General features: G+C 42.2%; 1 protein-coding gene and 1 non-coding gene across 2 annotated transcripts; one reads left to right on the forward strand and one right to left on the reverse strand.

The window, feature by feature from the left end:
- The first annotated feature begins 12,220 nt into the window (after window positions 1-12,220).
- Window positions 12,221-90,759, forward strand: LOC126109775 (natterin-4-like). Its single transcript, XM_049914829.1, has 4 exons — window positions 12,221-12,358; window positions 56,007-56,203; window positions 71,217-71,360; window positions 90,593-90,759. The coding sequence occupies exons 1-4, from the start codon at window positions 12,352-12,354 to the stop codon at window positions 90,677-90,679; spliced, it is 435 nt and encodes a 144-aa protein (XP_049770786.1). The 5' UTR covers window positions 12,221-12,351; the 3' UTR covers window positions 90,680-90,759.
- Window positions 78,655-78,728, reverse strand: Trnat-ugu (transfer RNA threonine (anticodon UGU)). The gene has a single exon. It is a non-coding gene; the product is annotated as a tRNA-Thr (tRNA).
- Window positions 90,760-144,179: the final 53,420 nt, after the last annotated feature.

Here is a 144,179-nt window from a genome sequence, read left to right on the forward strand (position 1 = left end):
GCTGCAAGCTTTTCAATTAGACTCACCTTAATCTGCCGCCATGACGACACTCTTCTCGTGTAAACCTTGAATAATGGGCCCTCCTGGTGGGTTCGACACATTTTCTTCTGTTGCACCTAAATCTTCCACTTTGGGAGCGCTGCACCCTCCAATCGCCGGGGACATTGGTCCCCTCACACCAGCTAAGGAAGCGACAGCATCCTCCTGCTCCTCTACCACAGAAGAGGTCACTTTGGACTCTACCTTCCAAGGTCTCCCACTGTGCAAAAATGGACATCAGCCAGTGGTTGAAGGAGCCAGAAGCTGCTTTCCAAAGTGCTTCATGGTCTTGATCTATACCTGAAGCTATTTTCGAGAAGCCCTCCCAGCAATCCCCTAAAGAGAAGCGAGAGGACAAAGAGTCCAAGAAGAAGACCGTTAAGAAACGTTAGACTCTGGTAGCCCCTAAGCCACATCTCCTTAGATCTCGCCAACGCCTCAGCTGCAATGGAAATGGACACATCTACTCAACCGGCGGCAGCAGGTGGCCCTGAAGCGTAAACTGCCTCCTTCGTCCCTTCATGCCTTCCCAGACCATAGAAAGCGTCATTCTATAGTGGAATTGCGGTGTTTTTTTCGTCATCTGGCTGAGTTACGAAAAGTCTTAGGGGTTACACCCGCTTTGTGCATTGCCCTTCAGGATACCTGGTCTGCCGGCCATGGTGGTCGAGCGGTTCTAGGCGCTTCAGTCCGGAACCGCGCGACTGCTACAGTCGCAGGTTCGAATCCTGCCTCGGGCATGGCTGTGTGTGATGTCCTTAGGTTAGTTAGGTTTAAGTAGTTCTAAGTGTTAGGGGACTGATGACCGCAGATGTTGAGTCCCATAGTGCTCAGAGCCATTTGAACCATTTTTTGAACCTCAGAAGTTAAGTCCCATAGAGCTCAGAGCCATTTGAACCTTTTTTGTTACCTGGTCTCCAGCAGTGTGGACCTCTGCCGTTCATGGCTATCTAGAATCTTACATAAATCGTACTAACTGCAACAGGATATCAGGTCGAGTCTGTATCTACTTCATTACCTGTGTATAAATGCACCTGTGGCTCTTCAAAGACCTTTAGAAGCTGTGGCTGTCAGGGTGAGGACACTGCAGGAAATTACTGTCTGTAACATCTGTCTTCCTCCAGATAGTGATGTATCGATCCATGTATTGCCTACATGTATTTCCCGACTACCCCCACCTTTTCTACTTCTGTGTGATTTTCATGTCTACAACCCTTTATTGGGTGGAACCAAGATTACTGGCGATGAGGAAGTTCAGAATCTACTTTACCTTCTAAATAAAGGTGCCCCACTCATTTCAGTGTGGTGCATGGCACATACTCTGCCATTGATCTCTTCTGGAATTCTCTCGTCTATACACTGGAGAGCTCACGATGACCTGTGTGGTAGCGGCCACTTTCCACTCCATCTGTCCCTCCTCCAGCGTCACTCACCTGGACGCTTCCCAGATGGGCTCTTACCAAGCCTGAATAGGACACTTTCACCTCCATTACCACCACCATCAGTGGAGCACAGGTCCATCATTTTGTGGTAGCCGCAAGTCTCTGTGGCCATTAGAGACCAAAGGTGGACTCTTCAACAAGCGCCACCTGTCCCTCAAGCTCCTCATTACATTGAGTCCGCTGTGCTTCTGGGTCTGTCAACTCATCAAACGATGGAAGCAGCCGTATTGGTAACGATACATCTCCTTTCGAGGTTTAGCTGTTGCTCAGACATCTTCACAGATATCAGATACCTGCAAGTATGTCTGGAATTCCCATATACGGAGCTGTATAAGCCCATCCACACATAATCGCAGAGTGGCTTTCTGAGCATTATGCATCTGAGATTTACCACTCCACCTCTCGTCTCCTCAGAGAGTTGGTGGAATGACAACATTTATCTTTTGCTCCACGTGGCCTTGAGCTCTATAATGCTCGTTTAAGCGAGTGAGAATTTCTCAGTGCCCTTTCCGATTTTCCTGACATCCCCTGGACGAGATCGCATGCATTCCCAAATGATTAAACATCATTTGGCGGATTACCAGCGCTATCTCCTTGCTGTCTTCAACCACACCTGGAGCTATGGCGAAATCCGGCCACAATGGCGAGAAGGCATCACCGTTCCAATTCTTAAACCCTGTAAGAACCCATTAGCGGTGGATAGCTATCATCCTGTCTGTGCAAGCTGCTTGAACGCATGGTGAGCTGGTGGTTGTGTTGGTTCCTTGAATCTCAGGGTTTTCTGACTATATCCCAGTGCGGTTTTTGCTAGGGTCGCTCCATCACTGACAACTTGGTCTACCTGTCGTCTGCCATCCGTACAGCCTTTTGACGACGTCATCACCTTATTACTACCTTTTTTGATCTGACGAAGCCTATGATACCACTTTGTGACACCACATCCTCACTACTCTGCATGAGCGGGGTCTCTGGGTCAAGCTCACGATTTTATACGGAACTCCTTGTCGCTTGGAACTTCGGTAGCTCGCACAGTTCGGCCAACATCGAAGAGAATGGGGTCCTGCAGTGCTCTGTAGGAGCATTAATTGCCATTAATGGTCTCACAGCTGCAGTGGGGTACCCAATAATCCTCTTCTTGTATGCTGACGATGTTTGTTTCTTCTCCTCTTCTATTGATGTGGCTGAACGTCGCCTACAGGGAGCCATACAAAAGATGCAGTCATGGTCCATCACTAACAGCTTCTGTTTTCTGCTGCCAAGACTTGCAGGAGGCATTCTATCATTGTCGTACTGTCCACACACATCTGGAACTTTGCCTCAGTGACCAATTATTTAACATAATGGAGACTTACCGTTTTTGGGACTGGTCTTAGATGCCCACTTCACTTGGCTTCCCCATCTTCGTCAGCTTAAGGAAATGTGCAGGTAGCATCTTAATATTGTTCGATGCCTGAGTCACACGACTGGGGTGCCGATTACCCTACACTGCTGCAGCTGTACATAAGCCTTGTGCAGTCCCATCTTGATTATGGGAGCCTGACACAGCGCTCAGCTTTACCCTCAGCATTGCAGCTGTTGGACCTCATACATCACTGTGAGGTTCGACTTGCAATGTGATCTTTCTGAACGAGCTCCGTCATGGAAGCTGGGGTTCCTCCATTGCGGATCAGATGACAACAGCTGCTTCCGGGTTATACCACGCACAATTCGCCTCATTATCCAAATTATCCATCTCCTGCAGTGGCATCCCACATCTGGGATGCCAGTGGCAGTCCCTGTCCCCTCACTTCTTACTGAAGTCGACACTTCCCCTCTTCCACCTTTCCTGTGGGTCTGCTCATGTACACATCCATGGTCTGCGCCTCAACCATGGCTTCGTCTGGACCTTTCGCAACCTTTTAAGACTATTAGCATCCACTGTTTCATTTAGGGGCCTCACCTGCGAGGTGTTTCGTATTGCTTGATTGCTTATCCTGTCCCTACTCATCCTACCTAGACTCCGTCGTAGAAAAGTGGGTCTTGGCAGCTCGCATCTTTCGGCGTCCAAGTCTACCATTCTGATCCGTATCTCAGATAATATGACTTATACGTCATGATCTTTCTTATGGCAGGTAGTTTGCGATTTCTAATTATGTCCGATATGGAAATACAGACCTATGCTACTTGACAGAGAGTAGGGGAAGGATGCGGGAGACCTGCACCGCTGTACTAGGCGAGGTCCTTATGGAGGTGGTTTTCTGTTGCCTTCCTCCGGCCGTAATGGGGATGAATGATGATGATGAAGAAGGCACAACAACACCCAATCATCTGTAGGTAGGTGAAAATCCTGACAGCGCCGGGAATCGAATCAGGGACCCCACGCTCGGGAAGTGAGAATGCTACTGCGAGACCACCAGCTGCAGACTACGTCCGCTATGCGATACTAAAATTTTCCATTAGCTCCGAAATTTCGTCCTTGATATTTCCTTTCTTGGTTAATTTATTTCGTAGAAACTTAAAAGCGTCTACTTCTTTAACGACTTTTCCATTGAAAGTTACATACTTACGAGGTGCATTCAAGTTCTAAGGTCTCCGATTTTTTTCCTCTCGACTGGAAAGAGATAGAAACATGCGCCTTGTTTTAAAATGAGGTCGTGTTCATAGTCAATTCGTCCCAGAGATGGCAGCACCATACGGCAGATGGAATTTTACCGCCAGTGGCGAGAATGAGAACTGTTTTAATTACTTAAAATGGCGACGTTTTCCTTACTTGAACAGCGTGCAATCATTCGTTTTCTGAATTTGCGTGTTGTGAAACCAATTGAAATTCATCGACAGTTGAAGGAGACATGTCGTGATGGAGTTATGGATGTGTCGAAAGTGCGTTCGTGGGTGCGACTGTTTAATGAAGGCAGAACATTGTGTGACAACAAACCGAAACAACCTCGGGCTCGCACAAGCCGGTCTGACGACACGATCGAGAAAGTGGAGAGAATTGTTTTGGGGGATCGCCGAATGACTGTTGAACAGATCGCCTCCAGAGTTGGCATTTCTGTGGTTTCTGTGGACACAATCCCGCATGACGACCTGAAAATCCAGGTGGGTGCCACGAATGCTGACGGACAGCCACACGGCTGCCCGTGTGGCATGTTGCCAAGCAATGTTGACGCGCAACGACAGCACGAATGGGACTTTCATTTCGTCGGTTGCGGCAATGGATGAGACGTGGATGCCATTTTTCAATCCAGAAACAAAGCGCCAGTCAGCTCAATGGAAGCACACAGATTCACCGCCACCAAAAAAATTTCGGGTAACCGCCAGTGCTGAAAAAATGATGGTGTCCATATTCTGGAACAGCGAGGGCGTAATCCTTACCCATTGCCTTCCAAAGGGCACTACGGTAACAGGTGCATCCTACTAAAATGTTTTGAAGAACAAATTCCTTCCTGCACTGCAACGAAAACGTCCGGAAAGGGCTGCTCATGTGCTGTTTCAACAAGACAACGCACCCGCACATCGAGCTAACGTTACGCAACAGTTTCTTCGTGATAACAACTTTCAAGTGATTCCTCATGCTCCCTACTCACCTGACCTGGCTCCTAGTGACTTTTGGCTTTTTCCAACAATGAAAGACACTCTCCGTGGCCGCACATTCACCAGCCGTGCTGCCATTGCCTCAGCGATTTTCCAGTGGTCAAAACAGACTCCTAAAGAAGCCTTCGCCGCTGCCATGGAATCATGGCGTCAGCGTTGTAAAAATGTGTACGTCTGCAGGGCGATTACGTCGAGAAGTAACGCCAGTTTCATCGATTTCGGGTGAGTAGTTAATTAGAAAAAAAATCGGAGGCTTTAGAGCTTGAAAGCACCTCGTATTTTTTTTTCATTTTCCTGCAGATTTTAATCTCACGCAAGTCCAACCCCTCGTCGGCATCGTGAAAAAGGGGCGGAGGCATGAAGTAGGGGATTGCCTGTGGGAGTGTGTGGGACTGTGTGTGGACCACCGAGACCGCTACGGTTAGTGACGGGTAGAAATTATCGATGCACTAGAATGTAGATCTTTTTTTTTCAAAATAATGTCGATACACATCGTCGATATTTACATACTTAATATATCAGTTAATCGATTTCCGTTTTTCAGGTTTGCTTTAGGAAAATTAAAGAGACCTTTGGAGAGAAGAGAACCACTTGCATGAATGTCTAGCGCTCAGATGGAAACCCAGTTCTAAGCAAAGAAGGGAGAGCAGAAAGGAGGGTCTATACAAGGACGATGTACTTGAGGAGAATATTAATCAAATGGAAGAGGAGGTAGATGAAGATGAAATGGGAGATATCATACTGCGTGAAGTGTTTGACAGAGCACTGAAAGACCTGAGTCGAATCAAGGCCCCGGGAGTAGATAAAATTCCATTAGAACTACTGACAGCCTTGGGAGAGCCAGCCCTGACAAAACTCTACCATTTGGTGAGCAAGATGTATGAGACAGGCGAAATACCCTCAGACTTCAAGAAGAATATAATAATTCCAATCCCAAAGAAAGCAGGTGTTGAAAGATGTGAAAATTACCCAACTATCAGTTTAATAAGTCACAGCTGCAAAATACTAACGCGAATTCTTTAGAGACGGATGGAAAAACTGGTAGAAGCGGACCTCGGGGATGATCAGTTTGGATTCCGTAGAAATGTTAGAACATGTGAGGCAATACTGACCCCACGATTTATCTTAGAAAATAGATTAAGGAAAGGTAAACATATGTTTCTAGCATTTGTGGACTTAGAGAGAGCTTTTTACATTGTTGACTGGAATACTCTCAAATTCTGAATGTGGCAGGGGTAAAATTCGGGGGGTGAAAGGCTATTTACAATTTGTACAGAAACCAGATGGCAGTTATAAGAGTCGAGGGACATTAAAGTGAAGCAGTGGTTGGTAAGGGAGTGAGACAGGGTTGTAGCCTCTCCCCGATGTTATTCAATCTGTATATTGAGCTAGCAGTAAAGGAAACAAAAGAAAAGTTCGAGTAGGTATTAAAATCCATGGAGAAGAAATAAAAACTTTGAGGTTCGCCGATGACATTGTAATTCTGTCAGAGACAGCAAAGGACTTGGAAGAACAGTTGAACGGAATTGACAGTGTCTTGAAAGGAGTATATATGATGAACATCAACAAAAGCAAAACGAGGATAATGGAATGTAGTTGAATTAAATCGGGTGATGCTGAGGGAATTAGATTAGGAAATGAGACACTTAAATTAGTAAAGGAGTTTTGCTATTTGGGGAGTAAGATAACTGATGATGGTAGAAGTAGAGAGGATATAAAATGTAGACTGGCAATGGCAAGGAAAGCGTTTCTGAAGAAGACAAATTTGTTAACATCGAGTATAGATTTAAGTGTCAGGAAGTCTTTTCTGAAAGTATTTATATCGATTGTAGCCATGTATGGAAGTGAAACATGGATGATAAATAGTGTAGACAAGAAGAAAATAGGAGCTTTCACATAACTAATGAGGAGGTATTGAATAGAATTGGGGAGAAGAGGAGTTTGTGGCACAACTTGACCAGAAGAAGGGATCGGTTGGTAGGACATGTTCTGAGGCATCAAGGGATCATCAATTTAGTATTGGAGGGCAGCGTGTAGGGTAAAAATCGTAGAGGGAGACCAAGACATGAATACACTAAGCAGATTCAGAAGGATGTAGGGTGCAGTAGGTACTGGGAGATGAAGAAGCTTGCACAGGATAGAGTAGCATAGAGAGCTGGATCAAACCAGTCTCAGGACTGAAGACCACAACAACAACAACATTCTTTGTTTCTTGCCCATTCCAACTACAACCCGCCTTTGCAATCAGACATCAAATGTCTTAGAATGGGCTTCATTTCATTTCGTATTCACTATTACAAATGAGCACCAGATTGGAACACGAATTAACTTATACTGCATGCTCATGAAAGCTTGTTACTTCTGTGTGTCGTTTGTACCATCGCAAATGATAGGTGCGAGGCGCAAAATGAACGCGTTCCGTGACAGCACTGTATGAGAGTGATGGAAACTACCACACCCTGCTCCCGGCTATGAGGCAAAATGTGCGCCTCTGTTAGTTCCTGACTGCCAGGATCAAGAATAGATTGACACACTGGAAAGGTATCGTACACTCAGCACAAAAACGCACACATTACTGCAGTGATGTCTAATGGAGAATGGACTCTGTCGTCTGAAATGTTTAGTCATTAATTCGCACCTCTTTTGACAGAAATCATCATCATCATCATCATCATTTAAGACTGATTATGCCTTTCAGCGTTCAGTCTGGAGCATAGCCCCCCTTATACAGTTCCTCCATGATCCCCTATTCAGTGCTAACTTTGGTGCCTCTTCTGATGTTAAACCTATTACTTCAAAATCATTCTTAACCGAATCCAGGTACCTTCTCCTCGGTCTGCCCCGGCTCCTCCTACCCTCTACTGCTGAATCCATGAGTCTCTTGGGTAACCTTGTTTCTCCCATGCGTGTAACATGACCCCACCATCTAAGCCTGTTCGCCCTGACTGTTACATCTATAGAGTTCATTCCCAGTTTTTCTTTGATTTCTTCACTGTGGACACCCTCCTGCCATTGTTCCCATCTACTAGTACCTGCAATCATCCTAGCTACTTTCATATCCGTAACCTCAACCTTGTTGATAAGGTAGTCTGAATCCACCCAGCTTTCGCTCCCATACAACAAAGTTGGTCGAAAGATTGAACGGTGCACAGATAACTTAGTCTTGGTACTGACTTCCTTCTTGCAGAAGAGAGTAGATCGTAGCTGAGCGCTCACTGCATTAGCTTTGCTACACCTTGCTTCCAGTTCTTTCACTATGTTGCCATCCTGTGAGAATATGCATCCTAAGTACTTGAAACCGTCCACCTGTTCTAACTTTGTTCCTCCTATTTGGCGCACCATCCGTTTATATTTCTTTCTCACTGACATTACTTTCGTTTTGGAGATGCTAATCTTCATACCATAGTCCTTACATTTCTGATCTAGCTCTGAAATATGTGTTCATGGTGTGGGTTCCTGTAGTCATGTCCTAGTTCATGAACCACGGGCAACGTATGAGTGGCCAAGTAAGTGATCCCGACAGTCGGGATACCGGTTACTTTGGAATAAGGCTGGGCATCTCGGACATATTCTGAGTCGTGGTCACCTTTGTGCTCATACGGCAAAGACTACCAAATCCACCGGTTAGTCCCTCAGCCGTTAGGGGTAAAACCCAATGGGACTCGGGGCAAGTAAAGCTAGCAACCTGCTTCCCTGGTACTTTAAATATGATGCTGGAAACAATCAGAGCAAAATTGACAGAAAATGCTCAGAAAATATTCCAAGTTCCTTCTGTTTTGTCCGAAAGAGTTGTTTCTCAGGGTATTTGGTTCTAGTAGATAAGAGAAGTAGACTGACAGAGGAACATACTAAACAGAGAGTCTTAATTTCACAGAATGGGCATATGATTAGTGAAACTGAACAGTTCAAATTTCTAGGTGTTCAGATAGATAGCAAACTGCCATGGAAAGCCCACGTTCAGGATCTTGTTCAAAGACTTAATGCTGCCATTTTTACTATTTGAACGGTATCTGAAGTGAGTGATCGTTGGACACGAAAAATAGTGTGCTTTGCTCATTTTCATTCGCTTATGTCGTTTGGTACTATATTTTGGGGTAACTTTTCCCATTCTAGAAGGATATTTTTGGCTCAGAAACGGGCAGTTGCGGCAATAAGTGGTGTAAGTTCACGAACCTCTTGTCGACCCCTGTTCATTAGTCTGGGTATTTTGACGTTGGCCTCTCTCTCTCTCTCTCTCTCTCTCTTTCTCTCTCTCTCTCTCTCTCTTATGGTGTCACCGCCAGACACCACACTTGCTAGGTGGTAGCCTTTAAATCGGCCGCGGTCCGTTAGTATACGTCGGACCCGCGTGTCGCCACTATTATTGATTGCAGACCGAGCGCCGCCACACGGCAGGTCTAGTCAAGAAGAGACTCCCTAGCACTCGCCCCAGTTGTACAGCCGATTTTGCTAGCGATGGTTCACTGACTACATACGCTCTCATTTGCAGAGACATCACACACATCCATGCCCGAGGCAGGATTCGAACCTGCGACAGTAGCAGCAGTGCGGTTCCGTACTAAAGCACCTAAAACCGCTCGGCCACATCGGCTGGCTCTAGTGATTAATGATGGGTATAATAAAGCGTCTGTCAACTTTTTGTAAATAAGTGATTTTATAGTACATTGTGCCTTCAGCTACTTCATTTGCTACGACCTAGCAAGGCGCCATATTCAGTTACTATATGTCTTCCGAATAGATAATATTGTGAATCATGTACCGTCAAGTGCGACGTACCTCATTAATGAATTAAACTTAAGTATCAAACTAATTAAGTCTGCTTTCTGCATTCTAATTCCTTGTCATGTTCCAGACCTCACGTCAGTATAGTCCTTGCCTCTTCACGCCAGCCTGCGTGAGCTAAAACGCGTGCATTTCGGCCTCCACTAGTAACACGGTGTTGGCTCTTCTGCCAACACAATATATATATTCTTTACTGTCGTTCCTTGTTAAAAATATCAGTTTATTCGCAAGAATTAACAGCTTTCACACAGTTAATACTAGGACTTCCTTAACTCATGTGCAGGAAGGTGTGCGGTATACTGCCGCATCCATATTCAATAAATTACCACAAGAATTATAAAATCTTGGCAGTAGTCCACGCGCTTTCAAATGGAAACTGAAGAGATTCGTCATGGGTCACTCATTCCATTCTGTTGAGGAGTTCCTTGAAAAAATAAGCCGATTCCTATGATATATTGTTGACTGCGTTTACTTAAACTTATGACTTGACTTTTTTTTGGTTCGTAAACATTTTATTTATATCTGCTATCACTTTTATGTTGCAATTTCATGTACTGACACGTTCAGTGACCTTGGAGATTTGCTCTACAATTTGGTCCTACGGAACTAGACATGTAAATAAATAAATAAAACAAAGTTCTGTTAATGTCTATCGGTGATGATTGATGGTTTCATTTATCAGTTTTTTGGTAAATAAGTGATTTTGCAGTACGTCTTACTATTTGACAGTGCGCCTTGTATCGATTAAAAAAATGACTCTAAGCACTATTGGACTTAACATCTGAGGTCATCAGTCAAAAATGGTACAAATGGCTCTGAGCACTATGGGACTTAACATCTGAGGTCACCAGTCTCCTAGAACTACTTAAACCTAACTAACCTAAGGACATCACACACATCCATGCCCGAGGCAGGATTCGAACCTGCGACCGTAGCAGCAGTGCGGTTCCGGACTGAAGCGCCTAGAACCCCTCGGTCACAGCGGCCGGTTTTATTGATTAATTTTGGGTATAATAAAGTATCTGTAAATTTTTTGTAAATAGGTGATTTTATAGTACATTGTGCGTCTTTTATTGGTTGATGTTGGGTATAAAAAACTGTCTATTTTTAAATGTTTGATAACCACTTCTGTGACTTAGGTAATTTTTTTTTAAAAGTTCATGTAAATTTTGCAAATATCTAATGATATATCGAAATATCTGTGCTTCTTTCGACGACTTTTATGAATATCAAGATTTAAAAAAAATTGCCAATCAGTACCTATGGTAACTGTGAAGACCCTACAGGAACAGCCAAAAAGTGACGGCCAGTAGTGGGGCTTTCTATGGGTTTAATGGTTTCTTTTATCACTTTCTTGTAAATAAGTGATCTTACAATACGTCTTACGATTTTATAATGCGTCTCCTGTTGATTAGTGTTGAGTATAATAATCGGTCAATTTTTAAATTATTGATAACATTTCTGTAGTTCGTTCAGTTCTTTTTCTTTAATTCCTGTAAATACTGAAAATATCGACTGATGCATCGAATTGTCGGCGTTTCTGTCTCGATAATATCGACATCTTCTATAAATATCGATATTTCTAAAAATTTCCGATCCCTAGCTATGGCAACTCTGAAGGCCTTGCGCCGGCCGCAGTGGCCGAGCGGTTCTAGGCGCTACAGTTCGGAACCGCGCTACTGCTACGGTCGCAGGTTCGAATCCTGCCTCGGGCATGGATGTGTGTGACGTCCTTAGGTTAGTTAGGTTTAAGTAGTTCTAAGTTCCAGGGGACTGGTGACCTCCGTTGTTAGGTCCCATAGTGCTCAGAGCCATTTGAACCCTTCTGAAGGCCTTGCAGGAACCGCGAAAAGTGATCGCAGGCAGTCGAGTTCTGGTGAAGATACGTTTGGACCAATAGGCAAGTAAGGGATAAAGTCGCTTGCTTCCAATAACAAAACTAGCCTCGCATCACAAACAGTACCGAAATAGACAAAGCCTTTCGAGCGAATAAAAGTTCGTAATTTGATTTGTCGAAACCGGTGCGAATTTTGAAGTGGATCATAGACGTACGTGAATCGTTCTTGCGCCCGTAAGCGCCGCTAAAGCGGAAACACGTAGGGAACTTTGAGAATGACTGCTATGGCGCATCGCCTGGGAACGAAGGCGACGTAAATGCCGAAACTGCTCGGCTGTTCGCTCCCTGATGTGTAAGAGCGGCTATCACTCCACCTCCCCTCCCTTCCGCCCCCCCCCTTTCTCCCCACTACCTTTTCCACAGAGATTCCATAAGCAGTTGCTCCAGAAAACGCATTAAGCGTCCCCGTATTTCTGGGAACGTGACGTCACAGATGCGCATGTCTATCTCCGACGGAGGCAGTGTTTCGGCCTGCAGTGACTGTGCGCAAACAGTAACAGCTGCTGATAGCTCAACTCTAATCTCTGTCTCACGCCCCTCCCTGCGACACGCGCGCAAGCCCGGCACATACGACAGCCGGCGTTCGACCAGATCTGTTCTGCATCGCAGCACTACAGAATGCCGCGTAAGTACCGCCCACACGAAATGCGCTTCATCTACATCTACATCTACATGTACATTTATACTCCGCATGACACCTAACGGTGCGTGGCGGAGGGCACGTTACGTGCCACTGTCATAACCTCCCTTTCCTGTTCCAGTCGCGTATGGTTCGCGGGAAGAACGACTGTCTGAAAGCCTCCGTGCGCGCTCGAATCTCTCTAATTTTACATTCGTGATCTCCTCGGGAGGTATAAGTAGGGGGAAGCAATATATTCGATACCTCATCCAGAAACGCACCATCTCGAAACCTGGCGAGCAAGCTACACCGCGATGCAGAGCGCCTCTCTTTCAGAGTCTGCCACTTGAGTTTATTAAACATCTCCGTAACGCTATCACGCTTACCAAATAACCCTGTGACGACACGCGCCTCTGTGAAACAGCTTTGGAAAAAGGTGTTTAGTATTTCAGCTTTACGCGTGTCATCCTCTGTTTCAAAGCCATCATCATCCCGGAGTGTCTGGATATGCTGTTTGGAGCCACTTACTGATTTAACGTAAGACCAGAACTTCCTAGGATTTTCTGTCAAGTCGGTACATAGAATTTTACTTTCGAATTCACTGAACGCTTCACGCATAGCCCTCCTTACGCTAACTTTGACATCGATTAGCTTCTGTTTGTCTGAGAGGTTTTGGCTGCGTTTAAACTTGGAGTGAAGCTCTCTTTGCTTTCGCAGTAGTTTCCTAACTTTGTTGTTGTACCACGGTGGGTTTTTCCCGCCCCTCACAGTTTTACTCGGCACGTACCTGTCTAAAACGCATTTTAGGATTGCCTTGAACTTTTTCCATAAACACTCAACATTGTCAGGGTCGGAATAGAAATTTTCGTTTTGATCTGTTAGGTAGTCTGAAATCTGCCTTCTATTACTCTTGCTAAACAGATAAACCTTCCTCCCTTTTTTTATATTCCAATTAACTTCCATATTCAGGGATGCTGCAACGGCCATATGATCACTGATTCCCTGTTCTGCACATACAGAGTCGAAAAGTTCGGGTCTGTTTGTTATCAGTAGGTCCAAGATGTTATCTCCACGAGTCGGTTCTCTGTTTAATTGCTCGAGGTAATTTTCGGATAGTGCACTCAGTATAATGTCACTCGATGCTCTGTCCCTACCACCCGTCCTAAACATCTGAGTGTCCCAGTCTATATCTGGTAAATTGAAATCTCCACATAAGACTATAACATGCTGAGAAAATTTATGTGAAATGTATTCCAAATTTTCTCTCAGTTGTTCTGCCACTAATGCTGCTGAGTCGGGAGGTCGGTAAAAGGAGCCAATTATTAATCTAGCTCGGTTGTTGAATGTAACCTCCACCCATAATACTTCACAGGAACTATCCACCTCTACTTCACTACAGGATAAACTACTACTAACAGCGACGAACACTCCACCACCTGTTGCATGCAATCTATCCTTTCTAAACACCGTCTGTACCTTTGTAAAAATTTCGGCAGAATTTATCTCTGGCTTCAGCCAGCTTTCTGTACCTATAACGATTTCAGCTTCGGTGCTTTCTATCAGCGCTTGAAGTTCCGGTACTTTACCAACGCAGCTTCGACAGTTTACAATTACAATACCGATTGCTGCTTGGTCCCCGCATGTCCTGACTTTGCCCCGCACCCGTTGAGGCTGTTGCCCTTTCTGCACTTGCCCGAGGCCATCTAACCTAAAAAACCGCCCAGCCCACGCCACACAACCCCTGCTACCCGTGTAGCCGCTTGTTGCGTGTAGTGGACTCCTGACCTATCCAGCGGAACCCGAAACCCCACCACCCTATGGCGCAAGTCGAGGAATCTGCAGCCCACATGGTCGCAGAACCGTCTCAACCTCTGATTCAGACCCTCCACTCGGCTCTGTACCAAAGGTCCGCAGTCAGTCCTGTCGACGATGCTGCAGATGGTGAGCTCTGCTTTCATCCCGCTAGCGAGACTGGCAGTCTTCACCATATCAGATAGCCGCCGGAAGCCAGAGAGGATTTCCTCCGATCCATAGCGACACACATCATTGGTGCCGACATGAGCGACCACCTGCAGATGGGTGCACCCTGTACCCTTCATGGCATCCGGAAGGACCCCTTCCACATCTGGAATGACTCCTCCCGGTATGCACACGGAGTGCACATGGGTTTTCTTCCCCTCTCTTGCTGCCATTTCCCTAAGGGGCCCCATTACGCGCCTGACGTTGGAGCTTAACTGTAACCTCAAACTGCACTGCATCTGTTTCTGGTACACACACGGCATTTCATGTCGACATGTTCGTCATTCTCGAACTACGAGGGCTATCCACAAAGTACATTACATTTTCGTTTGTGTCCGTTAGGGGCGGGGCTAGCGCGACCATCTTTACGTCATGGCATTCCGCCGCTCAGTCGGCATCCTGCCGTGCTAGTGAGAGGTTCGTGCTGTACTTCGTTGAGTTACTGTGACAGTTTGAAAAGTCAGCGTTAATTGAAAATGCCGCGAAGTGTTTAGTGCGTGCTGTAATAAGGTTTCTGACTGCAAAAAACTGTACACCGATAGAAATCTATCGGCAGCTTTGTGAAGTGTATAGGGACAACATAATCACTGAAGGTGGAGTGCGTCAATGGGTCTTAAAATTTAAAAATGGCCGAACTAACGTTCACGACGAAGAGCGAAGTGGAAGACCCAGCATAATGACTGCCGAACTTGTCGAAAAAGTCGATGCCGCGCTCCGCGAAAACCGTAATTTCACAATAACGGAACTCTCTATGAGTTTTCCACACATTTCACGAAGTTTGTTGCACGAAATCATTACCGAAAAGCTCGGTTACCACAAGTTTTGTGCAAGATGGATACTAAAAATCTTGACAGATTCACAAATATCAGCGAATGGCTGCAGCGTTAACGTTTTTGGACGCTTACGAGAAAGATGGCGACTCATTACTCGATCGCATCGTTACTGGTGACGAAACATGGGTTAAGCATGTGAACTACGAGACAAAATTGCAGTCAATGCGGTGGGGCACACAAAAACCCAAGAAATGCTTGCAGACAATGTCGGCGAGGAAGGTGATGGCGACTGTCCTTTGGGACAGAAAAGTTGTGATTTTTGTGGATTTTCTGGAAAGAGGTACTACAATAAACTCACAAAGGTATTGCCAAACTCTGCACAACCTCAGAAGAGCAATACAAAACAATCGCACGGGAAAGTTTGGCTCAAAGATCTTGATGATTCACGACAACTCCCGGGCCCACACGGCAAATGCCACTCGTGAAGTTCTCGAATCTTTTAAGTGGGAGTTGTTTCCTCATCCGCCGTACAGTCCCGACCTGGCACCGAGCGACTTCCACTTATTCCCAGCAATGAAGAAGTGGTTGGCTATGCAGCGTTTTGATGACGACGCACAGCTTGAAGAAGAGGTAACCACATGGTTGAAGGCGCAGGCGGCCGAATTTCACGACGAAGGAATTTCCAAGCTCGTCCATCGCTACGATAAGTGCCTTAATTTAAATTTAGCAGCTGCGGTCACAGGTTCGAGTCCTGCCTCGGGCATGGATGTGTGTGATGTCCTTAGGTTAGTTCTAAGTAGCTCTAAGTTCTAGGGGACTGATGACCTCAGTGCTCCCATAGTGCTCAGAGCCATTTTTGTGTCTTTCTGTCTTCTTCCGTCTCACTTACTATTGCTGCGTCATCTGGAAAGGCTAGGCAGTCCACGTGAACCCTGTTGTCCTTTTTGTCCCCCACATGGGTCTTTGGTATTCCAATTTCCTCGTTTATTGGTCTCCACTGCCTGATCAGATCGAGTATTGTATACGAACCTAAATATGCTGGCGTCCAAAATTAAAACAACAAACCGCTATTTCCCGGTCCTGTGTCTAATCCACGATATAACCATACTAAGTGTACGTACGGTCGTGTTCAGCACGAAAGGTGACATTCCGATCAATAGATCACCATGCCAACGCTGACGCCAGGGCACCTATGAAACAAGCTAGTGTTTGCCGGGTAGCCCCACATCCATAGTCGCTGTGTACAGTCACAGACGGTGCAACATGGCACAGAGAGGACGCCTTACAAACTCTCTACGGTGGAGGGACATAGGAAGAATGGAAACAGGACAGTTGCGAACTGACTTGGTTCAAATGGTTCAAATGACTCTGAGCACTATGGGACTTAACTTCTGAGGTATCAGTCCCCTATAACTTAGAACTACTTAAACCTAACTAACCTGCCTGAGGCAGGATTCGAACCTGCGACCGTAGCGGTTGCGCGGTTCCAGACTGTGGCGCCTAGAGCCGCTCGGCCACCCCCGCCGGCAACTGATTTGGTCCGATTGTTTAATATGAATAGCTCTTCAGATGTGGGGATAGCTTATAGGGACCGAAAGTGTATCCCGAAGACCAGGGCAGGCCGACCATGTGTGACATCAGAGAGAGAGGAGCGTTATTTGACTGTAAGGGCACTACATTACCGCCTTAGTACTGCACGGCGTGTCAGCTCACTGCATCCACTGGACGTGTTGTATCGAGGCAAACTCTGAGCAGAAGGCTTCGACAGGGTGGTCTTTACTATCGGAGATGATGTATGTGCACCTCTGACGGGTCTTCTCAGAGGAGAACGTGTAGGGTGTATTCATCAACATGTCACCTGGAAGGTCGAACAGTGGGCCAATATACTTTTCACAGATAAGTCGCGATTTGGTCTGGAGAGTGATTATCGACGGATTCACACCTGGAGGGGACGTGGAACACGATTTCGCGACCCAAGCCTTGTGGAAAGAGACCGATATCGAGGAGGATCTACATCTACATCTACGTTTATACTCCGAAAGCCTCCCAACGGTGTGTGGCGGAGGGCACTACACGTGCCACTGTCATTACCTACCTCTCCTGTTCCAGTCGCGTATGGTTCGCGGGAAGAACGACTGCAGCAAAGCCTCCGTGCGCGCTCGAATGTCTTTAATTTTACATTCGTGATCCTCTCAGCAGGTATAAGTAGGGGGAAGCAATATATTCCAGAAACGCACCCTCTCGAAACCTGGACAGCAAGCTACACCGCGATGCAGAGCGCCTCTCTTGCAGAGTCTGCCACTTGAGTTTGCTAAACATCTCCGTAACGATATCACGCTTACCAATAACCCTGTGACGAAACGCGCTGCTCTTCTTTGGATCTGGTACGGATCCCACACTGATGAGCAATACTCGAGTATAGGTCGAACGAGTGTTTTGTAAGACACCTCCTTTGTTGATGGACTCCTTTTTCTAAGGAATATCCCAATAAATCTCAACCTGGCACCCGCCTTACCAACAATTAATTATATTTGATCATTCCATTTCAAATCGTTCCGTACGCATACTCCCAGATATTTTACAGAAGTAACTGCTACCAGTGTTTGTTCCACTATCATACAATAAAGGATCCTTCTTTCTATGTATTCGCCATACATTACATTTGTCTATGTTAAAGGTCAGTTGCCACTCCCTGCACCAAGTGCGTATCCGCTGCAGATCTTCTTGCATTTCGCTGCAATTTTCTAATGCTGCAACTTCTCTGTATACTACAGCACCATCCGCGAAAAGCCGCATGGACCTTCCGACACTATTTACTAGGTCATTTATATATATTGTGAAAAGCAATGGTCCCATAACAGTCCCCTGTGGCACGCCAGAGGTTACTTTAACGTCTGTAGACGTCTCTCCATTGAGAACAACATGCTGTGTTCTGTTTGCCAAAAAGTCTTCAGTCCAGCTACACAGCTGGTCTGATATTCCGTAGGCACTTACTTTGTTTATCAGGCGACAGTGCGGAACTGTATCGAACGCCTTCCGGAAGCCAAGAAAAATGGCATCTACCTGGGGGCCTGTATCTAATATTTTCTGGGTCTCATGAACAAATAAAGGGAGTTGGGTCTCACACGATCGCTGTTCCCGGGATCCATGTTCATTCCTACAGAGGTTTCCAGAAATGACATGATACGCGATCAAGAAACATGTTCTAAAATTCTAATGGTGTGAGGAGGGATTATGTTCACCACACGAACCAGCCTTCATGAAATTGTAAGGGTGGACTGGCAAGGTTTAACTTCTGTCAGGTATCGTGACGAGATGTTGGGACCTCATTTGCGATTGCTGCCAGATGATTTGAGCCCAGACTTCATACTGATGTCTTCTTGGAATCTGGAAATATTGCACGGAAGGTGTAGCCTGCTCGTTTCCTGATTTTAATCCCGTATATCATGTCTGGGATGCACTAGGGAGATGGCTTAAAATGTTCAAATGTGTGTGAAATCTTATGGGACTTAACTGCTAAGGTCATCAGTCCCTAAGCTTACACACTACTTAACCTAAATTATCCTAAGCACAAACACACACACCCATGCCCGAGGGAGGAATCGAACCTCCTCCGGGACTAGCCGCACAGTCCATGAACGCAGCGCCTGAGACCTCTCGGCTAATCCCGCGCGGAGATGGCTTACATCACGTCAGCATTCACCAGGCGCTCTCCAAGACTTTCGAGCAACTCTGCATGAAGAATGGGCGTTATTGCCTCAACATGAGGCTGATGACAACACTCACAGCATGCCCCTTAGCCTTGTATTGCTGCCCGAGCTGGTCGCACCCATACTGAGCACAGTCATCAGTTGTCAGAATGAGTGTACAAACCCGTTAAGTTGAAAAAAAAAAAAGAACATTTTTGTCCACCATTATGCATGTTGCAGTTGTTTGCGTTCTGTATTCATTACATAGTTTCTGCTTCACTAGAAACTGTTTATATTCTTCCGTGGAAAAATAAACGCAACCTTGGAAAATTTCCCTTTGTTGCTTTGATTTTGGTCACCAGTTTTTGGGAATGCTGTACATTAGGATACCTTTGACTACCTTTCTTGTAAATCACTTTACCCTGGCACAATCAGTCCTGCCTACATGTGAGCACATTTTCGACGGTACCTTTCCACAGGAAGTGCTTTGACCTTTAAGCTCTGCCGGTACTCCATATCAGCTACTTTTTTATCTGGTTCCAACACGTTATCCTTATCTCGACGCTTGATCCTGAATTATCTGCGTGAAAGGTACCATGTAAACACAGAGATAATTCCACCAGCCGCCACGATAATTAAGAAAAATACGTACTGCCACACGCTTTACAAAACATACGTATCACATGCTACAAATTAAATAATCTCGCTGTATTCGTCGTACATGTTGCATAGAAGCAAAACAATCGTTGAACGTGTTAGACGCAATGAACAGTCTAATGAGCACAGAATATGTACAGAGATTCAAGCAAAGAAAGATCTACACCTCCATATATACTCCGCTAGCCACCAAGCGGTGTGTGACGGAGGGCACTCCAGAATGAGATTTTCACTCTGCAGCGGAGTGTGCGCTGATATGAAACTTCCTGGCAGATTAAAACTGTGTGCCAGACCGAGACTCGAACTCGGGACCTTTGCCTTTCGCGGGCAAGTGCTCTACCAACTGAGCTACCCAAGCACGACTCACGCCCGGTCCTCACAGCTTTACTTCTGCCAGTATCTCGTCTCCTAGCTTCCAAACTTTACAGAAGCTCTCCTGCGAAGCTGTGAGGACCGGGCGTGAGTCGTGCTTGGGTAGCTCAGTTGGTAGAGCACTTGCCCGCGAAAGGCAAAGGTCCCGAGTTCGAGTCTCGGTCTGGCACACAGTTTTAATCTACAAGGAAGTTTCATAACAGAGGGCATTATTCGCGCCAAAGTCATATCCCCCCCCCTTATCCACTCGCGGATCACGCGATGGATAAACGACTGTCTGAACGCTTCAGTACGAGCTCTAATTTCCCTTATCTTTGAATGGAGATCATTGCGCGATTTGAAAGCTGGTGGTAATAATATATGCTCTACATCCTCGGCAAATATCGGATTTTGGAATTTAGTGAGCAGCCCTTCCGTTTACAGTGTCGTCTGTCTGCAAGTACGTCCCACTTCAAACTTTCTGTGACGTTTGGAACGCTCTCGCGATGGCAAAATGTAACAGTCACGAATCTGTCTGCTCTTCTTTGGACTTTCTCAGTCTCCTGAATCAGACGAAACTGGTACGGGTCCCACACAGATGAACAATACTCAAAGACTGAACGGACTAAAATATCGTAAGCAATTTTCTTTGTTGAAGGACTGCATCGCTTTACGATTCTACCAATAAACCGCAATCTACAGTTCGCCTTACCCGTTACTTGTGTAATCTGATCGTTCCAGTTGAGATCATTTCGAAGAGTCACACCCAGATACTTGACGGATGTTATCGCTTCCAAAGACTGGGCATTTATTACACTCCTGGAAATGGAAAAAAGAACACATTGACACCGGTGTGTCAGACCCACCATACTTGCTCCGGACACTGCGAGAGGGCTGTACAAGCAATGATCACACGCACGGCACAGCGGACACACCAGGAACCGCGGTGTTGGCCGTCGAATGGCGCTAGCTGCGCAGCATTTGTGCACCGCCGCCGTCAGTGTCAGCCAGTTTGCCGTGGCATACGGAGCTCCATCGCAGTCTTTAACACTGGTAGCATGCCGCGACAGCGTGGACGTGAACCGTATGTGCAGTTGACGGACTTTGAGCGAGGGCGTATAGTGGGCATGCAGGAGGCCGGGTGGACGTACCGCCGAATTGCTCAACACGTGGGGCCTGAGGTCTCCACAGTACATCGATGTTGTCGCCAGTGGTCGGCGGAAGGTGCACGTGCCCGTCGACCTGGGACCGGACCGCAGCGACGCACGGATGCACGCCAAGACCGTAGGATCCTACGCAGTGCTGTAGGGGACCGTACCGCCACTTCCCAGCAAATTAGGGACACTGTTGCTCCTGGGGTATCGGCGAGGACCATTCGCAACCGTCTCCATGAAGCTGGGCTACGGTCCCGCACACCGTTAGGCCGTGTTCCGCTCACGCCCCAACATCGTGCAGCCCGCCTCCAGTGGGGTCGCGACAGGCGTGAATGGAGGGACGAATGGAGACGTGTCGTCTTCAGCGATGAGAGTCGCTTCTGCCTTGGTGCCAATGATGGTCGTATGCGTGTTTGGCGCCGTGCAGGTGAGCGCCACAATCAGGACTGCATACGACCGAGGCACACAGGGCCAACACCCGGCATCATGGTGTGGGGAGCGATCTCCTACACTGGCCGTACACCACTGGTGATCGTCGAGGGGACACTGAATAGTGCACGCTACATCCAAACCGTCATCGAACCCATCGTTCTACCATTCCTAGACCGGCAAGGGAACTTGCTGTTCCAACAGGACAATGCACGTCCGCATGTATCCCGTGCCACCCAACGTGCTCTAGAAGGTGTAAGTCAACTACCCTGGCCAGCAAGATCTCCGGATCTGTCCCCCATTGAGCATGTTTGGGACTGGATGAACCGTCGTCTCACGCGGTCTGCACGTCCAGCACGAACGCTGGTCCAACTGAGGCGCCAGGTGGAAATGGCATGGCAAGCCGTTCCACAGGACTACATCCAGCATCTCTACGATCGTCTCCATGGGAGAATAGCAGCCTGCATTGTTGCGAAAGGTGGATATACACTGTACTAGTGCCGACATTGTGCATGCTCTGTTGCCTGTGTCTATGTGCCTGTGGTTCTGTCAGTGTGATCATGTGATGTATCTGATCCCAGGAATGTGTCAATAAAGTTTCCCCTTCCTGGGACAATGAATTCACGGTGTTCTTATTTCAATTTCCAGGAGTGTATATACTCGTATACTATTGAGGGTTTTCGCTTTGTTATACGCAGTAGGTCACACTTACTAATATTGAGAGAGAACTGCCAGTCATTACACCACGCGTTTATTTTCTGCAAATCCTCATTGATTTGTTCACAACTTCCGTGTGATACTACTTTCCTGTAGACTACAGCATCATCGGCAAACAGTCTAATGCCGCTGTCAATACCATCAACCAGATCGTTCATGTAAACTGTAAAAAGCAGAGGACCTATTACGCTGCCCTGGGGCACACCTGATATTACGCTTGTTTCTGTTGGAGTCACACCATTCAGGACGACATACTGCTCTCTGTCAGTTAGAAAACTTCCTCTCCAACCGCATATGTCATCGGGTAAAGTAAAGAGGAGTAGGAGAAATGATATTAGCATTAAACTTAACATCTAAAATGAGGACCACAAAGCCAATGAAGTGGAAGAATTCTCCTACAAAATAACATATCACAGATGAAGTAAGGAGGGCGTAAAAAGCAGATTAACACAGATAAAGAGTGTATTCCTGGCCAAGAGAAGTCTGCTGATATCAAACATGGTCCTACATCTACGGCGGAAGATTCTGGAAATCTACGTTTCGAGCAGAGTACTGAATCGGGGGGACTCATTCATGAGTTGTGGTAAAACCGTGAAAAAAGAGAATCAAAGTCTTTGAGACGTGGTGCTACATTTTTTTTTATCCTATGGCATATTAAAAGTTTATTAATAACAATAATAACAATAACATATAATGTTAAAAAGTAAAACACTTCCTGATGTTCTGTTAAATGAATTTATTCGGTCACGAACCTGCTTTCGGCTTCTCACTGCATCTTATTTCAGCTGACAACCGACCGTCGGAAACTCGGATCCACATGAAGTGCGACTTACACAGATATTGTTTGTACGGAAGATACAAAAATTAGAAAGTGTTTACATAGGAAAAATTTACAATAATTGCACTAACTAAAAAAAAGAAGAGGGGTAAACATAGTTTTTATATGGAAATATAACAAATCACGCCAAATTTAAACGAATTTACAGTTGAAATCTGTTATTTCTAACGAAAACTTAATTTAACAAGGGGGGAAAAAGGAAGTTGAGTCTGATCGGTTAATACTAGACTAGCATTCCGTGTACGTGTTTCGTTTATTAGTAACATTGAGCAGAAAAGACGTCACCATTTGTCATGCTGGAATACCATCTTAATGTAATTTAGGTAAGCTATATACTCCAAGAACCATGGGATTCATATTAATTAGCATATTGATGTTGGTTTCAGATATAATACTTTTTCATCATTTGATAGTGGTTTTTATTTGTTCATCGAAAGCTGCAGTCAGATCTTTTTGTAGATGTTGGGAGTCGAAACTATGAAGGAATAGGGTTCATCTTTATAACGTGACCTGTTTTGCTCAGAAGAAATAAACTGTATTATTTATCAGGTTTGGTAGCAATGACATCGTTGGAGATTATTCTCTTCCAAAACTTGCTTAACATAATGATTTAACTGTGTGAGAATTCGGCAATAACGGCATCAGTTTTTGAATCGTGGGCTGCAAAATCGTCACCTAAGGCCAGCTCAAGATCTTTTATATCTAGCTGTTTACCAGAAATTGTGCGTGATGGAACTTATTAAATACTTTCATTTAACACTTTCAGCTCATCCACACTAATTGTTATGCGTCATAAGGTTGTAATTCGATCACCAAACCGTTGATTGTGAAAACGTGGTGTGAATGGTTTGCACTTCGTAAACTCTAACCGATTTTCCTTTGGCGTGCATTCATTTGGTGGAAAACTGCATTTATGTCTTCGCGGGACGTGGCGATCGAAACTATCGTTCTCGTACTGAAGTGAGTAGTAACTGGGTGAATCGAGCGTACTCGCAGACAATTCGCCGACATTTTCTATTTTTTTTATAAAAATAGATCACTTGAGTACACTACAGGATAATTTTGCAGACCAAACACACACACAAGATGAATAAAATAATTTTAATAACTGAGCAAACACGCCCACAAAATAAAAAAAATTTTAATAATTATTCATTAAACTTTAATACAGGTAAGGCACTGTATAAATATTTTTCAAAACCCCTCTTTTGTCATACTGTACAGAAGATTCTTTCATAAGCTGTTTATTTAGCAGATTTTTGGTATCTGCAAGTCTGGTTATCTGATTGTACTGGCAGCTTTAGCTGTTTGGTGTTGTCCTGAAAATTTAGAAAAAAGTGCAAAACATTTCCCATCGAACACCTTCCACTCAGTGATCACTGAGCTTCAGGCCACTGCCTTCTGTACGTCAACTCAGCACATCTCTTTTAACAGAGCTGTTCCACTATTCGAGGTGCAACACGCCATCCAACCTACAGACAGTTCGTAAACCTGCCTCGATGGCGATAAATCGTACAGAATCGAGGATAGGATAGGATTTGTCAAACAGCTAGCACTCGTGACTTTGCGAGATTATGGCCACATTCTTCAGTCGACGTATGTACAGTGAGTTTTGATAATATAAAACTCGTATATATACTTCGTACATACAGGGTGGTCCATTGATCGTTACCGGGCCAACTATCTCACAAAATAAACATCAAACGAAAAAACTACAAAGAACATAACTTGTCTAGCTTGAAGGGGGAAGCCAGATGGCGTTATGGTTCGCCCGTTAGATGGCGCTGCCATAGGTCAAACGGATATCAACTGTGTTTCTGTGAATAGGAACACCCCCATTTTTATTACATATTCGTGTAGTACCTAAAGAAATATGAATGTTTCAGCTGGAGCACTTTTTTCGCTTTGCGATAGATGACGCTGTAATAGTCACAAATATATGGCTCACAATTTCAGAGGAACAGTTGATAACATGTAGGTTTTTAAATTAAAATACAGAACGTAGGTACGTAACAAAATTTTATTTCGGTTGTTCCAATGTGATACATGTACCTTTGTGACCTTATCATTTCTGAGAACGCATGCTGTTACAGCGTGATTACCTGTAAATACAACATTAATGCAATAACTGCTCAAAATGATGTCCGTCAACCTCAATGCATTTGGCAATAAGTATAACGACATTTCTCTCAACAGCGAGTAGTTCGCCTTCCGTAATGTTCGCACATGCATTGACAATGTGCTAACGCATGTTGTCAGGCGTTGTCGGTGCATCACGATACCAAATATCCTTCAATTTTCCCCACAGAAAGAAATCCGGGGAAGTCAGATGCGGTGAACCTGCGGGCCATGGTAGGGTGCTTCGACGACCAATCCACCTGTCATGAAATATGCTATTCAATACCGCTTCAACCGCACGCGAGCTATGTGCTGGACGTCCATCATGTTGGAAGTACATCACCATTCTGTCATGCAGTTAAACATCTTGTAATAACACCGGTAGAACGTTACGTAGGAAATCAGCATACATTGCACCATTTAGATTGCCATCGATAAAATGGGGGCCAATTATCCTTCCTCCCATCATGTCGCACCATACATCCGGAAGGCGTTCGATACAGTTCCGCACTTTCGCCTGATAAACAAAGTAAGAGCCTACGGAATATCAGACCAGCAGTATGGCTGGATTGAAGAGTTTTTAGCAAACAGAACACAGCATGTTGTTATCAATGGAAAGGCGGCTACAGACGTTAAAGTAACCTCTGGCGTGCCACAGGGGAGTGTTATGGGACCATTGGTTTTCACGATATATATAAATGACCTAGTAGATAGTGTCGGAAGTTCCATGAGGCTTTTCGCGGATGATGCTGTAGTATACAGAGAAGTTGCAGCATTTGAAAATTGCAGCGAAATGCAAGAAGATCTGCAGCGGATACGCACTTCGTGCAGGGAGTGGCAACTGACCCTTAACATAGACAAATGTAATGTATTGCGAATACATAGAAAGAAGGATCCTTTATTATATGATTATACACTCCTGGAAATGGAAAAAAGAACACATTGACACCGGTGTGTCAGACCCACCATACTTGCTTCGGACACTGCGAGAGGGCTGTACAAGCAATGATCACACGCACGGCACAGCGGACACACCAGGAACCGCGGTGTTGGCCGTCGAATGGCGCTAGCTGCGCAGCATTTGTGCACCGCCGCCGTCAGTGTCAGCCAGTTTGCCGTGGCATACGGAGCTCCATCGCAGTCTTTAACACTGGTAGCATGCCGCGACAGCGTGGACGTGAACCGTATGTGCAGCTGACGGACTTTGAGCGAGGGCGTATAGTGGGCATGCGGGAGGCCGGGTGGACGTACCGCCGAATTGCTCAACACGTGGGGCGTGAGGTCTCCACAGTACATCGATGTTGTCGCCAGTGGTCGGCGGAAGGTGCACGTGCCCGTCGACCTGGGACCGGACCGCAGCGACGCACGGATGCACGCCAAGACCGTAGGATCCTACGCAGTGCCATAGGGGACCGCACCGCCACTTCCCAGTAAATGAGGGACACTGTTGCTCCTGGGGTATCGGCGAGGACCATTCGCAACCGTCTCCATGAAGCTGGGCTACGGTCCCGCACACCGTTAGGCCGTCTTCCGCTCACGCCCCAACATCGTGCAGCCCGCCTCCAGTGGTGTCGCGACAGGCGTGAATGGAGGGACGAATGGAGACGTGTCGTCTTCAGCGATGAGAGTCGCTTCTGCCTTGGTGCCAATGATGGTCGTATGCGTGTTTGGTGACGTGCAGGTGAGCGCCACAATCAGGACTGCATACGACCGAGGCACACAGGGCCAACACCCGGCATCATGGTGTGGGGAGCGATCTCCTACACTGGCCGTACACCACTGGTGATCGTCGAGGGGACACTGAATAGTGCACGGTACATCCAAACCGTCATCGAATCCATCGTTCTACCATTCCTAGACCGGCAAGGGAACTTGCTGTTCCAACAGGACAATGCACGTCCGCATGTATCCCGTGCCACCCAACGTGCTCTAGAAGGTGTAAGTCAACTACCCTGGCCAGCAAGATCTCCGGATCTGTCCCCCATTGAGCATGTTTGGGACTGGATGAAGCGTCGTCTCACGCGGTCTGCACGTCCAGCACGAACGCTGGTCCAACTGAGGCGCCAGGTGGAAATGGCATGGCAAGCCGTTCCACAGGACTACATCCAGCATCTCTACGATCGTCTCCATGGGAGAATAGCAGCCTGCATTGCTGCGAAAGGTGGATATACACTGTACTAGTGCCGACATTGTGCATGCTCTGTTGCCTGTGTCTATGTGCCTGTGGTTCTGTCACTGTGATCATGTGATGTATCTGACCCCAGGAATGTGTCAATAAAGTTTCCCCTACCTGGGACAATGAATTCACGGTGTTCTTATTTCAATTTCCAGGAGTGTATGATAGCGGAACAAAAACTGGTAGCAGTTACTTCTGTAAAATACCTGGGAGTATGCGTGCGGAACGATTTGAAGCGAAATGATCATATAAAATTAATTGTTTGTAAGGCGGGTGCCAGGTTGAGATTCATTGGAAGTGTCCTTAGAAAATGTAGTCCATCAACAAAGTAGGTGGCTTACAAAACACTCGTTCGACCTATACTTGAGTATTGCTCATCAGTGTGGGATCCGTACCAGGTCGGGTTGACACAGGAGATAGAGAAGACCCAAAGAAGAGTGGCGCGTTTCGTTATAGGGTTATTGGTAAGCGTGATAGCGTTACGGAGATGTTTAGCAAACTCAAGTGGCAGACTCTGCAAGAGAGGCGCTCTGCATCGCGGTGTAGCTTGCTGTCCAGGTTTCGAGAGGGCGCGTTTCTGGATGAGGTATCGAATATATTGCTTCCCCCTACTTATACCTCCCGAGGAGATCACGAATGTAAAATTAGAGAGATTCGAGAGCGCACGGAGGCTTTCCGGCAGTCGTTCTTCCCGCGAACCATACGCGACTGGAACAGGAAAGGGAGGTAATGACAGTGGCACGTAAAGTGCCCTCCGCCAAACACCGTTCTGTGGCTTGCGGAGTACAAATGTAGATGTAGATTAACCCGCCAAGGTCGCTGATGTTCCACTTGTCGCAGCCACCGTGGATTTTCCGTTGCCCAGTTGTGGTTATTATGCCGGTTTACGTTACCGCTGTTGGTGAATGACGCTTCGTCGCTAAATAGACCGCGTGCAAAAAATATGTGATCGTCCCGTAATTTCTCTTGTGCCCAGTGGCAGAACTGTACACGACGTTCAAAGGCGTCGCCATGCATTTCCTGGTGCATAGAAATATGGTACGGGTGCAGTCGATGTTGATGTAGCATTCTCAACACCGAATTGAGGAGAGTGAATTGTACATATACTGAAAGATATATGTAGCTTGGTTATGAAGCTTAACATATTCAAAACCTCGTAATAGCTCACAATTTTAGTGGTGACAAATATAAATTTAATACAAATGATGAATTCTGTTACTCGATGATATCTGATGAACACTGTGACTATAAATTCATAGCTCACAATGCTAAAGGTTACGATTCCCAATTTATTTTGAAGTACTGCATTGAAAATACAATAAAGCCATATACCAACTACACTGGAACAATACTGATGTAACTGGATATCAAACATTTAGGTCTAAAAATTATAGATAGTAGTAACTTTGTCCAAGACCCTCTTAGTAGTTTTCCAGAAACTTTTGATTTGAACGAATTGAAGAAAGACTACTTCCCTCTTTTGTTCAATACACAAGAAAATGAAAATTACATAGGAATTATTCCAGATACTCAATATTATTGTGTTGACACTATGAAGCCAAAAGATAGAGAAGCATTTCTCAAATGGCATAGCTCCAGATTCAAAGAAAGTTTTGTGTTCAATATGAAGAAAGAAATTGTTGAATACTCTAATTCTGATGTAGATATTTTGAGAAGAGGTTGATTAGAACTGAGAAAACATTTTCTAGAAATAGCTAATGTAGACCCATTCTGTTATTTAACCATTGCTGGAGTCTGCATAGCTATTTACAGATATAAATATTTACCTGAAAATACAATTGCTGTATTGGATAAAGAATAGAAAGAGAACTATAGTAATGAATCCATAGATTGGTTAAACAGTTTAAACAATAACAATATCTCACATGCTCTTAATGGTGGCGAAGTAAGAATCGCTGGTGTAAAAGTACATGGATTTGATAAAGAAAGCAATACTGATTATCAATATCATGCTTGCTTCTGGCATGATAGTGAAGATTTCTTCAAAAGTGAGATGAATAACAATAAAAATAAAGAAACAATGGATGGCCTTTATCAAAAGACGTTAACGAGAAATGCAGAAATACGAAATGCTGGATAGAATTTAGTAGAGATGTGGGAATGTGATTGGCTTAAATCACCGGAGTACAAAAAGCTTAAAAAATTGGAGAAGTTACCAGAAGTTGTTGAACCATTGAATCGAAGAGATGCATTTTTTGGTGGCCATACAAGTGTGATAAAATTAAGAGTTAAAGCAGCTGGTGTTAGCACAAAAATAAAATACATTGATGTATGTAGTTTGTATCCAACTGTGCGATATTATGATTATCATCCTGAGCGACATGAACGAAAAATATATAGATCAAGACATTATGGTAAAAAAATGGTATGATTTTATAAAATGTAAAGTATTGGCACCTAGAGGATTGTATCACCCTGTTTTACCTGCACATATACAAATCGATGGAAATGAGAAATTGTTGTTTTCTTTGTGTTGAAGAAAAAATAAATAAATGCAGTCACAGTTTTATTGGTACCTGGGTAACAGATGAAGTGAAGTTGGCTGTAGTAACTGGATATAAAATTTTAGATGTCTATGAAGTTTTGGATTTTAGAGATAAAAGCAACTTGTTGTTTGAAAATTATATGAAAGATTTTATGAAAATAAACCTGGAAATTTCGGAACTGATGAAGAGTATATCAAAATAGTTAAAGAGAAATTGTATATTCCTGACAGAATAAAGGAAAATCCTGGGAAACGAGCTGTTGCTAAGATACCTTAATTCATTATAGGGAAAATTTGGACAAAGGCAAAATATGAGTAAAACTGATGTAAGTAGGCTGTTTAGATTTTTATATGGGTAATGCCACGTAGCGCTCTATATGAAAATCACTGGCTGTGCTGTGTGCAGTATGTGGCTAGTTTGCATTGTTGTCTGCCATTGTTGTCATTAACTGCTACAGCTGGATGTGAACAGCGCGTAGCGTTGGGCAGTTGGAGGGGAGCCGCCAGCAGTGGTGGATGTGAGGACAGAGATGGCGGAGTTTGAAATTTGTAAAAATTGATGTCATGAGCTGCTGTATATATTATGACTATTGATGACTATTAAGGTAAATACAGTGTTTGTTCTCTATTAATATCTTTCATTTGCTAACTATCCCTATCAGTAGTTAGTGCCTTCAGTAGTTTGAATCTTTTATTTAGCTGGCAGTAGTGGCGCTCGCTGTTTTGCAGTAGCTTGAGTAGCGAAGATTTTTGTGAGGTAAGTGATTTGTAAAAGGTATAGGTTAAAGTTAGTCAGGGCCATTCTTTTGCAGGGATTTTTGATAGTCAGATTGCGTTGCGCTAAAATTATTGTGTGCCAGGTTAAGCACAGGCTTGTATAATTTGTTCAAAGTGGACGTTTCATATGTACAATTGTTCTAAGGGGACGTTTCATATGTCGACCCTTAGCCTAGGATACCTCACTGGAATCTTCTGTTTTTTTCTTGTAGTTTGTGTATTTAGTGTAGCTTTTGTTTATTGCTAGTGCGTAATTGTAGAGAGAATCTCCTTTGTAGTTGCAGTCTTTCATTGTTGTACTGTAAAACAGTTGTGGTATGCATGTAGATTTGCACCAAGTATTTCGCAGCTGCAATTAACTAGATATTATTTTCAGTGCTATGTTAATGTGTTCTCCTATTTTTGCTCTTCAAATTGTGTTTTTCTGTGTTATCGTGTGAAATATTGTCACAATAATGGCGTGTGAAAAACGTAACACTCGGCTCCAAAGTAAACTAAGAAACGACAGTGAAGACGAAAGCAATGTGTTAGCGCCACTGTGTAATGAGTTAACTAATGTTCAAAGTAGTAATTTGGTAACTGTGCATAGGGAAATGGAGCGGGCGTCAAACAATGGCGTAGACAGTCAAACAGGTAGTGAACAGGGAAGCATTATCGATCGATCGGTCGGCAACAGCTCGCCTCAGGAATCCGAAATGATAGGACACAATTTTGCAAATACTGTAGATTCAGGTTTTGCGTCCTCACCGGTTTCTCAAATGAGTCAAGACACATTTTCTGCTTGTCAAAATGTGAATGCTGCCGGTGAAAACGCACTGCCAAAGAGCATAGAGAAACAGACTCCAGACACTAATACATTATTATTGCAATTAATGCAAAAAATGGAACAAAATCAGAAACAAACACAGCAACAGTTAGATACAATGGGACAAAATCTGCAAAAGTTAGACACAGTGGAACAAAATCAGAGACAAACACAGCAAAAGCTTCAAAAGTTAGACTCATTGGAACAAACGCTTGAACAAACACGTGAAGATTTAACTACTGAGTTACATAAAATCGAATCGAAATGTCAAAAAGTCTGTAATGACGTAAAAACACAAATTTGTGAGCATTTCCAACCTATTTTTTCGCTGCATGAAAATGCATTACAGAATCACGAAGCAGCCATAAAAGAGCTGCAAACCATTGTTCATGAAAATCATGAGACCTTGTGGGCTAAAATTGACTCAGTTGCATCTACCGATTCGGTAACGCAACTGGCAAAAACTCAGGAAAACTTAAAGGACACAGTAGAAAGACACATGGAGGAAATTAGTTCATTATCAGAGAAAGTAGCCGAACTTTCGGATCAGGTCACTAATTTATCTACAAAGGTAGATGATGATCTGAATGACACAAGACCCGTAGCCTTCATTGACACAGAAGAGTATGAACAAATAAGAAAATTCAAACAAAATCAGAATCAAATTAATACGCAATACAAAAGAGAAATGCGGGAAGTACAAGATCAGCTGACACAGGTAATACAAGAATTACGTATTTCAGAGGACACTCGCGCCCCAATAAGGGAAGAGGGACATAGAAATACGGAACAGCCACAAAATAATAACACAGGGCATTTCGGTAATTATGAAAGAAATTGGCAAGGTACACCGAATTTTGAGATGGAACCGCCGACACGACGTAGCAATGACCGACATGCTACTCGCCGACACGATGATTTTGACTATAAGCTGTTCATTACTACACGTAAATTCAAAACATTTAAGAATTCTGGCAACGACATTCATCCACAAGCATGGCTCCATCAATTCTCTCATTGTTTCCCTCCCAACTGGTCATTGGAGCACAGATTAGAATTTATGTGTGGCTACTTGGAGAATGAACCAGCTGTAAGAATGCGATCGGTCATTCACGATTGCCACAGTGAAGGAGAGTTTTACCATGCCTTCCTCTCAGCATATTGGTCTCAAGCCACACAAGACCGCGTAAAACATAGCATCATGATGATGAAACACTTTGAACAATCTGAATTTTCCAGTCTTGTCAAATATTTTGAAGACATGTTGCACAAGAATCAATACCTGTCAAACCCATACAGCCCCTCAGAACTCATCCGCATTTGCTTAATCAAACTGCCCGAACATTTGAGACATATTATTTTAGCAGGACGTTGCAAAGACGACATTGAAGCTTTTCAGGGACTGTTACAAGAACTGGAAATTGACACAGACAGTCGCGGGATGCGAAAACAGGAAAACAATCATTACAGGTCACATCCGTCACAATTCCGTGACGACAGAAACAATAAATGGCCACGACAAACCTATTCTTACAACGTAAATCGTGACCAAAACAGACACCACCCATATGACAACCACTGGCAGAGTAATAGTTACAGGGAAAGATCACCTCTCCGCAGTAATGACTATCACAGAGACAATCAGAGAAACAGACAATATGGGAACCAAAATAACTATTATCAAGGGAGACAGAATAACTTTAGACGCAACGGTCCAGCGCGTAGTTACGATTCAAGGAGAAATTCTCCACCACGTGACCGACAAGAAAGAAACTATGGAATCTACCGACATGACGACAGACGATATGATCGTAACGACAGACCTGAATTGCATCAGAACTGGCGAGATTTAAACAGAGCTGGGCCCTCTCGGCAAGGCGAATTTGTGGAAGTTAGGCCTCCAAATCCCAATAACGACGCGCGCCAACAAAGAGACAATAGGCGATGACTCACACCACTGGCAGCCACAAGACGTACTTATGAAACTGATGACGCAGCTGCCGTAGCTAGTAATTACGTAAAAATGGAAGACATTAGAGACATCTTACTCCAGGAACACGACGTAAAACATAACAACATTGCATATCCTGTGATCCACATTACTGTAAATGACGTAAAATTTACGGCAGTACTTGACTCTGGCAGTCCCATTTCAGTAATTAGCGAAACAGCTTTTAGCAAATGCAACAAAGCGAACGATTGCCCCACACTTCCGTTACGTAAGATTAAATTACAAGGTGCAATCTTTGGAAAAAGTGTAGATGTACGCCAACAAACCAATTTAGAATTCTTTTGTCAAAGCCACAGCTTCTCTATGAACTTCCTTATTGTTCCATTATTGTCGACGGAAATTATACTGGGAGTAGACTTTTTGAATGAATATAAAGCAATCTTAAGCTTTCACGATGCTGAAATAAGTTTAGAGAAAGAAGGTAAGTCAATAGCTTTGAAATTTGAAGACTGGCTCTCAAACCATGATGAGGAAATTAATCGGCTTTACGTTCTGTTAGACAACAGTTCGGAATTTTCTACGGAAGTAGACACCAACAATCACTCTGCAAGTACTGACAGGGTTGACATCGACGGCATATTTGAAATTAATGAGTTAATTCAGAATAAAATTCAGACAATTGAGAATTGTAATGACACTGATAGGCAGGACCTTTTTGAGATTTTACAAGCACATTCCACAGTTTTTACTCACAAAACAGGAACAATCAAGGGGTTTCAATACCAATTTCGTGTTCGTGAGCATACTAAATTTTGTGTTAGACCATACGTAATTCCGGCGCATTATAGGGACCGTGTTAGAACAGAAATACAATCTATGCTTGACGAGGGCATTATTGAGCCTGCAGTAAGCTCATACAACAATCCATTACATGTTGTTGAGAAGAAGAATGGATCGATCAGGCTTGTTTTAGATTCGAGACAAATCAATACTATCATCATTCCTGAAACAGACAGGCCGCAGACGATGGAAGAACTTCTTCAAAATTTTAATGGTGTAAAAGTGTTGTCTTCCATTGATCTCAGATCCAGCTTTTATCAGATCGAACTTCATCCAGAATGCAGAAAATACACAGCTTTCCTTTGTTTCGGCGTTTGTTATCAGTTTCGGAAACTTCCTTTTGGTTTGAACATTTCTTCAGCAGCATTCATTCGTGGGTTAAATTCCATATTACCTGAGTTCTTAAAACGTCACATCACTTTATATGTGGACGATATTCTAATAGCAGAAGCTTCATGGGAACAACATAACCGCATCCTCAACAGTTTGTTACGTATTTTTGCAGAATCTGGAATTACAGTTAACTTGGAAAAGTCTGAATTCGGTAGGTCAAAGGTGAAGTTTTTGGGACATATTATTTCTTCTGAAGGCATTCAGCCGAATCCTGAAAAGTTAGAAGCAATTAGAGCCATTCCAGTTCCATCCACAAAAAAACAAGTCCGCAGTTTTCTAGGTCTCGTAAATTTTTACCGTCGTTTTCTGAATATGCAAATTCTAGTTACACCTAAACTTTGTTCTCTCACTGGAAAAAATACTATTTGGAACTGGGACGAACAAGCACAGTTGGAATTCAATTCTTTGAAAGAAGCGTTACTTCACGCGCCAATACTAGCTCATCCAGATCTGTCACAAGATTTCTGCCTTAGCACTGATTCTTCCAAAGTTGGTCTTGGTGCCCATTTATTTCAAGAAGCCATAGAAGATGACATTACTGTTCAGAAAACCATTGCTTTTGCTAGCCGAGTGCTAACAAAATCTGAAAAAAATTATTCCGTTACTGAATTAGAAGCTTTAGCTATCGTTTGGGCATTTAACAAATTCCGTTTCTTTCTTTCTGGTAAGCACGTAAAAGTATACAGTGATCACCGTGCATTACAGTTTCTTATGTCTTCAAAATTAAATCATGATAGGTTAAAACGTTGGGCATTGTTTCTGCAAGAATTCCGCTTCACAATAGTCTACGTTCCCGGCAAGGAGAACATTGTTGCGGACGCGCTGTCACGCGCACCGGCTGGGCTTGAGAAAAGTAACACAGAAGGCAACCTCGAGAAAAATTTCAGTATTCTTTACATTCAGAAAGTCGCCTTTGAAAACTTCATCACCACATCTTTAAAGGACATTGCTCGTGAACAAGATAAAGATCCGATTTGGAAAGATATCAAAAGTAAATGGCATGAAAAGACACACACTCAGATTCGGCATTATTACCTGGTTAGAAACAACATACTCTTCAAACGCTGCACTGTTGATGACAAGCTATGGGTACTTTGCATTCCAGACGATTTTGTTAATAAGCTCATTTGGTACATTCATTTCAGCTACGCACATTTTGGTCCACGAAAATGTTATCATATTCTTCGAACGACTTGTTATTTTAACAATATGGAAAAGCGAATTCGAAGAGTCTTGTCTATTTGTAAACTTTGTCAAAAGGCGAAACCATCTACTATCTCACATCGTGCTCCGTTATTTCCTATTATTCCTTCTAAATTAAAAGAATTTGCTGCTGTTGATCTCTTGGGACCCCTTGTCAGAACATCGAATGGATTTTCGTACGTTCTAGTCGCTGTTGAACTTACTTCAAAATTTGTTTCTTTCACTCCGTTACGTAAAGCCACTGGACGGTCTGTATCCAACGCCTTTGTTAAAAATTTTTTACGTGAAGTTGGACACGTTAGTAAAGTCATTTCAGATAACGGACCGCAATTCAGATCTGCTGTTTGGTCACGCATGCTTCGGAATCATAGAATCAAACCTGTTTTTATTTCATTGTATTCACCACATTGTAACCCGTCTGAACGGATTATGAAAGAAATCAATAAGCTTAGCAGACTTTATTGTCACAGAAAGCATCAGCATTGGGACAGATATTTACACTTATTTCAAAATGTGCTGAATGAAATGCCTCATGATTCCACTGCTTTACCACCTACTCTTGTACTGAAGAATGAAGAACCTCCGAACAGAATCAGAGAGCTTGTACCTTTCCCGAATACACGTAAACTTCGACACAAAGACATAATTGATTTGGCTCTAAAAAATATAAAATCTGCAGCAGACAAAAGGAGAAAACTACACGGTAAAGCAAATGCAAAGAAATTATATATTGGTCAGAAAGTTCTCATTAAAGCTCATTCATTGTCACATAAGAAGAAACACTTGAGTCACAAATTCTTTCTAGTTTACAATGGACCTTACAGAATCCGACGTATACCACATGATAATTGCGTTGAAGTTGAAACTCTGCGTACTAGGAAGAGTAAAGGTTTACACCACATTTCTCATGTAAAACCATTTATTGACAGATAATCTGCTTTTTAACTTAGTCTTTGCAATTGTCACTTCACGCTACTTGTACAATTTGTCCCACTGAGAAACTGTTAACATGCAACTATGTTTTTAAAGTTAACTAACCATCCAGTCAAGAACATAGGTAACTTAGACAAGTAATTGCGAATGCATTGTTATTGCGAACAGACGACACAGTGTTGTTATTTATACATTCTTCCTTGTTAGTTGCACGATTACATAACGAATATACGGCTTACATACTTAGAACATATACCAGCACTGCTAATGAAATTTTCATGCAACATTTTGGTTTGCTTACGAGTGGATTCTGGATTTGAGGTGCTTTCTGTGAAATGCCAGATGACACAGTGGTTAGTTTATGTGACAGCTACACGATTTTATCACGACGCTGCTAATGCGTGACAATTTACAATGTTGCTTTTCCGGTGTATCTGTTTTATATCTGCACAGTTTTTTCTGAATTCTTCTATAAAGTGAGACATGTTTTAGTAGTAACTTTTGTGGTATAGCTACAATGAGACAGCCTTTTCCGTAGCACAACAATACTTTACAGCACAATAATTCCTTCATCGCGGCAATAAGCGTAATAACTAAGTTATCTATACGCAAAGCATTTCACTTTGTTTATCATGAGGTAAGTACATTGACTTCTGCAGAACTTAGCTTTCGGAGGACAATAACTACGACACTTCCCAGAGATTATCTTACAGCAAGACGCACATTTAGCGCTACAGGACACGTATTTGAGTGATTAATTTTGTACTTAAAACATTTATTTTTACAGATTTTTGAATTACAAAGAAAGTTTTTCGCAATACATTTCATTCCATTGCTGTAATCTGTAACACCTGAGGGTATAATTACAATAAACCTCAGGGGGGTACACGCCTACTTTGTGTACCATGTGTTTGGCAAGCACAAGGAGCCCTAGCTAATATGGTATTTGCTTATACAATTTAACACATCGGTACCATATTTCTCTAACACATAAATTACACAGCTATCTGATCATTTAACAGAGAAACAAACATCCTTTTACTACGTCAGTGACACATGTTTACGCAATTACAGAGTTGGATTACTTCACACTTAAGAAATTGTACTTTGTCTGTACTTTGTGCACTGTTCATATTTTTTTGGAACCATTGTGATACTATGAAAGCTTTGAATGATGTATTTGGTGTGAGATCATGATTTTTAAAGTACGTTTGAGGTAGATGACACTACTGAAATGAGCAGAGAATTTTCTTTAGATTTTGAAACAATTGCAGAAAGCTACGACGTTTTTGAGATTTGACTGAGGTGTTATGGTGTTATTTTTACGATGACTATGTGTATTATGGTGTTGCGGTATGTTTATGATCAATAAGCTGATGCTATATGAGTTATTTGAGTATGCTATGTATCTGTTATGATGAAATATTGAAGAAGTGTCGACGAATAAGGTAAGGAATAATGAGTAGTGGTTAGGGACTCTGGTTTGTGAAAAAGGTTGTTGGAAACCAAGAATCGTACTTTAAGAGTTATGAAATGTATGTAAATGCGTGAATGTATTACAATGCCGACGAAAATTTTTTGGACTCTGTTATGTCAATTGGATTTTGTCTCTACAGATTTGTAACGCAAATTCTTGACCTGTGAAATATTTTTATATGAGACTGTCACTGTAGCGAAAACTGCTGTCGTAAATATTTCCGTAAGAAAGTTAAGTGACCACCTGCACATAATGTGAGTGGGCACCCAGGTGTGTCAGACACCTGGAGAACAAGCCTTTTCAGACGCTCAGGTAGAAAAGAAAGCCATTAGGGTGTGCCAGAGGCACAGGTGGAAGAGAAGGACAAAGAGAGGCCTATACGACTGTTAATGACATTCCTTTGTAGAGGGCATCACTAATGCGACACGCTCGTTACTTGAAAACATATGATTTTTGTAATGCGTTGTGGGCACACAGCTGTGTCAAACACCTGGAGAACAAGCCATTAGGGCGTGCCTTTCATCGCTAATGCGACACCCTCGTTACTTAAAAACATATGATTACTCGCACTTTGTGCTAATTATTGAAATGCTTATGAATTGACAAGAAATATTTTTACATCTGCACACCTGATTATGACAAGAGTCTTTGTACGAGAGTTGAGAGCAATTAACTTATGAAATGAAATGGCACATGACTACTGAATGATATTTTTATGCTTTGGTTTGTGTAATTGCTTATTTCATTTGATATCTGGTTTCCAGCTGTGTTGCAGCATTGCTTTTATAAAATGAGATGCATTTGCTAATGTGAACTTTTTCTGTCAACAGATCTATTAAATGATAATTTTGTAATCCACATTCTTTAAAAAAAAAAGGAGCACTTGGAAAGGAAAGAACAATAAGAAGTAACTCGTAACAGTAACACTTAATTTTCTTTTCAGGTACATGGTAATATTTTTTTACAATAAGTTGTTGTGGTGCACCACTTTAATTACATAGACATTAGGATGTGAATAGACATTTCCCTTTTCTGCATTGTTGTTTTTACTGTAATATTTTTTCTGCTTGAGCTATGTCATGTTTAGGTATAAGTTGCTGCTGTTTGTCAGGCATAGTGTTACTGAATTTGACTTTGTGTTACTCTTCTAAGCTAGTTTTTCTTGTTTCCTGCATTGCCTTATATTAGTTGTAATATTGCACTTGCTTTGCTAATTTATGCTGCTAGCTTTGCCAATTTGCATTTTTTGTCATTTCTGTTTGTGTTGATTTGTTGTCAAGCTGCATTGCCTCGTCCCTTGGTATATATATCTGAGCTCAGTAGATTTAAGTTAGCTTAAGAGGGGGTAGACTATATAAGAAACTGACTATGGAGAATAGGTAAAGAATGCATTGCGAAGAAAGATTTGGGCCCCAATGCGTATTGTACAATCAGAAATAATTATATTGAAAGAAATATGAATCGAATACAGGAAGGAGGTATAGGTAGGATTATCTTGGAAATAAATAATGAGGTAAGAAATATGTGAACACATAAATACAGAAAGCATGCTTGGATAGGATTTTTTTGGTGGAAGCAAAGGTTGAAATAAGACGAACGATCTATGGAATGAAGGGAGATCTCCAAGCAAAATACTGCAGTAAACCAAACCCTGTCCTTTCCTCTTTGCTGCCTTTTCCAAATATGTAATTGTGTGTTGTCCTTTCCTTTTGGTGTTATCCCACTATGTGTTTGTGTACCCTTGTGTATTTGTGTTTTTTTTTCCTGTCTTTATGTGTTTAGCTGATGAGAGCTATGTTGTAGAATTTTTCTAATATTCTGTTATTTTCTTTGTAAAGATGCTTAGACATTATTTATTCTGTTTTGTTTTCATGCTCATGTGTGAAGTTGACGTTTCAAAAGTGATTCTGATCTTTTATGTATGTACTCATGTCATCATTCCTGTAACACTGATGTATATGTTTATTTCTATTCTTTTGTAAAGCCCCTATTACTACAAATATTATCTGTATTGTTATGTCTTTAATGTTGTATTTTGTACCTTTGTAATTGTTTTCTTATGTTATATAATTGTAATTGACACCAGTTACTCAAATTAAGTAACTTGAAAGCATTCATTTCACTGCACACATTTCTGTTGGTCATAGTATATGGACAATATGTGAGAAGTTGGGACTGTTAGTGTTTGCACGTGTGTTACTAATTCAGCAAGGGACTGGATAACAGCATTGCTGGTTCTAAGGACAATTCCCAAAAACTTTGTGAATGCACAAGTGGTGGTTATGGACTTGCTCTATTATCCACAAGACTCTTCAATGGTGATTGTGCACCTGCACAGTCGCAACAGATGGCTGCTGGCAATCTCTACCAGGACTACAGTGGGCCTGTCCACACTTTCTACAAGGACTACAGTGGGTCTACACCTCTGGTGGCCCACCAATACCACAATCTCTACCAGGACTACAGTGGGCCTGTCCACACTTTCTACAAGGACTACAGTGGGTCTGCATCTTTGATGGCCCACCAATACAATTATCTCTACAAGGACTACTGTGGGTCTGCACCTCTGGTGGCCCACCAATACAATACTCTCTACCAGGACTGCAGTGGGTCTGCTCAGTGATGACCTACCTACCAATATTCGTCAGAACTTCGAATGACTCTGCTGTGGGTTTGCTCCATTGTGGCCCATTACCTGTCAGCATTTCAAGAGTCAGCACTGTCTTTCCGTTGGAAGGACAACACTACTTCTTCAAGACTGCATGGAAATCCACTACTTCTATGTGCAATTTCTTTTACTAATGAGACATTGTGAAAAACAAAAACTGTAATTACTATTATGATGAACAATCTGGACTGTCTTTATTGACTGTGAAAAAAATTTTAGCTTTTGACCAACATTGTATCAATAAGTGTGTGCATTGGATATCTTTGTTAGTGTAATTATGAAAAATTTTATCAAATCATTATTGGCCACTGGCCAAAAACATTTGTAAAATTTTTTGTGGGGAGCATGGGGGCTACGTAAGTAGGCTGTTTATGTTTTCTTTATGTAAGTTTGATGTTTATGTTTTCTTATTGGCAACGTTACGTAGCGCTCTCTGTATGAAAATCACTGGCTGTGCTGTGTGCAGTATGTGGCTAGTTTGCATTGTTGCCTGCCATTGTTGTCATGAACTGCTATAGCTGGATGTGAACAGCAGATTGCGTTGCGCAGTTGGAGGTGAGCCGCCAGCAGTGGTGGACGTGGGGAGAGAGATGGCGGAGTTTTGATAATCTGTAAGACTGAATGTCAATTATGAATATTAAGGTAAATACATTGTTTGTTCTCTATTAATATCTTTCATTTGCTAACTATCCCTATCAGTAGTTAGTACCTTCAGTAGTTTGAATCTTTTATTTAGCTGGCAATAGTGGCGCTCGCTGTTTTGCAGTAGCTTGAGTAGCGAAGATTTTTGTGAGGTAAGTGATTTGTAAAAGGTATAGGTTAAAGTTAGTCAGGGCCATTGTTTTGTAGGGGTTATTGAAAGTCAGATTGCGTTGCGCTAAATAATATTGTGTGTCAGGTTAAGCACAGGCTTGTATAATTTGTTCTAAGTGGACATTTCATATGTACAATTGTTTTAAGGGGACGTTTCATACAGTGGGTCTACTCTGTGATGACCTACCTACCAATATTCTTCGAAACGTCGACTGACTCTGCTGTGGGTTTGCTCTGTTGTGGCCCATTACCTGTCAGCATGTCAAGAGTCAGCACTGTCTTACCGTTGGAAGGACAATACTACTTCTTCAAGACTGCATGGAAATCCACTACTTCCGTGTGCATTGTATTTTACTGCTCAGACTTTGAGCAAACAAACTGCAGGTTTACTCTTATGATGAATGATCAGGACTGTCTTTATTGACTGTGAAAAAAATTTTAGCTGTTGACCAACATTGTATCAATAAGTGTGTGCATTTGATATCTTTGTTATTGTAATTATGAAAAATTTTATCAAATCTTTATTGGCCACTGCCCAAAAATATTTTGTAAAATTTTTTGTGGGGAGCATGGGGGCTATGTAAGTAGGCTGTTTAGATTTTTATATGGGTAATGCCACGTAGCGCTCTATATGAAAATCACTGGCTGTGCTGTGTGCAGTATGTGGCTAGTTTGCATTGTTGTCTGCCATTGTTGTCATTAACTGCTACAGCTGGATGTGAACAGCGCGTAGCGTTGGGCAGTTGGAGGGGAGCCGCCAGCAGTGGTGGATGTGAGGACAGAGATGGCGGAGTTTGAAATTTGTAAAAATTGATGTCATGAGCTGCTGTATATATTATGACTATTGATGACTATTAAGGTAAATACAGTGTTTGTTCTCTATTAATATCTTTCATTTGCTAACTATCCCTATCAGTAGTTAGTGCCTTCAGTAGTTTGAATCTTTTATTTAGCTGGCAGTAGTGGCGCTCGCTGTTTTGCAGTAGCTTGAGTAGCGAAGATTTTTGTGAGGTAAGTGATTTGTAAAAGGTATAGGTTAAAGTTAGTCAGGGCCATTCTTTTGCAGGGATTTTTGATAGTCAGATTGCGTTGCGCTAAAATTATTGTGTGCCAGGTTAAGCACAGGCTTGTATAATTTGTTCAAAGTGGACGTTTCATATGTACAATTGTTCTAAGGGGACGTTTCACTGAGTATGTGACAGATTTACAAAACTTTTATGAGACACATTTGGATGACCGATTAGATAATATAAAGTTCATTAATGGCATTGTGGTTCACATGAAATACAATTTGAAGGATTATTACGTGGAAAATAATACATCCACAAATATTTTTCTAGCAGCATTTACTACATCAAATGCAAGGCTTAGATTATATAATATGTTGGACACAGTTGGAGAATCTGTTATGTATTTTGATACTGATTGTGTAGTATACATTGACAATGGGAAAAAATTCTGTGGAAGCAAGTTGTATGTTGGGTGGATGGACTGATGAATTAGGAAATAACTGGATTACAGATTGGGCTTCGACTGACCCGAAAAGAAAGATGAAAGATTTGGAGAAAGATGATAAAAAAACATAGTTGAAGATAAAGGGTTTCACTTTAGACAATAAGAATATTCAAAATCTGAATGGAGAAACTATGATAACTGAGAACGAAGTTAAAGATAGGATAAAACTGGAGTATCAGATAACCAGAAGTGCAGATACTAAAAATCTGTTTAACAAAGAAGTTAAGAAAGAAGTCTCATTTCAGTTTGATAAAAGAGTTGTTATAGAAAATTTTGATACAGTGCCTTGCGTTTATTAAAACCATTTATTTATCTCGTGGGCGTGTTTGCTCAGTTATTAAAGTTATTTTATTTATCTTGTATGTGTGTTTGCGCAGCAAAATTATCCCCTCGTGTGCACAAGTGATCTATTTATAAAGGAATTGGAAAATGTCAGCAAATTGCCAGCGAGTGCGCTCAATCCACCCCGTTACTACAGAAGTGTGACGGTTGTAATAAGCATGTGACAAGCTTTAAAATGTCAACTTACGTTATCAGGGTTTCTGTACCAGTTCGCATTTCTTATCTTATTCGCGTTCTCTCTCTGATCTTGATGGCTTTCAATGTAAGCAGAAAACTCGTCTTGAGAAAATAAATATAATTTCGCAAAACATTGGGAAGTGTTTTCCTCTTTGATATTATTATGTTCTACCGGACAGCGACAGAAAATTCAGTTACTAATAAAAAGATTGTTAATTTACTTTCTTTTGTGCCCCTTAGCGTGAAATGAGTCTTGTAGCGATGAATCCTAGTCCGCTGTTTCAACTGAATTTGTTTACTGCGATAGGCCTGTTATGGCTCCAGTTGCCATTATCAAACTAGCTCCGAGTAGTACATAGAATTTTATCATTATTTGTTACTATTTGCTATTTCGATTTACTGTAGGATTTTCGAACATGTGTTGTGCTCAAACGTTATGAATTATCTCGAAGAAAACGGTGTATTGACAGATAACCAACACTGATTCAGGAAATATCGTTGTTGTAAAACATAAACAGCTCTTTATTCTCACGAAGTAATGGGTACTATCGATAGAGGACGTCAAATTGATTTCATATTTTCAGATGGAAATAAGGCTTTTAATCCTGTTCCTTACAAGCGACTTCTAATGAAATTGCCTGCCTATGGATTATCGTCTCAGTTGTGTAGCTGGATTAGTGATTTCAGAAAGGTCACAATTCGTAATAACTGATGGAAAATCATCGAACAGAAGCAATATCTGGTGTTTCCCATGGAGACAATCTCAGCACACCCTTAAAGTGATTGCAGATGGCATTCTTATATACCGTCTCGTGAAGTCATCAGATGATCAAAACCAATTTATCCCTATAGTGCGAAAAGTGGCAGTTGAATCTAAACAAGGAAATTGTTGTGGAAAGCGAACCAGAGACTGCGATTTATTGGCAGAACTTTTACCAAGTGCAGCAGGTCAACTAAAGAGTCTGCCTGCACTACGCTTGTCCGTCCCATTTTGGAGTACTGATGTGCGGTCTGGGATACACATCAGATAGGATTGACGAGGGACATGGAAGAACTGAATCTTCTCGTTATGAGAGTATTGAAGGGCGATCTGTTTTAGTTGTTACAGTAGAAAATTAATTGTCGTAGTAGAAAAGGTTCATTTTATAAACATGACCGAGGCCTCCTGGACAATATGCTGTGTGTAGTAAAATATTTTAGCTTATAATGTGCTGAATTTTATCCACTTAACATCTTTTGCGTGTGCGTGAGCGTAAAATGAACACGTTTTACTACAAAAAACATGTTTCATGTTTAAGAGCTGAAGATGACAGCTAAGAGTGTTGAAACCCGTTATCTTGAATAAAAAATACTTCTTGCGATCTTGGTTTTTGTGTGGTTTTCGACATCGAAAAAGTTCAAAGAGAGGCAGCTCGTTTCGTCTTACCACGAAGTAGAGGAGAAAACGCCGCGGATATGATTAGCGAAATGGGGTGGCAATCATTAAAACAAAGTCGTTTTTCGATGCAGCAGGCTCTCAACATGAAATTTCTGTCACGAACTTCCGATCTGGAACGTATTTTGTTGGTGCCGACATACATAGGGCGAAATGATCATCATAATAAAACAAAAGATATCAATGCTCGCTGAGAAACATAGGGTGTCCCATAAAGAATGACCCGATTTTAACTTGTAATAATATTGAGACAAATGTCACTAGGTAACTGAAACAGCGCTTAGATGTAATTGGCAATGGTCTAGAGTTTCGGATAATACCCGCTAGATGTCGGTACGAGTGCTGACCTGGAGCGTGTGGCCAGTCTCGCGCAATATAGCGTCCGCGCATCAGAAGGCGTATTGTGTTATTGAAATCTTGCAATGCTACGGAACTGGTTATTCCCACAACTTGACTCTGACAGTTTCATCTATCAGCAAGATGGAGCACCACCGCACTGGCACAACAACGTGCGCAGTTTCCTCAGTCCAAAATATATAACAGATTCTCCAAGTGTGTCCAACATATTGGATAGAGCTTACAGGACCGCGAGGCCAGGCTTTACACTCTTGGCCTCCTAGGTCCCCTGACTTAACACCGTGTGATTTCTTCCTGTGGAGATATGTTAAACCATATGTTTACGTTCCTCCCTTGCCTCGTGGCATTGGTGAACTAAAAACCAGAATATCAGCTGCTGTAGCTTCAGTGACAGAAGACACCTTACGCTCAGTTCGGGATGAAATCGGCTATCGGCTAGATGTCGTCCATGCAGGCAATGGAGGGCATATTGACCATTTATGATGGATTATTATAAACTTCTATCTTTTCTAAATAATGTACACTGCTGGCTATTAATATTGCTACACCAAGAAGAAATGCAGATGATAAACGGGTGTTCATTGGACAAATATATTATACTAGAACTTACATGTGATTACATTTTCACGCAATTTGGGTGCATAGATCCTGAGGAATCAGTACCCAGAACAACCATCTCTGGCCGTAATAACGGCGTTGATACGCCTAGGCATTCAGTCAAACAGAGCTTGGATGGCGTGTACAGGTACAGCTGCCCATGCAGCTTCAAAGCGGTACCACAGTTCATCAAGGGTGGTGACTGGCGTATTGTGACGAGCCAGTTGCTCGGCCATCATTGACCAGACGTTTTCAGTTGGTGAGAGATCTGGAGAATGTGCTGGCCATGGCAGCAGTCGAACATTTTCTGAATCCAGAAAGGCCCGTACAGGACCTGCAACAGGCGGTCGTGCATTATCCTGCTGAAATGTAGGGTTTCGCGGAGATCGAATGAAGGGTAGAGCCGCGGGTTGTAACACATCTGAAATGTAACGTGCACTGTTCAAAGTGCCGTCGGTGCGAAAAAGAGTTGGCCGAGACGTGTAACCAATGGCATCCCAAACTATCACGCTGGATGATACGTCAGTATGACGATGACGAATACACGATTCCAATGTGCGTTCACCGCGATGTTGCCAAACACGGATGCGACCATCATGATGCTGTAAACAGAACTTGGATCGTCCGAAAAAACGACGTTTTGCCATTCGTGCACCCAGGCTCTTCGTTGAGTACACCATCGCAGGCGCTCCTGCTGTGATACAGCGTCAAGGGTAACCGCAGCCACGGTCTCCGAGCTGATAGTCGATGCTGCTGCAAACGTCATCGAACTGTTCGTGCAGATGGTTGTTGTCTTGCAAACGTCCCCATCTGTTGACTCAGGGATCGAGACGTGGCTGCACGATCCGTTACAGCCATGCGGATAAGATGCCTGTCATCTCGACTGTTAGTGATACGAGGCCGTTGGGATCCAGCACGGCGTTCCGTATTACCCTCCTGAACCCACCGATTCCATATTCTGCTAACAGTCATTGGATCTCGACCAACGCGAGCAGCAATGTCGCGATACGATAAACCGCAATCGCGATAGGCTACAATCCGACCTTTATGAAACTCGGAAACGTGATGGTACGCATTTCTGCTCCTTACACGAAGCATCACAACAACGTTTCACCAGGCAACGCCGGTCAACTGCTGTTTGTGTATGAGACATCGGTAGCAAAATTTCCTCATGTCAGCACGTTGTAGGTATCGCCACCGGCGCCAGCCTTGTGTGAATGCTCTGAAAAGCTAATCATTTGCACATCGGAGCATCTTCTTTCTGTCGCTTAAATTTCGCGTCTGTAGCACGTCATGTTCGTGGTGTAGCAATTTTAATGGCCAGTAGTGTAGTATGCAATTTGTTGGTGTTAAGCCAATCTTCCTAATAAATAATTCTATTTAAAATCGGGTCACTATTTTTGGGAGACCCTGTCTTTAAGTGTTCGTCTTTCCCGCGCACTGTTCGAGAGTGGAACGGTACAGAATTAGCTTGAAGGTGGTTTAATGAACCTTCTCCCAGGCACTTAATTGTAAACTGTAGAGTAGTCATGTAGATGTAGATGTATTCCTCTAAGACTAAATTTTGACATCGGTTGTCGAGAGCAGACTGCAGATTACTACTTTTTTTAAACAGTTAAAATCTAGGAACCACAAAGCAGAATGTCTAGAGCAAGCAGTGTAAATCTCGTACGTATTACCAACCGTCTGTGAAGAAATGGGATTATAGTACGCGCACACGGCGATTCTTATTAACTCACTAGTATGGAAGAGGTCGAAGAAACGTAGCGGCACATGAATACGATTTAAGAGTTCGTTAATCGTCAGACGAAAATGAAAGAATAATGCTCCTTAAATTAAGGTCACACTTTTTTTGGAAGAGTATAAATTTTTCACAAATTCCTGTTAGGGAGACACGGTAAACTAATAGTTGAGACAGAATGTGAAACAATTCCTCAGACTGTATGCTGACAGTAACTTCCCTCTTCCTTATCTTTCCCGTTATGATCCTGTAAACTGAAATCACAGACATTTTGGTCTTATACACTGGAATACTCTCTTTCAAATTCTGAAGGTGGAAGGGGTAATATACGGGGAACGAAAGGCTATTTACAATTTGTATAGAAACCAAATGGCAGTTATAAGAGTTGAGGGGCATGAAAGGGAAGCAGTGGATGGGAAGGGAGTGATACAGGGTTGTATCCTCTCCCCGATGTTATTCAATCTGTATGTTGAGCTAGCAGTGAAGGAAACAACAGAAAAATTCGGAGTAGGTATTAAAATCCATGGAGAAGAAATAAAAACTTTGAGGTTCGCCGATGACATTGTAATTCTGTCAGAGACAGGAAAGGACTTGGAAGAGCAGTTGAACGGAATGAACAGTGTCTTGAAAGGAGGATATAAGACGAATATCAACAAAATCAAAACGAGGATAATGGAATGTAGTCGAATTAAGTCGGGTGATGCTGAAGGAATTAGATTAGGAAATGAGACACTTAAAGTAGTAAAGGCGTTTTGCTATTTGGGGAGCAAAATAACTGATGATGGTCGAAGTAGAGAGGATATAAAATGTAGACTGGCAATGGCAAGGAAAGCGTTTCTGAAGAAGAGAAATTTGTTAAAATCGAGTATAGATTTAAGTGTCAGGAAGTCGTTTCTGAAAGTATTTGTATGGAGTGTAGCCATGTATGGAAGTGAAACATGGACGATAAATAGTTTAGACAAGAAGAGAATAGAAGCTTTCGAAATGTGGTGCTACAGAAGAATGCTGAAGATTAGATGGGTAGATCACATAACTAATGAGGAGGTGTTGAATAGGATTGGGGAGAAGAGAAGTTTGTGGCACAACTTGACTAGAAGAAGGGATCGGTTGGTAGGACATGTTCTGAGGCATCAAGGGATCACCAATTTAGTATTGTAGGGCAGCGTAGAGGGTAAAAATCGTAGAGGGAGACCACGAGATGAATACACTAAGCAGATTCAGAAGGATGTAGGTTGCAGTAGGTACTGGGTGATGGAGAAGCTTGCACAGGACAGAGTAGCATGGAGAGCTTCATCAAACCAGTCTCAGGACTGAAGACCACAACAACAACAACACAATTTCATCATAAGCTGCTCGTCGATCCTCTCTCAAAATGCCACTAACAGTAAAGTGAGAGGTGTTCTTTGTTGCAGTCGATGGCCCACCACTTCGTGGGTTCTCCTCAGTGCTTACCCGACCTTCACGGAAGCGAACAGGTCAGTGAGGTAGTGTGCTTCGATCCCCGAAACTATTCCCACACACCTCTCTCACAGTATTGGGAATTTTCTTTGGATTCTTTCCACGTAGGGATTCGATTTTGATGTAGCAACACTCGTCGTCATGCGTAATCCCACCTGATTCGGTTTCAGTTTCTGTTTCAAAACTGCATTACTCACAACAGTGCCACACGAACCAACAAACGCGATACGACCAGCACGGCTTAAGTCTCGCTCACATCTGTCGTGAATTTACATTTGATCACGCGACCATAACACTCGCGCATGAGTAGCGTGCTAGACTTTTGAAACGACCCTTGTACGTATTTTTAATAATTCCAGTGCTTGCTGAAAGCCTTATGACCAACCACTGTAGATTCAGATATGAGAAATGTAGATTTAATATAATCCATTATGGAGTCGAGGTAGCAGTTGTCGTTATACTGGTTATCACTGTTAGCATTCAGTCGCGATTCTTATACACATATTTTAACAACGCGTTTCAGGAGACAATGCTCCCATCATCGGATTGTAAAATCTATGCCATGAAATTAAACGGACTAAAAAGACTAAATACCATCACAAATAGTTTTACTGTATGGACTTCCCAACTATTTGTGATGGTATTGTGTCTTTTTAGTCCGTTTAATTTCATGACATAGATTTTACAACCTGATGATGGGAGCATTGTCTCTTGAAACGCGTTGTTAAAATATATGTATAAGAATCGCGGTTGAATGCTAACAGTGACAACCAGTAATGTAGATTTAGATGTAGATGCAGATGTAGTAGTGTAGATTGAGATGAAGGCATTGCTGTAGATGTAGATCCAGTTGTAAATGTAGATGCAGTACTGTATATAGATGCAGATTTCGAAGCTGATGCTGATACAGTGGCACCTAAAATTAGTACACACGTGATTAGCTTCTTCCGTCCACGAAGGAACATCCCTGATACGGGAGAGCGGACGGAGCTCTCATGTATGACACAGATTACTGCGCTGTGGATGCTCACAAATGGACGAATATACATCTGTACGTCTACATCTACATCTATAAATATACCCTCCATGAACCATGGACCTTGCCGTTGGTGGGGATGCTTGCGTGCCTCAGCAATACAGATTGCCGTACCGTAGGTGCAACCACAGCGGAGGGGTATCTGTTGAGAGGCCAGACGAACGTGTGGTTCCCGAAGAGGGGCAGCAGCCTTTCAGTAGTTTCAGGGGCAACAGTCTGGATGACTGACTGATCTGGCCTTGCAACACTAACCAAAACGGCCTCTCTGTGCTGGTACTGTAAATGGCTGAAGGCAAGGGGAAACTAAAGCCGTAATTTTTACCCAGGGCATGCAGCTTTACTGTATGGATAAATGATGATGGCGTCCTCTTGGGTAAAATATTCCAGAGGTAAAATAGTCCCCCATTCGGATCTCAGGGCGGGGACTACTCAGGAGGACATTGTTTTCTGTATTAAATGCATCAAACCAGTCTCTGGACTGAAGACCACAACAACAACAACTCTGCAAGGCAGAGGATAAGTCCCACTATACCAGTTACTATGGTTTCCTCCTATTCCATTCACATATGGCGTGTGCGAAGAATGGTTGTTGTAATGGCTCTGTGCATGAAGTAATTATTCAAATCTTATCCTCGCAATCTCTGTGTGAGCGATACATAAGAGATATCCCAGAGTGGCTGTGCAGTTCTAGGCGCTGCAGTCTGGAGCCGAGCGACCGCTACGGTCGCAGGTTCGAATCCTGCCTCGGGCATGGATGTGTGTGATGTCCTTAGGTTAGTTAGGTTTAAGTAGCTCTAAGTTCTAGGCGACTGATGACCTCAGAAGTTAAGCCGCATAGTGCTCAGAGCCATTTGAACCATTTGTAGTATGTCCCCAGAGTAATCATTTACGTCCGGTTCTTGAAACTTCGCTAGTAGACTTTTTCGGGATAGTTTACGTCTCTCTTCACGAATCTACCAGTTCAGTTTCTTCAGTTACTCTATGACCCTATCCCATGGATTAAACAAACCTGTGACCATTCGGGCAGCCCTTCTCTGTATACGTTCCATGTCCACCATTAGTCGTATCTCGTAGGATCTCACACACTTGAGTAATATTCTAGGGTGGGTCGAACGGATAATTCGTAATCAATCCCTCTTGTACACTGATTGTGCTTCCCCACTAGTGTAACAATAAACCACCTGGTCTGTCCACGACTGAACGTATGTGATTATCCCATTTCATATCCCTACAGAGTGTTACACCCAGTTGGGCGATTCTAACATCAACTCGTTGATACGATAGTCTTAGGATACCAGTTTTTTTTTCTTTTTGTGAAGTGCACAGTTCTACATTTCTGAAAATTTAGAGGAAGATGCCAATCTCTGCACCAATCTTATGAAGATCTAATTGAATATTTATTCAGCTTCTCTCAGATACTACCTCATTACAAATAACTGCATCATTTGCAAAAAGCCTGATTTTACTATTAATATTGTCTGTAATGTCATTAATATATAATATGGACAGCAAGGGTGCAAACACACTTCTCTGGGACAGACTCGAAGCTACTTCTACATCTCACCATGACCGTGCTTCCAAAATAATATACTGTGTCAAAAATGGTTCAAATGGCGCTGAGCACTATGGGACTTAACAGCTGTGGTCATCAGTCCCCTAGAACTTAGAACTACTTAAACCTAACTAACCTAAGGACATCACACACATCCATGCCCGAGGCAGGATTCGAACCTGCGACCGTAGCAGTCGAGCGTTTCCGGACTGCGCGCCTAGAACCGCGAGACCACCGCGGCCGGCAATATACTGTGTCCTCCCTACCAAAGAGACCTCAATCCAGTCACGAATTTCAATTGATATCCTATATGATGGTACTTTTGACAATAAGCGTACGCGCTGTACTGAGGCAAATGCTTTTAGGAAATCAGGAAACAGTGTTTCTACCTGGTTGTCTTGATCCAAGTCTTTCAATACGTCATTTGGGGAAAAGTGCAAGTTGGATTTTCACATGATCGACGTTTTTGAAAACCATGCTGGTTGGCAGTAAGGAACTCATTCTGTTCAAGATACCTCATTATGTTTGAGCTCAGAGTGTGTCGTAAGATTCAAAAACATATCAATGTCAAAGATTTTGGATGGTAATTTTGTGGATCACTTCTAGTACCTTTGCTGTAGACGGGAGTGATCTGCGACTTTTTTCCAAGAACTGGGCACAGTTTTTTGTTCGAGGGATCTACGATAAATCATAGTGAGTAGTGGGGCTAAATCAGTCGCAAATTCGGCATAGAATCTGACAGGGATCCTATCAGGCACTGGAGCTTTGTCCAGTTTTAACAATTTTAGCTGTTTATAAGCACCACTGACACCAATACTTATTTCAGTCAAATTTTCAGTGGCACGAGGATTAAATTGGAGCAGTTCTGGGTTTTCCTTTGTAAAGGTACGTTTGAAAACGCTATTAAGCATTTCAGCATTAGCTTTGCTACGCTCAGTTACAGTTTCTGTCTCATTCGCTGCCGGCAGGTGTGGCCGAGCGGTTCTAGGCGCTTCTGTGTCGAACCGCGCGTCCGCTACGGTCGGAGGTTCGAATCCTGCCTCGGGAGTGGATGTGTGTGATGTCCGTAGGGTAGTTGGATTTAAGTAGTTCTAGGGGACTGATGGCCTCAGATGTTTAAGTCCCATAGTGCTCAGAGCCATTTGAACCATTTTGATCTCAGTCGCTAGGGAGTGTACACTCTTTGGTGCCTTTACATACGACCAGAATTTCTTTGGGTTCTGTGAAAGATCACCTGACTATATTCTGCTACAGTAGTCATCGATGGAATCACGCATTGCTTTCTTGACAGTTAAAAGCTTTTCATTCACCATCTCTCTATCTATAGATCTGCGTTTTGTTTTACACCTATCTTGCAGTAATCTCTGTTTCTGTAGAAGATTCTTTACACTGACTATATACCACGGAGATTCACTTCCATTGTAAACTGTACTACTCTGTATATGTCTATTCAGTGAGCGGTCAAGTATACTTTTAAATTGGCGCCAAAGTTCCTCCACATGCTCCTGACCTGCGCTGAAAGTTTCAAGTTCCTCATTGAGAAGTGACATAACCGACTGTTTTATGTAATTTATTTGTCCTTTGGCCTTTAGTAATCATTGCTGTCACGACCGCATCACTGTCATTGATACTTGTTTCGATCTGGACAATCTCAAAGATGAGAGGTCTCCCGAATAAAATTTTCACTCTGCAGCGGAGTGTGCGATGATAAGAAACTTCCTGGCAGATTAAAACTGTGTGCCGGACCGAGAATCGAAATCGGGACCTTTGCCTTCCTCCAACAAGGGCTCTACCACCTGAACTCACGAACTGTCCTCACAGCTTTACTTCTGCCAGTTGCGCTTGTTCTACACTCCAAACTTCACAGAAGCTCTCCTACGAACCATGCATGACTAGCACTCCTGGAAGAAAGGATATTTCGGAGCCATGGATTAGTCACCGCCTGGGGGATGTTTCCAGAATGAGATTTTCACTCTGCAGCGGAGTGTGGGCTGATAAGAAACTTCCTGGCGGATTAAAATTGTGTCCCGGACCGAGACTCGAGCTCGGGACCTTTGCCTTTCAAGGGCAAGCGCTCTACCATCTGAGCTACCAAAGCACGAGTCACACCCCGTCTTCACAGCCTTACTTCTACCAGTTCCGCTTGTTCTACGTTCCAAACTTCACAGAAGCTCTCCTGCGAACCTTCCAAGACTAGCACTCCCGGAAGAAAGGATATTTCGGAGACATGGTTTAACCACAGCCTGGGGGATGTTTCCAGAATGCGATTTTCACTCTGCAGAGAGGTGTGCGATGATAAGAAACTTGTGGCAAATTAAAATTGTGTCCCAGACCGAGAGTCGAGCTTGGGGCCTTTGCCTTTCATGGGCAAGCGCTCTACCAACTGAACTACCCAAGCATGACTCACAACCCATCCTCACAGCTTTATGTCTTCCAGTTCCCCTTGTTCTACCTTCCAAACTTCATAGAAGCTCTACTGCAAACCTTGCAAGACAAGAACTTCTGGAAGAAAGGATATTTCGAAGACATGGCTTAGACACAGCCTGAGGGATGTTTCCAGAATGCGATTTTCACTCTGCTGTGGGGTGTGCGCTGATATGAAACTTCGTGGCAGATTAAAATTGTGTCCTGGACCGAGACTTAACCTCGGGACGTTTGCCTTTCGTAAGCAAGCGTTCTACCAACTGAACTACCCAAGCACGACTCACGACCCCTCCTCACAGCTCTAATTCTGCCAGTTCTTCTTGTTCTACCTTGCAAACTTCACAGAAGCTCTACTGCGAACCTTGCAAGACTAGCAGTACTGGAAGAAAGGATATCTCGGAGACATGGACTAGCCACCGCCTGGGGGGTGTTTCCAGAATGAGATTTTCACTCTGCAGCGGAGTGTGCGCTGATATGAAACTTCCTGGCAGATTAAAATTGTGTGCCGAATCGAGATTCGAACTTACGACCTTGGGCTATCGCCAACAAGGGCTCTACCAACTGAACTTCCCAAGCACGACTCACGACCCGTCCTCACAGCTCTACTTCCGCCCGATCCGCTTGTTCTACCTTCCAGACTTCACAGAAGCTCTCCTGCGAACCTTGCAAGACTAGCACTTCTGGAAGAAAGGATGTTTCGGAGACATGGTTCTTTCACAGCCTGGGGGATGTTTCCAGAATGAGATCTTCACTCTGCTGTCGGGTGTGTGCTGATAAGTAACTTACTGGCAGATTAAAATTGTGTCCCAGAGCGAGATTCGAGCTCGGGACCTTTGCCTTTCAAGGGCAAGCGCTCTGCCAATTGAGCTACCCAAGCACAACTTACGACTTGTCCTCACAGTTTTACTTCTGCCTGTTCCGCTTGTTCTACCTTCCAAACTTCACAGAAGCTCTTCTACGAACCTTGCAAGACTAGCACTCCTGGAAGAAAGGATACTTCGGAGACATGGCTTTGCCACAGCCTGAGGGATGTTTCCAGAATGAGATCTTCACTCTGCAGCGGATGAGTGCCACTTCCTGGCAGATTAAAATTGTCTGCGAGACCGAGAGTCGAGCTCGGGACCTTTTCCTTTCACGTGCAAGCGCTGTACCAAGTGAGCTGCCCGAGCGCGACTCACGACCCCTCCTCACAGCTCTAATTCTGCCATTTCTTCTTGTTCTACCTTCCAAACTTCACAGAAGACGCCCTGCGAAACTTGCAAGACTAGCACTCCTGGAGGAAAGGATATTGCGGAGACACGGCTTAGCTACAGCCCGGGGATGTTTCCGTAATGAGATTTTCACTCTGCAGCGGAGTGTGCGCTGATATGAAACTTCGTGGGAGATTAAAATTGTGTCCCAGACCGAGAGTCGAGCTTGGGATCTTGGCCTTTCACGGGAAAGTGCTCTACCAACTGAGCTACCAAAGCACGAGTCACGACCCGTCCTCACAGCTTTACTTCTGCCATTATCTCGTCTCCTACCTGCCAAACTTCACAGGGGCTCTCTTGCAAACCTTGTAGAAGTAGCATTCCTGCAGGGAAAGATATTTGGGATTCATGGCTTAGCCACAGCCTGGGGGATGTTTCCAGAATGAGATTTTCACTCTGCAGCGGAGTGTGCGGTGATACGGTCTGCCAGGAAGTTCGAGGCAGAAGGATCCGACGTGACGCCGTGTTGTCTCTGTCCCGCAGCTTACTTCTGGCAGGTGTGCAGGGGCGGACACGTCCCCCATGGCGCGGTGATGGCGGGCCACGACAAGGACGGCGCCCCCGTGTACGTCGGAAGGGCTCACCACGCAGGTGACCTGCTGCCGGCCAAGGTGGTTCCAAAGAAGGGCGGCGCGTACGTGCCCCACAACGGCCAGGAACTCTTCAAGACCGCCTTTGAGGTGAGCCCACTTCGCACACATGCCAGAAATCTGATTTCAGACTCAGCCAGCTTTTCAATATCTGTTTTCAGAGGAGAGAAATACCACACATATATTGCCTAAATGTAAAACCTTCCGCCGTTTTATTGTTGTTCGTGGTATTCTGAGAGGATCGTTGAATTGGTAACGCCCCATATTATTTTAAAAAATTCAAAAAAATGTTCATATGTGTGTGAAATCTTATGGGACTTAAGTGCTAAGATCATCAGTCCCTAAGCGTACACACTACTTAATGTAAATTATTGTAAGGACAAACACACACACATGCCCGAGGGAGGATTCGAACCCCCGCCGGGCTCAGCTGAACAGTCCTTGATTGCAGCGCCTGAGACCGCTCGGCTAATCCCGCGCGGCCACATTATTTTAAAAAGCCATTAATATACAAGGGTCAATCTAAAAGAAATGCACACTACTTTTGTAAAAATACAGTTTTCATTCTGCTTCTGTGAAAGTTTTACAGGGTGTAGATACTTCCTTCCCGCTTGTTGTCAAACTTAGTTCAACCTGTTCCCGTGAGTGGCGCCGTCACAGCATGTCTTCAAGATGGCTGCTACACTTGACGTTCGTCAGAAGATTATATTAGATTAGATTAGTACTTGTTCCATAGATCATGAATACGACACTTCGTAATCATGTGGAACGTGTCAGGTTAATAAAAGGTGCCTATACAAGGTATTACATTACACAAAATATTGCATGGCACTCAATATTTTTAATTTTGTTTTGTGGGTATTGGGGAAATTACCTACTTACTATATCCAAAAATTCATCTAATGAGTAGAAGGAGTTGCCATAAAGAAATTCTTTTAATTTCCTTTTAAATGATTATATGGCTATCTGTCAGACTTTTGATGCTATTAAGCAAGTGACAAAGGACTTTTGTGGCAGCATAATTTACCACCTGCCGGCCGGGGTGGCCTTGCGGTTCTAGGCTACGGTCGCAGGTTCGAATCCTGCCTCGGGCATGGATGTGTGTGATGTCCTTAGGTTGGTTAGGTTTAAGTAGTTCTAAGTTCTAGGGGACTGATGACCACTGCAGTTGAGTCCCATAGTGCTCAGAGCCAGCCAATTTACCCCCTTCTGAGCCAAAGTTAGATTTAACCTTGAGTAGTGAAGATCGTCATTTCTCCTAGTGTTGCAGCCATGCACACTGCTATTACTTTTTAATTCGTTCGGATTGTCAATAACAAATTTCATAAGTATATATATATATATATATATATATATATATATATATATATATATATACAGGGTGAGTCACCTAACATTACCGCTGGATATATTTCGTAAACCACATCAAATACTGACGAATCGATTCTACAGACCGAACGTGAGGAGAGGGGCTAGTGTAATTGGTTAATACAAACCATAAAAAAATGCACGGAAGTATGTTTTTTAACACAAACATACGTTTTTTTAAAATGGAATCCCGTTAGTTTTGTTAGCACATCTGAACATATAAACAAATACGTAATCAGTGCCGTTTGTTGCATTGTAAAATGTTAATTAAATCCGGAGATATTGTAACCTAAAGTTGACGCTTCAGTACCACTCCTCCGCTGTTCGATCGTGTGTATCGGAGAGCACCGAATTACGTAGGGAACGGTGATGGACCTTAGATACAAAAGAGACTGGAACAGCACATTACGTCCACATGCTAACACCTTTTTATTGGTCTTTTTCACTGACGCACATTTACATTACCGTGAGGTGTGAGGTATAAGTACACACGTAGTTTCCGTTTTCAATTACGGAGTGGAACAGAGTGTGTCCCGACATGTCAGGCCAATAGATGTTCAATGTGGTGGCCATCATTTGCTGCACACAATTGCAATCTCTGGCGTAATGAATGAATGTCGTAAACACCGCAGTACATCTGGTGTAATGTCGCCGCAGGCTGCCACAATACGTTGTTTCATATCCTCTGGGGTTGTAGGCACATCACGATACACATTCTCCTTTAACGTACCCCACAGAAAGAAGTCCAGAGGTGTAAGATCTGGAGAACGGACTGGCCAATTTATACGTCCTCCACGTCCTATGAAACGCCCGTCGAACATCCTGTCAAGGGTCAGCCTTGTGCTAATTGCGGAATGTGCAGGTGCACCATCATGCTGGTACCACATACGTCGACGCGTTTCCAGTGGGACATTTCCGAGCAAAGTTGGCAGGTCATTCTGTAGAAACGCGATGTCGCAGCTGTTTGTTACAACACGCAACTGAACGTTGCGAGGCTACAGTGAAGATCTCTAGCTCTTTAAATAAGTGTCTGCAGGCTGATCTTGGATGAGCTCCAGCAATTATTCTGATTACACGCTTTTGTGCAATGAATACTCTTTCTTTTACTCAATGATGAGTTACCCCAGAATATGATGCCATACGAAAGCAGAGAATGAAAATAGGCGTGGTAAGCTAATTTACTGAGATGTATATCTCCAAAATTTGCATTGACCCTAAATAGCATAAGTAGCTGAACTCAAACGTTTCAGTAGAACCTCCATGTGTTTCTTCCAGTTCAACCCCTCATCAATGCATGCACCTAGAAATTTTGAATATTCTACCTTAGCTACCGATTCCTGATCGAAGTCTATATTAATTAATGGTGTCATTCCATTTACTGTGTGGAACTGTATATACTGTGTTTTGTCAAAGTTTAAGGAGAACCCATTTGCAGAGAACCACTTAATGATTATCTGAAAAACATCGTTTACAATTTCAACATGCTGTCATAGAATTCCTGTGTTGTGAAAACGAGACAGTGGGAAACAGCCAGAAGAGGCTGAAAAAGGTGTACGAAGATGCTGCTATCTATCGCAGTACAGTTAGTCGGTGGGCAACCAGGTTACGTGATGAAAGCGGGCACGGCAATATTGAGGACTGTCCTCGCAGCGGCAGGTCTCGTACTGCACACACTCCAGACAATGTGCAGAGAGTTAACGAATTGGTGACTGCTGACAGACGCGTCACAGTGAACGAATTGTCACGCTACTTTGGGGTAGGGGAAGGAAGTGTTTGCAGAATACTGAAAGTGTTGGCGTTAAGAAAGGTTTGTGCCAGGATGTAGACAGTGGCTCACAAAGAAACAAGTGAAACGGTATGCAGCGAACTTTTGGAACAGTAGGAAAATGGTGGAGATGAATATTTTGGAAGAATTGTGACAGGTAATGAAACATGGCTCCATTATTTTTCACCAAAGACGAAGAGGCAATCAGAGGAGTGACATCATGCAAAATAATTAAAACCACACCTTCTGCTGGAAAAGTTATGGCTTCGGTGTTTTTCGAACCCGAAGGACTGTTGCTTGTGGACATCATGCCAAGTGGAACCACCATAAATTCTGATGCATATATGACGACACTGAAGAAACGTCAAGCTCGACTGAGTCGTGTTCGACCACATCGGCAAAAGCAGGATGTTTTGCTGTTGCACGATAATGCACGGCCACATGCCAGTCAAAAAACCGTGGAAGCGATCACAAAACTCGGATGGACAACACTGAAACACCCGCCTTACAGTCCTGACCTGACTCCACGTGGCTATCATCTCTTTGGGAAACTGAAAGACTCTTTTCGTGGAACAAGGTTTGAAGATGATGTCTCCCTTGTGCAAGCTGCCAAACAGTGGCTCCAACAGGTTGGTCCACAATTTTACCGTGCGGGTATACAGACGCTGGTTCCAAGACGGCGTAAGGCAGATGAGAGGTTCAAATGGCTCTGAGCTCTATGGGACTTAACATCTGAGGTCATCAGTCCCCTAGAACTTAGAACTACTTAAACCTAACTAACCTAAGGACATCACACACATCCATGCCCGAGGCAGGATCCGAACCAGCGACCGTAGGGGTCGCGCGGTTCCAGACTGAAGCGCCTAGAACTGCTCGGCCACTGAGGCCGGCGCAGATGAGAGGGATGGAAATTATGTGGAGAAATGAAAATATTTTTTCTAAAGCATGTATCTACACAGTGTAAAACTTTCAAACATGTAGAATAAAAGATGGATTAAAAAAAAATTGTGTGGATTTCTTTTGGAGTGTTCCTCGTACATAGACAAACGTCAATGTTGGTGCTTCAGATGTGATGTTCGTTATGTGCGCCGGTGAAGTTTCGAACTGTGCTTCCAGATGGCAGAGCCGTAGTACAGCTTCAAAATGGCGTCCACGTATGGCTGACATTACAAGCAGCATGCTGTTATTGAATGCTCGTGTTCAGAAAAAGAAACCGCGATGAGCGTCCATAAACTTTTCTGTGCAGTGTATGACGATGTTGCAGTTGACAGAACTACAGTTGGTCCATGCAGGGAATGCAGAAACAGAGCTCTGTGATCAGCCACGCTCAGGACGTCCTGTCACAACCACTGCTCCTGAAACGTCCCCTTAGAAAAATTAATGAATTACTGTGCTGATAAACCTCTTACATTATTTGATTTTCAAACAGCTGAGCAGAACTGAACTTACTCAGACATTTCGCCCTTTATTTATTCTGATCAACACTAAACTAACACACGATAGTTTTAACGCAACGCAATCTGACTTTTAATAATCCCTACAAAAGAATGGCCCTGGCTAACATTAACCTATGCCTGTCGCAAATCACTTACCTCACAAAAATCTTCGTTACTCGAACTACTGCAATACAGCGAGCGCCACTACTGCCAGCTAAATAAAAGATTCAGACTACTGAAGGCACTAACTACTGATAGGCATAGTTAGCAAATGAAAGATTTTGATAGAGAACAAACAATGTATTTATCTTAATAGTGTTCAAAAGTCAAAATATATATGGCAATTCATGACATCCATTCTTACAAATGTACTGTTTCTGATGGACACACGTCCAGATCATCCACTCTCAAAAATCCGCCATCTCACTTCCCCACATCCACCACTGCTGGCGGCTCACCTCCAACTGCGCTACGCTACGCGCTGTTAACATCCAGCTGCCCAACACTACAATGGCAGACAACAATGCAAACTAACCACAGACTGCACACAGCACAGCCAGTGATATTCAAACAGAGCGCAACGTAACGTTGCCAATAAGAAAACATAAACAGCCTACTTACACTCCAGACATGCTGAATCGTGCGGATGCCATTATTTGTGCTGATCGGGACATCAGAACTCAACAAAAAAATGGTTCCATTGGCTCTGAGCACTATGGGACTTAACTTCGGAAGGTCATCAGTGCCCTAGTACTCAGAACTACTTAAACATAACTAACCGAAGGACATCACGCACATACATGCCCGAGGCAGGATTCCAACCTGCGACCGTAGCGATAGCGCGGTTCCAGACTGTAGCGCCTTGAACCGCGTGGCCACTCCGGCCGGCTCAGAACTCAACAGTTGGCTCTACAGTTTTCGGTGAGTATTGAAAGTGTGTCTGCAGTGATCGAGACTCTTGGATATTCAAAGAGGTGCTCACGATGGGTTTCACTGATGCTCACAGGAGACTAAAAGATTCAAAGATAGGCCATTTCATCTGAATTGGTGGAGCGTTTTGAGGGGCCGCTGATGATGATGATGATGTTTGGTTTGTGGGGCGCTCAACTGCGTGGTTATCAGCGCCCGTACAATTACCCAATCTTTGCTCAGTCCAATTTCGCCACTTTCCTGGATGATGATGAAATGATGAGGACAACACAAACACCCAGTCATCTCGAGGCAGGTGAAAATTCCTGACCCCGCCGGGAATCGAACCCGGGACCCCGTGCTCGGGAAGCGAGAACGCTACCGCGAGACCACGAGCGGCGGACGAGGGGCCGCTGAGATTCTCTACGGGGAAGCCACTATGAAGATGACGAGAGTGTCAGTTATGCAGTGAAAACATGGCTACGCCTATAGGACAAGAGCTTCTAACAGCAGGTAAATATGCTCTTCCGAGCTGTTGGCTTACAGCCATAGAATGTGATGGAGAGTACTTAGAAAAATAGGATATAGACAGGACATGCTGATGTACACTACTGGCCATTAAAATTTCTACACCAAGACGAAATGCAGATGATAAATGGGTATTCATGGGACAAATATATTATACTAGAACTCACATGAGATTATACTTTCACCCAACTTGGGTGCATAGATCCTGAGAAATCAGTACCCAGAACAACCACCTCTGGCCTTAATAACGGCCTTGATACGCCTGGGCATTGACTCAAACAGAGCTTGGATGGCGTGTACAGGTACAGCTGCCCATGCAGCTTCAACACGATACCACAGTTGATCAAGAGTAGTGACTGGCGTTTTGTGACGAGCCAGTTGCTCGACTACCGTTGACCAGACGTTTTCAATTGGTAAGAGATCTGGAGAATGTGCTGGCCAGTGCAGCAGGCGAACATTTTCTGTATCCAGAAAGGCCCGTACGCGACCTGCAACATGCGGTCGTGCATTATCCTGCTGAAATGTAGGGTTTTGCAGGGAGCGAATGAAGGGTGGACCCACGGGTCGTAATGAATCTGAAACGTGATGTCCACTGTTCAAAGTGCTGTCAATGCGAACAAGAGGTGACCGAGACGTTTAACCAATGGCACCCTATACCATCACGCCGCGTGATACGCCAGTACGGTGATGACGAATACACGCTTCCAATGAGCGTTCACCGCGATGTCGCCAAACACGGATGCGAGCATCATGATGCTGTTAACAGAACCTGGATTCATCGGAAGAAATGACGTTTTGCCATACGTGCAAACAGGTTCGTCGTTGAGTACACCATCGCAGGCGCTCCTGTTTATGATGCAGCGTCAAGGGTAACCGCAGCCATGGTCTCCGAGCTGACAGTCCATACTGCTGCAAACGTCGTCGAACTGTTCGTACAGATAGTTGTTGTCTTGCAAACGTCCCCATCTGTTGGCTCACGGATCGAGACGTGGCTGCACGATCCGTTACAGCCATGCGGCTAAATGCCTGTCATCTCGACTGCTAGTGATACGAGGCAGTTGGGATCCAGGACGCTCTTGAACCCACCGATTCCATATTCTGCTAACAGTCATTGGATCTTGACCAACGCGAGCAGCAATGTCGCGATATCATAAACCGCAATCGCGATAGGCTGCAGTCCTACCCTTATCAAAGTCGGAAACGTGATGGTACGCATTTCTCGTCCTTACACGAGGCATCACAACAAGGTTTCACCAGGCAACGCCGGCGCCTACCTTGTGTGAATGCTGTGAAAAGCTACTCATTTGCGTATCACAGCATCTTCTTCCTGTCGGTTAAATTTCGCGTCTGTAACACATCATCTTCGTGGTGTAGCAATTTTAATGGTCAGTAGTGTATATCGTGACCAAATTCTGAGTCTTAACAATAAATACGTTCTGAGAAAGAAATGTGGAGCATTACGTATTGAACGACCCCCGTAGAATCACTATCGTAGTTTGGGCTTCGTATCCGTTACAAACTAATTCACTGTCGTCCTTTATTTACACTGCGGTGACAAAAGTAATGAGAAACTTCGTAATACCGTCTCACAGCTCCTTTTTACTGACTCAGTGCAGGAATATTAAAGAGACCTTTAGACAAAATAGAACCAACAGTGTAAATATCAAGAGCTCAGTTGGGAAACCAGTCCTAAAGCTAGGGCGGTGAAGTTGATGGCAATATTATGGAAATGGAGGAGTACGTAAACGAAGATGAGATGGGAGATATGATACTGCTTGAAGAATTTGACAGAGCAATGAAAGACCTAAATCGAAATAAGACACCAAGAATATACAAAATTCCGTTAGAACTACAGATAGCCTTGGGAGAGCAGAGTATGTCAAAACTGTTTCATCTGGTGAGAAAGATGCAGGAGAGAGGCGAAATGCTCTCGGACTTCAAGAAGAATATAGTAATTCCAGTTTCAAAGGAATCAGATGCTGACAGTTGTGAAAATTACAGAATTATCAGTTTAACAAGTCACGCTAGCAAAAATACTAACACGAATTCTATGTCAGGAGACGTTCAGATGGAAGAAATCCGGTGTAAAAGAAAAAGAAACAGGAGTGACAATCAGATTCTATAAGAACGAAGTGGCTGAGATTAGGAATTTTCATCAGGAACAAGAAGCAAAAATTAGAAAAGGTGTGCGGTGGTGTATCTACTCTTTCTCCTCTTACATTCGATGCTTACATCTAACAAGGGGAGGCCGCCAATTGTGAAATTCAGATTCGATTCATACAGCGCATAATAAAAGCTCATGGCCAGAGGTGTCATGTGGCAAAGCACCAAGAAGCACTTCTCAGCCGTTGTCGAGAAAATCGACAGTTAAAAGAAACGTTTGCGGTGAAATACTCTCTACGCTTAATGATTTTCTACAGCGTTGTGGCGCAGCGGTAAGCGCTGGAGTTTGTAATCCGAAGGTCGCCGGATCGAATCTCGCGCCATGCAATTTATTTTTATTATTATTTTTTTGTAATATATATATTAATGAATTGCTTATGCATGTTGGTGAAGGCGGATCGCTCTCCAATTGTACCGCCTCCATTTTTCCGTTTGTTTAACAGGGTGTACCATAGCTCTCCCATCCGCACTGATTTTCGACGATGTTACAAGTTGCGCTAGGGACCGCATCTACCTTCTTTCGAAGTTGGCACGCAACTACGCTATTATGCGGCGGCTCGTTTCGGCCCATCAACATCTGTCCTTCAAGTGTAACGAGCGAGTAACGGAGTTTATATTTCATACCTGCCACAGCAAATTTGTGTTCGTGGGGTCTCTATTCTAATTCGAACGTTTGACTTACGCTATACGTATTCGTTTCGGAATATTGTTTCTACGTCTTTCGTTAACTATACGTGGTTAACATTATGAAGACAATTAATAACCTTTGTGAAATACAACTTTGTTTTGGGAAAACATAATGATGTTCTAAGTCGCCAGTTTTTCCACGACAAACGACTTTCAACAACTTATTATATGCATAATGGTTGCAACTCATGGCCGGGAATTATATATATATATATATATATATATATATATATATATATATATATTTGAATTACAAAAAACAAATACTAAAAAAACGGTTGAATGGTTCAGGATTCGATCCGGCGACCTTCGGATTACGAGCCCCAGTGCTTACCGCTGCATCACGACGCTGCAGAAAACTTTTACCCTTAGAGAGTATTTCACCGCAACGGTTTCTTTTAACTGTCGATTTTCTCGACAACGGCTGAGAAGTGCATCTTGGTGCTTTGCCACATTACACCTCTAGCCATGAGCTTTTATTATGCGCAGTATGAATCGAATCTGAATTTCACAATTGCCGGCCTCCCCTTGTAACAATCTATCGGCCATATCCGTGGAACTATTTAGGTTGGGATCAAAATTAATGAGCAGAAGATAGACTTTATATGTTGCGCAAATGACATTGCTGTGGCCACGAAATCGGAAGAAGTGTTCAACACAGTCTAAAGGATGTTCTATAATCAGGATAAACAAGCAGGACCGAAGACCAGTATGAACCTTTAAGAATAAGAACTGAAAACTGGAGCTAGAAGTGGTAGAGGAATTTATTATTATAGATAGAGGAATTTATTATCATTATTATTATTATTATTTTAAGCAGGATCATGAGGAATGGCGGAAACCTGAAAGAAATTGTGAGCCGAACACGGCAGGCTAAAATTACATTTAATCTGAGGAAGACTCTGGAAATGCAGAAACGGACCATGAAAGCATTTGTTTAGCGTGTGGCCCCACACAGTTGTGAAACAGGGACGTAGGAAGAAAGAAGCTGACTAGAAGCCCTGGGATATGTAGCTACAAACGGAAAATCAGCAAGAGAGACGCAGTTACTCAATGTAGAGGTGCTCAGAGCAGTACAGGAAACCAGGTCTGTGTGGGGGCAATCTCATAGGAGACGTTTTATGACACAACAACAAAGATGAAACAAGGAGCTATCGAGGTAAAAAGTTGCTGGCGACATCCAAAGATATTGCACATGCATCAGATAATCTATGACCAGCTTAATGCCCTCCGCTTCCCTCACATAGACAGTGTGGACTGCTCAGACTTTTCTTTTTTTTTGTTTTTCTTTAACAGAATTTTTATGTTGTCACCTTCAAATTTTTCACGCCGGTTAAGGCCATAGAAGCAATGTCTTTTCCGAATGTACATCTGACCAAGAAGCAATTCTGGTAACTGGAGCCCATGGTTTTTGTTAGTCATGCCTTTTGAGTTCTTGTTGTGATAGTTCCATAGGAACTTACATCCCCTTCATATCTAACCAAAAAGTGAAACTTTTCATAGTTTTACATTTAGAAATTCTTTAATATAACCGAGTATTTAGGTTAAAATTTCCATACCCTACCACACCTACTTAGGGCCTGTATTTCCAAAAATAATGAAGCACATGTTCTTTTTATTTCTATCAGAGAAGCCAAACACAATTTTTTGCAGATTTCGCTTTGAAAATGCTTTCATAATGAAATAATTTCATAAAACTTTCCATTGCCTATTTCACTGCCTTAGGGCGCTGAATTTACAGGAACACTGAATCACGTGTTTTTCTTTTCAAACGAGAGGTCATACACCAATGTACATAGGAGTAGCTTCAAAAGTGCTTTAGTAATTCTTTAATAATGATTTATTTTCAAAGAAACATTCACCCATCATTTACCCCCTTTGTGGCTGAATGTCCAAAAATGCTGAAACACATACTTTTGTACATCTGACTGATGAACCAAAGCCAAATTTTAATAGTTCCTGATTGTCGTAGTAGCGACATATCTTTAAAAAGCATTTAACCCCTTATTTCAACCCCCGGCAGTGGAATCTCGAACAGTCCCTTCTTAAACGATCAACGGTCTCCCAATTTCAACATTCTACCCTTAGCGTTTTAGGCTGGGCGACGGTGAGTCACTGGATGAGTCTGGCCCTATTTCATCCCCTTCGAGGTTGAATTTCAAGAAACAGTGATACACGTTCTTTTTCTGACTAAGAAACCAAATACAAATTTTCTAGGATTTATATTAAAAATGCTTTCATAATGTAATAATTACATAAAATTTTTCATTCACTATTTCACGCCCATAGGGGTTGGATTTCTAAAAACAATGAAACAATTATTTTTTTAATTGTACTCAAGAGTCAAATACTAGTTTTCATACACGTTGCTGTAAAATAATTTTGTAATTTTTTCATAATGGCTTATATTTATAAAATGTCTGTCACCCAATACTTCATTTGCATAGGGGTTAAATTTCCAAAAAATGCTGAAAGACATATTTATTCATTTCAGACGAAGAAACCAAATACCAGTTTTCGTAGGTCTTACTCCAAAATTGCGTTAATGGCAATACGTATTCAAAAACTTTTCATATCCTATTTCACCCAGTTAAAGGTGCAATTCCGAAAAATTTCTTTTTATGTGACACTTACAGTATAAGATCAACACTGTGTCCAAATTCCAAGTTTCTATCCTTTGCGGTTTAAGCTGAGCGATGATGAATCAGTGAGTCAGGATGATTCACGAAGATATGCAAATATTATAATATGTTATTCTACAAGTAAAACTAAAGAAAAAAGTTCATATATACATAGGTCCGCAAATGTTTGGTTACGGAGTTAGCGCTAGTAAAAGATTTTGCCTGAAATTTAGCAACTTCGCTAGTACGAAGCCATCACAAAAATGTACGAGGTTAAAGTAAAGCACGATTTCCATTTATTTTGTTGTTACTGATCTGGTGAATCTAATAAAACATGTCCCAGACGTGTATCTGCAGTAGTTTTCAAGAACATCCAGAGAAGCAAAGAAGTAATTTAGTAAAATATTTAGTTTATTAACTGTTTGGCCCAATTCGTTTTTTTAAATTCCAGACAACTGCAGAAAGTTTTCAACAGAAATTGTAGAGAATTTAGGTTTGGAAAAATGGCGGTAATAACGTTAACTCAAAGTGTATGAATGTGGCAGATAATCTGCTTTTATTAATACCATAGCACACGTGAATTCATGTTACACCGGAAAAACCAAAACTCATTGTTACGGAAATTGTACAGTGTACCTAAAATTTCACAATACATTCACAATAAATATTCAAAAATGTCTCCACCGAGTTTAATTCATTTAGCTGGACGCCTATGAACAGATATTGTTGCTCGTTTCAGTTTCACAGGGTTGTTCTTAATTTCGTCTATTGCACTGATAATGCGTGCAAGTAACGCCTCACGTGTATTTTGTCCTCTTAAACTATGTCTTTCATTCAGCCCCATACACAAAAATCCATTGGTGTTAAATCGGCAGATTTGGGTGGCCATAGACGTCTAGCACGACGACGAATCTATTTCTGGGTAAAATGTTCATTTAAAAATGTAGTAATGGCATTGGCGAACTGTGGAGGCGCGCCGTTATGTTGAAAATACATTTGCAGTCACGTAGCAAGTGGAACATCTTCGAGCAAGCGGGGCATTTCGTCTTGAAGGAATTGTAAGTACGTCTCGCCAGTTAGACGTCCTAGGAAAACGAATAGCCCCATACAGTATGTGTTGATTATAGCACGCCACCATTTATGTTAAATCGCCCTGGAAACCGAGTTACTCCGTTGCATGTTGGTTTGCTTCAGCCCATAATTGCTATTTATATAAATTTTTTACACTATCTCGAGTAAACTGTGCCCCATCAGTAAATAAAATGCGTTTGTGTAACTGCAGATTAGTATTTAACCAGCTGCACAACTCCAAGCATGGGCAGGATCTTCCGGATATAAATGATGCACTTTTTGTTTACGATAAAAATTAGAAATTATTGTATTTCAGCGCACACCATAACTTAGATTGTGAAATGCCTTATCGTTGAGAAATATGTCGTGTACTGGTAACCGGTCTAAGTTGAACAGCATCCATAATATCCTCATCATCGTCTTCACGTATCGAGCGCTCGTTCTGGTCTTCTGTAACATTCGAAACACTCCACTAATGGTTCGTACATTCAGAATCCTCCGGGTAGGATAATGTACGTCATATTCGTTAACTGGAGCCGTAGCATTATCATCACATTTGCCATAAATAAACACCATATCGGTGTATTGCTCTGTCGTAAATTTGGAAGGCATCTCTATTTCATAAATAATCAACAAACTACAACTATGTGATTTCACTTAAATGCACTGTTGTTATTATGTTGTTTCACTGAACAAAATAGAAAACTAACTCGTTTCGAGGTTAGGGAACGACTGAAACAGTTCACTAACGGTTGTCAATAACGACATAAACGTTTCTACGTTCTTAATGGGAAGTAAACAAATGTACTTGTATAATTATCTTTGCTTCTCTAATTGTCCTGGAAAACTACTGCAGGTACACGTCTGGGGACATGTTTTATTAGATTCATCAGACCAATAACAACAAAGTAAATGGAAATCGTTCTTTACTTTAACCGCGTATAGTTCTGCGAAGGCTTCATAGTATCGAGTTGCTAAATTTCATGCAAAATCTTTCATTAGTCGTAACTCTATAACTAAATATTTGTAGACCTGTGTTTATATGAACTTTTTTCTTTAATTTTACTTGTAGAGTAACTTATTAAACTATGTGCATATCTTCGTGACTCACCCTATACGTACATGTGAGATGCACTGCGTAAGTGAAAATGAAGAAGAAGGCAGACAGAAGGAGAATAGCGTACTAGTGCAAACCAATCTCGGAATTCAGCACTGGAGACAGTATGTGTAGGATTAAGGTTTGTGCCCCATTCTTGTTGTTGTTGTGGTCTTCAGTCCTGAGACTGGTTTGATGCAGCTCTCCATGCTACTCTATCCTGTGCAAGCTTCTTCATCTCCCAGTACCTACTGCAGCCTACATCCTACTGAATCTGCTTAGTGTATTCATCTCTTGGTCTCCCTCTACGATTTTTACCCTCCACGCTGCCCTCCAGTACTAAACTGGTGATCGCTTGATGCCTCAGAACATGTCCTACCAACCGATCCCTTCTTCTAGTCAAGTTGTGCCACAAACTCCTCTTCTCCCCAAATCTATTCAATACCTCCTCATTAGTTATGTGATCTACCCATCTAATCCTCAGCATTCTTCTGTAGCACCACATTTCGAAAGCTTCTATTCTCTTCTGGTCTAAACTATTTATCGTCCATGTTTCACTTCCATAGATGGCTACAATCGATACAAATACTTTCAGAAAAGACTTCCTGACACTTAAATCAATACTCGATGTTAACAAATTTCTCTTCTTCAGAAATGCTTTCCTTCCCATTGCCAGTCTACATTATATATCCTCTCTACTTCGACCATCATCAGTTATTTTGCTCCCCAAATAGCAAAACTCTTTCACTATTTTAAGTGTCTCCTTTCCTACTCTAATTCCCTCAGCATCACCAGACTTAATTCGACTACATTCGATTATCCTCGTTTTGCTTTTGTTGATGTTCATCTTATACCCTCCTTTCAAGACACTGTCCATTCCGTTCAGCTGCTCTTCCAGGTCCTATGACAGAATTACAATGTCATATGCGAACCTCAAAGTTTTTATTTATTCTCCATGGATTTTAATACGTCTTCCGAACTTTTCTTTTGATTCCTTCACTGCTTGCTCAATATACAGATTGAATAACATCGGGGAGAGGCTACAACCCTGTCTCACTCCCTTCCCAACCACTGCTTCCCTTTCATGTCCCTCGACTCTTATAACTGTCATCTGCTTTCTGTACAAATTGTAAATAGCCTTTCGCTCCCTGTATTTTACCCCCACCACCTTCAGAATTTGCAAGAGAGTATTCCAGTCAACATTGTCAAAAGCTTTCTCTAAGTCTACAAACGCTAGAAACGTAGGTTTGCCTTGCTGTAATATACCTCATTACAAAATGCAAAAAACGGTTTCGTACCAAAACATCATGTGGTTATTTTGTTTTGATACTGGCTACATGCACAGTGTGGTATTTTCCCTCTGCAGAGGTTTGCCTGCATAGTGAGTAGAGCGGAGGTGGTGCACGTGAGGCAGTGTTTTGTACATATATTTATAGATGCTGCTTGCTGTCGTTGACAGGTGCTGTGTGGTGGCAGCCCCGCCTGGATGTATGCAAAAGCAGGCCACGTGCCGCCCTCGGGGTACCGCGTGGGGCAGACGTCCACAGGCGAGCGGCTGTTCGTTGGCCGTGTGATGCACGACGGCGCCACCGCCGTTGGCAAGGTAGATCAGATTAGATTAGATTAGATTAGATTAATACTTGTTCCATAGATCATGAATACGACACTTCGTAATGATGTGGAACGTGTCAGGTTAATAAAAGATGTCTGTACAAGACATTACATTACACAAAATATTGTATGACACTAATGTTTAAGTTGGTTTTTTTTATTTTTATTTTTTCCCGTCCCTTAATTTATATCTAAAAATTCAGATAATGAGTAGAAGGTGTTGTCATCTAGAAATTCTTTTGATTTATTTTTAAATGTTGGTTGGCTATCTGTCACGCTTTTGATGCTTTTTGGTAGGTGACCTAAGACTTTTGTGGCAGCATAATTTACCCCTTTCTGTGCCAAAGTCAGATTTAACCCTGCATAGTGAAGATCATCCTTTCCCCTGGTGTTATAGCTATGCACACTGCTATTACGTTTGAACTGGGTTGGATTATTAACAACAAATTTCATAAGTGAATATATATACTGTGAGGTTACTGTGAGGATCCCTAGATCCTCAAATAGATGTCTGCAGGATGACCGTGGGTGGGCTCCAGCAATTATTCTGATTACAAGTTTTTGAGCAATGAATACTTTTCTACTCAACGATGAATTACCACAGAATATGATGCCATACGAAAGCAGTGAATGAAAGTAGGCATAGTAAGCTAATTTACTGAGATTATTATCACCAAAATTTGCAATAACCCTAATAGCATACGTAGCTGAACTTAGACGTTTCAGCAGACCATCAATGTGTTGCTTCCAGTTTAACCTCTCATCAATGGACACACCTAAAAATTCTGAAAATTCCACCTTAGCTAAAGATTTCTGTTCAAAGTCTATATTTATTGTTGGAGTTGTGCCATTTACTGTACGGAACTGTATATACTATGTTTTATCAAAATTTAAAGAGAGTCCGTTTGCTGAGAACCACTTAATAATTTTGTGAAAAAACGTCATTTACAATTAAATCACTTAGTTCTTGGTTTTTGGATGTTATTACTATACTTGTACCATCAGCAAAAAGAACTAACTTTGCATCTTCACACTAACTTTGCATACACCACTCCCCCCCTCAGTCTCACAGGGGGACCTTATTCACTGGACCTCTTAGGATGTGAAGATCAGTCCCAGGACATCTGTTTCCACCATTCGTGAAATGAGCCGGAATTACTCGTTAAGGTACCCGCTGGGCTCTAGAACACTCTGCCGGCCGGGGTGGCCGAGCGGTTCTAGGCGCTACAGTCTGGAACCGCGCGACCGCTACGGTCGCAGGTTCCAATCCTGCCTCGGGCATTGATGTGTGTGATATCCTTAGGTTAGTTAGCTTTAAGTAGTTCTAAGTTCTATGGGACTGATGACCTAAGAAGTTGAGTCCCAGTCTAAGGCGCTACAGTCATGGAGTGCAGCTGGTCTCGGCGGAGGTTCGAGTCCTCCCTCGGGCATGGGTGTGTGTGTTTGTCCTTAGGATAATTTAGGTTAAGTAGTGTGTAAGCTTAGGGACTGATGACCTTAGCAGTTAAGTACCATAAGATTTCACACACATTTGAACAAGTTGAATCCCATAGTGCTCAGAGCCATTTGAACCATTTGCAGAACACTCCATTCCGAGGCCTAATATGCTTTTCATCAAAAACACTTCCTAAATCCTCTCTGGTCATTTCCACATGTTTCTGAGTTATAAAACTAGACTATGCCATGTGTAGGTAATTCCATCATTGGAATGGTGTAAAGTTCCAGCAACTTAGTTCCATTATTAAGTATTGAGGTCTCTATAACAGACACGCATACTTTTTTTATTGCTGACGATATTCGTACACGTGCATTCGGTTTCGGCACATTAGGGACGTAACAAAGTTATTCTTGTTGTGGTCTTCAGTCCAGAGACTGGTTTGATGCAGCTCTCCATGCTACTCTATCCTGTGCTAGCTACTCCATCTCCAAGTAACTACTGCACCCTACATCCTTCTGAATCTGTTTAGTGTATTCATCTCTTGGTCTCCCTCTACGATGTTTATCGCCGGCCGAAGTGGCCGTGCGGTTAAAGGCGCTGCAGTCTGGAATCGCAAAACCGCTACGGTCGCAGGTTCGAATCCTGCCTCGGGCATGGATGTTTGTGATGTCCTTAGGTTAGTTAGGTTTAACTAGTTCTAAGTTCTAGGGGACTAATGACCTCAGAAGTTGAGTCCCATAGTGCTCAGAGCCATTTGAACAATTTTTGATGTTTATCCTCCACACACATACATGCTCCAGAGACTGGTTTGATGCAGCTCTCCATGCTACTCTATCCTGTGCTAGCTGCTTCAAGTAAATACTGCACCCTACATCCTTCTGAATCTGTTTAGTGTATTCTTCTCTTGGTCTCCGTCTACGATTTTTATCCTCCACGCTGCTCTCCAATACTAACTTGGTGATCCCTCTATAGCTCAGAATATGTCCTACCAATTGATCCCTTCTTCTAGTCAAGATGTGCCACAAATTTCTCTTCTCCCCAACTCCTCATTAGTTATGTGATCTACCCATCTAATCTTCAGCATTCTTCTGTAGCACCACATTAAGAAAGCTTCTATTCTCTGCTTCTCTAAACTATTTATCGTCCATGTTTCGCTTCCATATATGTCTACACTCTACATCTACATCTACATCTACATCTACATCTACATACATACTCCACAATCCACCATACGGTGCGTGGCGGAGGGTAACTCGTACCACAACTAGCATCTTCTTTCCCTGTTCCACTCCCAAACCGAACGAAGGAAAAATGACTGCCTGTATGCCTCTGTACAAGCCGTAATCTCTCTTATCTTATCTTTGTGGTCTTTCCGCGAAATGTAAGTTGGCGGCAGTAAAGCTGTACTGCACTCAGCCTCAAATGCTGGATCTCTAAATTTCCTCAGTAGCGATTCACGAAAAGAACGCCTCCTTTCTTCTAGAGACTCGCACACGAGTTCCTGAAGCATTTCCGTAACACTCGCGTGATGATCAAACCTACCAGTAACAAATCTAGCAGCCCGCCTCTGAATTGCTTCTATGTCCTCCCTCAATCCGACCTGATAGGGATCCCAAACGCTCGAGCAGTACTCAAGAATAGGTCGTATTAGTGTTTTATAAGCGGTCTCCGTTACAGATGAACCACATCTTCCCAAACTTCTACCAATGAACCTTACATGCTTGTCCCACTTCATATCGCTCTGCAATGTTACGCCCAAATATTTAATCGACGTGACTGTGTCAAGCACTATGCTGCTAATTGAGTATTCAAACATTACGGGATTCTTTTTCCTATTCATCTGCATTAATTTACATTTATCTATATTTAGAGCTAGCTGCCATTATTTACACCAATCACAAATCCTGTCAAAGTCATCTTGTATCCTCCTACAGTCACTCAACGACGACACCTTCCCGTACACCACAGCATCATCAGCAAACAGCCGCACACTGCTATCCACCCTATTCAAAAGATCATTTATGTAGATACAAATACTTTGATATAAATAATTTTAGAAAAGACTTTGTGACACCTAAATCAATTTTCAGTGTTAAGGAATTTCTCTCCTTCAGAAACGTTTTTCTTGTCATTCCCAGTCTACATTTTATATTCTCTCTACTTCGCCCATCATCGGTTTCATTGGTCCCTAAGCAGCAGAACGTCTTTACTACTTTAAGTATCTCATTTGCTACTCTAATTCCCTCAGCGTCACAAGTATGTCTTTTGGTCTTTTAAGTTTCCATCTATGGTTGTGGTCGTAGTTCCCCAGATTCAGAATAAACGGGTTTCTGCGAATGTCTGGAGTTTCTGTATAGTCTTGTGGTGAGTTTGTAGATTACCTCCGTGAGAGTCTCAAGTCGGTATTCCCGGTGAAGGTACGCGATGCGTGTTGTGATGTAACAAAATAAAAGTGATGTTGTTATTCAATGGAAAAGTTGGAATTTGAGATTTCGCATACTGTTTTATCAATCACAATTGGCGTAAGAATCATGGATGACCACTGTCATTAAATATTGCATTATGAAATGTGAATAGTCTTTACTTGCAGTTTCGCGTGGCTTGAAGCAGTCACAGCGTGTTATTGATTAAGAAATTGCATTATCGTCTTTCTAATTGCTTCATGATCGTAGATACGAACATATCCGGTCGTGAAGTTATTGTTATGACAAAACAATTTCCTAAGGGACCAGAAAGTTCTTAAGGGCGCAAAAACAACTGTAACATCACACAAAAGGGAAATTCAATATTAAAGCTGATGCAAAAAGACGATAAAACAGTTTTCTTTCTGTCAATGTAACACGCACATTGGACTGCTCATCTTGGTGTCTCTAATCTTAGCAAAATGCATAATTAAAATGAAAATAATACTGAGGAGATGATAGGATTGAGCACTGCTAAATGATTCAGTGTTTCCAGAACAAATATTTATTTTACCTAAAACATATATCGTACCTTAAGCTTAGTACTACAATGACAGTAGATTTTTATGTCCGTTGCATGTCCATTGAGCGCTCTTTTATATATCCATTGTCCTCTTGGGTCGCTCGTGCGTCGTCACGATAAGTTAAAACAGTTCTTCTTTCTACACTTCACTCAAACTTAGACATAACACGTTTTTATACATTTAGTAAAAATTAGATCAGACCGCCACAAATCTGCGTCCGTCTTACTTGAGAAAAACAGTACAAGTCTCTTTAGCGCTCAAGGCTTCATTTGTTTTCCAGCGGACAAAATAGTGAAGGATCGCATAGCTATCCGTATTTTTCTGTTTATATTGCCGCCCAGAGACGACGAATTACATTATTTAGAAAATTCCACCGTCGCCATGCAACGCCTCATTATACATTAATCATTCTTTATAAACAAGTATTTGCCTTCTGGCTAAAAGTATTAACTATTTGCTGTTTTAATGAAGTCAAAAATAGCGAATATCACAGTGTGTATCGTGGAGCGTCGCTTATGATTTTGTTTTGTATGGTCTGCAGACGCCGCAGGCGTGTGAGCGCAGCGTATCCCCAGTGTAACACCTACAGCGCCTCTTGGTGTTGAAAAAACAAAAATAGCTCCCAAATTAGCTCCCTTGTCCTTAAAATATCAATTCAGAAAATGGCCCATGTCCCTCTACAAGTAGTAATTACGAAAAATAAATAAAAAACAAATAAAGGGCAATATCTAGCATAGAAAGCAAAAGAAAAGAAAAGGAAAATTTAATTATAAATTTTAGAAACATGGGAAGGGGGAAAATAGTAGAAAATATTAAAATATTAGAAAATCAATATTATAGTCATAGAACGTAGGTCTGGGACACCAAAGATAGCGTTTATTAAAGTATTACCTTGTAATTACGATACTCCAGTCTCTATTCTGCTCTAGTTCGGAAGTTATTTAGGACTTATAGCTTAAGAGAACAACAATTGTGACTTTATTAAACGGGGATCAAGAATAGATCGTGACGAGATTGTTTTTGAGGATTGTCAATTCAAGACTTTCATTTGGACATTTATCAGATTAGATAAACGGGAAGGTGAATAGTAATCTCTTTGGCTTTAATGTCAATTCGTGTGAATATTTAAACGCTTTATTGAATTTTAACCGGATTCGGACTTAGAAGTGTGATAGTGGGAAACTTTAACTTCACGCGAGTAGTGATCATAGCTAATGACAGTTTGCGGATATTAAATAGAAACAACTTATTTACCGAAAGTGACAGTATATTATCTAATATCTCTGATGCTAGCGGTAATCCTACTTAGACATCTAATTAAAGAACTTCTTTGAATGAGATCGCATGAGTGATCCTATTTATTAATAATTCTTGTCAATAAACTGACGTTGTTAATTTGAATCATAATACAAGTCTGGAACATTAATTTAACATAGATTAATAAACGTTAAGGTTACGTGATCTATGCCTAGAACAAACTAGCATTTCGTAACTAAAACAAAGGAATGGACGGTTAAAGTATCGTCGTCTGTAAACATTGGTAGTAAAGCAACTAAAGATTTTTTTCTCTCAGAATTGGGAAGACTATACGTGTAGTGGCCCACGTTTAACATTGGGTTTTAAAAGTAATCAAACTGATACTTAGCCGGGACAATATTAAATAAAAGTAAAACCCTTCAATGACAATGTGTAAAAAAAAAAAATCAAACTTTCACCTATTAGACGAAAAAGCGAAAACAGAAAAAGGACTGCTACAGCAGACAGGGACTGCGTACGTCATCAGGGGTCGAATAAGTGTCATGTACATGGACCTCGACACCCTTCTGTTCAGTGTGCTACGCCTGTTGAGCATAGGGTAGAGCTGTTTGAGCCTCGCGCTAGCTCGGTTGGTCATGTGTTGTATGTGGTCCCCCCAGAGTAGTTTCCGGTCCAGCCAGACACCGATGTATTTGACTTTCGCGCGGAAACTTATTGGGCGTGCATGTAGAGTTATTGGGGTGTGCAGTATCGGTGTTTGCGCAGTTGCTTCGGTCTTCTAGTGAACAGAACGGCTTCTCACTTGTCGGCGTTTACTCTAAAACGCCATTTCTGTGCCGGTGATGGTCGTGAGTAGTTCAGAAGGAGGCAAGTTTAGGGCCTTGAACCAAACTGTATGCGAGATGCACAGACTGGACCCACACATAGAGATATGGTCTGGGGTGCCATTTCGTATGACACCAGGAGTACAATGGTGGTTGTCCCACGCACCCTGACTGCAAATTTGTAAGCGAATCTGGTGATTCGAGCCCGTATTGCTGCAATTCAGGGACAGCATTTCAGGGGTTCTACATTTTGCATTGTCCTGTTCGATCAGCAGATCCGCCTCTAATCGATCTTGCATGGCACATCATCGGACGGCAACTCCAGCGTTATTCATAAACTGTATTATCTTTCCGTGCATTGACCAACCCTGGTGCAACACGCATGGAACTCCAGTCCGAAAACTGACAAACAGTACCTGTACAACACAATGCATGCACGTTTGCATGCTTGCAGTCGACATTCTGACGGTTGTGTCGGTTATTAACGTGCCAGGATTTCACGCTTGCAGTGGCTTAGCTCTCGCTTATATTAACCGGAGATTTTGCAATGGTAGTCACTTAAATATTGTACCTAGACATATGTATTCCCGATAATTCATCACTCTACATTAATTATTTTTTGGTGTTTCTAGTATGATAAAAGTAGAAACAAATAAGTTAAATATATTTCAATTCTTTCAATTTTAATCTCATAATTATATATGTAAGTGATGACTAACTGAAACCCTCAGCTGCCGAGAGGTGTTGTTGATATACCTCGATGTGGACAGCTGAAAATGTGTGCCCCGACCGGGACTCGAACCCGGGATCTCCTGCTTACATGGCAGACGCTCTGTCCATCTGAGCCACCGAGGACACAGACGAACAGCGCGACTGCAGGGACTTATCCCTTCCACGCTTCCCGTGAGACCCACACTCCCAACTGTCCACAATTCTACCTATGTAATGTACCTTATATGTACATTGCGTTTCATACTAGAATGTCGTGTTCCCGGTTTAGCACAGCTTTGCCACAGGAAACACGAAAGCGGTCGAAGACGTCCGTCTTCTGGTCGGCTCCTGATCGTTGTCAGAGGGAGGCTAGTTTTTGATTACGCAGAGGCTTCTATTATTTGGAAAAGAACAACCCGGATTTCTTTACGTAATCAGTATGAAATTTATAATCACCTACGGGACCTTTAGCAATGAACAATAAAAAAATAGCATTTGCAAATGAAATCATTAATAAATGGGGCAGCTATGAGATGTATAGAAGACAAGGAGCGGCCTTCTGTCTACGACCAGGATGCCGCAGTATTCTCTGCTGTAGTAAAAAAAATGGCTCTGAGCACCTAGAACTTAGAACTACTTAAACCTAACTAACCTAAGGGCATCACACAACACCCAGTCATCACGAGGCAGAGAAAATCCGTGACCCCGCCGGGGATCGAACCCGGGAACCCGCGCGTGGGAAGCGAGACCGCTACCGCACGACCACGAGATGCGGGCAACTGCTGTAGTAAAAGCTGTTGGACATTTATACAAATAATATGACATGGAGGGAAAAAAACAAATAAAAAGGAAAAGAATTGAATAAGATATCTGGTAAACACTAAATATATTCAAACAAGCAATTAGGGCTTATTTATAAACAGTATAACTTACGTAAGTACTTTTCCAACTGTATGGTGCGATCAGATTTCAGCCTGTCCTGAGCTAGGTCCTTGGTTCACGTTTTCTATCACAAATTACAGTCATTACTTTTCTCCTTCCTTCGAGACAATTCTTGCACCATTCAGTATCTTCATAACAATAACTTGCCTGTTTACAGTATCGAACATAAATTACTCAAATTTTATTAATCAATAACTGTTGTCTGCACGCTGGCAAGACCGCTCACTTTTTATGGCTTAAAGACGACCTTCCTTACTCTTTCACATTACAAGCAGAAGTAAGATAAAATCTCAAGATCTACAAAAGTTTTTACTATCATCTTTTATTTAGATCGAAGCGGAACGTTCAGTTCAGCTTCTGTTAAAATATTTCTTTGACTGCGCAATCGATGTATTAGCGTCCGCGCTAGATGCGCATCTGTACATTTACGTAAATTATATAAAACAAATGTCATTCAAAGAATAGGTCTAATCTCATAAGTTGATCATTTAATACACAGATAAGTGAATGCTTTTCCAAGGGTACTCACAGCTTTCATGCGACGGAAATCCCAATAATATTACATGTTGCAATTTTTCTGTCAGTGTATATTGTTTGGTTGTATATAATTCCAACTGATCATTCAAAATATTTGTTCATACATGAATCCAACATAACAAATTTTATTTGACTGTAATGTAATTCCAATGGCACATTCAAAAGAAGGGTCTTCTGTTTTTATAAGAGAAATTTTTTTAAGGAAGACCGTTCTCAAACAAAAATAAAAGAAGTAAAATTTTATTAACAGCTTTTTTTACATGAAAGCCTCCACTTTTATGCATACTTTCCACAGTTCTTTGATCGGTTACAGTTCTCAATACTCACTAATAAATCTAGCCTCATAATTTCAAAGGACTTCAGTTTCAAGGATACCCCCCTGGGGATGCTACGTATGCAGTGGGGAAGACGGGTAGAGATAGAAAGATACAGCGAGAGAGATTTACATGTGTATGATAAACCCCTTCCGTCTAAAATTTCCTCTATCCATACCTCCTCTGTGTTACCACGTGTCACTGATCTCTCACATGTTCTAACAAGTGAAGGCCACCATGTTGGTATCACAGATTTACTTCAACCGCTAATTGAAACAACATAATGCGCATATAGTGGGTTGCGCTGCTCTGGAATCCTGAGAAATTTACACGTTTGTTGTGTGACTTATGAATCTGTGCGTAGGTGCCCGATGTTGCTCAAATGGTGCTCAAATGATTAGCATTCGAGCTTCATAAGCCAAACATCTATCAGGCGACTATTCGGTTCCCGATACAACTTAATTGTTAATCTATTTTCATTCATCACAGGTTATATTATTTAATTCATATGACATTTGAGAAGTTTTGTAATGCAAAAAACGACGTTTACTTACATCAAGTTAATATTTCTGCTTTCCATGCCTGTATGGCAAAAACCACCCAGTAGTAAGTGGGCGGATTGAGCCCAGTCGCAGATAATTTAATGATGTTCTTAATTTTCTTACAAAACTCTTATTTTCTTACAAAATATTATTTTCTTACGAAACTCTTATTTTTCTTATAAACTCTTATTTTCTTACAAAACTCTTATGTTCTTATAAACTCTTCAACTAGACACTTACTTACTAAACAGATGCAAGCCACAAAATGTAAAAATTTTCAAAGCTACACAACAAACTCCAGATCATTAAATTTGTTATCATTCCTTTATATTTTTGTTTAATGTCACCATCTTTAAAAATTGGAAGTCCCAGTTATCTATTATTTTATTGACCTTAATGTAGGTTAAAATTTTAAACTTATTAAAATTTGTTATACAATAAATCATTTTCAATAACCATAAGGCACTGTATCATAGTTATCTAGAACAATTCTTTTATCATACTGAAACGAGAATTCTTTCATAACCTGTTTATTGACTAGATTTTTAGTGTCAACATCTCTTGTTATCTGATTGTACTCTAACTGTATCTTTTCTTTCACTTCGTTCTCAATTAATCTAATCATCGATTCACCATTCAACTTTTGAATATTTTTGTAATTTAAAGTGAACCCTTTTACCTTCATTTCTGTTTCTCCATCATTTTTCTCGTAATAATAACTTTTTGGACTTGTTGAAGCCCAATCTGCAATCGAATTATTTCCGAATTCATCTGTCCATTCACCCAACATACAGCCTGTTTCAACAGTATTTTTAGCATCATCCATGTATACTACAGAATCAGTATCAAAATATATGACATTTTTTCCTAATTTATCTAACATATCATACAATCTAAGTCTTGCATTTGATGTAGTGAATGCAGCTACAAAGATATTCGTAGCTGCATTGTTTCCCACGTAATAATCTTTGAAATTATACCTCCTCTGGACCATTTCCTCTATAATAAAATTTACATCTAAGTTATCTAATCAATCATCCAACAGTATCTCATAAAAGTGTTGTAAAATGGTTACATATTCTGTTGGACTCATATTTTGCCTTTGCCCAAATTTTCCCCACAATGAATTAAGACATATCTTAGCAACAGATCGTTTTCCAGGATTTTCATTTATTCTATCACGATCTAAGTCAATATCCAACTTATCTTTAACTATTTTTATGTATTCTTCATCACTTTCAAAATTATGTGAACTAGTTTATAAGTTTATTTTCATAAAGTCTTTCATGTAATTTTTAAACAGCATATTACTTTTATTTTTAAAGTCCCATACTTCATAAACTTCTAAAACTTTATATCCTTTTTCTACAGCTTTCTATACTTCATCTGTCGACCAAGTTCCGATAAAACTTCTTTCTTCATCACAGTGATTGCATTAATGTAGCTGTTCTTCTGCACATTTGACACACAGAGGAAATAATAGTTTTTCATTTTTATCGATTTGCATGCATACAGGTAAAACTGGATGAAACAATCTTCTAGGAGCCAATACTTTCCATTCTATTAACCCATACCATTTTTTAGAATAATATCTTGGTCTATATATTTTCCTAGGATGTTGTTCAGGATAACAATCATAATATTGCACGGTTGGATAAAGACTACACACATCATATATTTTATTTTTGAGCTAATACCATCTGCTTTAGCTCTTAATTTTATTGCATTTGTTCATTCACCATAAAATGCATCTCTTGGATTCAATGGTTCAACAATGTTAGGTAACTGCTTAAGATTTTTATACTCTACTGAGTTCACCCAATCACATTCCCACATTTCCACCAGATTGTATCCAGCATTTCGTATTTCTGCACATCTTCTTAAAATCTTTTGATACAGATTATCAATCATTTCCTTATTTTTATTGTTAATTGTTTCACTTTTGATACATTTTTTACAACCATGCCAGAAGTAACCATGGTATCTATAAACAGTATTAGTTGCTTTATCAAATCCATCTACTTTTGCTCCTGCAATTCTGACTTCTCCACCATTAACAGCATGCAATTAAAGATATCGATTGTTTTTATGCAAATTATTCTATAAAGGATGGGCATGAAAATACATATATATCTTGTGTACTTGAAGGCAGGAAAAGTAAAGTGATGTGTATATGTGGAACTGAAGTAAATAAGCGCAGTTTTAGCAAACATCTTCTTTCTAACAAGCATCGAAATTTATCCAACAATCTTTGCTGTTGATTTCAAATTTTTCAAATCTACTAAACAATAAACAAATCTACTAAACAATAAATAAGAAGCTAACTTAAACAATCTTAACTGATCTTCAGTTTTTCTATAACTATTAAATTTTGTCATCAATAAATAAGAAGCTTACTTAAACAATCTTTGCTGATTTTCAGTTTTTCTAGAACTATTAAATTTTGCCATCAATAAATAAGAAGCTTACTTAAACAATCTTTGCTGATCGTCAGTTTTTCTAGAACTATTACATTTTGTCATTAATAAATGGCTGAAGCTTTTAGAAAGTTTACAGTGGCTCAACTTCGTGATTATTGCAGAAGGAATGATTTACGAGTATATAGCAGATTTAGAAACAATGATTTAATTAATTTAATTGTTTCAAATAATTTGCCTCTTCACACAAGAACTCTCGAAAATTTGAAAGAAAGTGAATTTAAAGCTAGAGCTAAAAATATTGATATTAAAGGACACAGTACATTAAAGAAATCAGAATTAATTGATGCCATAATATTATAAGAGTTTAAATTTAATCCAGATGTGTTCCTAAAAACTAGATTAAGACGAAAGCGTGTATTGAATATAAATTACTTTTACAAAATTGATGATGATGTTATTGGAAAGCCTCATCCACCAAGAGAGGAAAAAATAGTAAGGTTAGATCAAACATACCCATTTAGTAGTAAAATATTTGATAAAGAAAAGGAAGCTGACCCATCTGAAAAGCATTTATTTGATATAAAAGAAATTAGATAGAAATTTAATGAGTAATTTAAAGCATGGTCTGTTGACTATAAAATTGTCTTTAACGATGTTAACATTGCCAAACTCGATAATGTTAGTGAAAAAACAGATTATATAACGAAAGCACTCAATTTCATAGTAAATGTAACTAAAAAGAGGACTAATTTCAGGAAAGGAGATAAGCTGAATATAACGGTCAATAACCCAAAAATGTTTTATCCAATTTCCACAGGTTATAAAGCATCGAATAATGCACAAGAGGCCGTTCAAATTTACTGTAACAAAATGAGGGATATCTTAACATCAGATGAAACTGTTGATATAGCAGAAACATCGTTTAATATTCAGATAATAGCAATTCCTAGAGGCCAAGGTGGTAATGGAAAAAAATAGTAAATCTGGCAGAAGCAAAAAGGCTAAGCTTTATTAGGATCATCATATTTCTGTGATAAATGCAACAAACCATATCACAACAAGGAGAAACATAGATGTAAAATAGAGCGAAGAGTGTGTGTATTATGCAAAAGGCCAGAACATGAAAGTGAAGAAAATAAGATTTATTGTGAGAAATGTAATAGATACTGTTATAATGAAGAATGCTTAAACAATCACCAACAAGTTTGTGATACAGCTTACAAGTGTGAAGGATGTAAAAAGATTTGTTTAAGATCTAAAGAACATAAGTGTGGCTTTGAACTTCGTAGAAATTGTCAACATGTGGTGGAAATTGGAAATCATAAATGCTATATGCAACCTGTATTGCAAAAAGGTGGTATGTGTGAAAGAAAATTTGGTGATGAATTTATAGTGCAAGGTTGCCCAAATTGTAATAAAGAAGGTTGCTATGTTAATGGAGAATTCCAAGATTTTTGTATTTACCGGTGCTTCGTGTGTAATAAAATAGTTGGTGGTCAAGAGTTTAAATGTTGTGAAAAAGGCTTTCCAAAGAAAGTGAATCGCACTTATAGTGACAGATAAAGTGGCTTGATTTTGAAGCAACACATTCCAAATCTTATAAATGTTCACAATTTTAAAGGTGACACTGTTTATAAATTTAAGACAAATGTTGAATTCTATAAGTGGATGATATCTCAAAAGAACAGTTATCACACATTCATAGCTCACTATGCAAAGGGTTATGTTACCCAATTCATTTTGAAGTACTGTGTTGAAAATACAATAAGGCCATGTACCATCTATACAGGAACTAAACTAATGTTATTGAAGATCAAACAGTTAGGTATAAAAATTATAGACATAAGTAATTTTGTACAAGGTCCACTTAGTAGTTTTCCAAAAACTTTTGATTTTAAAGAATTGAATTACGACTACTTCCCACATTTATTCAATAAGCCAGAAAATGAAAATTATGTAGGACCAATTGCTGATACTGAATATTACTGTGTTGACACTATGAAGCCAAAAGATAGAGAAGCATTTCTCAAATGGCACAGCTCTAGACTTAAAGAAAATTATGTGTTCAATATGAAGAAAGAAATTAACGAATACCGTTTCCATGTTCTGCTAACAGTCACTGTATCTCGACCAACGCGAGCAGCAATGTCGCGATACGATAAACCGCAATCGCGATAGGCTACAATCCGACCTTTATCAAAGGTATCAATGGTACGCATTTATCCTTCTTACACGAGGCATCACCAGAACGTTTCACCAGGCAAGGCCGTTCAACTGCTGTTTGTGTGTGAGAAATCGGTTGGAAACTTTCCTCATGTCATTACGTTGTAGGTGTCGCCACCGGCGCCAACCTTGTGTGAATGCTCTGAAAAGCTAATCATTTGCAAATCACAGCATCTTCTTCCTGTCGGTTAAATTTCGCGTCTGTAGCACATCTTCGTGGCGTAGTAATTTTAATGGTCAGTAGTGTATTTCCTCTCAGATGTTATATAAATTAAGTAAAGTGACCACTGATAGAAAAAAAAGTAGTTTAAAAAAAATTAGTGTTAGCTGGATCCGAACCCTCGCCTCGTCCACAATCCTCTCGCAAAGTGCAAGCAGTAACCACTTTATTGTTGTTCATCTCATTTTATTCGTTATTGTTCGTTGCATTTGTTCTTCGTTACAGAGGGCAGTTAACTCTCACACCGAACAAGCTAAGCTATTGTTCCGGCATTACTCTGAGTTGTGACAACCAGAATCTTCGCATAGATACGTCAGTTACATCACAGACGTGTAAAACTTCTCTTGCGATTTTCTCTGAATTGCCAGAGTAGTGAACCTTACTACTTGTACAGTACGTTGTTTAAATGGCCAACTAAAGTTGTACAAAGTTTGAAGTAAATCCGCGATTCCAGCATTGTATCCTCCCCTTATAAGATAAGTGAGTTACGTAGTTGCTTCCCCCTGTCGGTGGAGCACATAAGTTCTGAATAATGTTCACCAAGCTGCAGTCTTCTATAACTGTTATCCCCTGCGCACAAAACAGCACGTTCGTCGTGAATCTGTCGTCTTGAGTCTGTAATAAACTTTTCGCGAGGAACTGATATTGTACAAATAGCTAGGTTTCCAATTAGTTTGTTTATACGGTATGCCACTCGCTTTTTATAAGTAGGCTTCGATAAATTGCAGAACGAAAAACTCAAGAGCCAAAGAAACTGGTACACCTTCCTAATATCGTGTAAGGCCCCCGCGAGCACGCAGAAGTGCCGCAACACGACGTGGCATGGACTAGACAAATTTCTGAAGCAGTGCTGGAGGGAAATGACACCATCAGTCCATAAATCCGTAACAGCACTAGAGGCTGCAGATCTCTTCTGAACAGCACGTTGCAAGGCATCCCAGATATGCTCAACGATGTCCATGTCTGGGGAGTTTCATTGCCAGCGGAAGTGTTTAAACTCAGAAGAGTGTTCCTTGAGCCACGCTGTAGTAATTCTGGACGTGAGTGGTGTCGCATTGTCCTGCTGAATTGCGCAAGCCTGTCGGAATGCAGAATGGACATCATTGGGTGCAGGTGGTCAGACAGTATGCTTACCTTCGTGTCACCTGTCAGAGTCGTATCTGGACGCGTCAGCGTTCCCATATCACTTCAACTGCACACGCCCCACCCCATTACAAAGCCTCCACCAGCTTGAACAGTCACCTACTGAAATGCAGGATCCATGTACCCATACCCGTACACGTCCATCTGCTCCATACAATTTGAATAGATACTCGTTCGACCAAGCAGCATGTTTCCAGACATCAACAGTCCAACGTCGGTGTTGATGGGCCCAGACGAGGCTTAAGGCTTTGTGACGTGCAATCATCAATGGTACACGTGCGGGCCTTCGCTTCCAAAAGCCCACTTCGATGATGTTTCGTTGAATGGTTCGCACGCTGATACTTGTTAATGGCCCAGCACTGAAATCTGCAGCAATCTGCGGAAGGGTGGCAGTTCTCTGATGTTGAACGATTCTCTTCAGTCATCGTTGGTCCTGATCTTGAAGGATCTTAGAGATTTGATATTTAACCGGATTCCTGATATTCACATTAGTGGTCATACGGGAAAATCCCCACTTCATCGGTACCTCTGAGGTGCTGTGTGCCATCGTTAATGCGCCGACTATAGAACCACTTTAAAACTCCCTTAAATCTTGATAACCTTCGATTGTAGCAACAATAACCGATGTAACAACTGCGCCAGACACTTGTTGTCTTATATAGGCATTGCCGACCACAGCGCCGTATACTGTCTGTTTACATATGTCTGTATTTGATTGCCGGCAGGGGTGCCCGAGCGGTTCTAGGCGCTACAGTCTGGAACCGCGCGACCGCTACGGTCGCACGTTCGACTCCTGCCTCGGGCATGGACGTGTGTGATGTCCTTAGGTTGGTTAGGTTTAAGTAGTTCTAAGTGCTAGGTCGTAGTCATGGACTTAGCTGAAGGCTATTCTAACTGTCTCTCGGCAAATGAGAGAAAGGCTTCGTCAGTGTAGTCGCTAGCAAAGTCGTCGTACAACTGGGGCGAGTGCTAGTCCGCCTCTCTAGACCTGCCGTGTGGTGGCGCTCGGTCTGCGATTACTGACAGTGTCGACACGCGGGTCCGACATGTACTAATGGACCGCGGCCGATTTAAAGCTACCACCTAGCAAGTGTGGTGTCTGGCGGTGACACCAAACTAAGTTCTAGGGGACTGATGATCACAGATGTTAAGTCCCATAGTGCTCAGAGCCATTTGTATTTGATTACGCAGGCCTGTACCAGTTTCTTTGGTGCTTCATTGTATATCACTTTATGAATCACAAATTATTTTTCCTTCTTAACACGTTCAGAGAAAATAAATAAAATGAAGACTTGCGTGTTTGCGTATTTACTATTACACTAGTTCGCAGTTATACGTGCAAATAGCCAGGGATTTCTAATTAAGATCTTAACCGACACCGACCGACGCACACAACATGTCTGTCCTCAGAGATTGCCGAACCAGATCTGATCTTATAGCCTAATCAAGTTGGGCGCGACCCGAAGATCCCCGAACATTGGAATGAGAGCTTAGTATTGAGAAATGCCTTTATATGAAATGCATATACATCCGCCGTTTAGTTTTCCTAATGTTAATAACAGAAGTTTATCATTTGTGCGTGCTAAGTTTGGGGCATTATAGACAGGGTCCTCAAGCCAGCTCCGGACTTTGACGATCTAACGCGCAAATTGGGCAGAATTTGGCATGAATCCCTCAAGACATTCAGTCACCCTTCAATCAATGACGAGTCGAATAACTGCTTGCAAAAGGCCAGAAGTCGACCAGTGCGTTATTCACTTGCTCAGTTTCTTAAAATCTCTCTCTTGAATTCATCAAGAATTATTTCTCCAATTGTAATTATTTCTTTGTCTGTACATGTACAGCACATCTATCGACATCCGTTCCATTCGGGCGATCCTTTCGTGATTTCGCACTAGCATTAAGCTACTGAAATAGATAGTAGCGTCATTACATGCATGAAACGAAGAGACCGGCTGGGGTGGCCGAGCGGTTCTAGCCACTTCAGTCTGGAACCGCGCGACCGCTACGGTCGCAGGTTCGAATCCTGCCTCGGGCATGGCTGTGTGTGATGTCCTTAGGTTAGTTAGGTTTAAGTAGTTCTAAGGTATAGGGGACTGATGACCTCAGGTGTTAAGTCCCACAGTGCTCAGAGCCATTTGAACCATTTGAAACGAAGAGCAGGTGAATGGAAAGACAACTTTTGGCCTTATCTACAAACAAAGAAAGCAAGGTCTTGCCGTTTGCTGGAGAAGTTAGGAGCCATGCCTTCAGGGGAAGGGAGGGGCCTCTTCTGGACAATTTTCGATAACTTTGGCAGACCTTAAATTCTGTATACTATTTCCAGTTTGTACCCAATACAGGCAACGTTTCCATATGTATCGACAAGATGTCTTGTGTGCGTACGTTCATATGAGGCGGTATAAATATGGATGGCAACCTCAGAACCACATCGAGGTGACAAAAGTCATGGAATACCTACTAATATTGTGTCGGATATCCATTTTCCCAGTGCGGAGTAGCAACTCGACGTGGCATGTACTCAAAATGTGGTTGAAAATCTCGCATACATACTGAGCCTCTATAGCCGTCCATAACAGGAGAAGTATTTGCCAGTGCAGGATTTTGTGTACAAAGTGGACACTCGGTTATGTCATACAAATCTTCGAATGGAAACATGTCGGAATACGTGGGAGGCCAAATTATAAGCTGGAATTGTCCAGAATGGCGCACTGTCATCCATTAAAAATCCATCGTTGTTTGGGAACACGATGTCCCTAAATGTCTCGCTGCAGATAATCTCGAGGCTGACGAACATAACAATTTCTAGTCAATGATTGCTTCAGTCGGGCTAAAGCACCCAGCAGATTCCATGTAAGTACAGCCCACACACTGTGGAACCACCGCCAGCTCACACAATGCCTTGTTGGCGACTTCGGTCCATGACTTCTTGGGATCTGCGCCAGTTTCGAAACCCAACATTGGCTCTTTGCAATTGAACTCTTTTAGGATCCAACCAATGTGGCCACGAGCCTAAGAGAGGCGCTGTAGGCGATGTCGTGCTGTTACCAAAACCCCTCGCACTGGACGTCTGAGGCCATAGCCCATTAACGCCGAATTTCGCCGCACTGTCATAACAGATGTGTTGCTTGTCTGTTAGCACTGACAGTTCTACGCAAACGCCGCTGCTCTCGATCGTTATGTGGAGGCCATCGGCCACTGAATTGTCCATGGTGAGAGTTAATGCCTGGAGTTTGGTATTCTCGGCACACTCATGGCACAGCGGGTTTCGGAATACTGAATTCCCTAAAGTCCGTAATGGAATGTCCCAAGCGTTTAGCTCCCACTACCACTTCGCGTCCAAAGTCTATTAATTCCCGTCGTGCGGCCGAAATCACGGCGGAATCTTTTTCACATGAATCATCTGAGTTCAGGTGATAGCTCCGTGAATGCACTGCCCTCTTATACCTGGTATAAGCGATAATACCGCCATCTGTATACGTGCATAGCGCTATCCACGACAGTTGGAACCTCAGTGTATTTCATACCTACTACGTTAACTCTCCTTACTAACTCCTTGTTATTTTTGTCAGCAGCCTGCGCTGCTATCTTCACCAACAACTGTTACAGTTCTGAAAATGTGAGTTTACTATTTTTTTTTACGTGTCTTTATTTCTGCTGCCGACAGATTCATCCGTCCCACGGCGTGTGCTACATCCCATATGGTGGCAGAGAGATAGGCAAGAGTGAGTACGAGGTGCTGATCACAAATTAGTCTGCGCGGGAATAACAAGATGTGTTCTCTCATTTGTACCACTTGGTTTCTGTAAATAAACTGCCATTTTTATACTCTTACGAGTGTGTTTCCCTCTTTTTTACTGTTTCTCCCTGACATGTCTACGATTCATTTACTGCTAGCTCGTAACACAGTGGTAGCTGGTTATTCCAGACATTTTACGCATTTGTGTGTGTGTGTGTGCGTGTGTGTGTGTACGAATCTATAGTACGATCCATATAAATCTGAAGTACTATAATTAGTCATAACATGTGATGCAATAATAGGAGTTGTTAGAAGTTTGGGAGGTTAGTTCGATAAGTAATGCCCCACTTTTTTTTTCTCAGAATATGTTTATTGTTAAGACACAGAATCTGGTGGCAATATACACTCCTGGAAATGGAAAAAAGAACACATTGACACCGGTGTGTCAGACCCACCATACTTGCTCCGGACACTGCGAGAGGGCTGTACAAGCAATGATCACACGCACGGCACAGCGGAAACACCAGGAACCGCGGTGTTGGCCGTCGAATGGCGCTAGCTGCGCAGCATTTGTGCACCGCCGCCGTCAGTGTCAGCCAGTTTGCCGTGGCATACGGAGCTCCATCGCAGTCTTTAACACTGGTAGCATGCCGCGACAGCGTGGACGTCAACCGTATGTGTAGTTGACGGACTTTGAGCGAGGGCGTATAGTGGGCATGCGGGAGGCCGGGTGGACGTACCGCCGAATTGCTCAACACGTGGGGCGTGAGGTCTCCACAGTACATCGATGTTGTCGCCAGTGGTCGGCGGAAGGTGCACGTGCCAGTCGACCTGTGACCGGACCGCAGCGACGCACGGATGCACGCCAAGACCGTAGGATCCTACGCAGTGCCGTAGGGGACCGCACCGCCACTTCCCAGCAAATTAGGGACACTGTTGCTCCTAGGGTATCGGCGAGGACCATTCGCAACCGTCTCCATGAAACTGGGCTACGGTCCCGCACACCGTTAGCCCGTCTTCCGCTCACGCCCAGACATCGTGCAGCCCGCCTCCAGTGGTGTCGCGACAGGCGTGAATGGAGGGACGAATGGAGACGTGTCGTCTTCAGCGATGAGAGTCGCTTCTGCCTTGGTGCCAATGATGGTCGTATGCGTGTTTGGCGCCGTGCAGGTGAGCGCCACAATCAGGACTGCATACGACCGAGGCACACAGGGCCAACACCCGGCATCATGGTGTGGGGAGCGATCTCCTACACTGGCCGTACACCACTGGTGATCGTCGAGGGGACACTGAATAGTGCACGGTACATCCAAACCGTCATCGAACCCATCGTTCTACCATTCCTAGACCGGCAAGGGAACTTGCTGTTCCAACAGGACAATGCACGTCCGCATGTATCCCGTGCCACCCAAAGTGCTCTAGAAGGTGTAAGTCAACTACCCTGGCCAGCAAGATCTCCGGATCTGTCCCCCATTGAGCATGTTTGGGACGGGATGAAGCGTCGTCTCACGCGGTCTGCACGTCCAGCGCGCTGGTCCAACTGAGGCGCCAGGTGGAAATGGCATGGCAAGCCGTTCCACAGGACTACATCCAGCATCTCTACGATCGTCTCCATGGGAGAATAGCAGCCTGCATTGCTGCGAAAGGTGGATATACACTGTACTAGTGCCGACATTGTGCATGCTCTGTTGCCTGTGTCTATGTGCCTGTGGTTCTGTCAGTGCGATCATGTGATGTATCTGACCCCAGGAATGTGTCAATAAAGTTTCCCCTTCCTGGGACAATGAATTCACGGTGTTCTTATTTCAATTTCCAGGAGTGTACGTCAACATGCCTTGTCAATGTCCTATTTTTCCACGTAGTCTCCATCACGTACTCTAGACATACACCAACGTTGTGGAAGAGCGTGCACTCCCTGCTGGTAAAAGATCTTGCCCTGTACGTGTAGCCATGTTTTCACTGCATGACTGACACTCTCGTCATCTTCAAAGTGTGTTCCCCATAGAGAATTTGTAAGCAGCCAAAAGAGATGGAAATCCGAGGGTGCCAGTTATGGATTGTAGGGTGGATGAGGCAATGATGTGCAATCTAATTTGGCATTGTGTTTCCGGGTTCTCAGACTTGTGTGTGGGCGAGCATTATCGTGTTGGAGCAAGCTTTCTGCCGGATTCTTGTCCGATAGAACACGTCGGAAACGGTTCTTGAGATTATTCACTCTTGAAGTACGCTTCTGAATTGATGAATCACCGTCTTGGCATCACATCCTCGGTAATGACGCCATCCCAATCCCTGAAGACTGTCACTGTGACTTTTCCGGTGGACGGGAACAGTCTAGAATTTCTTCTTTTGTGGTGAATGAGGATGATGCCATTCCATGGACTGCTTTTTGTTTCTGGCGCAAAGTTGTGCACCGAGCTTTCGTCCCCCTGAATGGTCCGTGACAGAAAGGCCTCTCCATCAGCCTCAAAACGCTCCAACAATTCAGATAAAATGACCTTTCTTTAAATCTTGTGGTCCGCTGTGTGCATTCGTGCAGTCCGTCGTGAGCACCTCTTTGAATATCCGAGAGTCTCGATCATTGCAGACGCATTTCCAATCCTGACTGGCAACTGTAGAGCCAATTGCCGAGTTGTGATGCGACGGTCGGCCCGAATAGTGGCGTCCGCACGACTCAGCCTGTCTGGAGCAGTGGCTGTAACAGGACGTCTCGAGCGTGGCTGACCGTGGAGCTCTGTTTCTGCATTTCCTGAGGCAGTGCTGCCCAAAACAGGAGTTGATCAACAAAAATATCGGCTGCATTCCTTAAAGAAAACCTGCTTATATTTCATCAATAGTAGCCCTGATGCCAAAATGTCGCCTGATCTGGTCACCTGGGAGGTTCTCAATTATGAAAACCAGTTCCGATGCGGAATGCTGAGGAAGGGTTTGTGAAGAGCGGAAGGGATATGTGACGATAGCACATTCTATAGTTAGATCGTTTCAAAAAGATATTTTTTTTCAGCGGGCTGCTTGAATTAGACCCAACTGACTGCACCTTGCAACTCCCCCCCCCCCCCCCCGCCTCCCTGCACTTTCGTCCAAAATCTATTTACGCCTTTGTAATACTGTAACAACTGAAACCAGTAATTCCATGCAAAATTAAATCTTAAAATACGCATGCATTCATGAACTGTCAATTGACTGTTTTGTTGCGATGCGTTTTTGTTGTGTACATAGTTCCGCATAGTCAGTGTGTACACAACTTTCCCACTAGAGCGCGCCCCGCTAAGCACAACGGCGCAGGCGCAGCGCTCGTCCGTCTCCGCACTACGAGATGGCGCTGCCTTAGAGACGGACCAAATTCTGCTTCCGTCGATCCGTGCATTAATGTGTAACGCAGTCAATGAGATTGCTGCTAACGTAGAACCTTTTCTCCTCGTGGATCACACTCATGCAGTGATATCTGAATGCGCGAGGTATTATTACGAGTGTACAGATCTCCGATTAGTCAGTCTGCATTTGTCTGCACCAGTCCGTACCAGTCTGCTTTAGTCTGTACCAGTCTATAGTCAAGTTTCAGTTTGCACCTAAGAAGATTACCATATTCCTGTACACAGCCATGAAGATAAATGTATAGACACTTTGTCAAGTATCAGGGATATGTGAGAATAAGATTAATGTACCAAGTTCTGTTTAAAGTTGGTCACTGTCAATCTGCTACTCTAAGCGTGCAAGTGGCATTTCTATCGTCTGACCTAACGGCAGAAGATAAACACGCCACAATAAGACCATGAGGCATATTGCTGACACTCGCCTACTTCATTAGAGCGACAAGTCAAATTATCTGATGGTGTGATGGTGTGTGTACCGAAGGTCTTACAGTACGCACACCACAGTATCATTATAAATAACATATAATTAATAGGTGCATACAAGTACACTCAGATTTGTCTGTGGTGCCCAAAACTTGAGTTGGTCAACAAAAATATCGCCCAAATGGCTGCATTTCTTAAAGAAAAACTGCTTATATTCTATAAATAGTAGCCCTGACGGCAAAATGTCGCCCCATCTGGTCACCTGGGAGGTTCTCATCTGTGAAAACCAGTTCCGATGCGGAACGCTGAGGAAGGGTTTGTGAAGAGCGGAAGTGGTATGTGACGATAGCACATTCTATAGTTCGATCGTTTCTAAAAGAATTTTTTTTTCAGTGGGCTGCTTGAATTCGACCCAACCGACCATATCTATCTACATCTGAATCCCGCTCCAGCTACTGCCGGGTCTGGGTGCTGACGAGTCCTCTCCCTTTGACTCGACCCTCCCACCACTTTTCTTCCTCCACTTGCTGCCTGGTCAGCGCCTCTCCTTTCTACAGATGTTCTCACTCCCATTTTCCACCGTGTTCTTGGGTGCCCTCTGGGTCTTTTCCCATCCATCTTTAGTTCTTCCATAATATAGGGGAGTCTCTGCCCATGCATCCTCTTAACGTGCCAATACCTTCTTAATCTCTTTTTTTTCAGTTTCTTCTCTCATACTTTCTTGTTTAAGGTCCTTTCTAATCTCTACATTCCTTACTCTGTCCATCATTGTTTTTCCCTTAACTGCTCTGAGAAATTTCACTTCCCCTGCTTGCAGTCTGCTCTAGTCCCTTTCTGTCATTGTCCATGTTCCTCAACCATAGGTGACAATAGGGAAGTAATAATCCTCATACATAAGGAGTTTTACTTTTTCTGAAACTTCCCTATTCTAAATCAGGTTCAAATGGCTCTGAGCACTATGGGACTCAACTGCTGTGGTCATAAGTCCCCTAGAACTTAGAACTATTAAACCTAACTAACCTAAGGACATCACACACATCCATGCCCGAGGCAGGATTCGAACCTGCGACCGTGGCAGTCGTGCGGTTCCAGACTGTAGCGCCTTTAACCGCTCGGCCACTCCGGCCGGCCCCAAATCAGGTGTTTTATAGTTTGGTAGAAATTGCCTCCCTTCTATAACCTCCTATTAATTTCGTCAGTTATTCTTCCATCCCTAGACATTTCACTCCCTAAATAAGTGAAACTTTCTACCACTTTGAGGGGTTCTCCATTCAAGGTTAATATTTCCTTTGATTCCTTTCTCTCTTCCAAATAACATTACCTCACTCTTATCTTTATTTATTTTTAATCCATACCTTTTCATTATTTCCTTCCACGCATCAAGCTGTAACTGTACATCTACCTCTTTATCACCCAACCGATTGCGCCTTGCAATCTCTGCATCCCCCACCCCCCATCCCCCTCACTTTCGTCCAAAATCTATTTACGCCTTTGTAATACTGTAACAACTGAAGCCAGCAATTCCATGCAAAATTAAATCTTAAAATGCGTATGCATTCATGAACTGTCAAATGTCTGCAATCAAAGCAAAAATATGCAATGTCAGAATTGGCTCTTTTGTTGCACTGCATTTTATTTTACTTTAAAACAATGTACAACAGCCAGTTTCTCCAAATTCCCCACCGACCCGTGGTACCTATAGGTGTCGGGTCGCTGAGCTTAGGGAGACGAGGTGGCTGAAATCCATTCGCAGGCGACCTCGAAAATGGTTGTCTGTGGTTTCCCATTTTTCATTTAGACGAATGCCGGGGTTTTCCCCTTACTATAAGCCACAGCCAATTCCTTTCGAATGTCCTTCTTTCCGGAAAGATTCCAATTCCCTTAGACATGCAGCCCCTATGCTAGCTCTTTATTCACATGAAGTGTTGAGTGTTGTTGACAAGGGATTTTAGATCGATTCCTTATTCCTGGATTTCCGGAAGGCTTTTGACACTGTACCACATAAGCGGCTCGTAGTAAAATTGCGTGCTTATGGAATATCGTCTCAGTTATGTGACTGGATTTGCGATTTCCTGTCAGAGAGGTCACAGTTCGTAGTAATTGTCATCGAGTAAAACAGAAGTGATTTCAGGCGTTCCCCAAGATAGTGTTATAGGCCCTTTGCGGTTTCTTATTTATATAAACGATTTAGGAGACAATCTAAGCAGCCCTCTTCAGTAGTTTGAGGATGACGCTGTCGTTTATCGACTAATAAAGTCATCGGAAGATCAAAACAAACTGCAAAACTATTTAGAAAAAATATCTGAATGGTGCAAAAAGTGGCAGTTCACCCTAAATAACGAAAAGTGTGAGGCCGTCCCCATGAGTACTAAAAGCAACTCGTTAAACTTCGGTTACACGATAAATCAGTCTAACCTAAAAGCCGTAAATTCAACTAAATACCTAGGTATTACAATTACGACCAACTTAAATTAGAAAGAACACATAGAAAATGTTGTGGGGAAGGCTAACCAAAGGCTGCGTTTTATTGGCAGGACACTTGGAAAATGTAACAGACCTACTAAGGAGAATGCCTACACTACGCTTGTCCGTTCTCTTTTAGAATACTGCTGCGCGGTGTGGGATCCTTACCAGGTAGGACTGACGGAGTACATCGAAAACGTTCAGAGAAAGGCAGCACGTTTTGTATTATCGCAAAATACGGGAGAGAGTGTCACAGAAATGATACGGGATTTGGGGTGCACGTCATTAAAACAAAGGCGTTTCTCGTTGTGGCGGAATCTTCTCACGAAATTCCAGTTACCAACTTTCTCCTCCGAATGCGAAAATATTTTGTTGACACCGACCTACATAGGGCGGAACGATCACCACGATAAAAAAATAGAAATCAGAGCTCGTACGGGAAGATATAGGTGTTCATTCTGTCCGCGCGCTATACGAGATTGGAATAATAGAGAACTGTGAAGATGGTTCGATGAACCCTCTGCCAGACACGTAAATGTGATTTGCAGAGTATCCATGTAGACGTAGATGTAGATATGCTAAAATTAAAAGAGCTGCATCGAATGCGAGCCAAAACCCGCTTCAAAGACTCCCAGAACCAGAAAGCGTACGGTAAATAAATAGTAACTCAAATTCTCCTCATTTAGGCTCATGCTGTCGTCTACAGGGACATTCTTTACGGCATAAAATAATCATTCCTACATCCCAAGGAGTGAGACATATCTACTTAAATGAAGAAATATTGGAAAGTGTAAGGCTGAATAATTCCGAACCTTTAGCGTTTTCGCCACCCAAAATTATCCTAGTTTCTCTTTCGAACAGACATCTCTTTATTCCAAAAGTCGTTTCGATAATAATCACGGTGCCCCAAAAAATTTGCACTCGTGCATTCCTGATAACTTCCTCAGCTACAGTACACACTGAAAGAAGAAGCGTGTGAAATGACCCTGGAAGATGAAGGAAGTTCGGAGCATGACTGCTTCTTACAAGGGAACCTCCCCATCGCACCCCCCTCAGATTTTGTTATAAGTTGGCACAGTGGATAGGTCTTGGAAAACTGAACACAGATCAATCGAAAAACAGGAAGAAGTTGTGTGGAACTATGAAAAAATAAGCAAAATATACAAACTGAGTAGTCCATGTGCAACAAAGGCAACATCAAGGACAATGTGCGCTAAGAGGCGCCGTGGTCCCGTGGTTAGCGTGAGCAGCTGCGGAGCGAGAGGTCCTTGATTCAAATCTTCACTCAAGCGAAAAGTATTATTTTTTGTTTTCAGTTTATGTGACAAACTCTTATGTTTTCATCACTTTTTTGCGAATGATTATCACATCCACAAGAAAACGTAAATCGGGAAAGGTAGAAGAATCTTTCTACCCATTTGCCAAGTGTACAAGTTAGGTGGGTCGACAACATAATCCTGTCATGTAACGCACATGCCGTCACCAGTGTCGTATAGAATAAATCAGAAGTGTTTTCCTATGGAGGAATCGGTTGACCTATGACCTTGCGATCAAATGTTTTTGGTTCCCATTGGAGAAGTACATCCTTTCGTCTACTAATCGCACGGTTTTGCGGTGCGCTCGCAAAACACAGACACTAAACTCATTACAGTGAACAGAGACGTCAATGAACGAACGGACAGATCATAACTTTGCGAAAATAAATAAACTAAATATTTCACTCGAAGGAAGACTTGAGCCAAGGACCCCTTGTCCTGAAACTGCTAACGCTAACCACGGGACCAAGGCGCTCCTGCGCAGATTGTCCTTGATGTAGCCTCTTGCGCATGGACTACTCAGTTTGTATATTTTTGCTTATTTGTTTCATAGTTCCACACAACTTCTTCTTGTTTTCTCGATTGATCTATGTTCAGTTTTTCAAGGCCTATCCACTGTGCCAACTTATAACTAAATCTGAGGGGGGATGCGATGGGGAGGTTCCCTTGTTAGTGGTATGCAAAATACCAACTTTTATAGAACGAGATTACGTTATCGGTTGGTGAAAACTCCGAGATAAATTTCGAATAAAACGGTTGGTCGTTTATTATGGAATTTTCTTAATAAAAGAAAAACATCAGAGACTTTTTAAGGCCCTCTTGAACAAATCGGATGACTCTTCCCCCACCTTCTCGTCCCTCTTTGACAAAATCCTGGCTACGTCCTTGTATGGATGTGTACAGGTCTGGGCGTTACTGCATTATTTGGGCTCAGCCACTCCTTTCCTTCCCTTACGTTAGCATAAAAACACAATTTCTCGTCACAGGATAGGAATAGTTGGTTTACGAGCCAACAGATGAAAAGAAAGCAAAGGACCACATTCAGTTGGTTGTTTTTGTGATTCTGTCCCACTCCCCCCCCCCCCCCCCCCCAATGAACCATGGACCTTGCCGTTGGTAGGGAGGCTTGCGTGCCTCAGCAATACAGATAGCCGTACCGTAGGTACCAAGAGGGAATAATAAGAGTGGGCGATCAAGAACGAATTGCTCGTATTAAGAAGGGTGTAAGACAAGGCTGTAGCCTTTCGCCCCTACTCTTCAATCTGTACATCGAGGAAGCCATGATGTAAATAAAAGAAAGGTTCAGGAGTGGAATTAAAATACAAGGTGAAAGGATATCAATGATAAGATTCGCTGATGACATTGTTATCCTGAGTGAAAGTGAAGAAGAATTAAATGAACTGCCGAACGGAATGAACAGTCTAATGAGTACATAGTATGGTTTGAGAGTAAATCGGAGAAAGACGAAGGTAATGAGAAGTAGTAGAAATGAGAACAGCGAGAAACTTAACATCAGGATTGGTGGTCACGAAGTCAATGAAGTTAAGGAATTCTGCTACCTAGGCAGTAAAATAACCAATGACGGACGGAGCAAGGAGGACATCAAAAGCAGACTCGCTATGGCAAAAAAGGCATTTCTGGCCAAGAGAAGTCTTTTAATATCAAATACCGGCCTTAATTTGAGGAAGAAATTTCTGAGAATGTACGTCTGGAGTACAGCATTGTATGGTAGTGAAACATGGACTGTGGGAAAACCGGAACAGAAGAGAATCGAAGCATTTGAGATGTGGTGCTATAGACGAATGTTGAAAATTAGGTGGACTGATAAGGTAAGGAATGAGGAGGTTCTACGTCGAATCGGAAAGGAAAGGAATATGTGGAAAACACTGATAAGGAGAAGTGACAGGATGATAGGACATCTGCTAAGACATGAGGGAATGACTTCCATGATACTGGAGGGAGCTGTACAGGGCAAAAATTGTAGGGGAAGACATAGATTGGAATACGTCAAGCAAATAATTGAGGACGTAGGTTGCAAGTGCTACTCCGAGATGAAGAGGTTAGCACAGGAAAGGAATTCGTGGTGCGCCGCATCAAACCAGTCAGTAGACTGATGACAAAAAAAAAAGGTGAAACCACAACGGGGGGCCAGACAAACGTGTTGTTCCCGAAGAGGGGCAGCAGCCTTTTCAGTAGTTGCAGGGGCAACAGTCTGGATGATTGACTGACCTGGCCTTGTAACACTAACCAAAACGGCCTTGCTGTGCTAGTACTGTGAACGGCTGAAAGCAAGGGGAAACTACGGCCGTAATTTTTCCCGAGGGCATGCAGCTTTACTGTATGGTTAAATGAAGATGGCGTCATCTTAGGTAAAATATTCCGGAGGTAAAATAGTTCTCCACTCGGATCTCCGGGCGGGGACTATTCAAGAGGACGTCGTTATCAGGAGAAAGAAAACTGGGTTCTACAGATCGGAGCGTGGAATGTCAGATCCGTTAATAGGGCAGGCAGGTTAGAAAAGGGAAATGGGTAGGTTAAAGGTAGATATAGTGGGAATTAGCGAAGTTCGGTGGCAGGAGGAACAAGATTTCTGGTCAGGTAATACAGGGTTATAAACATAAAATCAATTAGGGGTAATGCAGGAGTAGGTTTAATAATGAATAGGAAAATAGGAATGCGGGTAAGCTACTACAAACGGCATAATGACAGCATTATTGTGGCCAAGATAGACACGAAGCCCACGCCTACTACAATAGTAAAAGCATGTATGCCAACTAGTTCTGCAGATGATGAGATAAAAGAAATTAATCAGATAGTGAAGGGAGACGAAAATTTAATAGCGTTGGGTGACTGGAATTCGATAGTAGGAAAACGAAAAGAAGGAAATGTATTAGGTGAATATGGATTCGGGGTAAGAAACGAAAGAGGAAGCTACCTTGTAGAATTTTGCACAGAGCACAACTTAATCATAGCTAACAATTGGTCCAAGAATCATAAAAGGAGGTTGTACACATGGAAGAAGCCTGGAGATACTGACAGGTTTCAGACAGATTATATAGTGGTAAGACAGAGATTTAGGAACCAGGTTTTTAAATTGTAAGACATTTCCAGAGGCAGATGTGGACTCTGACCACAATCTATTGGTTATGAACTGTAGGTTAAAACTGAAAAAAACGGCAAAAAGGTGGGAATTTAAGGAGATGGGACCTGGATAAACTGAAAGAACCAGAGGTTGTACAGAGTTTCAGGGAGAGCATAAGGGAACAATTGACAGGAATGGGGGAAAGAAATACAGTAGAAGAAGAATGGGTAGCTTTGAGGGATGAAGTAGTGGAGGCAGCAGAGGATCAAATAGGTAAAAATACGAGGGCTAGTAGAAATCCTTGGGTGACAGAAGAAATATTGAATATAATTTATGAAAGGAGAAAATATAAAAATGCAGTAAATGAAGCAGGCAAAAAGGGATACAAACGTCTCAAAAATGAGATCGACAGGGAGTGCAAAATGGCTAAGCAGGCACGGCTAGAGGACAAATGTAAGGATGTAGAGGCTTATCTCACTAGGAGTAAAATAGATACTGCCTACAGGAAAATTAAAGAGACCTTTGGAGAAAAGAGAACCACTTGTATGAATATCATGAGTTCAGACGGAAACACAGTTCTAAGCAAAGAAGGGAAAGCAGAAAGGTGGAAGAAGTATATAGAGGGTCTATACAAGGGCGATGTACTTGAGGACAATATTATGGAAATGCAAGAGGATGGAGATGAAGATGAAATGGGAGATATGAAACTGCGTGAAGATAGAGCACTGAAAGACCTAAGTCGAAACAAGGCCCCGGGAGTAGACAACATTTCGTTAGAACTACTGACGGCCTTGGGAGAGCCAGTCCTGACAAAACTCTGACAACTGGTGAGCAAGATGTATGAGACAGGCGAAATACCCTCAGACTTCAAGAAGAATATAATAATTCCAATCCCAAAAAAGCAGGCGTTGAGAGATGTAAAAATTAACGAACTATCAGTTTAATAAGCCACGGCTGCAAAATACTAACGCGAATTGATTACAGATGAATGGAAAAACTGGTAGAAGCCGACCTCGGGGAAGATCAGTTTGGATTCTGTAGAAATATTGGAACATGAGAGGCAATACTGACCCTACGACATATCTTAGAAGCCAGATTAAGAAAAGGTAAACCTTCGTTTCTAGCATCTGTAGACTTAGAGAAAGCTTTTGACAATGTTGACTGGAATACTCTCTTTCAAATTCTGAAGGAGGCAGGCGTAAAATACAGGGAGCGGAAGGCTATTTACAATTTGTACAGTAACCAGATAACAGTTATAAGAGTCGAGGGACATGAACGGGAAGCAGTGGTTGGGAAGGGAGTGAGACAGGGTTGTAGCCTCTCCCAGATGTTATTAAATCTGTATATTGAGCAAGCAGTAAAGGAAACCAAAAAAAAAATTCGGAGTAGGAATTAAATTCCACGGAGAAGAAATAAATACTTTAAGGTTCGCCGATGACACTGAAATTCTGTCAGAGACAGCAAAAGTCTTGGAAGAGCAGTTGGACGGAATGGGTAGTGTCTTGAAAGGAGGATATAAGATGAACATCAAGAAAAGCAAAACGAGGATAACGGAATGTAGTCGAATTAAGTCGGGTGATGATGAGGGAATTGGATTAGAAAATGAAACACTTAAAGTAGTAAAGGAATTTTTGCTATTTGGGGAGCAAAATAACTGATGATGGTCGAAGTAAAGAGGATATAAAATGTAGACTGGCAATGGCAAGGAGAGCGTTTCTGAAGAAGAGAAATTTGTGAACATTGAGTATAGATTTATGTCAGGAAGTCGTTTCTGAAAGTATCTGTATGGAGTGTAGCTATGTGTGGAAGTGAATCATGGACAGTAAATAGTTTAGACAAGAAGAGAATAGAAGCTTTCGAAATGTGGTGCCACAGAAGAATGCTGAAGAGTACATGGGTAGGTCACATAACTAATGAGGAGGTATTGAACAGAATTGGGTAGAAGAGAAGTTTGTGGTACAACTTGACAAGAATAAGGGATCGGTTAGTAGGACATGTTCTGAGGCATCAAGTGATCATCAATTTAGTATTGGAGGGCAGCGTGGAGGGTAAATATCGTAGAGGTAGTCCAGGAGATGAATACACTAAGCAGATTCAGAAGTATGTAGGCTGCAGTACGTACTGGGAGATGAAGAAGCTTGCACAGGATAGAGTAGCATGGAGAGCTGCATCAACCAGTCTCAGGGCTGAAGACCACAACAACAACAACAACATGTGGTTCCCATACACCTGATATCTGAATCTTCCCCATAACACCCAAATTTCATACGATAGTGAAATGATCTCAGTTCACTACATTTGCTAGTTCTCGCTACACTGACGTGGACCGTCGTGGATTAATGTGTTAACAAATCTTCATCAAACCCCGAAGGTCTTCCATGAACTTGCGAGTCACTAGTGTCAATCTATCATCTTAAAAAGGAGAAAACCGTTATCCTGCAGTGCTCTATCCAGTGACATTATCCCCATACGCGGCGCCAATGTTTCTGGCTGCCTCAGCTGACGTCATCCCTCTGTTCAACTCATGCACAAGAATATGGCGGAAATGTTCCGATTTCTCCACTTGTCACTCCATTTTCTAGCGTCCACAGCTCTACACAGTATCTCCAAACGAACAAATAACAATACGTCAACTCAAGTAGCAGTTGTGAACTACAAATAAAATATGACAGTCGATAAGTAAACCCATAGCAACCGGAATACCAACATGCAAAACAGAAACGCTACTAAGTTATGTACCAACCTAATAGTTTTATGCTCGTCATACTATTATTATTATTATTAATTTTTTGGAATAACCATTTTAGAGTGTACTAGAAATAGACATTGTTTCAGCTTCTTTATTATCAACTGCAGTTTCCTTTATGCTGAAACTTCTTTCACTCTTCAAGAATATTGTTCCTGACCGCACGGGGTAGCCACGCATGGGTGTGTGTATGTGTGTGTGTGCGTTGTCCTTAGCTTAAGTTATATTAAGTAGTGTGTAAGTAGAGGTAACGACCTTGCCGCAGTGGTTACACCGACTCCCGTGAGATCATCGAAGTTACGGGCCGTCGGGCGTGGTCGGCACTTGGATGGGTGGTCTTCCAGGCCGCCACGCGCTGTTGCCATTTTTCGAGGTGCACTCAGCCTCGTGATGCCAATTGAGGAGATACTCGACCGAATAGTTGCGGCTTCGGTCAAGAACACCACCACAACGACCGTTAGAGCGGTGAGCTGACACCACGCCCCTCCTATCCGCATCCTCCCTGGAGGTTGACACGGCGGTCGGATGGTCCCGGTAGGCCACTCGTGGCCTGAAGACGGCGTGTAAGCCTAGGGAATGATGATCTTAGCAGTTTTGTCCCACAGGAACTTACCATAAATTAAAAAAGAAATATTGTCGCTGTTGTGAGACGACAGAACTACCTTCGACCGGCCACAACTGTGGTTTTTTTTTATTACTGTGGGAGAAGTCTTATAATACTACGTGAAATATCAGTTCACTTTATTGCGTTAATGAATAAAAGATTTACTTAACTTCGACACGCTTCTTTGTCATAGGATTTCTTGATAATTAACGACCATCATTGATTAGAAAAACATTTCTTGATACAGTAACTAACAACCTGTTCTCTTGAAGTACAGTGTTCAGCTTAAACAACAGTACAATTTGTAGGATCACGACGAGAAATCTTAATATTTCAATGCATTCTCTGTATTTCAGTGAGTATGCGAAAGTGGTGAAACTGTCAACGTTTTTTATTTTGTTAAAAGCTGGTACTGGCCAAATGTCTACTTCGCATGTGATTTGAAACGTAATGCATAATTGTTCTTTTCACGTCATATCTGGACAGACTAAGCAAGCTATACATTATTTTGTATGTTAAAAAATACGACGGTAATATTGACACTCAAAGAGTGGCAGCAGCGATGCAAAAACCGAGACTGTTGTACATTGTTTCTCTGGCTTTGTTTGCTGACTTGGATGTAATTTCTAATTTTGTTGTTGTTTTGCGTTGTCTTCCTAGCGGGGGTAGAGAGAGGTATATACTGTTGTATGAATGGAATAGTCAGCCATTGCAATCACGATTGTGACTTTTATGTCTGGTGCCAATATAAAAAAGGTGGAAGGATTAAAAACCACTGTAAGTCGAAAGAGGTCATCTTGGTGAATAAACGGCGAATATAATAATTCCGATTACGAAAACATTCTGTTGGCACACACCTACATAGGGAGAAATGATCATCACGATAAAATAAGAGAAATAAGGGCTCGTACAGAAAAATTTAAGTGCTCGTTTTTCTCGCGTGACGTTCGAGAGTGGAACGATACTCGACAGCTTGAAAGTGGTTCATTGAACCCTCTGCCAGGCACTTTATTGTGAATAGCAGAGTAATCACGTAGGTGTAGGTGTCAAAGACAACAAAACAGGAAAGGGTAATTCATTCTTTTAAAACCCTGACACTTCAAATTGGACATTATGTACGTTTAAGTTTTACCAGAAAGGTTTACATTCTCTGGCACAAATAATTGCAAGAGCCTGCATCGAATTAGAATTACACGGATCAAAACCAGCGACGAGCGACATTGCCATCTTTTCTCAAAAGTAACATTCAGTACCCCGGACGTAGATTTACTCTCGCTACAACGCTTAAGGATCTGCTGACATTTTCAATCCCCTCCCGTTTTTTCTTTGAGACTGTGCAGAACCAATCGTCGATCGCCGCAGCTGTGGAGTCCCGACAGCCCTTAACTTCGATGATCTCACGGGAGCCGGTGTAATCACTGCGGCAAGGTCGTTACCTATACTTACACACTACTTAATATAACTCAAGCTAAGGACAACACACACACACATACACACACCCATGCGTGGCTACCCCGCGCGGTCAGGAACAATATTCTTGAAATGTAAAAGAAGTTTCAGCATAAAGGAAACTGCAGTTGATTATAAAGAAGCTGAAACAACGTTTATTTCTAGTAAACTCTAAAATGGTTATTCCAAACAATTAATAATAATAATAATACTAGTATGACGAGCATAAAACTATTAGGTTGGTACATAACTACGTAGCGTTTCTGTTTTGCATGTTGGTATTCCGGTTGCTATGGGCTTACTTATCGATTGTCATATTTTATTTGTAGTTCACTGTTGCTACTTGAGTATCACCGAGATTCAGAAGAAGAGCTCTTTACTCCATAGAATCTCTATTGCTGCAGATACAATAATAATATTAATAATAATTACTATTATTATTAAACTTCCTGGCAGATTAAAACTGTGTGCCCGACCGGAACTCGGGACCTTTGCCTTTCGCGGGCAAGTGCTCTACCATCTGAGCTACCGAAGCACGACTCACGCCAGGTACTCACAGCTTTACTTCTGCCAGTACCTGTGAGTACCGGGCGTGAGTCGTGCTTCGGTAGCTCAGATAGAGCACTTGCCCGCGAAAGGCAAAGGTCCCGAGTTCGAGTCTCGGTCGAGTACACAGTTTTAATCTGCCAGGAAGTTTCATATCAGCGCACACTCCGCTGCAGAGTGAAAATCTCATTCTGGATACTATTATTATTATTTTCCGAAAATCTTCAAGATTTTTTGCTAGGGAAAGCCCTGCAATTAACTTCACAAACATTCATAATATTCTTGTTTTTGGTTTTAATTTTTTTTTTTTTCATCTGCACAGTCGCCCAGTAGAGTAGACATTCATTCAAGAGTGAATGAGTACGTTATTGCAGTAAACTTGGGGAAGGGATATTATAAAGTTCATTAGAAACTTCGCCTGCTGCTGCCCTACTCGACGATGTTTACTGATGTAGCTGACTGCTCGAACTGCTGTAGGGTAGCGAATTATTACGGGTTGTCATCTTGCACTGGAAGCGTGGCTTGCCTTGGAGCCATGAAGAGAGCAGATGTTTGGTTCTCACGCTGGCACAGATGACGCAGGCTAATAATGGGCCCAGCGAACCGTGTACTTGCTGACCACCGCGTGCAATACGTTACACATACTCTCTGTGAATCTGAAGAAGTACTATTAAATATTAATCAATATTTTTTACGGTTAGTATACCAAATTCGCTGGATAACGCTACGATACTGTTAAGATTTCAAATCAATAACGCCCATACCTTCAGCTATATAGATTTTTACTTCACACACATAATAATCGTACTAGCTTTATAAACCTTAGTTGGAAAATGTAAAGTATTCATTTGTAGTATCAATTAAAACTACAACCAACAGGATAGGTTCATATAATGTAATTTTCTGAAATTTTATTAAGTTTAATTACAAGAGATTTCTGACGTAATTAAAAGTACTTTGGGAAATTATTATGCTATCGTTTTTTGGTTGTGTGAGTGTTTTGGAGAGCCTGAGAGTGAATGGAGGACATACATAAAGCAAGAATGTTATATTTTATTAAAACTAGGTAAATCTATGTGGGAAAATGTTGTGCAATAGCGGAATTTGTGATGTATGGTCGAGTTAGCTTGATTTCGTAAAAGGCGGCCAGAAGAGAGCGGTGGAGTATTAAATTTATTACTAATTTATTTTGTGAAAAAGAACCATAGTTTGTTTTCATTAAATTATATTTAGCTATGGCGTTACGAGATTTCTAGTCTGAATCACTTGTAGTAATTTGATTGGCTGGCATTGGAAATTGCCCGAGTATGGAACTGCACGAGATGATCTGATTGGCTGTTTATCATACTATCCAATAGGAAATGAGCATTTACCCACGCTTTTGAGTGGGGTATTTGTGCCGTAGATCTATGAGTAGATAGTCGCTTGGGTGCTGTCTTCTGGTAAAGCGCCTGTGTTAAACTGTGCTGACTAAATGTGTACTACAATGAAGAAATTCGTGCATCTGGTCAGTTCTCGTGTCATAGACGAAAAGTCACTACAGTATTTGTTGTGTACATACACTCCTGGAAATTGAAATAAGAACACCGTGAATTCATTGTCCCAGGAAGGGGAAAATTTATTGACACACTCCTGGGGTCAGATACATCACATGATCACACTGACAGAACCACAGGCACATAGACACAGGCAACAGAGCATGCACAATGTCGACACTAGTACAGTGTATATCCACCTTTCGCAGCAATGCAGGCTGCTATTCTCCCATGGAGACGATCGTAGAGATGCTGGATGTAGTCCTGTGGAACGGCTTGCCATGCCCTTTCCACCTGGCGCCTCAGTTGGACCAGCGTTCGTGCTGGACGTGCAGACCGCGTGAGACGACGCTTCATCCAGTCCCAAACATGCTCAATGGGGGACAGATCCGGAGATCTTGCTGGCCAGGGTAGTTGACTTACACCTTCTAGAGCACGTTGGGTGGCACGGGATACATGCGGACGTGCATTGTCCTGTTGGAACAGCAAGTTCCCTTGCCGGTCTAGGAATGGTAGAACGATGGGTTCGATGACGGTTTGGATGTACCGTGCACTATTCAGTGTCCCCTCGACGATCACCAGTGGTGTACGGCCAGTGTAGGAGATCGCTCCCCACACCATGATGCCGGGTGTTGGCCCTGTGTGCCTCGGTCGTATGCAGTCCTGATTGTGGCGCTCACCTGCACGGCGCCAAACACGCATACGACCATCATTGGCACCAAGGCAGAAGCGACTCTCATCGCTGAAGACGACACGTCTCCATTCGTCCCTCCATTCACGCCTGTCGCGACACCACTGGAGGCGGGCTGCACGATGTTGAGGCGTGAGCGGAAGACGGCCGGTGTGCGGGACCGTAGCCCAGCTTCATGGAGACGGTTGCGAATGGTCCTCGCCGATACCCCAGGAGCAACAGTGTCCCTAATTTGCTGGGAAGTGGCGGTGCGGTCCCCTACGGCACTGCGTAGGATCCTACGGTCTTGGCGTGCATCCGTGCGTCGCTGCGGTCCGGTCCCAGGTCGACGGGCACGTGCACCTTCCGCCGACCACTGGCGACAACATCGATGTACTGTGGAGACCTCACGCCCCACGTGTTGAGCAATTCGGCGGTACGTCCACCCGGCCTCCCGCATGCCCACTATACGCCCTCGCTCAAAGCCCGTCAACTGCACATACGGTTCACGTCCACGCTGTCGCGGCATGCTACCAGTGTTAAGGAATGCGATGGAGCTCCGTATGCCACGGCAAACTGGCTGACACTGACGGCGGCGGTGCACAAATGCTGCGCAGCTAGCGCCATTCGACGGCCAACACCGCGGTTCCTGGTGTGTCCGCTGTGCCGTGCGTGTGATCATTGCTTGTACAGCCCTCTCGCAGTGTCCGGAGCAAGTATGGTGGGTCTGACACACCGGTGTCAATGTGTTCTTTTTTCCATTTCCAGGAGTGTATTTCAAATCAATAACGCCCATACCTTCAGCTACATAGATTTTTACTTCACACACATAATAATCGTGCTAGCTTTATAAAACTGAGTTGGAACATGTAATGTATTCATCTGTAGTATCGATTAATACTACAACCAACAGGATAGATTCATATAATCTAATTTTCTGATTTTTCTTAGGTTTAATTACCACAGATTTCTGCCGGCCGCGGTGGCCTTACGGTTTTAGGCGCTTCAGCGCGGAACCGCGTGACTGCTACGGTCGCAGGTTCGAATCCTGCCTCGGGCATGGATGTGTGTGATGTTCTTAGGTTAGTTAGGTTTAAGTAGTTCTACGTTCTAGGGGACTGATGACCTCAGAAGTTAAGTCCCATAGTGCTCAGAGCCATTTTTTGAACCACAGATTTCTGACGTAATTAAAAGTAGTTTGGTAAATTATTATGTCATCGTTTTTTGGTTGTGTGAGTGTTTTAGAGAGTCTAAGTGTGAATGGAGGACATACATAAAGGGAAAATGTGATGTTTTATTAAAACTAGATAAATATATGTGTGAAAAAGCTGTTGTGCGATAGCGGAATTTGTGATGTATGGTCTAGTGTGCTTGATTTTGTAAAAGGCAGCCAGAAGGGGCGTGGAGTATTAAATTTATTAGTAATATATTTAGTGAAAAAGAACCATAGTTTGTTTTCATTAAATTATATTTAGTTTTGGCATTACCAGATTTCTAGTCTAAATCGCTTGTAGTAATCTAATTGGCTGGCATTAGAAACACTCTGAGTATAGAACTGCTCGAGATGATCTGATTGGCTGGTTAACATACCAGCCAATAGGAATTGAGCATATATACAGTACAAGCTTTTGAGTGGAATATTTGTGCCATAGATCTATGGGTAGATAGTTGCCTGGGGGCTGTCTTCTGGTAAAACACGTGTGTTAAACCACGCTGACGAAATGTGTACTAAAATGAAGAAATTTGTGCATCTAGTCGGTTCTCGTGTCATTGATGAAAAGTGACTAGAGTATTTGTTGTGTACATAGTTCCGCTTAGTCAGCGCGTACACAACTTTCCCACTAGAGCGCGCCCCGCTAAGCACAACAGCGCAGGCGCAGCGCTCGTGCGTCTTCACACTACGAGATGGCGCTGTCTTAGAGACGGACCAAATTCTGCTTCCACCGATCTGCGTATTAATATGTAACGCAGCCAATGAGATTGCTGCTAACGTAGAACCTTTTCTGCTCGTGGATCACACTCGCGCAGTGATACCTGAACGCTAGAGGTATTATAACGAGTGTACAGACCTCCGATTAGTCAGTCTGCATCAGTCTGCACCAGTCTGTACGAGTCTGCATTAGTCTGTAGTCAAGTTTCAGTCTGCGCCTAATAAGATTACCATATTCCTGTACATAGCCATGGAGAGAAATATATAGACACTTTTGTCAAGTATCAGAGGTATGTGAGAATAAGATTAACGTACCAAGACCAAAGGAACTTCAGATTGTCAATTGTAAATAGCATCCTGAATCAAGGTACGTAATGTTTATGCTTATTATTTTAATAAATGTGTGTGAAAATTAATCAAGTTGGTCACCATCAATCTGCTACTCTAAGCGTGCAAGTGGCATTTCTATCGTCTGACCTAACGGTAGAAGATAAACACGCCACGATAAGACCACAAGACATATTGCTGACACTCGCCTACTTCGTTAGAGCGACAAGTCAAATAATCTGATGGTGTGTGGACCGAAGGTCTACACAGTACGCACACCACAGTATTGCACATTTTGTGAAATTCTGAGCTTCGTGAGTGTTTGCTTTAGGAGATATTCCCATGTGAACATTTCGTGCGGCACATAAACTCTGAGTGGGGTGTTTCGTGCATTTTTATGATACATAAGGGCGAGCACTTCTTTACAAGTACCCTGCTGAACGACTGACTGTGTTAACTAGCAAGTAGTCGTGGGTCAATGGCTGTTTAGGATGTTCAAAATATTGGGTCGTACTAAATATCTTCTGACAGCTTTGGGGTGTGGACTTGTAACAGAGACGTCGATAACGTTGCGTGACTAATTTCGGGATATTAAATACGGAGGTGATAGCTGTTTTCCGCATTTTAAAGGCGATAAACCAACTAAAGGAAATTTTAGACATTTCTTCAAATGAGTCGTGCAAGAACCCCGAACGCTCGATAGTTTAACTAAGTATCAGCTACTGCATATCGACTGGAGTTATTGGCCTTTGCATGGCAGGTTTTTAGTCGAATTTTCGTTGACGCTGCTTTTGTTCCGCTGAACCCGTATCTACCATCACAGAGTGAAAGGGCATGGAACCTGAAACCTATCCGGGTAGGCGGACTTATTGTTTAAGGGGTGGTGAGAGACCAACCCACCTCGCCGCAGTTGCTTGCTCAGCACTATATTGGGCTCAGTGTGAGGGCGCAGCAGCGCTGAGGGTGGAGGGTGGGGGGGGGGGGGGGAGGGTAGTCCTCGCAGCGTCTCCGAGGCATGGTAGCGGATTGTGGTGGGGCCCTCAATATTATCTGTGGTATTGATTCGCTTTGCCGACTATGGTGTGCCACCACGATCTCTGGATGATGCCACAGTTCCTTCTCTCCTCGCGTCTATTTCCTTGTATTTTTTCCCAGCGCTCAATATCAAGCGTTTCTCTTACTTTTTTTAAATGTGTTCTGTTCCTTATTGTGTCCATGCTGATTCCCTCATTTTCTATACCTCTTCCCACCTGCAGACCTCACTTATAACCAGTATTTGGGGACAGGTGATTATAAAAACAGCACTCAAAGCATGGGATGTAATGTGCTTTATTCATATTAGTCAGCAAGTGAGGTGTCACAGTGGTTAGCACGCTGCATTCGCATTCGGGAGTACGACGGTTCGTCTGGCCATCCTGATTTAGGTTTTCTGTGGTTTCCCTAAATCGCTTAAGGTAAATGCTGGGGTGATTGCTTTGAAAGAGCACACCCAATTTTGTTCCCCATCCTCCACTAATCTGATGACCTAACTGTTTCGTCTTCCCCCTAAAACGAACGAACCAACCAACTATTCTTATTACTCAATAGTTTCGTAATAAACCGAGGACCACATCTCTCTAGCTCAAGATTCTCGCTGGTGCCACCTTTGTCAAAACGCAGACCTGTGTACAGTAGTAAGTGCCAGAAACATGGCTCCCAGCAATGGTACCGTATGTAGTGCCCGCGCCAGGAAAATGGTTTTCAGTGACTATTTGTACAAGAGTGTGGGTGATCCAGATCATGGGTTCTCAAACTTTTTCCGTCGCTCTCCCACTTCTGAAAACTGTTTTGCCCCCCTCCCCCCCCCTCCAACCCTGCCCCTACTTCTCTTTCCTTCCTCAGCTCTTCTCATACTTCGTACAGAAACGGCGCGCAGTATCTATCAAATTACATCTAATTTTTGCAACTATCAATTGCAGATGGCAGTTATAAGGGTCGAGGGACATGAAAGGGAAGCAGTGGTTGGGAAGGGAGTGAGACAGGGTTGTAGCCTCTCCCTGATGTTATTCAATCTGTATATTGAGCAAGCGGTAATGGAAGCAAAACAAAAATTCGTAGGTATTAAAATCCATGGAGAAGAAATAAAAACTTTAAGGTTCGCCGATGACATTGTTATTCTGTCAGAGACAGCAAAGGACCTGGAAGAGCAGTTGAACGGAATGGACAGTGTGTTGAAAGGAGGATATAAGATGAACATCAACAAAAGCAAAACGAGGATAATGGAATGTAGTCGAATTAAGTCGGGCGATGCTGAGGGAATTAGATTAAGAAATGAGACACTTAAAGTAGTAAAGGAGTTTTGCTATTTGGGGAGAAAAGCAACTGATGATGGTCGAAGTGGAGAGGATGTAAAATGTAAACTGGCAATGGCAAGGAAAGCGGTTCTGAAGAAGAGAGAATTGTTAATATCGAGTATAGATTTAAATGTCAGGAAGCCGTTTCTGAAAGTATTTGTTTGGAGTGTAGCCATGTATGGAAGTGAAACATGGACGATAAATAGTTTAGACAAGAAGAGAATAGAAGCCTTTGAAATGTGGTGCTATAGAAGAATGCTGAAGATTAGATGGGTAGATCATGTAACTAATGAGGAAGTATTGAATAGGATTGGGGAGAAGAGGAGTTTGTGGCACTACTTGACCAGAAGAAGGGATCGGTTGGTAGTACATGTTCTGAGGCATCAAGGGATCACCAATTTAGTATTGGAGGATAGCGCGGAGGGTAAAAATCGTAGGGGGACACCAAGACATGAATACACTAAACAGATTCAGAAGGATGTAGGCTGCAGTACGTATTTGGAGATGAAGAAGCTTGCGCAGGATAGAGTAGCATGGAGAGCTGCATCAAACCAGTCTCAGGACTGAAGACCACCTCAACAACATCAATTGCATCAACAACAGTAATAATAATAATAATAATAATAGTAACACAGAACTAGAAGCACTCAATACACTTACACGATCACAATGCCACAAATATAGAATACATCACATACATTCAGCAACAGAAAGATTCACATTAAGCAGAAAGGAAGAAGGAGAGCAATTTATCGACATAAAAAACCTACATTATGGACAGGTAGACAATCTAAGAAAATTCTTTATAGAACGAGCAGAAACTATCAAAATACACAAGGCAATCACTCATATAAATACATCGGCTACACCATTGCAACTTCATAACCACTTCTACAACCCTTCACATAACATCAACAGATACGAAGAAAGTAAATTGGAAAAAGAAAACACTACATGGCAAGCACCCGTATCATCTAACACAGCCACACATCGATCAAGACGCATCCAACACATGGCTAAGAAAATTCAATATATACAGTGAGACAGAAGGATTCATGACTGCATTACAGGATAAAACAATAAACACCAGATATTACAGCAAGCATATTATTAAAGATCCCAATATCCCAACAGATAAATGCAGACTTTGCAGACAACAAAAAGAAACAGTAGATCACATCACAAGCGGAAGTACAATACTAGCAAATACAGAATACACCAGAGGATATGACAATGTAGCAAAAATAATACATCAGCGACTTGCCATACAACATAAACTAATAAAACAACACGTTCCCACATACAAGTATGCACCACAAAATGTACTGGAGAATGATGAATTCAAATTTTACTGGAACAGAACCATTATAACAGATAAAACAACACCACATAACAAACCTGACATCATACTCACCAATAAACAGAAGAAATTAACACAACTAATTGAAATATCCATACCCAATACAACAAATGTACAGAAGAAAACAGGAGAAAAAATTGAAAAATACATCCAACTGGCTGAGGAAGTCAAGGACATGTGGCATCAGGATAAAGTTGACATTATACCAGGTATACTATCAACTACAGGAGTCTTACCACACAATATCCACCAGTACATCAAAGCAATACAGCTACATCCAAACATATATATACAACTACAGAAATCTGTAATTATTGATACATGTTCAATTACCCGAAAGTTCCTAAATGCAATGTAACATATACTGTACAGTTAAAAGGAAGTCACGCTTGTTCAAGGTCCGTGTCACTTTCTATTTTTAACCAGACATAACGTCTGAGAAAGGAAAGAAATAATAATAATAATTGAAGAGAGAAAGATAATCAGAAAAATTCTGGGAGGAAGGCCGAAGACGAATATAGGTTATTGTCGGTTAAAACAACAGAAAAGGCTTGTAACATCGAAACTGATATTAGGAAAAGGCGAATGAAATTCTTTCGTAATATCAGCGGACTATCAGAAAATCGATTGACAAGAGAGTTATAGATTATCTAATCTCAGTTAAGAATTCCGTACCTTGGCTAGACGAAATTCGAAAGGACCTAAATAATGCAAACATAAGACCAGCCGACATTCTAGAAAGAGACACGTTCAGACACAAAGTAGACAAATGTTAAGTCATATCAGAGCAACAGAAAGAAAAACAGTACAGACCAAAGTGGTCGAATAACCGTAAACAAGCCTTTTCGGAAAGATTTAAAGCATACTGGAACAAGAAGGATTCAAAGAAAAATTTTCTTAACGTCTTCCATCTCTGGGGAGAATTCGCCAATAATAATAATAACAGTAATAATGATTAGGGAGTGTAATTCAAGTACACATAGAACACTATGTGTCTTCCACTACTTTTTTCTTACAAATTAGCTAGTTACTTAAAGCTTAACTGTTAAATAGTTATTAGTCGGTGAACGGTTATCTGGAAAGTTATTTGCAAACAGAAACTGGGGGAAGTTAGTAATTCTGGAACTCTGCAGTCTACTGTAAGTTTCGTGTGCCATAAAATTTTTCTGAGTCGCTGCCAAATGTAATGAAAATTGAGAAAATGTAATATATGAACTGAATTGATCAATGAATTGGTAAGCATAACTCACATGTTAATATGAATAACAAGTTCCAAGTTAATACAATGAATGAATGTATGGGAACAATTTGAGCTCAAACGATACATCCCATAATTCACAGCAAGCAGAAGCTTAATTCTCAACAAAAAGATAAGATAATCAGATAGAAGTCTGCAAATGTAAGGCCTGACGTTTCATCCTCAGAAACGCCAGGTGTGATGTATTAAAAATAGTCTTAAAAATGAGGAGGGGTTTGTCTGAGAAACAGTCTTCACCATTTAACTTAGTTAATTGTAGTAAAACATCATACTTAAAACTCACACAGTAATTCTAAAGTATAATGCGAGGCTGCCTGTTTTTTAATTAATTAACTCACTCACAGTGAGTGCCGAGGAAAATTGCGGTGATAAATGAGATGGAAACATTCGGCGCGCATGGGAAAAGTTCACACAAACATACACGATTCACACACACAAGAATACAGATAAAAAGGATCTTGCCCATCACAATAAGGTAAAGGCTCAGAGGTTCATCTCTGCCTCTGTTATTCAATTACTGCAAATCAGAATACTATGGAATACTTTCCGACAAGAAATTTATTTTCATCACGTTGTACATGAAACCTAGCTAAGCTGGTGTGAAACATCCGCAAATGCTGTGAATTTCTGTGAACAAAGCAAAATTACTAAGACTCGTGAAAACTTCAAGAACACAGATGTAAATCGTATAGACACAAATAGCAATAAAATTTCTCACGAAATTAAGAACAAAACTTATTCAAGATGACACTAAAATTACATATGTTGAAATCACCACCACGTGGTATGGAAACTGAGCTGTTAGTTACACACACACACACACACACACACACACACACACACACACACACACAAAAGAAAAGTTCACACACACATTCAAGTGGAAAGAGAAGTCAGGCAACTGAATTTTAAACCTGCTCTGTCGTAACGAACTTCCTACACCACGTATTCTGCTTACACAAAGCAAGGACCCGGAAAACTTACAACATAAAGAAAAATACACTCGTGAATACAGTCTGAAAAATATAAAAATACGACCACCGAACTTGAAAATGAAACAACAGAGCAAACGTGTACATCAGTTGGAATAGCTACACACCTTTACACATTCACACATTCACCAGCACGAAGTCGCTCTTAAGAGTACCTTCTTCACCAAAGGTCCAGTCTCGAGTACCACTTCCTTTACCAAAGAAGATAAGATGTCCACATCAACAACAACAAATGCACTACAAACACCAGGAGGTGTGCCATGTGGTGGTTTCTTCCCTAAAGAACTGATACATAGGTTACTTTCAACAGTATGGATTGCTTTGGTTGTGAGCTGGTTACCACGGAATTACCTTTTATTGAATTCCTTGATGCGTGGCAGAGTTCGTATTTATTGCACACTAAGGGATATGTACTTCCACAAGTATATGTAGCATTTGCGCAACAAACATTCAGTAACACGTGAACAAACTGCTTCAGCGAAGCAAAAGTAAATAGTAGCATAGATGATCATTTACAGACACTTGAAACCTGCACTGTTACCAACATGTAGAATGTATCATACGTATAATCTCTGAAAATAGAAAGTTCACAGTTCTTTTCGAAATAATACTGGTTTCTGTAACAGAAATAAAGGGGGCAGGGCGGCATACATGCCCATAACTCTAAAATCTGCTATATATAGGTCTTTTTTTATTTGAAACCCTATGATGTATATATCAATGTAATCAGGTAAGGCTATAGAATTTAATACAGTCATAAAAAAATTTCGATTTTTCCACCATTTATAAGTACCCTGTACCACTAAGAATGCAGGGTACCTTTTGGCGCAATATTATGGAAGATCAACACCTATTTCTTTCAGGCACTGTTTATAATGTATATGTTTTACATATTTTTTGTTGATATCACGTAATGCAGCACACTTTCTAAACAAATTAGAAGTATTAAAAATTACAAAGAAACTGATGCATTTTTTCCAAAATGCTTCCTCAAATTAAGGTAGCATTGAATCCAATGTTATACATTTTTACCACACGTGCATGACATGATGTCTTAACCCTAGGATGCATGGTGCCGAAAACACACATGAATGCATATGCAGGGCCTCCAAGTCCCTGCCCTAATTTAAAAATTTCCTGTTTTCATATAATCATTCTTTGGAGTTAAATTTATTTCTGTCAAATTTACTGTCATGTTGAAATATTCCTAAGATACAGTAACAGGATCTGGTGGGCCTGATTAACAGTTTATAAAGTTTTTTTTAAAAACTCTAAGAGTGAAAATTTTTATTAGTTACACCCATTTACATACAACATATACAAATAATTTTATTAATTCACTTATAAGTTGCAGTTTACGTTTTATAACATTTATTACAACCAATTTCTTCAATTAAAACATACTCTTTATTCACAATATTATGTATATAGGCAATATTTTGACAAAAAGTTATTATTCATTGTTCACATAAAATTGCATTTTTTTTAGTACGGAAAGTTGCAAGAGGATCCAATTTCCAAATTGTTCCATTCCGACTAATGTATGTGTGGTCTTCTATACCTTATTGTGGTGGTTCTTCATTTTCAGACTCTGATGAAGCAATATTATCGGAAGGAGTGTCATCTGCCTCAATATTCACATCTGCAGGTTCATTGGCTGATTCTTCACTATTTGCATCTTCAAAAACATTTCCTTCCTCGCAAGAATCATCTTCTTCAAACCACTGAGCCACGACACTTTCAAAATTAGCTGCATTTGCACGTACTGATTCTCTTACTTTGCGTGTCAAAACCATAGCAAAAGGCGTGTCTCTCGAACAGCAACTTGTGCAGCACTAAATGACTCATACTCGTAACAATATGGGCCTTGCAGCAACAAACAAACTACAGTAACAGTGAGGCAGACAAGAGCAGCACAGGATAACAATACTACGCAATAATAAAACATATGACAGCAAAAAGATCAGTAATAGACCGACATTGCCAATATGTGAAATTAATGTTTATTATTTTTAGTTATACTATTACTACTACAGCTACTGCTGCTGTTGGCACTCCTTTTGCTGGAAATACCACTACAGTTATTGTTGAATTAATAACTGCTCCCAAACAAATGTTGAAGACAATATAGGGTAAAGAACATTTATAAATGTGTGAGGGCTTCTGAAGCCCTGCTTACGCATTCATGGTGTATGGGTAAGCGTATTGAATTATACAAAAAACTTAAAAAGGTATCTCGTTCAGACTTGATACGAGGAATGTCACATTCTTAGTGAAAGAGTACTGGAAAGCAGTTTGAAATAAAAAAAAAATTGCAGAATTATTTTAAAAATGAAGACATACAAGAGCCTCGGAGGCCCTGTATATGCATCACAGGGTTAAGTACTAGACCTATTGAATTCCACCTGTTTTGTATTTTCCAAAGATAACAAATATCACATCTTACATTTTAATTGTTATAATTTTTTTCCTAGTAAAATGTTATTTTTGTTTATAATTTAGTTCATTCTGCAAGACAGCTTAGTTCTACTGCATAGGTATGGACTTTCGCAACTTAAATAAATTAGAGCAATGCTTTATAAACTTTAGGAAATACTTGTACCTGAATTCTGAAAAATACAACTTCCAGGAACTTGCGAATGAAGATATGAGTCCAATTAAACTGTACCTCAGAACATTCCTGAATCATAGTCTTCATCCTGCATCATTTCTTCATCTTCAAGCTTCCTCATGGCATTCCTTGTAGCACTTCTTGCTTCTTTGGTAACTTGAAGAGCAAATCATTCAGCTTCATGCAGCTGTTGTCTGTCTAACACAAGCAATTGATCTTCCATATTAGAGCCACATTTTATTTCGAAACTTCTCAGGACTTCCAAACTTTCTATCACTCCATCATTGAAACATATCACTGCATCTAGTACACCAGCTTTTAATGTATTTGGTCCGACAGAAACATTCTTGGGTAATCTTTCCCATATGCTATGGTTCAAACTTTTTATTGTATTCTGGGTGCCCCTATGAAGACATTGAATAAGCGAAATAAGGACACTCAGGTCTCTAAAAATTCGTTTTATTTAATTCAGAACAGGCTCAGGAAGAGAATGCTTGTGATGGTATATTTGACCACTTGCTTTTGCTCTTTGGTAACCACACCAACAATTTGCTCCTTTAGGGCAAAGTCCACGAACAGGGTGGTCATCTGTGGAGAACATATGTATGTAGGTGGCCCATACAGCTTTTCCCATTCAGAGGTGCAGTTCGTCTAATGGCCAGTCCGTAATAAGTCTGAAGAAGGTCTATTTCAGTTTCTGTCAATTTGCCTCGGCCAGATAGAGGTTTTCCATCAGGTAGCACTTTTCCTTACATTTACCTTCCTAGCTTCTTGAATCTAGCACCCATCCTCTTTTGCACATTTTCACAACTCTCCAGTTTTGTTACCAAGGTATCACCATAAACACTGAACTCATTAATTTTATTGAAAGCTTTAGAGTCCCCATCGCCTAGGTACTTCGTATATCTAACGTTATACACGGGCACCGACCCCTGAAACATTTTTAGAGCTCCATCACACTCCATACCTCCACTGTAACCATCATAATTCTTAGAACACTGATGTTCAATAAGTCCCTCAGTGGTACCATGGCAGGTGTGGCAGTACTTAGATAGGCACTCAACATCAACAACTTTTCCATGCTCCAGAGAAGTAGCACTTACAAACTACTCAAGGAACGATGTCATCGACGTTGCCATGTCCCATCAAATGAAACAGCAATGCCCCTGCTTCCCTTCATATTTACAGTTTCTTCTACTGCACGTTTCATAAATGCTTTAGACACAACTGCCAAGCCACCTAAAACTATTTTTAACTACCTTCTGCACCTAATGGGAGGAGGAGGAAGGCCCATCAAACCCCAAAACGTTTGAACAGCCTTTTTTCCTTATCCTACTGCACGCATTACATACACTAACTTCAAATTCACATCATAAGAATTACGCACAATGTTTGAAGTCATTTTCGAGGTAGATTTATTGCAGGATCTACACAGTACAGGAAATTTTGACGCTAAACCCTTTCTGCCACTTTGTTGTTCAGTTATTTGCAGACAGCCTACACCATCACACTGTTTACATTTCGCCCTGCTAAGAACTTGCCCCCAGGTAGCCGGAAGAGGCCAGAGGGGTCTCTTCCGCCACCAACTTAAGAGGGGTAGGACGTGGAGAGGCCGACTTGAAACAGGAGAGGCACCACAGGACGTTTTAATTTCCACTTTTACAAATAAATTCATAAAACTTTGTCTGTATGACCAGGAATGATTCAGGATTCACACTCATAGCAGTGGAAGTTCAAAAACTTAGAAAATACATTTTTAACTTGTGAAATTTCATCATTTTTTCACTTACTATTGCCTGCATTTGTTGCTATAGGTACACATTTCTCCATCATTAGAAGAGATTCTTCGATGAATTTTGCATAGCATACAAACCATACTTACAGGTGTATGAAACTCTAGGTTCTCCAAATCTATAAAAAACTGTGGTAAAAACTGAGATTTTAGTTTTTTCTAAAAATGAAGTTTAAAATGTAACAGCTCGACCATTTTTTCATAAATTAAATAAATTCTAGAGTTTCATACACCTGTAAGTATGGTTTGTGTGCTGTGCTAAATTCATCGAAGAATCTCAGTTACTCATGTACCTACAGCAACAAATGCAGCCAATAGTAAGTGAAAAAATGATGAAATTTCACGTGTAACAAATTTATTTTGCTGTGTTTTTGAACTTCCACTGCTATGAGTGTGAATCCTGAATCATTCCTGGTCATACAGACAAAGTGTTATCAATTTATTTGTAAAAGTATAGACAGTGGAAATTAAAACGCCTGTGGGGCCTCTCCTGCTCCAAGTCGGCCAGTTTGACATCCTAACCCCCTTAACTACTGTACGAAAGAGTACAAATCTCTTTGGCTTGATTGAGAAAGCTACGTTGGCTACACTGTTTCTGTCACAGCAGACAGCCAGGTGCTATACTGCTACCATATATTAGACAAATTAAACATACACAAATAGAGAGAAAGGTAATTTGTGAGCACAAGATGTAGGTAATGTACATAGGATTAGATGCCCAAGCATTAATGTGATTGCATACCACTGAATAGGGAAAACACGAAATACAAAACTAAATCAGAAGTAACTGAGAGTGACAGAACGAAATACAAGTTAATAGTATGAAAAAAATCTAACAGAGATTTTTCGGTGTTTCCATCTGTACTGCTTGTAATTTATTTACAGTGTTTTAGTACGTGAAATATTACGATGTACAAATGACGACAGAACAATAGTCAACGTTTAAATGATGATTTAAAAACTGTTATACTCGTATTTAAACCGATAATCCAAAAAGGAAATAAACAAGAGTAAAAATGAACCCGGATCAAAATTCGGAAATTTTCTGTCATTTAATTCTCGATTTGTGTGGCCATAGTGTCCGTGGTTGCTTTGTAATTCTTGAGGGTATTTTTGTTCTATCGGAGCAAGTACAGAACTGCATGATTTTTTTTTCACCAGACGCGTTTCGCTTTATTGAAGTAAAGCATCATCAGTGTTCTGTAATTAAGTTACTTACATTTTGATTTGCGTTTAGATCGAAAAACTGTTCGTTAAGAATGAGTTGATTCGTACTTACGGTGATTTCCGGTTGATTTCTCGCTTACATCGGTAAATGCCGCCTGCTAGAACTTCGGTGTTTTTCTGCGCTAGACACTCATAATTTTGGTCTAAATTTTAGTTGTTCTGCTGCACTATGTATTTCTTATGTTTTTTACAACACAGTTTTATGCACACCATTTTTTATGTTTGTTTTTGTACTTCAAAATATGTGTTACGGTTTGTGTTTTGTAGTGTTGCCAACATAACGTTTCCAGTACTTTGTTTTCGACCTACACTTTTTTTTATTTTTACTAAGATTATGTTACGTGTATGATTTTATTTCATTATGTTTCTGTGTAAGGGTAGGGAAGGATAAGCGATAGAGGTTTTTTTTTTGTTGTAGGGGCTGAAGAAACCATGACGAGTGGACATAAGTGTATAGCAGTGTGATGGAGTGTAAGCTAGAGGAGAAAGTGTGGTGATGGGGGGGGGGGGGCGTCAGGCTTGTGGCAGAGTGAGAGGGGGTGAAGGATGGTAAAGGCTCTTTCATTTTTCATGTAAATGCATATATATATATATATATATATATATATATATATATATATATATATATATATATATAAGTGATCTGCATCTGGTGAAAGAATGACTCATTTTTGTAGTTGCAACGATAGAGAAAAAATGCCTTGAAGAATTTCTGACATTTGCACATTTAGTGTGCTGTGTTTGTGCTTAGATCTGTGAAGAAAGCATACCCAGTCTCCCTTGGATCTATGAAATAGCATCTCGCAGATCCCCTTCAAGCTGCATGTTGGGACCGACGTATTGACGTTATTAATGGCATTTTGAAAAATGTTGAGTTTCACAAGTAAGTTGATGCGAAGGGTAATAATATATCCGCTACCCTTCTTGCTGAACTGGGATAATCATTCCGTGTCTACACGCAGATTTCAGGACGCTTCGACTGAGATTCAGATTGAAATCTTCTGTCACTTGACAGTTCTGTTAGCTGCTGTCGTTCTACTGTTCACAAGTGTGTGGTGAGTGGTCGGTTATGATAGTATCGAAAGTGTTGTCGATGTAGTCAGAACCAAAATAAGGTTCTGGAAATTTATCCGCGAATTGTTGACGAATGTTTTTAACATCTAATACGCTAATTATCCTACATCCAACTTATTTTGCTTCGCGAAATCATTCAGGCAAAATAAGATATCGCAGTTACCCTTCCCTGTCCGTTACTTTAAAATACAAGTCCTATCAAACGCAAGCATTTTCGCACTTAGAAAGATGATATTACTGTTTAACATTGTTGCGATACTACAGTGTCGGTCAGTTTCTCAAAAACATCAGCCAAGTAGCAAGAAACAAGAATCCTTTATCCATGCAGAAACACAGCCTCAAGTATAGAATTGCTGATCCGTAGAAATACACAAACGCCATTCTTCAGATCAACATCGAGTCGAAGAACTTAACCAGGAGACAACCAACGTATCTCCGTGTGCAATAGACGCGAATAATGAGTAGAAACCACCTCTCCCGAAAAAGAACGGAAGGTAGCCTGTTGTTTAAAGCTCGTGCTATCACAGAATTTACACAACTGGCTGCATCATTCAGCACTTTATTGAATCCCAATTGAACCACGTTATAAAACAACTCATCCCTGTGTGTGGTGCAATGTGTCAATTTTACAGAATCATCGGCACAAAACAATTTTACCACGACAGATTGTTTTTTTTAAAAAAAAAAGAAAGAGAAAGGAATTGAAGGAAAAGAAAATATCTTTGCCTGTGGTCGACATTCCAAAGTTTAGAGTCCTGATGTATTTCATTTTCATTATCAGTAGCGTACAAAAACAATATGTTGTTGGGATAGAAGTTCTATATCAATACTGCAACAGCTGATTTTTTTTTTAAATGTGGAATACGATGTATCGATATTTAAAAGAGTATCATTCTCGCTCGCTGACATATCGAAAGAGTTAATGATGTATCGACGTATCGGTGGAGAAAATACTGACGTTCCGTCCTATGCAAATATCGGCTGCATATTGTCAATATACTGCCAGTTTTAGAGCTCTAAATGTAAGTACTGATTTACTATCTGATACCCTGTATAACAACAAATTAGTAGCCTGATTATATTCCTTGGAGCAAGCAGTCAGAGGAAAACGATGCACGTTCATAGTCGGTGATAACCCCTTTGCTAACAGTGGTGTCTGCATATAAGCGGCACAATAAAAGCTGTCCGATGGGTCCGTCAGTTCGATTTCGTCACAGATCGGATTTGTCCGGAACACTTCGTGCCGGCTTCCCTTTTTTTTTTTTCATCTCTGCCAAAGCCAGGGAGGTAGCAGCTGTAGTGTCACAACTGCGTGGTGAGGCTAAACGTTGCAGTTTCTCTGTTGGCAGCGCCGATTAGGTCAACATTTCCCCTAACACCTCTTCGCCGACCACAAAGACCAACCTTCTCATTTCGATTTCTGCTCAACGGTCTCAGCAGCTGTATTTATGAATGGCAATCTGAAGAAACAGCGCACTAGCTGCGTGAAAAATTGATCTTAATTTGTTACTATGATCTGCGTTTTCTTCAAATCGGAATCGGACTTCTTCTTTCTGCCACCTATCCTTGCTTCACACACTCAAAGACAAAAACTAGACGCGCTCAAGGCTCACGAAGTAGTAAGACTCCTTCACACAGTGAAAGTAGAACAATGTTCTACAATTTCAAATGAACGATTCGAAATATTAACCGAAAATTGCGAGAGAAATGTAATATAAAATAATAATTTCGGCACTCGATATCGCTATATCAATATATTTGTGGAAAGCACTTCCTCGGGTTATAGTGGAAAGCTGCGACGACGGAGCATGAGTCGTGATTGGGTAGCCCAGATGGTAGAGCATTTGCCCGCGAAAGGCCAAGGTGCCGAGTTCGAGCCTCGGTCCGGTACACAGTTTTAATCTGCCAGGAAGTTTCATACCACCGCACACTCCGCTGCAGAGTGACAATCTCATTCTGGAATCATCCGCCAGGATGTGGGTAAGCCATGTCTCCGCAATATCCTTTCCTTCAGGAGTGCTAGTTCTGCAAGGTTGGCAGGAGAGCTTGTGTGAAGTTTGGAAGGTAGGAGACGAGGTACTGTCAGAAGTAAAGCTGTGAGGACGATAAATCCGTATTCTGTCAACGTCCTTAATCAGTATCGTCATCAGATTGCAGGGCCAATTTTGGGCCATCACAAAGATATTTCACTATATTGCTACATCGCTATGTCGATATAGTGGTGGTGAAATTTTGTGCCTATGTATATCGATACGAGTTAGGAAATAATCTCGATATATCGATATTATTTCGAAGTCCCTAATCACTGCCGTCATCAGGTAACAGGGCCAATTTTGAACTATCGTGAAGACGTGGCAGAAATTGTTTTTTCCATGTCACTGACTTTTGCATCAATACGATGAACACCGTATCATCTCAGAGTGGTATCAATTTCCCGCCAAACATTTCTTCATGCATTTTGACTGCTGCAGGAACAAGTGATTTCTCGCCAGTAATAGGCGGCTGTTTGGGTTTTGCAATTAAGTTGAATAAATATTAAATATTCTGAGGGCTTTCTTACGAAGTGATACCTGCTTTCTCAGAAATCTAATCTCACTGATGACGCTGAAAAAATTAGATGGGTTTGCTGAACATGGTCTGGATGTTTTGTCTTTAGTTTTATACTCTTCAAGTTACCGTCGGCTTAAATCAAAATACACTGTAGTCTTCCTCGTTATCCAAAAGAAAGCTGTTATAGCCAGATGACCATCTTGACATTTACCCACTTTGGTATTGCCAAATAGAACTAACGTTGCCACTAAGAACAGAGGAAGGCTCGTTAGAGGCATGTACTGCGATTAAACACAAATATTTTTTCTATTAGAAGTGCATACTTTCGAAGAAATGCAGACATTCGATTAATCATCACCATGGGATCGCTTGCTACAACTGCGAATGAGCCACTTATACATGGGAAGGGCGAACCTTGTATCACCTTATTCTAAGTCCAGTTAACTACTTTCACTGGGCACACACTAGGATACGACTTCTAGCTAACTTACTACCTTTCTTCTGACTTTGTAAGCCTAGCTGAAATGGCATTGACTCTCAGAATAGTTGTGATTAAGATCTATTATTCCAGTCAGAGTTGCAAGGAAATAGCTGTCACATTTTAAGGTGGTCATGTCATTTTGATTTTTGTATGTTGTAGATGTGCACGTCAGAGAGAGCAAGTTACGTTACTGTTAATGATCTTTGGTCTTGTTGTGGCACAGTCTTTGCCTCTTTTTTTTCTTCTTTATTGTTATTTTAAAACCTGTACAACAGGCAGGCTGTCAGCAGCAGTCTACGCTGCTCTTAAGCCATAGAATACACAAGGAGAAAAAACAGTGAGAAGACACATAAGTTACAGAACGGTGCGCAATAAAACAGTAGACACATAAAGACAAACACGGAGCCGTTCACACTCGACGATAATCCACACTGCGAACTGTTGATAAGACGCACAAACACTGAAGATGACGATGACACTGTTGAACGATGGAGTGTGACGGTGAACGCTGAACACTAAACACGACGGCACACACGAGACACTGATGGCGGTGATCTCCGGCGCGCGAATGTCCACGTAGCGTGTGCGAGTCTGGGGACCTGCCAAGAGGGGAACAAGGGTGAGGTGGGGGAGAGGGGAGAACAAGGATGCCAATGGCTGAGGAGATGGGGGGAGGAGGAGAGGGACAGGGGAGGGGAAGCCCAGGGGAGGAGTCAGGAGAAATGGAGGAGGGAGGGAAGAGGGAGAGAAGGGAGGGAGGGTGCCCAGAGGAGCAAACACAGGAGGAGGGTGGGAGGATCAAAGTTGGTAGGAGTGGTAGATGGAGGGACAGAGGGCATCATCAGGGAGAGGGAGCTGGCGGAAGCCACTTTGGGAGAGGGTAAGGAGGGTGGAGAGATGGAGACTGGGTGGGACGTGGGAATACAGGCGCGGCAGCGGGCGGGGATGGGAGAGGATGGGGGAGACTAGCGGGTGAGGAGGATCGAGTTTAAGGGAGGTGTACAGGATCCGTATCCTTTCAAGGAAAAGGAGGAGGTGGGGGAAGAGGATGAGATCGTACAGGATCCGCATGGGGGAGGGAAGACAGATGCGATAGGCGAGGCGGAGAGCATGGCGTTCAAGGATTTGGAGGGATTTATAAAATGGAGGGCGGGGGGCGGAGATCCAAGCCGGATGGGCGTAATGAAGGATAGGGCCGATGAGGGATTTATACGTGTGGAGGATGGTGGAGGGGTCCAGACCCCACGTACGGCCGGAGAGGAGCTTGAGGAGACAAAGTCGGGAGCGTGCCTTGGCTTGGATTGTCCGGAGGTGGGGGGTCCAGGAGAGGCGACGGTCGTGTGTGACGCCAAGGTACTTAAGGGTGGGAATGAGGGCGATAGGACGGCCATAGATGGTGAAATAGAAATCAAGGAGGCGGAAGGAAGGGGGTCTTTGCCTCTGCACACACTGACACATTAATAGTTGAAGTGTGGCAGGTGATGGAAGCATTCATTAGTGCTATGTTGCAATGACATCAATTAGGTGAAGAAAGATTTATTCTAAAGAACAGCAAGCACGAATAAGGTGTATACAGGGTGGTCCATTGATAGTGACTGGGCCAAATATCTCACGAAATCAGCATGAAACGAAAAAACTACAAAGAACGAAACTCGTCTAGCTTGAAAGGGGAAACCAGATGTCACTTGGTTGGCCCGCTAGATGGTGCTGCCATAGGTCAAACGGATATCAACTGCGTTTTTTTAAAATACAAACCCTAATTTTTTATTACATAGTCGTGTAGTACGTAAAGAAATATGAATGTTTCAGTTGGACCAATTTTTGCGCTTTGTGATAGATGGCGCTGTAATAGCCACAAACGTATAAGTACGTGGTATCACGTAACATTCCGCCAGTACGGACGGTATTTGCTTCGTGATACATTACCCGTGTTAAAATGGACCGTTTATCAACTGCAGAGAAGGTCGATATCGTGTTGATGTATGGCTATTGCGATCAAAATGCCGAACGGGCGTGTGCTATGTATGCTGCTCGATATCCTGGACGACAACATCCAAGTGTCCGGACCGTTCGCCGGATCCGTTATTTAAGGAAAGAGGAAGTGTTTAGCCACATGTGAAACGTCAACCACGACCTGCAACAAATAATGATGCCCAAGTAGGTGTTTTAGCTGCTGTCGCGGCTAATCCGCACATAACTAGTAGACAAACTGCGCGAGAAACGGGAATATCAAAATCGTCGGTGTTGAGAATGCTACATCAACACCGATTGCACCCGTACCACATTTCTATGCACCCGGAATTGCATGGCGACTACTTTGAACGTCGTGTACAGTTGTGCCACTGAGCACAAGAGAAATTACGGTACGATGACTGATTTTTTGCACGCATTCTGTTTGGCAACGCAGCGTCATTCACCAATAGCGGTAACGTGAACCGGCAGAATATGCACTATTGGGTAACAGAAAATCCGCGACGGCTGCGACAAGTGGAACATCAACGACCTTGGCAGGTTAATGTATGGTGCGGCATTATAGGAGGAAGGATAATTGGCCCCCATTTTATCGATGGCAATCTAAATGGTGCTATATATGCTGATTTCCTATGTAATGTTCTACCGATGTTACTATAACATGTTTCACTGCATGACAGAATGGCGATGTACTTCCAACATGATGGATGCACAGCACATACCTCGCGTGCGGTTGAATCGGTATTGAATAGCATATTTCATGAAAGGTGGATTGGTCGTCGAAGCACCATACCGTGGCCCGCACGTTCACCGGATCTGACAACCCTGGATATCTCTCTGTGGGGAAAGTTGAAGGATATTTGCCATCGTGATCCACCGACAACGCCTGACATCATGCGTCAGCGCATTGTCAATGCATGTGCGAACATTACGGAAGGTGAACTACTCGCTGTTGAGAGGAATGTCGTTAAACGTATTGCCAAATGCATTGAGGTTGATGGACATTATGGTGAGAATTCATTGCATTAATGTGATATTTACATATAAGTAGGCTGTAACAGCATGGGTTCTCAGAAATGATAAGTTTACAAAGGTACATGTATCACATTGGAACAAACGAAATAAAATGTTCAAACGTACCTACGTTCTGTATTTTAATTTAAAAAACCTGCCTGATACCAACTGTGCGTCTAAAATTGTAAGCCATGTGTTTGTGACTATTACAGCGCTATATATCGCAAACCGAAAGAAGTGGCCCTACTAAAGCATTCGTATTTATTTACGTACTACACGAATATGTAATAATAATGGGGATTCCAATTTTTAAAAAAACGCAGTTGATATCCGTTTGACCTATGGCAGCACCATCTAGAGGGCCAACCATAGCGCCATCTGGTTTCCCCCTTCAATCTAGACAAGTTTCGTTCTTTGTAGTTTTTTCGTTTGACGCTTATTTCGTGAGATATTTGGCCCGGTCACGATTAATGGACCACCGTGTATATTAGAAAGCGAAGAGAGTATAAATGTCGAATAATGTTATTGTTTTTTGAAGGGAAGAAGTTTGAGGTAGAACTGCACCACTGCGAATCAGATTTGCAGAGGCAAATTTGCAGCTAGTTAACTTTGTTCACTTGCTCAGAGGTGAGAGAAAGACCGCCCTACTTCGCTGAGTCATATATTAACATATTACCTGATTAAGCTGTGTGATTTTCATGGAAAATGTGTGTTAACATTGTACCCTCTTTAAATCATTCTTCACTTTGTTAAGCACAGTCTTGGCCAGACCTATTTCATGCAAAAGTGTCTTTTTGAATTATACTTCGTTCTAAAATCGTTGTCTTGGAACATCATTGCATAGAAATAGCTACTCTCCCCACCCCACTGTTTATCTTTACTGATCACCACGTGTGGTATGCAACACGTGGCAATTTTATTTAGAAACAGAAATCTATCTTAGCCGCTGCCTGCTTGCAGTGTGTTCTTGTGCTTTCGAAAAATCTGCAACTATGTTAGCAAGACGTGAGGTAAGTGGTAATTTGATTAGGGCGACACAATTGTAGTACTTCAGTTACGCATTTAATATAAAGAATAGTTGTATTCAGAACAGTTACAGTTAAATTGAAACAAGGTTCTGTCTAGTCAAAGGTTAGCATACGAGTTGGTTAACAGTTTGTGGGCACATAGTTTTGGTAATACGTAGACTTTTATAGAGTGAGAGGCAAAATTGTGCTAAATTTGGTTGTTTGGGGGAGCAGACCAAAAAGCGAGGTCATCGGTCTCATCGGATTAGGGAAGGACGGGGAAGGAAGTTGGCCGTGACGTTTGAAAGGAACCATCCCGGCATTTGCCTGGAGCGATTTAGGGAAATTATGGAAAAACCAAATCAGGATGGCCGGACGCGGGACTGAACCGTCGTCTGGCCGAATACGAGTCCAGTGTGCTAACCGCTCCGCCACCTCGCTCAGTGGTCAGATTCTTGAAGGAAAAGTCGACAAGTAAACTCATCAATTAAAAAAAAAATCCACGAAAAAAATCCAAATTCCCTCACCAGCATCGACCAATAGAGCAATCGTTTCGAGGAAACGTTCCATAAGAATGTGTTATTTAATTCTTCATCAGTTAGCGCACCTCGTTTCACATAAATTATCCAATAATTGTTGTTCGCATCGAAGGTGGTTGAAGAGAGAACAATCTTTTAATTTTAACGAATTTTGTTTACCGGTATTGCTACTGATTAATATGCATGCCAGGAAGGCGGTAGCTATTTGCATGGTGCTCTGCGAAATTTTGTTTCGATTGCTTCTGCGTCTGTTCGGAAGTGTGTTCTAGCACAGCAAGCGAGAGCGAGTACGACGATTATGTAATCTATTGCGTAACGCAGCTTTTCGTAGGTGACTGTCTACACTGTTACATAATTCGAAGAAGTCGTATTTGTGCCACCAGCTGAGAAAGTGTACGTTTATTCTCTACTGGTTTCGATTACTGCAATCATCTGTACAGGAGAGAAGCAGTGTGCATCAATGTACCAAACATACATTTTCGTCGTATATGTATCAACCAGATGTAGAACATTATTATCAGAGAACTACATATTTTCAGCATTTGATTGGCTCACAAATGACGGAAACATGTGTTTGATCCACTGATGTACACTGAGGTGAGAAATGACATGTGATAGCGATATACACACACTAATAAGCCTAAACATCATGACCACTACAAAATTGTTGAGGCTTTCGTGGCCACTTGTTGACAAACTGCCTATTGGATTCTGTCTCGGGTTCTTCGGCCGACGTTCATCTAATGATTTTTCTGACGTTTCGCCAGCACGAGTGGCTGGCATTGTCAAAGCTTCACCCTCCATTGCCGGTGGTGAACTGGAGCCGAGCTCGCGGCCGCAGGCTATATGTACCTGGCGCGCCAACGTCCGAGGGCTTCTTCGCGGTCATTTCCGGTGCGGTTCTCCTCTTGCTACCTGCGACGGTCGTTCGCTGCAGTACGGGAAGCCAGGATCCGTTTACCTTAAGGCTTTCCTCTTTCTTGTTGAAACTGCTCGCGTGTTTTTGTATTTCTACAGCTTCTCTGAACAAGCGCGTGTGATAGTGCTTCCCTACAGTCAGAACTTCCGTGTCGGCGAAATTTATTACGTGGTCGGTCTCATTCAGTGCGTGCTCTGCCACGGCCGATTTCTCCACCTGCCCCAACCTGCAATGTCGCTTATGCTCTTTGATCCTGGTGTTAATGGATCGTCCAGTCATTCCGACATAAACTTTTCGGCATGTGCAAGGTATACGGTATATTCCCGACGTTGCAAGTGGGTCTCTTTTCTCCTTCGCCGATCTAAGACACTCTCTGATCTTCCTTGTCGGTTTGAAAATCGCCTTTACGCCGTGTTTGCGCAATATACGGCCGATTCTGTCCGTCACTCTGGGAATGTATGGCAGAAAGGCCGTACCCGACATTTCTTTTTCTGGTTCCTTACTTCGCCGAGTGTTTGGCTCTGTTACACTTCTAATGTAATTTGTGGAGTATCCATTGCTCCTCAGAACAGTTTCCAGGTGTAGCATTTCCCGTTTGAGGTGTTGAGGCTCACATAATCGTCCTGCTCTCGTTACGAGCGTACTAATCATGCCTCTTTTCTGGTTCGGGTGGTGGTTTGACAGTTTGTGCAGGTATCGGTCCGTGTGTGTCGGTTTTCGATACACGCTGTGTCCCAGGTTTTCACCGTCCCTTGTGACCAGCACATCTAGAAATGGCAGTTCCTTGTCCTTTTCTACTTCCATGGTAAATGTTATGTTGGCATGGAGGCTGTTCAAGAGTCTCAGGAATTCACCGAGCTATTCTTCACCATGGCTCCACACCACGAAAGTATCATCGACGTACCTGTACCACACCTTGGACTCGGCGACTTGCAAACCTAATAAGATACGCGCCTTCGACAAAAGACCGGTCATTATTACGCAGAGCCTGGGAACGAGTGTCCCAAAACCGGTGGACCTGGTCGAATTTCCACGTGCTACTGTCGTGAGCATTTATAGAAAGAGGTAGAAGGACAGAGAAACTACCAGTGGCCGATAAGTGGTTGGGTGTCCGCGACAGAACATGGGATTTGGAGGCTTGTCTGCTCTGTAAAGTAGGATGGATAAGGACAGGTCATTATTACTCAGAGCCTGTGAACGAGTGTCTCAAAAAACGGCGAAGCTGGTCGATTTTCCACGTGCTACTGTCGTGAGCGTCTATACAAAGAGGTAGAAGGACAGTGAAGCTACCAATGGGCGATAAGTGGTTGGGCGTCCGCGACACTTCACAGAACGTGGGATTTGGAGGCTTGTATGCTCTCTAAACAAAGAGAGATGATGATCTGTGGCGTCTCTGGCGAAAGAGCACAATTCCGGTGTTCTCGCAAATGTTTCAGAGCATGCCGTTCATCGTACTGTATCGAACATGAAGCTCCAGAGCTGACCATCCTTACGTGTCCACATGTCGACCCAACGACATCGTCAGTCACGATTGCAGTGGGCACAGAACCAACCAAATTAGATGGGGGTTGTTTTGGGGGAAGAGACCAAACTGCGAGGTCATCGGTCTCATCGGTTTAGGGAAGGACGGGGAAGGAAGTCGGCTGTGCCCTTTCAAAGGGACCCTACCGGAATTTACCTGGAGGTATTTAGGGAAATCACGGAAAACCTAAATCGGGATGTGTGGACGCGGGATTGAACCGTCGTCCTCCCGAATGCGAGTCCAGTGTGCTAACCACTGCGCCACCTCGCTCGGTCCAAATTGGACTTTTGATCAATGGAAAAGTACTAGGTCGATGGTCGTCTCCACAAACGCCGTCACTGAGGTGAACGTCGGCTGGAAATGTACACCGCACCACTGACGAAGACTGGTAGGAGCCGTGTTATGCTGTGGGTGACATTCTCCTGCGCTCGAATGGGACCTGTGCTAGTAATCGAGGACACTTTGACAGCCGCGAAGCACCTGCATCCATTCATGCTTGATGTCCTCCCCGACGGCTATATCATCTTCCAGTAGTATTGTGTCTCGGAGCCAGAACCATTCTACAGCAGTTTGAAGAGCAGTCCACTGAACTCATGTTGATGTCTTGGCCAAGGAAATTCGCATGATCCAGTTGTAACCGAAACCTGTTTATGTCGCTATCAGGCGCCATCAATGCGAACGCGAATCAGCGGCCCACTGTTTAGGGAAATTATATGACTTGTGCGCGGTCACCTGGTCGACATACCCCACAAACCTACCAACAAACTGTCGAATCCATAACACGCTGAATCGGTGACGTATTGCGTTTCAAAGACGGACCAACAACTTATTAAGCAGGCGGTCATAATGTTTTGGCTCGTCAGTGTATGCTGGTGGTGGTAGTGTCGTGTACACAAGGTATACAAGGGCAATGCATTGGCGGAGCTGTGATTTGTACTCAGACGATTCATGGGAAAAGGTTTCCGACACCATTATGGCCGCATGACGGGAAGTAACAATCTCTGGACATGGAATGGTAATAGACCCACCAGGTTAGCCGAGAGCCCTATTGCGCTGCATCCTGGACTCGGGTAGGTGCTCTGGCCCCAGATCGGATTAAAGACGCAGGCCGGTGTGCCAGCCAGCCTGGATGTGGTTTTTAGGCGGTTTTCCACATACCCCTAGGTGAATACCGGATTGGTCCCCAAGTCCCAGCTCACTTACACGACTCGCAGACATCTTAACATTTTGCACTCTTCCATGGATTACACTAGTCACAGACAGCTTGGATACACTTATTCCCTACCAGGGCATACAGTGTGGATAGCACATCTGTCCACCCCTTAACATCAACATTGCCACATCCGTAACTAACCAAGGTGACTCTGCGCAACTGTGGGACAAAGACGCAAGCGATTGACGGACATGGAATGGAATTGTAGCTAGACGCATGGGAAATCCCGTTTCCGAAATCATTACGGAATTCAGTATTTCGAGATCCACAGTGTGATGAGTGTGCTGAGAATAGAAAATTTCAGACATTAGCTTTTACCACGTTAACCTTGACATAACGACCGAGAGCAGCGGCGTTTGTGCGGAGTTGTCAGTGCTAACAGACAAGCATCACTCTGTGAAATATAAGCGGTGTGGGATGTGTTAGGAGAATATGGCGAAGTTTGATGTAAAAGTGCTGTAGGTGGTGGACACCTACACGAGTGCATTTGCTAACAGCACAACATCACCCGCAGTGCTTCTCCTGGGCTCATGACCATATTGGGTGGATCATAGACAACTGAAAAAGCGTGGGCTGGTCACATGAGTCCTAACTTCAGTTGGTAAGAGCTGATGGTAGAATTCGACTGTGGTGCAGACCCCACGAAGCAGCGATCCCAAGTTGTCAACAAGGCACTGTGCAAGGTGGCTCCATAATGGTGTAGGCTGTGTTTACATACAATGAACCGATTAGTGACTGGAAATGATTATACTCGGCTACTTGGAGACCATTTACGGTCATTCATGGACTTCATGTTCCAAAACAACGATGGAATTTTTATGGATGGTGATGAACCATGTCAACTGTTCACGATTGGTTTGAAGAACCTTCTGGACAGTTCGAGCAAACGATTTGCCCACCCAGAGAGCTCAACACGAATCTCATCCAATGTAATCGAGAGGTCAATTGGCGCACAAAACTCCTGCAGCGTCAACACCTTCGCAATTATGGACAGCTATAGAGACGCAAAGCACTCCATCTTCTGCCCACGAGTGGCCCACCGAGACCATCCGACGGCCATGTCATGCTCAGATGAGGATGCGATTAGGAGGGGCATGGGGTCGGCACACCGCTCTCCGGCCGTTATGGTGCTGTTCTTGACCTAAGCCGCTACTGTTCGGTCGAGTAGCTCCTAAATTGGCATCACGAGGCTAAGTTCACCCCGGAAAATGGCAACAGTGCATGGCAGCCGGATTGTCACCCATCCAAGTGCCGGCCACGCCCGACAGCGCTTAACTTCAGTGATCTCACGGGAACCGGTGTATCCACTGCGGCAAGGCCGTTGCCATATGGAGACACAATGACTGAATAATTCTTCTGTGGACGCCCAGCGACTTGTTCGGTCCACACCACGTAGAGTTGCTGCATTTCTCCGGATAACAAGAGGTCCGACACAATGTCAGGCGGTATCTCATCACTTGTCTCACCTCAGTGTACATCCCCTACAATTGATTGGCTCATATACGACGAAAATGTGTGTTTGGTCCACCGATGTACACTGTTTTTCTCCTGTAAAGATGATTGTAAAAATCGAAACCGGTTGAGAATTAAATTCAACTGTTCAGCTGATGGCACAATATGTTCTTTTCAACATATCAATTATATGACAGACTGCACATTTGGACAATATTTGCTGTGTTGATTGGTTTATTAATTAAATTACTAAGGCGAAAATAGTTATTTTTGAGTAATATTGCATGACATATGCAACTTAATGATATTCTGTACAATGAAATTTAAAAAAGTACACAGGCAGTATTTATATAATCACTGCCAATGTAATAGCCATGAACAAAAGACACTGCCCTACGCCCTCTTAGTTGAAACAGTTAAATATATTCTACCTCTGCTCTGCCTCATTCCCACCCGATCATTATCAACATCAGGCGCTATCTAAACTTTAGAATGAAAAAGAGTTTTACAATGAAATGAACGCCCTTAGCCGCTTACAGGCATTGACATACGTCAACGGGGACAGGTGAAAATGTGTGCCCCAACTGGGACTCGTACCCGGGATCTCCTGCTTATATGGCAGACGCTCTAGCCATCTGAGCCACCGAGGACACAGAGGATAGCGCGACTGCAGGGATTTATCTCTGGCATGCCTCCCGCGAAACCCACGTACTCAACGTATTGTCCTGCTCTACATTCGTAGTGAACCTGCCCATTATACACATTACTCGCGGCGCGTTGCCGATTCCTGTAAGAGTTCGGGCAGTGTTTGTGCATTCGCACAGAAGAAGATATATATGTATATACACTCCTGGAAATGGAAAAAAGAACACATTGACACCGGTGTGTCAGACTCACCATACTTGCTCCGGACACTGCGAGAGGGCTGTACAAGCAATGATCACACGCACGGCACAGCGGACACACCAGGAACCGCCGTGTTGGCCGTCGAATGGCGCTAGCTGCGCAGCATTTGTGCACCGCCGCTGTCAGTGTCAGCCAGTTTGCCGTGGCATACGGAGCTCCATCGCAGTCTTTAACACTGGTAGCATGCCGCGACAGCGTGGACGTGAACCGTATGTGCAGTTGACGGACTTTGAGCGAGGGCGTATAGTGGGCATGCGGGAGGCCGGGTGGACGTACCGCCGATTTGCTCAACACGTGGGGCGTGAGGTCTCCACAGTACATCGATGTTGTCGCCAGTGGTCGGCGGAAGGTGCACGTGCCCGTCGACCTGGGACCGGACCGCAGCGACGCACGGATGCACGCCAAGACCGTAGGATCCTACGCAGTGCCGTAGGGGACCGCACCGCCACTTCCCAGCAAATTAGGGACACTGTTGCTCCTGGGGTATCGGCGAGGACCATTCGCAACCGTCTCCATGAAACTGGGCTACGGTCCCGCACACCGTTAGGCCGTCTTCCGCTCACGCCCCAACATCGTGCAGCCCGCCTCCAGTGGTGTCGCGACAGGCGTGAATGGAGGGACGAATGGAGACGTGTCGTCTTCAGCGATGAGAGTCGCTTCTACCTTGGTGCCAATGAAGGTCGTATGCGTGTTTGGCGCCGTGCAGGTGAGCGCCACAATCAGGACTGCATACGACCGAGGCACACAGGGCCAACACCCGGCATCATGGTGTGGGGAGCGATCTCCTACACTGGCCGTACAACACTGGTGATCGTCTAGAGGACACTGAATAGTGCACAGTACATCCAAACCGTCATCGAACCCATCGTTCTACCATTCCTAGACCGGCAAGGGAACTTGCTGTTCCAACAGGACAATGCACGTCCGCATGTATCCCGTGCCACCCAACGTGCTCTAGAAGGTGTAAGTCAACTACCCTGGCCAGCAAGATCTCCGGATCTGTCCCCCATTCAGCATGTTTGGGACTGGATGAAGCGTCGTCTCACGCGGTCTGCACGTCCAGCACGAACGCTGGTCCAACTGAGGCGCCAGGTGGAAATGGCATGGCAAGCCGTTCCACAGGACTACATCCAGCATCTCTACGATCGTCTCCATGGGAGAATAGCAGCCTGCATTGCTGCGAAAGGTGGATATACACTGTACTAGTGCCGACATTGTGCATGCTCTGTTGCCTGTGTCTATGTGCCTGTGGTTCTGTCAGTGTGATCATGTGATGTATCTGACCCCAGGAATGTGTCAATAAAGTTTCCCCTTCCTGGGACAATGAATTCACGGTGTTCTTATTTCAATTTCCAGGAGTGTATATAAAAGAGTTTTGTTTGAAATCCTTTATTTTTGAAATGACAAAAAGTGAATGAAATTTAATGTTTGTAGATACTTTATTAAACCACAAATTAAAGACTCAATGAGACAGCTACTGCTGGTACTGTTTATTTCTAACAGCCCACTTTTATAGAATTATGAAGCAGACCTCAGTGAATCGTCTATGCTACTTTTCAAATCCTTCACCGAAAATAAAACTCTGTATCCACACTAGGGTAGACACTTTTTAAAGATCATTTCTCCCCTACACCAATCTTTTTCCTAGCAACACTATGCTATCGTACTCATTGCACCACTTTTTAAAATCAAGTTTAAATGCATTCACTATATTTAGTTCACAAATCACTTGACTGCAGGACTCCTTACTTGGCAACTTGCAGAAACTGGTGACCTTCACATTGCAGTGCTTTGTGTGTGTGGCCACAGCCACTAATAATAATGATAATAATAATAATAATAATAACAATTCTGTGTAGGGCTTACAGCTGCGTATTACCTATTGCGAAGTTACTGATCTGTTGTGCTGTTAGTTAGTTCATGTACTAACAAATCCTTATTAGGTCGCCTTCTTGTCCATCTGCCTTTTTTTCCAAAGTTTGCAATTGATTTGAAACTAATTTCCCAGTGATATAAAGACTTGAACTTTTAAATATAGCTCAGAACTGCATGACAATGAAGTATTAATTCTCTTTTTGTCAGGTTGTTCAGTAGGGCTTGTGTTAAGAAAGGTTGCTAACACAAAAAATCTAGGCTGCTGTGCACAACTACCGTGTTGTGCAGGTAGTATCAGAATGCGTTATAAGGGGTGTGTGTGTGTGTGCAGACAGGCATGACTGAGATGGACAGATGCAGGAGGAGGAGGAGAGGAGCTGATAGAGGTGGTAGGTTGAGAGGGACAAAGAGAGAGAAAGTAGAAAGAGATGGGCAGAGAGATGGGTAGCAACAGACGGAGTCTGGGGGAGAAGGAGATTGACAGAAGGAGTGATAGGAGTGCACAGCCAGAGAGAGGGGGGAGAGGAGATGGATAAAGAGAGGCGAGAGTGGGAGGTGGTCAGATAAAGGAGGGAGGAGGTCATGCATACAAGAGCAGAGCTGTCAGTATAATGCTACCATTGAAAGAAAAATCTTACAAAAATCAAAATAAATAGGCAATTAAATTTTTACATATTATCATATGATTTTAAGAAATTAACAGTTAGAAACATTGATATATTTTTATTAGGCAGATACAACACAAATCTATTTCACATGTTATCCACTGAAAAGGCACTGAAATAAACATGAAATTTAACATGTGTCTCTCTTATACTCTCATCAGTATGTTTAAAATGCATTGAACAATTTGACATGTGCAAGACTGAAAAGGAGAAAATAATTATTCAAATAAAATTAATTTTTAATATACCATGTTTTTAAAATTAGACTAAAAAGTAGAAATAATTTTTCCTAATCACATACAGATTCCTACCTTCCTTCATGTTGCATGATATCCATTCTCCTAGATACCTAAAATTCTACTTTACAATCTGCGTTGTTGTTTATTTTAAGGTTTTCAGGTGCATTATTGATGTTTGTCATGAACTGTGTCTTTTCAAAGGATATTCATGTGCCTCCTTTTGCGATTCAACGTTGTACCTCCGTAATTATTTCCTGTGCACTTTGAAGTCAACCTGTAGCAAATGTCATTCATCTTAAAATGCTAGACAGTCTGCAGTGATCTTGTTTAGCTTTCTTTCTAGTTGTGTACCCTTAGTTTTCGTTCATTCTCGCACAACATGATAACACAATTTATGAGAGATTATTAACATAAAAAGGGCAACACTGTGACGCTTTATGCAAATTTTGTAACATAAGCTCTTAAAAATATCTACTGTGACATTTAATTTGCGTATATATAGAATTTTATAAATTTTCGCCCTTAGTTATGATGACAATAAAGTTTTTATATGGAACAAGATATTCGGAATACAGAATATTAACAATAAAGCAAACAATGAAGTTGGAAGTATACGTGAGCAGTTGTAATCGCTATGGGGATGGTAGTGGTGTTAACAGTAGCAACAACATTTAGCTGTTGCTTTAACTGTACACTGTTTGTTATTAAGCCTAAAATCAATCAGTTGCAGAAAACATTTAATAATTTCGGTTATGTGGCATTCAACAACCATTAAGTAATTGGAATAACGCATTTTAACCATCAGCTGTTTCTATTTACATCTTAATATCTTCACAGGATATCTACCAAACGTACGAAATGGAACGATTAACGCACACGAAAAAGTCTAAAATACATTCCTAGTAGGTGCATAAAAATAATCTGCTCATGAATACTTACAAGGAAAAATCAGTTCAAGTGAATAGATAAACGATTTTCTTTTCTGCCTGAGAGAAATCCCAAAATGTCAGAATAAGTATAAGAAAAGAAAGCAGCTTGTTCCGTAAAAGTGTTAGAGATATGTGCCCAGTGTAGTAACAGTTACCTCAATGATGTACACAAAGATAAGAAACCAAAGAAGAAAGAGCTGCAGACAGACGCCTGTGTACTATAAGTCAAGAACCATAACGAAACACATTCTGACGGCGTATATCAAAGCTCATATGTAGATCGAGTTGACAAAAGTTAGATAAAATGTCTCTGGAAAACATCTTAGTCGACACAGATTATAAGGAAAGGTGAAAATATGTTTACAGTGTAGAGACCGGTCATAGACATACACAATGAAAGAGTTATGGCAGTGAGAACATAATAACAAATTAGTAACATATTCATCATAAAACAATAAAATAGAGTTTAAATAAAAGTATATTATTATTAGTGACTAATTTATTTGCAACGTTTTCACTGCTTGAACTATTTTATTGTACATGACTATCGCGTCTCTACACTGTAACCTCAGTTTCAGGTTTGTTTACATTCTATGCCGACCAGGATGCCTTCCAAAGATACTCTGCCCATGTCCTATCAGTCATCAATTCGTTCTAAATATAAACTTTCATATATATATACCCCATGTGCTATAATTCAAAGAACATATCGAATCACGTTATATATATATATATATATATATATATATATATATATATGTACCCCATGTGCTATAATTCAAAGAACATATCGAATCACGTTATATATATATATATATATATATATATATATATATATATATATATATATATACCCCATGTGCTATAATTCAAAGAACATATCGAATCACGTGATTCGATATGTTCTTTGAATTATAGCACATGGGGTACACTGTGGGGTCTTTCCTCCTTAGCTTCGTATGTTTTTGACACCATTTTGTAAACTGTTGTTACACTGAGCACATCTCCTTTAGACTTTTGTGGAACATGTAGTGCTCTTTTCATTTACCTTATAACGTTTTGTGTTTTCCATCAGCCATAAAAAAACTTGTGTGATCACCTGATCATTTTTGTCTTGTAAGTGTTCATGAACAGATTATACTTATGTATCTATTACAAATTTTGTAATTCAGATTTTTCCTCTACATTACTTATTCTGTTTTGTACTTATGGTAGATATCCCGTGAAGAAGATCCACGACCGAAAATGTTAGATATTAATGTTCTGATGAAAACAGCTGATAGTTAAAAGACGTTTCTCCAGTCACTTTTAACAGCTTTTAATCACGAACAAATAAATGATTGCATGCCCTGATAATGTAACTTTCTTAGCTGCTCTATTTTCCGTTGGCGATAGCAACTCTCTCTCTCTCTCTCTCTCTCTCTCTCTCTCTCTCCCTCTCTCTCTCTCTCTCTATAACACAGCAAATATCTCTAATTACATTAGTCTTAAGAGCACTTTTGTTTGAAATGAAGGAAAACTGATACCTTTATCTTATTGTCAATTACGACAGCATCATTTTATCAGCCATTTCCAACGAATCATTTCAGTGGAATCAGACTAATCAACTGAGTAATGTATTAAATATGTTCGAGATAAAGAAGTTAACTGCGTCGCTCTATATAAGCTGACGTTATCTCAAGCATCACGACTTTTATTTATCGAGTAAGTGGAGGAAACGATCAAGATACTTCGCGAACATGGCTGGCTAGGAGAAGGTGTTGGTGAAATGTGTAGACCTTCCATTGTTTCTGAAAGGTGTTTCCTTCTTAGCATAACGTCTGCTCCATGAATTTGGCCGTCAGACTCAGTGCGTGATCTACGTAGGACTGAGTACTGTTACTGTTATAAGTCCCAAATTGTGTGGAAATATATATATATATATATATATCATCGCCGAGCCCATCTGCAAAGGATGGATCTGAAACTGTAGGAGTTGTTTCAGAACGGATTTTTCGAAATTGAATTCCTAATGGCCTGAAATAAGAGATGACATAATTTTTTGAAAAATGTACCTATTAAGGAAACTTTGGAGCTGAAATAGCGAAAATTGGTATTTATTTCTCATTTAGAAATAAGGAAATTCGTATTTCACAATTTTGGAAATGTAACGGTTCCGATGGTGAGAAGTGAGTGAAAGGGTGTTTTGAAAATAAACCATTCTTAAAAGATCTGCTAACCTATTTTTGAAGGTATTTCTATGAAATTTGGTATTTGGCTTCTCTGTTACAAATAAAAAAATACGTGTTTCAGTGTTCTTGCAATTCAGCCCCTAAGGCTATGGAATAGTGGATGAAATTTTACATAAAAATCTTTCATTGTGAAATTATTTTTAAGGGTAAAGTTGTGAAAATTTGAATTCGACTTTTCGGTTAGAAACAAAAAAAAAAAAAAAGAAAGAAAATCTCTGTGTTTCGACATTCAATCTCTAAGGAGCGAAATAGGAGGTGAAATGTTAAATGGAAATATTTCACTGTGACAGTGTTTAGTTAACTCTCTGAAAAATGGTATTGGAAATAAAACAATTGGTGTTTTCGTGTTTCTGGAAATTTAGTCCTCTAAGGCAATGAAATAGGGATGAAAATTTTATGCAGTTGGTACATTATGAAAGCATTTTCAAAGCTACAAAACTGAAACTGTGTATTTGGCTTCTCTGTTAGAAAGAAAAAAACTGTGTGTCACTGTTTTTGGAAAGTGAACTCCTAAGGTGTGTTTGGGGGGGGGGGGGGGGGGGGGTGAGGGGAGATAGGGGATGAAAATTTTTAAGAAAGTAAAGTATTTCGTCAGATTAAAAAAGTTTTAAAGCTATGTCTCTGAATAATGGTTTTTAGTTCTCGATTAGGTATAAGGAAATAGAAATTTTAGGAGATGAAAGTTTCTGTGGAAATGTCACTACAAGAACACAAAAGGCGTGATTAACAAAAACATTTGACTGTGGCTACCAGAATCACTTTTTGGTCAGAAGTGCATTCGGAAAAGGCCTCTATGGCCTTAATTAGCTTAATTAGTGCAGATGAAACGATTTTTGAACAACGTAGGCATTCGGTTAAAGGAAAACGAAAAAAAAGTCTGCAGACAGTACAAT

Source organism: Schistocerca cancellata, chromosome 12 (assembly GCF_023864275.1).
Source record: "Schistocerca cancellata isolate TAMUIC-IGC-003103 chromosome 12, iqSchCanc2.1, whole genome shotgun sequence".
Lineage (NCBI taxonomy): Eukaryota > Metazoa > Arthropoda > Insecta > Orthoptera > Acrididae > Schistocerca > Schistocerca cancellata.

What these genes read in the sequence shown, in the direction of transcription:
- LOC126109775 (XM_049914829.1), top strand. An exon ending in TCTTCAAGACCGCCTTTGAG is followed by an intron (nt 56,204 to 71,216) that starts GTGAGCCCACTT and finishes TGTCGTTGACAG; the next exon opens with GTGCTGTGTGGTGGCAGCCC. An exon ending in GCGCCACCGCCGTTGGCAAG is followed by an intron (nt 71,361 to 90,592) that starts GTAGATCAGATT and finishes TGCTGCCGACAG; the next exon opens with ATTCATCCGTCCCACGGCGT.